At 43.2% G+C, this 120,314-nt stretch overlaps 3 protein-coding genes across 3 annotated transcripts; 2 read left to right on the plus strand and 1 right to left on the minus strand.

Annotated features, from left to right (window-relative positions):
- The first annotated feature begins 19,591 nt into the window (after positions 1-19,591).
- KLF3 (KLF transcription factor 3) lies at positions 19,592-57,965 on the plus strand. The gene is made up of 6 exons (XM_081959800.1): positions 19,592-20,134; positions 47,074-47,157; positions 48,017-48,497; positions 49,733-49,877; positions 51,702-51,862; positions 56,111-57,965. Exons 2-6 carry the CDS (start codon positions 47,101-47,103, stop codon positions 56,290-56,292), a joined length of 1,026 nt encoding a protein of 341 aa, XP_081815926.1. The 5' UTR covers positions 19,592-20,134; positions 47,074-47,100; the 3' UTR covers positions 56,293-57,965.
- Positions 57,966-77,393: 19,428 nt separating this feature from the next.
- Positions 77,394-82,336, minus strand: LOC309395706 (toll-like receptor 6). The gene is made up of 2 exons (XM_081960183.1): positions 82,116-82,336; positions 77,394-79,861 (listed from the first exon to the last, which is right to left on the minus strand). The coding sequence occupies exon 2, from the start codon at positions 79,802-79,804 to the stop codon at positions 77,465-77,467; it is 2,340 nt and encodes a 779-aa protein (XP_081816309.1). The 5' UTR covers positions 79,805-79,861; positions 82,116-82,336; the 3' UTR covers positions 77,394-77,464.
- A 5,240-nt stretch (positions 82,337-87,576) lies between these two features.
- On the plus strand, positions 87,577-113,686 carry FAM114A1 (family with sequence similarity 114 member A1). Its single transcript, XM_081959799.1, has 14 exons — positions 87,577-87,678; positions 89,069-89,390; positions 92,173-92,253; positions 96,141-96,252; positions 96,363-96,475; positions 97,526-97,660; positions 98,717-98,869; positions 100,559-100,682; positions 102,052-102,134; positions 103,400-103,585; positions 104,247-104,386; positions 106,557-106,629; positions 110,307-110,360; positions 113,415-113,686. Exons 2-14 carry the CDS (start codon positions 89,079-89,081, stop codon positions 113,514-113,516), a joined length of 1,668 nt encoding a protein of 555 aa, XP_081815925.1. The 5' UTR covers positions 87,577-87,678; positions 89,069-89,078; the 3' UTR covers positions 113,517-113,686.
- Positions 113,687-120,314: the final 6,628 nt, after the last annotated feature.

Genomic DNA, 120,314 nt, shown 5'->3' on the forward strand with positions numbered 1-120,314 from the left:
TGGTCCTAAGGCAAGGACTACCTGTACAATGAAATGGACCTTTTTTTTAAGAGCAGGAGGTTCTTAAGGATTTTCAGGCGATTAGACTAAAGTAGGGGTCGGCAACCTTAAACACTCAAAGAGCGCAAAGGTCCTAACCGGAAGCCCCCTATTCAATTCTGGAGCCGACCAGAAGTCCGGTTCCCCCACCATAGAGTCTCCTCCTAGTGCAGCATTCTTTTTCCTCTACCTGTCCTAACCGAAGGCTCTGTCGATTGTGGAGCCGACCAGCAACAGGGAGCCGCAGCAGAGGGATAAAAGAGCCACATGCGGCTCCAGAGCCGCAGGTTGCCGACCCCTGGACTCAAGAAACATTCTCTAAATTATACAAGTGAGCAAGGAGTGGTTTCGAGCTGGACTTTCATATATTTTCGGTAAACAAACACCGCTTTTTCTCCGCTCCCTTCCGCTGGCCCCTGTCTGTTTCAAAAGTCACTGTGATTTCCCTGTTTGCTGAATCTGTAAATAAATAATTATTTAGTTTACTTATTAAGGGGATACCACACCCTGACCAAGACGGAAAAACCAGCCTTACAGGATCGTTCTTTCTCACATTTCAGATGCCTGAAGTGTGATTATTATACACTTTCACATATTCTAATGCAAAATGGAGAAGGTTTGCTCCGAGTTTGGAACAATTTGAAATGTTGGCCGTTGCAATCGAGCTGTGCAAACGGTACGAACAGCCCGAGTTCTTTCTGCTCCTCTCATTCGGCGCCAAATTACCCAGAATTCTTGCAATTGTGACTTTTTTATTTCTTCTGCCCAGCTCAGCCCATCCACACAAAAGACAAACAGAGGCCTAGTTTGCAAGGGCAGAGAAAGACTTTTAACCTCTTTCGTCTCTTTGGATAAAATAAAACTCTGTTTTTCCCTGCTTTGGGACTGGGGGTGTGGGAGCGGAGCTAGCCACATTTAAAGCTAAGAAAAGGATAGTTTTTAACCAAGGGAGGGGGGGAACACAATTATTAAGCCATTGTCTTGCATGGAAAGTTGAAAAGATAAATGTTTGGACCTTGGTTTGTATACATTTCATATCCAAATGGCTAAAGACATTGTTTGTTTTTCTCTGTTGCTGACTTATTAAGCAAAGGGTCCTGCTTACCTTTTTTTTAAAAAAAAATAATCTTCTAACAGTTTTGCAAATATATAAGGCAAAGGCAAGCAAGAGTTTTGAAGTCAGGTGCAAAGTCTGTTTGAATGAAGATCACCTGGGCATCCGTTCCTGAGGATGCCCAGAGGAGAGAATTCGACAAACATTCTTCACCATTCACAGGTGACTCAGTAGCTAAGACACTGAGCTTGTCGATCAAAAAGGTTTTGAATCCCTAGTGCCGCTTAACCGAGTGAGCTCCCGTTACTTGTCCAAGCTCCTGCCAACCTAGCAGTTTGAAAGCACGTAAAAAAATGCAAGTAGAAAAATGGGGACCACTTTGGTGGGAAGGGAACAGTGCTCCATGCACCTTCGGCATTTAGTCATGCCGGCCACATGGCCACAGAGACGCCTTCGGACAGCGCTGGCTCTTCGGCTTTGAAACGGAGTTGAGCACAGCCTGCTAGAGTTGGGAACAGCTAGCACATATACGCAAGGGAAGCCTTTACCTTTACCTTACCTTCACCATTTCATAGAATAATAGGGTTGGCAGGGACTTTGGAGATCTTTTAGACCAACCCCTGCTCAAGCCATTTGAGCCAAATGGCTTTCGAGTCTCTTCTTGAAAGTTTCCAGTAATGGAGAACCCACAACTTCTGATAACAAGTTGTAGGTTGGTTCTCTCCTTGATGAATTTCCATCCGTTGCTTCTTGTCCTTCCTTCAGGTGCTTTGGAGAATAACTTGACCCCCTCTTCTTCTTTGGGGCAGCCTCTCAAGTACGGGGAGACTTCTATCATGTCAGCCCCTAGTCCTTCTCTTCTCCTTCTTCTTTTTTAAAATATTTTTGTATTGTGCATTTTCATTTATTCCATATCACATTTCCAGTTTTGCAACAACAGTGTACTGGCTGTATCAAATCCTTTTTAAATATACATAGTATTATACACCCTGATCATAACCATTATTCTAATCCTTCTCTTCTTTTCACCAGCACGGACCTATGTGGGAGAAAAGCTTTAACCTCTCCTATAGAGAAATCTCCTTAGGGTTAACACATCTGCTCACACCCCTAGGTTTACTACAGGTAGTCCTCGACCACAAATGAGCCCTACGTTTCTGTTGCTAAGGGAGACACTGGTTAGGTTTTGCCCCATTTGATGAACTTCCTGGCCCCAGGTGTGAAGTGGATCCCTGCAGTCATTAAGTGAGTAACACGCTTGTTAAACGAATGTAACTTGCCCATTGACTTGGCAGGTCAGAAGGTCGCAAAAAGAGGTATGAGTCAGTGGCCCAGCCGTGGGATTTTGATCACGTGACCTTAGGGCAGGGGACAGCAACCCATGGCTCTGGAGCCGCATGTGGCTCTTTCATCCCTCTGCTGCAGCTCCTTGTCGCCGGTCGGCTCCACAATTGATCGGGTTTTTGATTACGACAGGTACAGGATAAAGGATGCCGCACTAGGAGGAAACTCTATGGTGAGGAAACCGGACTTCCGGTCAGCTCCAGAATTGAATGGCGGGCTTCTGATTAGAACCTTTGTGGCTAAGGTTGCCGACCCCTGCCTTAGGGCAACGATTGTAAGTGTAAGAGAAACGGTCATGTCACTTTTTTCAATGCCACTGTAACTTAACGGTCACTCAAGGATAACCCTCACCCTCCCGTTAGATGCCGTTTCCTTGATGTTTTTAACAGCAAAGGAACAATAACCTTGATACAGAGACAGGGCCGGATTTAGATGAAAAGAGGCCCTAGGCTATTCCACTTATGGGGCCCTTTCACCTCCCATTTTTAAGTGTGTAAATTACATGAGAGATAATAAAATACATCATTACTGTGATATATATATATCAATATATTAAATGAAACATGTTGTAATTGGTACTAACCTTTATAAAAAATGTGGCACGGATAATAAATAAAAATAAAAGGCCCCTCTTGATCTTGAGGCCCTAGGCTGAAGCCTAGTTAGCCTATAGGAAAATCCACCCCTGTTGTGTGTCCCGGCCCCACTGAACCAGCCGCCTTAATTGGGTTCACTGGGGAAGGAGAGGCTAATCCTGGCCCACCCTCCCCTTGAATGAACCTTATTTAAATGTGCTTACAGAATGACCTCACCCTACACCTATTAGTGGACAGGTGTTGTGGGAATGTCTAGGGAGCTTCATGCATTTTTTTGTAAGTTGTGAGTTATCACAGCTTCACTATGATCCATGCAAAGGGAAGGCCTGGCCTAACAGTAAGGTAAAGGTAAAGGTTTCCCTTGCACATACGTGCTACTCGTTCCCGACTCTAGGGGGCGGTGCTCATCTCTGTTTCAAAGCCAAAGAGCCAGCGCTGTCCGAAGACATCTCCGTGGTCATGTGGCCAGCATGACTCATGGCCGAAGGCACACAAAACGCTGTTCCCTTCCCACCAAAGGTGGTTCCTATTTTTCTACTTGCATTTTTTTGAAATATATTTTTATTATTTGTACATTTAAAACAATGCAGTACCACAGAGTCAAAGTGACCATACATTCACATTATTCATTCACATTTTTTACATGCTTTCGAACTGCTAGGTTGACAGAAGCTGGGAAAAGTCACGGGAGCTTACTTTATTACGCGGCGCGAGGGATTCAAACCGCTGAACTGCCAACTTTTCTGATTGACAAGCTCGGCATCTTAGCGACTGAGCCACCACATCCCTCTCGGCCTAATAGTAGCTAAAAGTAAGTCCTTGCCGTACGACCATAATGGACATTGCTGGGCGAGAGATTTGTTAAGTGAGTTTTGCTCTGTTTTGTGACTTTTCTTGCCACATTTGTTAAGTGAATTGGTGCAGTTACCAAATTAGTAACATGGCTGTTCTCGGAATCTAGTTTCCCCATTGTTTGTGAGAAGGGCAAAAGAGGATCACATGACTCCAAGACGCCACAACCGTCATAAATGTGAGTCAGTTGCCAAGCGTCTGAATGTAAATCACATATCCATGGGGCTGCTGCAATGGTTGTGTGAAAAACGGTCATAATAAGTCACTTTGTAACTGTTGTAACTTCGTTGTAACTTCAAACGGTTACTAAATGAACTGTTGTAAATTGAGGACTACTTGTATTTAATATGTTTGGTAAGTTATAAGTTGTTCTGTTTCCAAATTCAGTTTCAAAAATGTTCCAAGTGTCTTTTTAATTGTTATCACCCACTGTTCACCATTTTACAGTCCTTGACTAGCAACAGTTCATTTAGTGACCGTTCCAACTTACAGCAGCCGTAAAAAAAGTGACTTATGACTCTTTTTCACACTTACAACCGTGGCAGCATCCCCACGATCACGTAATCAAAATTCAGATGCTTGGCACACTGGTTCCTATTTATGACGGTCACGTCATTCCCTTTTGTGACCTTCCAAATCTAACGGGGAAGCCAGATTCACTTAACTATCTTACTAACTTAATAACTGCAAGTGATTCACTTAACAACGGTGACAAGAAAAGCAGTAAAATGGAGCAAAACTTACTTAACAATTTTTTTTCACTTAGCAACAGAAATGTTGGACTCCGTTGTGGTCCAGAACTACCTGTATTTAGCCACTCATCTTAAAGAAAATGACAGGTGGCTCTCCACAGTGACATCCTTATACAATAAGTGATTGTGTTGTGAATGCCATTAACCAGTGATGGGATTCAAAAAAATTTTACTACTGGTTCTGTGGGCGTGGCATAGCTTGGTGGACGTGGCTTAGTGGGCATGGCAGGGGAAGGATACTGCAAAATCCCCATTCCCACCCCGCTCCAGGGAAAGGATATGGTAAAATCCCCATTCCCACCCCACCCCACTTACCTGCTTTCCAGCTCTGTTCTCCTGTGCAGGGCAACAAAAAGGGAGCCAGCTGATCAGCTGGGCCTCGGGAGGCAGTGAATAGATGAGGGCGGGGCCAGCCAGAGGTGGTATTTGCCACTTCTCCGAACTACTCAAAATTTCCGCTACCGGTTCTCCAGAACTTGTCAGAACTGGCTGAATACTACCTCTGCCATTATCCTCTGAGCATAAATTCTGCTAGGAGAAGATTCTCTTTAGGACTCTGCAGAGAGAATGGAAGGGCAGTGGATATTTTAGTGACTTCGTTACTAAACTATTATTAGCTTGATTATAGTTTCGCATACGCTAATTCCCTCTGTGAAGCAATCCCTTCTGTACCTGTTTTGCAAAAATTAGGGCAGCTTAATGAAGCCACACATTTTTTATATTAAAAAAGGCAAATATTTTTCCACATGCAGAACAAGAACATCTCGTCGTGAAGATGGTTAAGATAGGGATGAGCTTAGCCTCAGTTTGCATCCCTGTCTCTAATCCTGGAATTTGACCCCTGTAGCCATCACGCTCTTAACAGTTTTATTGCAATTAATTGCTACTAGACGTCGCCACCAAAACACAAACGTGTCATCCCCTTGGAACAAATCTACAACACAAAGCGATCAGATCGTAATCAGAGTGCATATTTTTAATTGCTCAGTCCCTGAAGTTGTTTCAACTTCGCCATAGCTCTCAAAATATTAGCGGAAGCATGCATGATCCTCCCCAAAATAGGTCAAAACCAAGTAAGCTGAATGAGAATCATGTCTTTCGCTTAAATAACCACTGAAAAGGCAGCAAACCGTTCACTTGAAAGAATCTTCTCAGGTTTTTGGGCTGACATCTGATAGAGGATGTAGATATGTACCTTCTGATACGGTCTGATTGCTGATTATCCACCTCCCCATGGATCATCATTTATGTGGGTTAAATTTGTATTTGAAACTGTGTTTCCTTAATTTGCCTAAATATTCACGCTAGAGAACAAACAAAAATTCTACTGGAAAGCAGCCTTAAAAATTGCCCAGTGCTGATTAGCCACGTACCTTTAGAACAAAGAACAGAGTCACAGGACTGGAAGGGACTTCAGAGGTCCTCTAGTCCAACCCCCTGCTCAAGGCAGGAAATCCTATACCATGTCAGATAAATGGTTGTCCAATCTCTTCTTAAAAACTTTCAGTGTTGGAGCACCCACAACTTCTGGAGGCAAGTCGTTCCACTGGTTAATTGTTCTCACTGTCAGGAAAGTTCTCCTTAGTTCTAGGTTGCTTCTCTCCTTGATGAGTTTCCATCCATTGCTTCTTATTCTACTCTCAGGTGCTTTGGACAATAGGTTGACCACACACACACACACACACACACACACACACACACACACACACTTCTTTGGGGCAGCCCCTCAAATATTGGAACCCTGCTATCATGTCGCTCCTAGCCCTTCTCTTCATTAGACTGGGTATATTCTAGGTTTGCAGTGGAGATCTCTCTGCGAGCACGCAAGTCGTCGTCCAGCTCAGCCCTATCACGCATGCGCATGCGCCTCCCGCTGGAAGGCCCAAAATGGAGCATGGGGGAGGGGTGTTGCGTGCACGTGCAGGGGGGGTGGGATGAGCGTGGGAGGATCATGTGTGCATGGGCAGGGGGGCAGGGGGGTGTCTCACACACACATTGCATTATGGGTGGTGGTATGCTTTCGGCACGCGAGGACAAAAAGGTTAGCCATTACTGGACTAGTACTTTGCTTGCCTTACCAAGCAAAGTCCTCAATTTACAACAGTTCACTCAATGACCATTCAAAGTCATAACGGCACTGGAAAAAAGCGAATGACAACCATTTTTCACTCGACCACTGCAACACCCCCATGGTCATGTGATCAGAATGTAGGTGCTTGGCAGCCGACTCGTATTTATGACGGTTGCTGTGCCCCAAGCACATGTGATCTCCCTTTTGCGACTTTCTGACAAAGTCAAATAGGGGAAGTCCAATTCACCGTCGCTAATTTAAGAACAGCAGTGATTCACTTAACAACTGTGGCAAGAAAGGTCATTTAAAAAGGGGGGCAAAAGTCACTTAACAAATGTCTCACTCAGCAATAGAAATTTGGGGGTCAATTGTGGTCGTAAGGTGAGGACTACCTAGATGTCCGTTTTTTTTTCCTTAGGTTATTATAGAAAAAAATATATGGAGAAGTTTATTTGGAATTCGCTTGGTGAAGGCTAGGAACCTGAAGGTCCAGGGGTGGGATTCAGTTGGTTTGGACCAGTTCGGGCGAACCGGATGCTAATTTTGCATCTGGGTCGCCAAATCAGTAGTTGGAAGGACTGGCTGGCCCCGCCCGCCCCACCCAGGAGTCTCCACGTGGCCCGTCCATCATGCCAGGTAAGTGCAGGGCCTGTGCGGAGGCTCTGGGAGGGTGAAAAACAATCTGGAAATAGGCCTGTTTCCGGCCTCCAGAGCCTGGGGAAGGCCGTTTTCTCCCACCCGGAGGCTTGAGGAAAACCTCCAGAGCTTGGTGTGGGTGAAAACACACACACACACACACACACACACACACACACAGGCCATGGTGCAGGAAGTCAAGTAGGCCACTCCCCCCAGGGCCACATTCCCCCAGCAACTGGGCAGAGAACCAATTGCTAAAAAATTTGAATCCCACCCCTGTGAAGGCCGTAAGTTCTGGTCCCACCATAGGCCAAAGCCAGCTGGCTGACCTTGGGCCAGTTATTTCGCTCGGCCCTAGAAAGGAAGCAATGCCAAACCATTTATCTGCAAAACCTTGCAAAGAACAACGGAGGAGCTTCTCCAGGTGGTCTCTGAGCATCAGTCATGATTGTGGAATGGGGAAATGGAGGAGGGGGGTGGAATTAAATGAAGCCAGGGAAACTTCTCTTTGCTAACGGAGGTGATCCAAGGAGCATTGCTGCCTGACCCCCACCCCACCCCAATGGCAGGAAACATTTTGTCCCTAATACTCCTAGCAGGTGGATTAGCAGGTAGCAGATGGAGTGCTTTTATTTTTTGGGTGATCTTTTGGCATGTAGATAAACTTGTTGTGCAAACAAAGTATGTGCTGGTTTTTATAGGAATTTTGCCCGTCTCAGGATTGCAAAACTGCTTTGGTAATATGGTAAGAGAGAGAAGGAATTAATTCTCTGGGAACATGAAAATAAAATAATTCTGTTCATAATATATTCAAATGCAACACGAGTACAGGTAAATCCTCGACTTAACAACAGTTCGTTTAGTGACCCTCCAAAGTCCAACGCCACTGAAAAAAATGCTTTTCACAGTTACGACCTTTGCAGCATCCCCATGGTGTACGTGATCAAAATTCGGACGCTTGGCAACCGACTCATATTTATGACGGTTTCAGTGTCCCAGGGTCACGTGATCCCTTTGGCAACCTTCTGACCAGCAAAATCAACGGGGAAGCTAGATTCAATTAACAACCATGTGACTCACTTTAACAACTGCCTTGATTCAATGCACAACTGTGGCAAGAGAGGTCATAAAAATGGGGGGAACTCACCTAAAGGTGGTCTCGCTTAGCAACAGAAATGTTGGGCTCAATTTTGGTCATAAATGAGGACTCCCTGTATAGATACAACCTGCCAATCTACCTTTTAAAAAAAGTCTGCATACATACAAAGTGCCAAACTACCTTTAAAAAAATGTCCATAAACTCTGGCAGGACAGGATCTAAGCAGCATCATTGTCTATTTCACCTTCCTTTTCATCTTTCCCAGGAATATCACGGCTTCTATTTGGGAAGCTTTTAAAAATGTGGGTATTTCGAAGAGGACGTGAGCAAGGCCTGAATCGATAGAGGATGTTTATTGTATTATATATTGTTTATTCTAATTATTAGATCGGATATTTCTTTTTTCAAAAGGGAAATTGAATTTCTGTAGACTTTCACGGTATTTTCCCATTCAGTTTGCGGCTCAGTGTGGCTGTGATTGAAATGACTGTTCTGATCTAGGCTTCCTCAAAAAGCTTGAGACAGATTCCTAGTCCTGAGAAAACCCCTTTTATTAAATGAATGTGCATTCCTCTCATTCAAATCAAGCAAGGCCTGGCAAACTGTCTTTTAAAGGAATATTTAAGACTACAGACCTTATCTACCTTGGAAAGCTGCCGTGTAATTATTTACATGGCAGCTTTCCAAGGGAGATAAGGTCTGTAGTCTTAAATATTCCTTTAAAAGAGGTGCTGGGCACAGAGTCTCCGAGATCCATGGACAGATCTTCACACTCTGCCATCCCTTCAATGTTTCCAGGGCGGCCCCATGGGCCAGATCTAAGCACCCTACTGGCCGGATCCGGGCCCAGGGCCTTGAGTTTGACACCCCTGCAATGCGACGTTGCAGAAAGAAAAGTGGCAATACATAAACTAGCTGAGTAACTTTGCAACTAAATATTTGAAATAGCTTTCAAATGTTATTTTGCATCTGACTCAGGTGATGATAGTTAATCTCTGCTACTAAACCACCATACAATCAGGTCACATTAGAATCTGCTGGAACCAAGAAAAAAACATCAAGTAGGAAATACATATTCAGGGTTTTACTGTTTTTGCCTAGAATAATTTTTAAGTTTGACATAAGTTCCAAGCAATTGAAGTATCTGACGCTTTTAGATGAAGTTGAAGGTTGCTTTATTAAACGGTTGGTAAAAGAATGATGTACTGTCTGTGGATATTGCCAAGGAAAACTGTCAATCATCAGACCAGGTTGCAGGTGTGTGGCATTGCATTCAGTGGAGAAGGCGTTGGCATTAATGAAAATTGCAAAATCCCACACTTAAACAAGGCGATGTTATCAAAACGCCCTATAACAGAGGTAGTCCTCGATTTACGACCACAATCAAGCTCAACATTTCCATTGCTAAGTGAGGCACATGGTAAGTGAGCTGTGCCGCATTTCACAAACCTTTTGCCGCAGTTGCTAAGTGAGCCACTGCACTGGTTGAGTGACTTGTGCGGTGGTTAAACGAATCTGGCTTCTACTACTACTACTTTTTCTTCTCCTGCTTCTTCTGCTTCTCTTTCTTCTCCTTCTCTTCCTCCTCCCTCTTCCTTTTCTTCTTCTCCTCCCTCCTCCTCCACTTTTTCTTCTCCTGCTCCTCCTCCTCCGCCGCCTTCTTCCTCCTCCTCTTCTTCCTCTCCTTCTCCTCCTCCTCCACTTCCACCTCCTCTTTTTCTTCTTCTTCTCTTCTTCTTCTTCTTCTTCTTCTTCTTCTTCTTCTTCTTCTTCTTCTTCTCATCCTCATCCTCTTCCTTCTTCTCCTCCCCTTCAACTTCCTCTCCTAGTCTCTGGTTCTCTCCCTTCTTTCTCTCCCTTTCTTTCCCTCCCCCCTCCCTCCTCTCCTCCTCTTCCATCCCTCTGCAAACCCCCATTCCCTTCTAGCACTGATGATGTTACCTAGTTTGGTCATGAAATGTCAGCAAGAAAACCATCCAGCTCAGAGAGCACCAAGGACCCCACAATCCTCATCCTCCTCATTTCTGACACACCAGGTATGTTATATGCGAAATCAAAATCAGCCCTTAAATACAGAAACTGTTATTACCTTCCAGAGGAAAATGGGACATGTATTTTGGTCGGTTCGCCTGACTTGATGATCCTGTCCTCAGTTTCAATGGTTTAACTATCAGTGCCAACCATTGGGAGTTACCAGCAGAAGGGAAGGAGAATCAGAGTTATAATTACTGGCGTTACATTTATGGCACCTTATTTCTCAGCGTATATATATGTATGTGTAGCAACAGCAAAGAACTGCCAATCCAACACACCAATTGTGAGCTTTCTATAGGCAGTGAAGGGTGTGTGTGCACATATGCATACACACGCAGACACACCGAGAAAGACCACATTTACCGTATTTATTCGAGTATAATGCGCAAAATTTTCTACCAAAAAAAGAAATCAAAGTTTGGGTGCGCGTTATAAACGAGGGCTGGGGTGGGGTGTCAGTGGCGGCCGGTCCATTGAGGGCGCAGGCGAATTGTAAATTCGCACTGCGCCTTTTCCGGGCTGCAGCCGCTCACTGTACGCGAGGGCGAAGAAAAAAAAAGTCCCCTCGTCGCGTACAGTGGGCGGCCCGAACTGGGGGTGAGAATTCTTATTATCCGCTGTATGGTCACCGCTTCATTTCTTCGCCTCGCTCACACATTACGGCAGTGCTTCTCAATTATTTTCTGTCATGCCCCCCCTAGGAAGAAGAAAACATTTCGCGCGCCCCGCGCGACTGTAAATAGTATCATTTGTCTATAAAATTGTTATAAGTACACCTCTGCATAACACTGTATCCTTATTAACGTATAAGAGAATAAAAAAAGAAAGAAATGTGGATCAATTTACAACAAAGAATAGCTTTATTAACTGTAGCAGAAAAGATTTAAAGGAGCACAGGATTTAAAGGAACACAATATTAAAAAAAACTTTAACCTGCAAAACAAAAATATATAAAATAATTTGAGCTGAGCCCCCCCTTTACGGAGCCTCGCGCCCCCCCTGGGGGGCCCGCCCCACTATTTGAGAAGCACCGCGTTACGGTAAGCATTGCTTTTGTACAATTCAGTGTTTTGCGTACCGTAATTCAGTGTTCTTCATATTTTAATTGATATACTGGTACCCGTTAGATGGCAACTCAGGGTATCAAGAGAAAACGTTCTGCATATGACGCTTCATTCAAGCTCAAGGTTGTTGATCATGATGAAATTCGCGGAAATTGAGCAGCTAGCCGAGAATTCACTGTACCAGAGACGAATGTTAGAGAATGGAGAAAACAGAAAGTCGTCCTGAAACGTTTTTTTGTCAATTACAATGCTTGGTGTGAAACAAAATTTTATACCGATTTTTAATCGAAAATTAGGGGTGTGCGTTATACACGTGTGCGCGTTATACTCGAATAAATACGGGTAAGTAAATTTATAGTCTTCAAAAATACAATCATGCTGTTTCAAAAAATGATACGATAATCTTTCCATTAAATTACTTAGTCCGGTGCTCTTTAATTTGCTTAGTAGGACATTCTGTATTGTAACTGTTTTGTGCAACTACCCTGTTTCCCCCAAAATAAGACCACCCCGGATAATAAGCCCAATCGGGCTTTTGAGCACATGCGCTAAAACAAGCCCTCCCTGAAAATATTGCAACACAGAAGCAGCCACGAAGTGACCATGCTTGCCACCTCCTGCATCTCAAGCATAATAAGACCTCCCTGAAAACAAGGCCAAGCGCTTATTGCGGGGGTGAGGGGGGGTCAAAAGAAAATAAGAGCCTGTCTTATTTTCGGGGAAACATGGTGATCTGCACAAGGAAGAAGCGAAGCCTGCGACAAAATGCAACCAAATCACCCTTCGCTTCTTTCTTTTTTGCCGTTTTCATCCTTTAACACAGGGGTGTCCAAACTTGGGAACTTTAAGACTTGTGGACTTCAACTCCCAGAATTCCCCAGCCAGCGATGCTGGCTGGGGAATTCTGAGAGTTGAAGTCCACAAGTCTTAAAGTTCCCAAGTTTGGACACCCCTGCTTTAACATGAAACTCTTCTCATTGGGAATAATCTTATCACAGAAGAGGATGGACCGAAGCCCTACGGAAGGGAGGAAGAGGGACTGGATGTGTGTTTGAATTAGTCTATCCTGGACAATCTTTTAATTCAAATTCGGCGCATCCAAGACAAATAGTTGTGCCAAAGTCCAGATTTTACAAAGTCAAATCAACCTCATTTGGCTCAGCAGAATGGCGTTGTTTCTCTAAAGATCTCTATTAAATGATGTGAAACTGATGAATACAATATTAGTAGTCCTTGACTTACAACCTGGAAATGACCCCCAAATTTCTGTTGCTAAATGTGACCATTGTTACATGAATTTGGTCCCGTTTTATGAACTTTCTTGCCACGGTTGTTAAGTGAACCACTGCGGTTGTTAAGTTAGGAACACATTCATTCTAGCTTCCCCACTGATTTAGCTTGTCAAAAGGTCACAAAAGGGGATCGCAGGGCACTGCAGCCGTCATAAGTATGGGTCGGTTTGATCGCATGACCCTGGGACGCTTGGCAACCATCATAAACAGGAACCAGTTGCCAAGCATCCGAATTTGGGTGACGGGACCATGGGAATGCTACAACGGTTGCAAGTGTGAAAAGCACTCATAGGTCAGTTTATTCAGAGCCGTGATTTGTGATTTGAACAATCACAAAATGAATGGTGGAAAGGCAAGGACTACCTTTATAAGCTTCCAATTGTTGTTGTCGTTCATTGTCAGGTCTGAATCTTTGAGATTCCATGGACCACCGCACACCAGCTGCTCCTGTCTTCCACCATCTGAGTTTGCCCAAATTCATGTTTGTTGCATCAACGACACTATCTGTCAATCAGTAAATCAGAATAGAGCTGGAAGGGACCTTCGAGGTAATCTAGTCCAATCCCCTGCTCAAGCAGGAGACCCTACAACCATAAGGGGGAACCTATAGCACGAATGCCAGAAGTGGCGCACAGACCCCTTTCCATGGGCATTTGCGCCATCGCCAGCTGCTCTTCTGGTTTCTGGCATGAGTGCCGGCCAGCTGATCTTCACAGGCACCGGAGCACCGGAAAACGGCCTGAAAAATGGCCAAAAATGACCAAAAAGCCAGGCTGTGATTTGGGTTATTTTCTTGGCCATTTGTGGGCAGTTTTCAGGCTTTTTCCAGGCTGGTTTTGGACCATTTTGGGGGGCATTTTCAGGCCATTTTGGGTCCCCAAAACAGCCTGAAAACAGCCTGAAAAACGGCCTGAAAACAGGCATGTGCGAACTGGCCAGCTGCTCTTCGAATTACCAGTACTCCAGCACGCATATGCGCACACATGCACATGTCTTCTGGTTTGGGCACTTGGTGCTGAAAAAATTCGCCATCAACGCCCTACACCATTTCAGTCAGGTGTGTATCCAGTCTCTTCTTGAAAGCTTCCAGGGATGAAGCTCCTACAATCTAATTTAATTAAATTTAAAGGACCAGGGGTGACGTGATAGCAGTGTTTTCGATATCGCAGAGGTTGCTCCAAAGAATAGGGGATCACCTTAGTCTCCAATGAGAGGGCATGTCCTGACAAGACAAGAAAGGATGGGTAGAAACTAATCAAGGAGAGATGCAACCTAGAAATGAGGAGAAATTTCCTGATAGTGAGAACAATTAACCGGTGGAATTGCTTGCCTCCAGAAGTTGTGGGTGCTCTGTCATTGGAGGTTTTTAAGAAGAGATTGGACAACATTTGCCTGAAGTAGTATACGTTTCCCATCTAAGCAAGGGGTTGGACTAGAAGACCTCCAACGCCCCTTCTAACTCTGTTATTCAATTCTAACCATCTCCTCCACTGCTGTCCCCTTCTCCTTTCGCCTTCTGTTTTCCCCAACCTCGGGGTCTTCTCCAAAGTGTACTCTCTTCTTGTTGTTCTTTTTGTTAGTTGTGAAGCCATGTCCAACCTATCAGGATCCCATGGACAACGTTCCTCCAGGCCTTCCTGTCCCCTATCATCATCTGGAGTCCATTGAAGCTCACGCCTGCTGCTTCGGTGACTCCATCCAGCCACCTCCTTCTCTGCCGTAACCTTCTTCTTTTGCCCTCCATCGTTCCCAGCATGAGGCTCTTCTCCATTGAGTCCTTCCTTCTCATTTGGTGGCCAAAGTCTTTTGAGTTTCCTCTTCAGGATCTGACCTTCTAAAGAGCAGTCAGGGTTGATCTCCTCTAGGACTGACCTGTTGGATCGCCTTGCAGTCCAAGGGACTCAATGCAGGAGTCTTCTCCAGCACCAGAGTTCAAAGGCCTCAATTCTTTGGCGTTCAGCCATTTCAGCATTCAGCCAATCTTCTCATTAGGTGGCCAAAATCTTCCTTATTTGTCTTTTCAAAAAACAACCAGGGTTGATTTCCTTTAGCAAAGCTCCAATTAGTTGCCAACAATACGTAACACATAGGGAAGAAAAAAACATGGAAAGAAACTTGAACTTAAACATCAGGGTTTATGGCTAAAGATTTCTTGTCCACGTAATTGCCACCTTTTCAGTGATTAGGAGTACGGAAATCTAATGGGGGGTAGAGATATAGGAATTAAGCAAAAGCAGTAGGTACAGCTGACATCTGTATGCATTGTGGCTCCTGAACAGGACTTGTCACCTGCTGAGAAATTGAAAAAACAGACTCCTTACCACACCTCTTACTTATGACATATAATAGCTGTATCAGTTGAACCAATTCATTAACGCTGGGCTGGCTGCAGCACCAAAATACACCACATCATTGAGCCACAGATCCCTTCCCGTGGTCATCCTCTTAGGTCCGCACGGGCAGTGTGATAATAAGACACTGAGCTTGTCGATCAGAAAGGTTGGCAATTCCACAGTTCGAATCCCTAGCGTTGCATAACAGAGTGCGCTCCTGATACTTGTCCCAGCTCCTGCCAACCTAGCAGTTCGAAACCACATAAAAATGCAAGTAGAAAAATAGGAACCACCTTTGGTGGGAAGGTAACAGCGTTCCAGCTGCCTTCGGCGTTGAGTCATGCCAGTCACATGACCACGGAGACGTCTTCGGACAGCGCTGGCTCTTCGGCTTTGAAATGGAGATGAGCACTGCCCCCTAGATTCGGGAACGACTAGCACATATGTGCGAGGGGAACCTTTATCTTTACCTTTAAGGTAAAATGCAAATTCCAAAAAAAGAGAAATTTGATAAAAACAAAACAAAGATAGACAAAACAATAAAAACAAAACAAAATGTGCATTAGATCTTTTGAAGCATTTTTTTCATCTGTTCCTAAATATTTTGAAATCACACTTGGGTGTAGTGCAAATGTTTTTATGTTCTTAGAAAAAAACCTTAGTGACTATAAAATAGTGCATGGGATGATTTCTTGATACAGGCATCTGCAGTGCAGGGACGCTTAGCCTAAATAGGACAGCCAAGACCATCATTTCCCATGTCAAGGGTATTCTTTTGCATGGTACTTTGCAAGTGGCTGAGATGTATCACACATGATGAACCAGGTGGAGAGATTCTCACCTGTTAAGAGGTACCTCCAAAAAAACCACTTGAGGTTGCCATTAAAAGTGAACTTCATTCATTCGTTCATTTGTTCATTCACTCATGTGAAGCTCCATTTGAAGCAAAGGAAGTGCATCTTCTTGCTTTAGATCCCCAAGTATATTGGATATTAGATTAATAGAGTTGGAAGAGACCCTGTAGGTCATCTAGTCCAACCCCTGCCCAAACAGGAGACCCTACCCCATTTCTGGCATTGAGCAGTCCAGTCTCTTCTCGAAAGCCTCTAGTGATGAAGCTCCCACAACTTCCGAAGGCAACTTCTGTTCCATGGGTGGATTGCTCTCACTGTTGGAAAATTTCTCCTTATTTCTAGGTTGAATCTCTCCTTGGTCGGGTTCCATCCATTGTTCCTTGTCTGGCCTTCAAGTGCTTTAAAGACCCCTCCTCTCTGTGGCAGCCCCTCAAATATTGGAAGACTGCTATCATGTCACCTCTAGTTCTTCCTTCCATTAAACTAGACATACCTAGTTCCTTCAGCCATTCATATTATGGTTTAACTTCTGACACCCTGATCATCTTTCAAACAACATAGAAATACAGAGGTGGAAGGGATTTTTGGAGGTCTTCTAGTCCAGCCCCCCGCCCAAGCAGGAGACCCTACACCATTTCTGACAGAGGGATGTCCAGTTTCTTCTTGAAAGCTTCCAGGGATGAAGCTCCCACAACTTCAGAAAGCAACTTCTGTTCCATGGGTGGATTGCTCTCAGTGTCAGAAAATTCCTCCTTATTTCCAGGTTGAATCTCTCCTTGGTCGGGTTCCATCCATTGTTCCTTGTCTGGCCTTCAAGTGACTTGGAAAATACATGGAAAATATCCATAACCCTAACCCATCTATCAACCAAGCCTTAGGGAGATGGCCTATAGTTGTAGAATTTTGAACCGTGGATGTACAGTAGGTCCTCAACATACGTTCACTGAGCCCAAAATTGACATTGCTAAATGAAAAATTTGGGAAGTGAGTTCTGCCCCATTTTGCGACTTTTCCTTGTTACTCTTGTTAAGTGAATCGCTGCCGTTGTTCAATTAGTAACACGGCCGTTAAGTGAATCTGGCTTCCCTCTTGATTTTATATCATCAGAAGGTGGTCACAACAGAGGATTGCGGGAATCCAAGGACATTGTAACCGTCATAAATGTGAATCATTGGTCAAGCATCCAAATGTAAATCACCGGCCCGTGGGGATGCTGGCAATGGTCATAAGTGGGGGGGGAGGGGGAAATGGTCCTCAGTTACTTTTTTCAGCGCAGTTGTAACTTCGGTCACTAAGCGAACTGTTGCAAGTCGAGGACTGCCTGTACACTTTCATGGGGGCAGTAAGGTGTGCGAGGAAGGAAGGAGTAACTATCTGTCAAAAGGTCACATGTCAAGATAAAGGGGACTCTTGATGACTTTATGGAGTTTGAGTTGGCAAAACAGGTCTCTTTGCTCGTAAGATATGCCCCCTCGCTGTATCTTTGAGACCCACTTCCTCTCCCAGACCACCTGAAAAGCTGCCTCCATCTCAACCTCAGAGGCACCAGAGGGGCAAACCTAGAGCAGGACCAGCTGCACCCCTGTGAAAAGGGCCCAATCCCAAGGAGCGTAGAAGATGGAGCCTGTACTATAGGTGTGGCGTAGCTACCCATTCCCACCACTCAACCAGGAGAGAGGAGGATGGGCTCCGATGGATCCAGTTTCTTACCTGAGGCTCTAGGATGCAGGCAACCTTTGGCCCTGACCCTGGGTGCAAAGGACCCTCAACCAGTGGTGAAATTCAAATGTTTTACTATCAGTTCTGTAGGCGTGGTTTGGTGGCAGTGGTGGGTTGCAGGCGGTACGCCCCGGTACGGGCATACCGGAGCCTACCCGGAGCACCGGATACCATTCCGGTATGGTGCTCCGGAGGGCCCACCTGCCCGCCCAAGCTCCTTACCGGTCTTTTAAGTCTTCGGTGCTTCTGCGCACACACTCGGCTCATACAGCGCCTGCGCGACATTCCGCAGAGCAGCTGGAGCATCGCGGAGGCTCGTGGAGGTGCTAAGATGCTGCCATGTGGATGCCACCGGGCCCATTCCAACCATACCGGTTGGAACGGGACCCGGAACCCACCACTACTTGGTGGGCATGGGATGGCTTGATGGGCGTGGCTAGGTGGGCATGGCAGGGGAAGAATACTGCACAATCCCCATTCCCTCCCAATCAGCTGGGACTCAGGAGGCAGAGAATAAATCAGGGGTGGGGCCAGCCAGAGGTGGCATTTGCCGGTTCTCTGAACTACTCCAAATTTCCACTACCGGTTCTCTAGAACCTGCTGGGTTTCACCCCTGCCCTCCACCCTCTTCCCTGCAGACTATGCTCATTGCCAAACCCCCCAAAAGACCCTTAGGCTTGGCCGTGGGTTCAAGGGCCCTTCTTCGCTGTGGAGTACACTCATTGCTGTACCCCGCAAAAGACCCTTGGCCTTGATCCTGTGTGCAGACAACCCTCAACCCTCTTCCCTATGGACTATTCTCATTGCCAACCCCCCCCTCCCAAAAAACCCCTTGGTCCTGGGTGCAAGCGGGGACTCTCTCCCCCATCTTCTCTCCGCATCCTATCCGATCAGCGACGTGGTTTGGGGTGCCTTCATGGCGAAGGCTTGGCAGCAGCAGGCGTTTCCTCCTATCAGGCCAACCCCTCCCTTCCTGCCCTCTGGGCTTTTTTTGGGGAGGGGAGGTGCGGTTGGTAGGGCGGCTGCTGTTGTTGTTTCGCACTGCTGCAGCATGCCTTACAGGGCGGGCGTATGCCTGCCTCTCCCTTCTCTCCCCTTTCCCCCCCCCCATGTGTGTGTGTTTGTGTAGGCCTGAGGAGAGGGGAGTGCAGCCAGTACATTGTTTGGGGTCCCATGAAGCTCAAAGGGGGCCCATGAAAGGGTTTCTTTTCTAAAAAATTACAAAACCCAATTTTTAAAAAGAAAAACCACCTTTGCATATATGCTTCATACTCTCTATACTTTGTGTGTAGAGCAAAAGCGCCTGGCGGCCTCCTTTGACCTGAAACTCTGTCAACCACGATTATGCCATTTATTGGATTTTGATTTCATTTCGTTAAGTTGGCAACTTTAGTTTTATTTCATTTATGAATATATTTTAGATTTCATTTCCATTTATGAATGGGGTGAAAGGTCATCTGGAAAATCTGGAGCTCAAAAAACACAAGGGGAAACAGAAAGGGGATGTGTCCAGGTAAGGGGCTCCATATTAGTTGTGTTCCAGCACTTAAGACTCCCCTCTCTCTCTCTCTCTTTGTGTGTGTGCTTGTGTGAGTGTCTCTCTCTCTCTCATTCCGAGGCGGGTGCCAGGTGCGGCCGCCTCCCAGGCTGACAAGCAGCGGGCGGGGGAGGCGGGCGGGCAGGCAGGCAGGCCGGGAGGGAAGGAGGGGAGGAGGGCGGGCAGCGGCAGCTGGAAGGGCGAGTTTGGCAGCGGGGCGGCTCCCCCTCTGCTGCTCGGCGGCGGCTGCAGGGGGGTAATTAAGCCGCCGGCTGGGGCAGAGGAGGAGGAGGAGGAGCGGCCGAGCCAGCAGCCGACCTCGCTCTGCCTCCCGGGGCCGAGCAGGGCAGAGCCGCTGCGTGCCCGACTTGTTTGTGTGCGAAGGAGGCGCCCAGCCCAGCAGGGACTCCAGCCGCGCCCCGGCCCCTGGCTGGGCTGGCGGTGCGCGGAAAGCCTCGCCCCAGCCAGCCGGGGAGACGCCCTGCCTGCTCAGCCGGCTGAGTGATCGGCGCGCCCCTCCCGGACCCTGCCCGCCTCTCCCCCTCTGCCCTCCCCGCCCTCTGAGTTACCCCGCCGGCCCAGGGAGCCTGGCACAGCCAGCCAGCCGCGCCGGCGATCATGTGACAGCGCTGCCTAGTGCCAGGAGCCCGAGTGGGGGAAAAGAAGGCAGCGCAGGAGGAGGCCAGCCAGAGGCGTCCGGCCCCACCGAGGTGGCCCGCCCGCTGGAGAAAGAGAGAGAGAGAGAGAGAGAGAGAGAAGAAAAAAAACCGAAGGGAAAAGGCTGACGGAGCTCCCCGCGCCCAAGCCAGCCCCAGCAGCGCCAACTTCGCAGGTTGGATGCTTTGACAAGTCAAAGTAAGTCCTGCCGAGGTGGGAGGAGGAGGAAGAAGAAGAAGGAGGGGAGTGGGTGCCAAGAAGGCTCAACGGGTCTGTTACCGGCAGCAAGGGGTCTTGGAGGCTCCGGAGGAGGAAGGGGGAAAAGGGGGGGTTTGCGAAGAAGACGCAACGCGTCTGTTAAAAGGGGTCTTGGAGCGCTAGGGGGGAGGAGGAGGAAGAGGAAGAAAGGGGGGTGAGAGGAAGGCTCAACGGGCCTGTTACTAAGAGAAAGGGGTCTTGGAGGGCTCGGGAGGAGGAAGAGGAAGAAGAGGGGGGTTGCGAATAAGGCTCAACGCGTCTGTTAAAAGGGGTCTTGAAGCGCTTGGGAGGAAGAGGAGGATGAAGAAGGGATTGCGAAGAAGGCTCTATTGCAAGGAGAAGGGGGTCTTGGAGGGCTCTGGAGGAAGAGGAAGATGGGGGATTGAGAGGAAGGCTCAACGTGCCTGTTAAAAGGAGAAAAGGCTTTTGGAGGGCTCGGGAGGGAGGAGGAAGAAGGAAGAAGAAGAAAGGGGGTTGAGAGAAAGACTCAAAAGTGTCTGTTAAAAAAAGAATAGGGGTCTTGAAGGGCTCGGCGGGAGGAGGAAGAAGGGGGTTGCGAGGAAGGCGCAACGTGTCTGTTATCAGGAGAAAGGGGACGTGGAGCGCTCGGGAGGAAGAAGAAGAAGAAATGGGGGAGGGGGTGCCTAGAAGGCGCAACGTGTCTGTTACCCGGAGAAAAGAGTCTTAGAGCGCTTGGGAGGAGGAGGAGGAGGGAGAAGGGGGGCTGCGAGGAAGGCGCAAGGCGTCTGTTGAAAGGAGTGAGGGGGGTCTTGGAGCGCTCGGGCGGCGCAGCGAAGCAAGCGGAGCAGTCCGAGAGGGTCCTCGCGATGGGAGAGAAGGCGAGCGCAGCTCTTTATCGACGTGGCGGGCCGGGACAAAAGTGCCACTTGGGTGAAAACCTTGGCAGCTGCAAGAGAGAGAGGGAGGGAGGGAGAGAGAGAGAGAGAGGCAGTGCAGGACATGGGGAGGGGGGTCTCATGATAGATAGATAGATAGATAGATAGATAGATAGATAGATAGATAGATAGATAGATAGATAGATAGATAGATAGATAGATAGATGATAGATAGATAGATAGATAGATGATAGATAGATAGATAGATAGATAGATAGATAGATAGATAGATAGATAGATAGATGATAGATAGATAATGATAGGTAGGTAGGTAGGTAGGTAGGTAGGTAGATAGATAGATGATAGATAGATAGATAGATAGATAGATAGATAGATAGATAGATAGATAGATAGATAGATGATAGATAGATAGATAGATAGATAGATGATAGATAGATGATAGATAGATAGATAGATAGATAATGATAGATAGATAATGATAGGTAGGTAGGTAGGTAGGTAGGTAGGTAGGTAGATACCCCCCACCCCCCAGAACTGGTGGAAACTCGAGGGGAAGGGGGCTTAGTAGGAGGGCTGGGGGACCCAGCAGCCTTGCCCCCTTCGGATCGCTGGCTGGAGGGGACACAACGGCTTGCCAATTCCCAGGGATCTCCTCATCTGCGATTGGCTGGGAGGAACTGGGGGTGGTGGGAGAGAGAAATATGTTTTTAGGGTTCGGGAAATCTCCTTTGTATTCGCTTGTTTCTCCCTTCCTCGTGGAGAGCGGAAGGACAAGGAAAGGAAAGGAAAGGCATTGGAACAAACCACAGAGCTTTTTGCAAAAAAAAGAGGGCAGCAATGCTGGATTAGACTGCTTGATCCCCCTCCCCATTCTTGGGATGGGGGAGGAGAGAGTCTTTGTGAGCTTCCCCCACCCCATGGGTGACCTGCTTTCTTGACATCCGATGACCCTTTCAATTCCGAGGCCAAAGCAACTGGAGAGAAATCCATTTAAATCCTGTGGAGTTCCTGCTTTTGTTCCTCTCTGTACACCCACTAAGATGAGGGTTGTGATTGTTTTGAATTTGCAGGGTCCTTCTTATACCGCTGAATAAGGAGGGCATCTGATAGGGAAGGTGTCTGATGTGAAACGTTTCTTCTTCTTCTTTAATTTACTTAGAAAATGTCTTTGCCACTCACTTGTTCAAAATGAACAACGCTCTTAAAGATTTCTGTAGAATATGTGTTTTCATAACAGTACCATTGGGCCTAGTTTTAGCTCCCTCACTTCAAAACTTATATGTCTTGACATGGAGATACTGTGTTGCAATTTTACTTCATCCCAGATTTTAAAGCACACACACACTCTGCGGGTACACATATACCTTTATTTATGGCACCTGTATTGATTTGTATTGAAATGGTGTTACTATTTACATAACACCCTTAGAAATGTCAGAACAATGTGCAAAGAGTACAACTTTTAAACCTAATTGGAAAAGACATCAATATTCGACTTCTTCTCTCTCTCTCTCTCTCTCTCTCTCTCTCTCTTTCTTTCTTTCTTTCTTTCTTTCTTTCTCCAAATATTGCTTTATGGCTGTTTTAAGAAAAATGTAATACTGCTTCTTTGGAAGGCTTGCGAGATGCAGACTTTATAGCTATCATTTGAACCTAACTTAGAATGCCACTTCTTGAATAAATTAAACACTTCCAGGTGACAAAACTTCAAATGTTCTCCCTTCTTGATACAGGCATTTGTGTCAATGGGGGGGGGGTGTTTAGAGAGAATTCACTCTCTTTTAAATTATTGTTATCATTTGGTCATTTGTTGTCATTTAAATTCTTTTTGCACAGCTGTAAATGTCATAGTTTACACAGGGCCCAGGTGCTTTTTTCCCCAGTTTCTGGGAAAATGGAAACTTGTATTGGAGTCATTAGCCCATTGAGTCACATTTTTTTAACTTGTAAACTTCTGCTGTCATCATAAAGATGAAGTTAAAGGTTTTTTTGCATCATACAGTAGTTTTCAAAACTTGTTAAAATGTTTGACCAATCCTTAACCACTTGATCAAAACTAGGTTCTATCAATCTAATGTTACTACTGTATTTAGGCTCAAGGCAATTATATATTTTGTGTGTTTTAGTGTGGCACTGATGCTTCACCTGACAGCATTAGTGCCCAACAAGCACACAATGCACAAAATATACAATCATCCAAGCGCTTGCCGAAGTGAACTGGCAAGTTCAGACTTCTGACTTTGGCTTTTCCTGAATGCTATAGTGATAAAGAAACTTGACATAAAAATAAACTCAGAGAGTAAGAGCGATTAATAAAGAAAGAAAGCTTATTTTTCAAATCTCACGCCTTTCTTTTTTTTACAAGTAGTCAGAACTTACACTGTGACCTGTTATGTGAAGAAAAGTCTATTTTCTTTTCCTGTCTAGATATTCTGCCCTGGATCCTCCCTCCCTTCTAAGTTATAATAACTAGGGCCACTGTTGCTCAGTTTAAGGGTAGTGAAATCTACAGGGCAATGGGTTAGGGCAGGGGTGTTCAAACTTGGGAACTTTAAGACTTGTGGACTTCAACTCCCAGAATTCCCCAGCCAGCATGGCTGGCTGGGGAATTCTGGGAGTTGAAGTCCACAAGTCTTAAAAGTTCCCAAGTTTGGACACCCCTGGGTTAGGGGAAAAACTGAAATATTTCGTTGGGGGAAAAAAGAGACAAATGCATTAATCAAAGGTTACAGTGCTGTGCATATATTTACTTTGGGGTAAGCTGCGTTTAGCCCGTTTTGTCTCTGTTCCAAATAAACACGTACTGTGTATTTGATTGCTTCGGGCCCAACATTTGTCCTTATTATTAATTTTAAGAGTTGGAGCCGCCTAATCTAAGTTGTTTTCCACTTCTAAGTAGCTGAGAAAGTGTGGACTCCATCCGTAGTCTATGGCACTGGAGGCTGGGGGATTGAAAACTTTGCTCCAGTCGTCGGGTGTCACGTTAAGCTAACGCAAAGCGAAGAAAAGTTGTGTGCAGTTCTGCTTAAGGGTGTGTGATGGTTAAACATCAGCCTTGTAGAAACAATGCAGAGTGGAGACACCACTTTTTTAAAAGGGCTCCGGTGTCCAACGTAGACATGGTGATCTATGGTTTATTGTGACAGAAGTGCATGGAACGTCAAGTGAATTTAGAAATGGTATTTGCTCCTAAACGGTGGTTAATCCCTTATTATGCTTTGTTTGAACAGAGCTGGATTCATAACTAGGATGTGTAGTCTTTGATTACAACCTTTTGTTTAGTGACCGTTCAAAGTTATGACGGCATTGGGGGGGGGAATAATTATTTATGACCGTTTTTCACACTTGGAACTTTTCCAGTGAATCAAAATTTAGACGCTTGGCAACTGGTTCATATTTACGACTGTGGTTGTAACTCCGGGGTCACATGATCCCCTTTGGCGACCTTCTGGCAATGGGGGAAGCCAGACTTCTCCACTGCAGTCATTTGCTTAACAACGGTGACGAGAAAGGCCGTAAAATGGAGCCAAATTCCCTTAGTGAATATTTCACTTAACAGTGAAAAGTTTGGCTTCAATTGTGAAGTCAGTGACTATCTGTATTTTGAGTCGTGGCTTGTTTCCAACAAACAAACTGGGAGGAAACGTTGTTTATTGCTCAGTCACAAACCTCAGTGAATTAAAATCCAACAAAGCTTATGAATTTCTCAAACCTGGGAGAGAAGATGGATGAATATATCATATCACTGTGTGTGTAGCTATCACTAAATCCTGTCGCTCATTTACATGATGAGCGAAAGCTTAGTTTAATGTTTCAAGATTTGTTTCTGGTGTTTCCCCACCCATCCAAGAATGTATCTTGGATATAGATATAAATGTAAATTTTCAGCACTTAGTTTCCTTTGGCTGATTTCCCCCACAAACATCATCATCGTATCCGGTTAATACACCATAAGATCCCAGATCTATAAACCAGATGAGAAGTCAGAAAATGTCCAGAAGTGAACAGTGCTAATCTGTGGTTATCTTGCAGCTAAGAAAATTACATTGGCATCTTTAGATCTGATGGTGGCATTGCCTATTGATTCCATAATACCATATACTTTGATTGTGGCATTATCCACAGTGAACAGCGACTCTTGAATTAAACAGATTTGCATATAGATGTAATAAAGATAGGCAGAGACAGGACAGCCATTTGTCTGAAACAATATAGGGTGTCCCGCTTGAGCCGGGGGTTGGACTAGAAGACCCCCAAGGTGCCTTCCAACTCTGTTAGCCCTAAAATAATGCTCTATTTATTTTATTTTATTTCATTTGTAAACATAACCAGAATCAAACTCTGCATTCCGATAGCATCATCAAGGCTTTGTTCATTATTTTAGATTTGCTTTTTTTTAAAAAATAATAATAATAGAGTCTCTTAAATATTTGAGCAGCTCGGTCCGGGAATGGAGAAGCCCATCCATTGGGGTGGCGTTGCCTCCTGTAGATAGTCCACCCGGTCCCCTCTGGATAGAGACTGTGGTTTGGATTCGGCTTCATTGACCCAACGGCCGTGTTTGTGGTGGGTTTGTTCATGGTGGAAGCCATCCGACCCCTTCTCCGTTGGACATGAGCGGGAGAGTCAGGAAAGGTCACCTAGATGTTTTTCTGGCCTTCCTTCCTTCCTTCCTTCCTTCCTTCCTTCCTTCCTTCCTTCCTTCCTTTCTTTCTTTCTTTCTTTCTTTCCAGCCAAGAGAGAGAAAGAGAGAGACAGAGAGAGAGAGGGAGAGCCACTAGCACTGTTTCCTGTTCTTTGTTTCAAGGCTGGGCTTTGCGTCACACATTCCAAGTAGCATATGTGTGTTCTTTCCTGCTTCAGGCTGTTTTCTGGTAGATCAGTAGCCCAGACCTGTCCTCTTGTCACTGCCCTAACAACAGTTCAGTCTCCACCCATCGAATTATCATGTCTCCGCACACTCCAGATTGCTTAAAAAAACGCCTGTGTTATGTCACCACCCAAGAGCCGGTCTTAACCTTTTCATTCGCGCGCAGGCTGCCACCTTGTTTATTTAGAGTAGAGATTATTTTCTGGGTTGGATTGCTTTTGTTTGAGAGGAGGGGGAGAAAAGGAGGAGATGTGGCGCATATATATATATATAAATAATGTGGAGAGGTGGTGATATATTTGGGGAAACCAAAGGAAAACCATTCCCTCGTTTACATGCCTGCGTAATTTCTACAGGAACATTCGCCATGAGTCAAAATTTTATTCGAATTTTCTTTTAAACGTGCCACCAGTTCCACAATAAAAGACAAACCTACTTCTCTAAAAGTTGGGCAAAGTTTTAGGGTAAGCTTTCTCCCACTAATAGCCTGCTAATGGCTTTTGTTCTTTAGGCAATGGTTTCGAGGCTGTTCTTTGTGTTATCGCTCGTGTTTTTATCGGTCAACGAGACCGACTAGACAGACGGAAGTTTATTCTGTTTGCCCGTCTGTCTGGCCTCAACTTTGCAAGTTTTCCAGGCGTTTCCAAGTGTCATCAATGTTGACGACAGAGAATTCAGAGGGATCGTGGCACCTCCTAACAGCCCCTGTATTCACGACACAAGAAAACTGGATTTTGGAATTCAGGATTTGGGGGGGGGGATCAAAGGTGTGTCGGAATTAGGAAGGGAATATTTCGATCAGTTCAGATTCTGCCCTGGGCCTTGTCTGTTCATCAGTCAATGAGATGGTTTAGGATTCTTCAGAAAAGCTCATTTTTCCTAATAACAGAATATTGTATTGGGCTTAGTAACACTCTCCTTGTTGAAACAGTGTGGCCTGTCAGATGAGAAACACCACACATTCATAACGAGAGCAAGCAGGCAGAATGTGCTGACGAGGAAGTTCCGAGTGAGAACTTGAAATATCTCCATTATTATTTTCAGTATTGCTAGTAAATGAGCTGAAGATGCATTTTGCAGGCACCACTTCTTCCTGGGACTCTATGACTATTTATAAACAAGCAACACCAAGGAAGACATTTTCTGGCTGAGGCAACGTCCCCAGTCAGCTGTAACCCCATGCTACTGAAATATTAATTTCCTCACCCAGCTTTGTACGAATTCCAAAAAAAAGTAAAACATGCGGAAATTGAACAGGCCCACGCTGCTGCGTTTGTGCACTGAAAGAAAGGTTGCAATTCTCTGGGATTTTTTTTTCCCCCACATCAAAAAATAACTTATTCAAAAGGAAATGACATTGTTCCATTATTGGACAAGTAACAGTCGAAAGCTTTTTGATAAATAAACGGCTTAAATTATTTTGACTTTTTTCTTTGATGTAATAATATTTCACTATTACATCGTCCTGGATTTAGGTTTAGTGACCATTCAATGTTACAATGACTCTGAAAAAAGTGATTTAGCAACATCCCCGTGGTCACGTGATCCAAATTTGGATGCTTGGCCACGGACTCATCTTTATGACGGCCACAATATCCTGAGGTCACATGATCCTGTTTTGCGACCTTCCAACAAGCCAAGTTACTGGGGAAACCAGTTTCATTTAACGACCATGTTACTAACTTAACAACTGCCAATTGTTAACAATGATGGACAGAAAGGTCGCAAAATGGAACAAAACTCACTTAACAAATGTCTCACTTAGTAACCGAAATTTTGGACTCAATGGCAGTGGTAAGTTCAGAACTACCTGTAATATCTTTTACATCGTGCTGTCCCGGTCCAGAGTAAGAGTTTTACGTGGAGTAGCAGGTGTCTAATATTTACAGGAATTTGAGCAGGTTGTAAGGTGTGTACGTGTGCAAGAGAAAAGTCCAGATGGCAGGTGTGGCCACCGGATTGCACTGCCCTGTTGTTTCTTTGACCCACAAAGAAGTAAAAAAATCTTCATGACATCCCTGGGGAATCATAGCTAAAGGATGTAATTGAAGGCAGATTAGATTATGGGTGTAGTCTAATAGAGGTTGATTCACACACGTGCCAAGGTCTCGTGCTTGCTGCATTCAGTCACATGAAGCTGTGATCAGAGCTGGATACAAAATTGACCTCAGATTTAACAGAGTTGTAACGGATCCTGGCTGGGGAATTCAGCATGGCTGGCTGGGGAATTCTGGGAGTTGAAGTCCACAAGTCTTAAAGTTCCAAAGTTTGGACACCCCTGCTGTAGGTCATCTAGTCCAACCCCCTGCCCAAGCAAGAGACCTACCCTGCACCATTTCTGACTGATGGCAGTCCAGGCTCTTCTTGAAAGCTTCCAGGGATGAAGCTCCCGCAACTTCTGATGTTTGTTAACCTAATTGATTTGAAGCTTGGGGATTGCCATATTTCCCCATTAAAACTTTGTGGTGCAGTTAGCTGGATTTTTTTTCTGGCCATTGATACGATACACTAAAAAAATGCCTGGGGAATTCCGTGAGTTGAAATCCATAGGTATTAAAAGTTGCCAAGGTTGGACACCCTTGTGCTAACCACAGTTTGGGCAGTTCACGTTACTTTAACAGCATTTTGAGTCCTACTGACTGGCAAAATGCAAGTAAATAAGCAATGTTTAGCCAAAGAGAACTTTGAGCCTAAGTTGGCTTGTTTAATCGAACCACAGTTAAACATAACGGTAGTCCAAAAACTGAATGACACAACATGGAAGTAACCCCCAAAAGAAGCAAAATATCCTTTTCTGAACTGTACAAGAGAGACTAGGTAGCATACGGGGGTTTGTTGCAGCTTGTTGCTATTTGTGTTTGTAAGCCAGGGTTTTGCAGAAAGGATAGGCAGTCAAGGTATCTATAGCTGATCTTGGGGAAAGGAGGGAGGGAGGGAGGGAAGGAAGGCAGGTAGGCAGGCATAATGGGGAAAAGAAGAAACAATGGTGAGAGGGAGGGAAGGAAGGAAGGAATAGGAAGGGAGAGACAAGAGGGTGGCAGGGAGGAAGGAAGAGGGAGGGAGGGTGGGATGGATGGATGGATGGAAGGAAGGGAGGCATAATGGGGAAAAGAAGAAACAATGGTGGGAGGGAAGGAAGGAAGGAATAAGAAGGGAGGGACGAAAGGGAGGGAGGGAGGAAGAGGAAGGGAGGGATGGAAGGAAGGAAGACATAATGGGGAAAAGAAGAAACAATGTGGGAGGGAGAGAAGGAAGGAAGAGGGAGGGAGGGAAGGAAGGAAGATGAAGGGAAGGATGGATGGAAGGAAGGTAGGAAGGAAGGCATAATGGGGAAAAGAAGAAACAATGGTGGGAGGGAGGGAAGGAAGGAATAATAGAAAGGGAGGAACGAGAGGGTTAGAGGGAGTGATGGGAGGGAGGAAGGGAGGGATGGAAGGAAGGAAGGCATAATGGGGAAAAGAAGGAAGAAGGAAGGGAAGAAAGGAAGAAGGAAGATTAAGGAGTGATTGGAAAAGGAGATTACATTGCCAACTTAGAAAGAAAGTTTTTTTAAAAACCCTGAAAATAATACCTACTTGATTTTTTTTAGTATAAGATGAGACAGACAGAAACATACCCTTGCTGTCAATATTGCGCTAATTTACATTTCAACAATAAACTAGCATTTCTGGAGTCCCTACAATGGCTCTTTCTCAACCTGGCCTACTTCGAAGGCTGGAGATGTCGTCTGAAAACAAGCAGATGACTTGACCAACATTGCATCTTCTTCTCCCAAACTTGGAATGCTTGCCAATTCCATCTCACCTGAAACACGAGTAGAAAACCATATTTGTTCGGTCTCTTTCGTGTGAGACCGAAGGTCTGGTTGACCAGCCTAGTTGGACTTTGCCTCTTACACAAACAGGATCTTGAAAATATTGGGGCAGCTGTTTTTGCCCAACTTCAGCAAGTTGCAAAAAGCCTTTTTCTCATAACATTTCACGACAGGTCGTCCTGGATTTTTATGTTTTTATGTTTACTGACCGATCAAGTTACAATGGCCACAAAAAAAGTGATTTACAAATGTTTTCCACACACTCACGATCGTTACGACATCCCCATGGTCACCTGATCCAAATTCAGATGCTTGGCCGACGACTTTGTATTTATGACGGTTGCGTCGGTATCCTGTCTTAATGGGATCCTCTTCTGCGACCTTCTGACAAGCCAAGTCATTGGAGAAGCTGGATCCACTTAATAACCATGTTATTATATGGTTATCTCAAGACCTAAAATGGACACCTAACATCAAAAACGTCATCATAGAAGCACAACAAAGAATGTTCTTTCTGTGCCAACTCAAAAGTGCCCAAGGAGCTGCTGATTCTGTTCTACAGAGGAACTATTGAGTCTGTCATCTCCACCTCCATAACTGTCTGGTTTGGCTCTGCAACCCAACAAGAGAGACACGGACTTCAGAGGAGAATCAGAAATGCAGAAAAAACAATGGCTACCAACCGGCCTTCCATTGTGGACCTATGCACTGTACAAGTCAAAAAGAGAGCTGTGAAAATATCTACAGACCCCTCGCATCCTGGACATAAATTGTTTCAACTTCTACCCTCAAAATGACACTATAGGGCACTGCACACCAAGATAATTAGACACAAGGACAGTTTTTCCCTCAAATACCATCACTCTGCTAAACAAATAATTCCCTCACCACGGTCAAATTATTCACTAAGGCTGCCCAGCCCTGTGGAATGACCTCCCTCCGGATATTAGGACCACCACTGACCTCCGCTCCTTCCGTGTAAAGCTCAAGACCCACCTATTCCAAATAGCTGGCCTGGCTCAACCATAACCTCATATCGCTCCTGACGGGTTTTTAATTTGGTAATTTTATTCAAAGGGATTTTAAATTGTGTTTTTTAATTGTTTTCACTCATCAGTCTACCTCCTCCATGCACATGTATATGTCTTTGTTCTTATGTATGTTTGTCTTTATCTGTATTTTATTTGTTTTGATTGTACGCCGCCCCGAGTCCTTCGGGAGAGGGTTGCGGCTAACAAATAAAATTATTATTATTATTATTATTATTATTATTATTATTATTATTATTATTATTATTACTATTATTACTATTACTATTAATCTTCTCATCGTTCTTATCACCCATCTCCTCCCATTTATGACTGTAGGACTGTAACTTTGTTGCTTGTATCCTTACGATTTGATTGTTTCATAGTATGATCTAATTGCTTATTTGTATCCTATGACTATCATTAAGTATTGTACCTTATGATTCTTGATGAATGTATCTTGTCTTTTTATGTACACTGAGAGCCTATGCACCAAAGACAACTTCCTTGTGCATCCAATCACACTTGGCCAATGAAGAATTCTATTCTATTCTATTCTATTCTTAACAACTTAACTTAACTGCAGTGAGTAACTTAACAAATGTGGCAAGAGAAATCATACAATGGGTCAAAGCTTATTTAACAAATGTCTCACTTAGCGACATACATTTTGGGGTCCATTATGGTCGTAAGATGAGGAGTACTTGTATCCATTATTAGCAAAGCTGTCGTAAACCATGGGACTCTGCAAATAGTTATAAGTGTGATCATATAAGCAACTGCCCGTCAGATTTCAGAATCAGGTGATAAATACCTTCGGGGACGTCTGTTGTAACTTTGGTCTCTAAGCGGCTGGTTATAAGTTGAGGACTTTCCGTATGCCAGTATAAAATGTATTTCTTTCATGACTCTGAAATTTGTCTTGCCACTTTTGCGTTTTTGCATTGACACTTCTCTTCGAGATAATGTTGATTCTGTCATTTAGGGGGACCCGAATATGAAGATTTCTTGTTTTTCATTAACTGTTGCTAATTTTAAAAAAAAGATTTATCATTTCTGTGATTCAAATTAATGCGTGTTGTGGAGAGATTGGCCCAAAAGATACTGAATGTATTCATCCCATTAATATTGATAATGATTATATTACGAATCCCATTCAAGCGTAAAGGACAAAATCCTATTTAGGTTTCACCCTCAAATAAAATTGTTTTGAAAAAAAAAATATCTGGCAAGTTTCATAAATACAGACAGTCCTCAGCTTATGACATTTCTGTTGCTGAGAGAGAGGTTTGTTAAGTGAGTTTTATCCCAGTTTACAACCCTTCTTGACACAGTTGTTAAGTGAATCACTGCAGTTGTTAAAAGTTAGCAACGCGGTTGTTAAGTGAATCTGGCATCCCCAAGGTCGCAAAAGGTGATCACATGCCCCAGGACCCTACAGCTGTCATCAATACAAATCAATTGCCAAGCATTTGAATTTTAATCATGTGACCTTGGGAATGCTGCCATGGCCATAAGGGTGAGGAAAGGTCATAAGTCACTTTTTCAGTCCCGTTGTTACTTCAAATGGTCACTAAGTGAACTGTCGTAAGTCGAGAGTCACCTGTATTGTATAAACTTGTGTCAAAGGGGTAAATTATGGATACTACATAAAGGTATGGAAAGCAGGCGAATTTTATGAAAGTGAAGTACATTTGAATTTAACAGAGATTTGGGTATCTCTGGAATACTCGTTTGCCTTCCAATTGTGGCCAGTTTTCCACTGCTATGTTCCGGTGAATATATAAATCATAAAAAGATGGTGTATTTCTGCTAACCATCTTAGTTGGATATAAGCTGTAAATCAGTGTTTTATTGTAACGTTAATGCTCTTAGTCAGAGGAAACACTTTATGAAGAGAGATTCTCTGCAACCAACACGGAAGTGTTTTCATTCCAAAGATGTAGTTGGTTCGAGTCCATAATTTGATATTTGGCAGGGACTCTCGGAGGAATCAATTTAAATCTTCTCTATACGAAGTTTTCATCCAGGGCCAGATTCTCCTTATATAGGGTTTATAATAGCCATTGTTTATAGGATCCAAGAAGAGCCAACATAACAGTGATAGGAACAAAACACACAGCTACTGCTGGGGATTTTAAATTCAAACATTAGTCATAAGTAAGGCTTGTAAAAAGGGATGTTCATTACAAGCAGCTTCATAGCTTAAGTATTCTAGTCTCTTTGGGGGGGGGATATACTGAGTTCACTGCATCATTTTTTTTAAAAAAATATCATCTTCTTTCTTGTCTCTTGTTTCTTCTTTGTTTTTGTTTTCCATTATCGGTACGTTGCCTCTTTTCGGATTTTCCCATCCTACTCATATCAAGAGCAGGAAATTTTTGTTTAGTTTCTGACTTTAGGAGACTCCGTCGGCGTGAATGAATGTGAAGCACCTGCTTGTTCTGACCTAGGCTTCCTGAGAAAGCATAAATCACAATCTTAGGTCCAAAAACCACTCTTTTATTTATACGGCTGTGAATGGTGGTCGTTCACAGCCCTCAAGGCTTCACAAATAGTCTGAGAAGATTCCGACAGATGTCTGCTGGAGTTGCCACAGTCTTTCAGGGGAATGTTGATAAAGACCAACCTTATCTCCCTGAGAATCCTGCCAGAGACCTAATTGCCAAATGCAGAGCAAGGCCAAACTTAGCACAAAGTCAAACAGAACTTGTCAAAGCTTGAACCGACCAGATGAACTAATTGCTTCCTGCAAAAGTTCACTTCCCATTTGCTCCTCTTTTATGTCTTATGGGAGGGGCCAATCATCTCCAAGCCTTACTCCCAAGTCACCCCTGTTTTCTTAGTTGTTCTTGCCTTCTGGCAGCTCTGCACATGCGCACACTGGGAACAGGCTCCCGTTGTTCTTCTGCCTCGCTGATGTCAGACTCCGAAGGCAGCACATAACTACCAGATGGCCTTGGCTCCCTCTCTGCCTCTGACGCAGAGCCCTCGTCCGAGCCTTCCCTAGACTCCAGGACTGGCCCATGTTCCTCCTCAACCTCCTCACTGTCCGAATCTGCGACCAGCTCCACAGGCTGCAGGCAGACCAGAACACTGCCACTCAAAACTTTTCTTCTGCCTAGTGGTTATATCGAGCTTTGCGATATCCACCGTTGACATTAATAGGGAATTCATGAAGTTGCTAGGTATGGAAGCTGTCTTTTCAGCCAGAGTTATCTGATGAACTTTGAATGTGTCTGGTTATAAAATGAAATTGTGATGGAAGGATGAAATTGGCTACAAGGAAGCTAGGAGGAGGGATCGGAGTCCTGTCCTTTGTAATTAAACCTTCTTTTGTAAGTGTGATGCATGCATACAACCCACGTAAAAGAAGGCCAGGCTTCGGTGGCACAGTTGCCGCTGTCATCTTGTGTCGTTGTTGTTGTTGTTTTGACCTCCCCCTCCCTTGGAGGCCTCTGCTTCAGCCATTTTCTACCGTGGTCTATTTGCATTAGCATGAAATGTGTATCTCTAAATTAAATGGATGGGTTAATATGAACGATTATTTTTCTAGGGTGGGACGCAGTGGTTCAGTGGCTAAGGTTCTGAGCTTGTCGATCAGAAAGGTCAGCAGTTCTGTGGTTCGCATCCCTAGTGCCACGTAACAGAGTGAGCTCCCGTGACTTGTCCCAGCTTCTGCCAACCTAGCAGTTCGAAAGCACGTAAAAATGCAAGTAGAAAAATAAGGACCACCTTTGGTGGGAAGGTAACAGCTTTCTGTGCGCCTTCGGCATTTAGTCATGCCAGCCACATGACCATGGAGACGTCTTCGGACAGCGCTGACTCTTCGGCTTCGAAACAGAGATGAGCACCGCCCCCTAGAGTCGGGAACGTATTTACGAGGGGAACTTTTACCTTTATCGTTCTAGGAAACACAAATCTGTAATTTCGTAATACTTATTGAATGAATGATGTCTAACGTTCAGTTCTGCTAAAGTTGTATTATCCTAAAATGTTAAAATAGATAGTCCTCAACTTACAAACCATTCATTGAGTGACTATTGAAAGTTACAACGGTACTGAAGAAATTGACATAGCTGTTTCTCACTTACGACTCTTGCAAAATCCCCACGATCACACAATCAAAATTCAGACGTGTGATTACCCTTTTGCGACCTTCTGAACAGCCAACTCAACGAGGAAATCCAGATTCACTTTACAACTGGATTACTAACTTAACAACTGCAGTGATTCACTTAACAACTGTGGCAAGAGAGGCTGTAAAATGGGGCAAAATTCATTTAAATGTCTCTCTTGGCAGCAGAACCTTTGGGCTCAATTGTGGTCATAAGTTGAGGACTACTTGCACATTGGATATTAACCTTTCTGGATCCTGTTCCAATATTGGAGAATTTTGTTAGGGGAACCTCAACTTGGCGTGTTGTAAAATCTGTCATGTGTCTTCCATGGATCTCCATACATGGAAGGTCATTAGAAGGCATGATGATGTCCTGTGTACCATGACATCATCACATAAATGATGCAAATTTTGTCATTTGCTTCGGTTGTATTGGGACAAATACGATGATAATAATGGACGTGATCCCACTTACCCCACTCACCTCACAGCAGATACAGTAGCTGGGTCTTCTAAGATCCCTACATTTGAGGAGTTACTATTTAATTAGCCAAGACTTGGGTCATTATTTCCTCTGAATGCTAGAACAGAACAGAATAACAGAGTTGGGAAGGGACCTTAGAGGTCTTCTAGTCCAACCACTGCTCAGGCATAGGAAACCCTATACTGTACCATTTCAGACAAATGGCTATCCAACATCTTCTTAAAGACTTCCAGTGTTGGAGCATTCACAACTTTTGGAGGCAAGTTGTTCCACTGATTAATTGTTCTGTCAGGAAGTTTCTCCTCAGTTCTAAGTTGCTTCTCTCCTTGATTAGTTTCCACCCATTGCTTCTTGTTCTACCCTCAGGTGCCTTGGAGAATAGTTTGACTCCCTCTTCTTTGTGGCAGCCCCTGAGATATTGGAAGACTGCTATCATGTCTCCCCTAGTCCTTCTTTTCATTCAACTAGACATACTCAGTTCCTGCAACCGTTCCTCATATGTTTTAGTCTCCAGCCCCCTAATCATCTTTGTCGCTCTTCTCTGCCCTCTTTCCAGAGTCTCCACATCTTTTTTTACACTGTGGCGACCAAAACTGGATGCCGTCTTCCAAGTGTGGCCTTACCAAGGCATTATATCATACTTATCAAAACCAATAATTGATTGTGATGTTGAAAGACAGCCATTTTACTCTTTATTTTGCATTGCTGCAGGAAAAATGAAATTTGGAAGCTCACTTCCATGGATCTTAATCTGACCTGATTTAGGGACTGAGAGGAGAGAAATTATGTTTGGGTGAAAATATCTCCAATCAGTATATTCAGCCCAGGTGGAAAGATAAATGTGTTGTAGTAGGAAGAAAAAAGAGGCTCAGTGGCTAAGACGCTGAGCTTGTTGATGAGAAAGGTTGGCAGTTCGTGGTTCGAATCCCTAGTGCCACATAATGGAGTGAGCTCCTGTGACTTGTCCCAGCTTCTGCCAACCTAGCAGTTCGAAAGCACGTAAAAAATGCAAGTAGAAAAATAGGGAAGGTACCTTTGGTGGGAAGATAACAGCATTCTGTGCACCTTCGGTGTTGAGTCATGCCGGTCACATGACCACGGAGACGTCTTCGAACAGCACTGTCTCTTCGACTTTGAAACGGAGATGAGCAGCGCCCCCTAGAGTGAAGAACGACTAGCATGTATAGGGAACCTTTACCTTTGCCTTAGGAAGATAAGAGCTGTAAGACTTTGAACAAGAAAATCACTAATGTGGAAAGGTTGAGGTACTCTGGTTAAATACTCAAAACTATTGATTCTTTAGAGGAAAAGACACAAAGTAAAATAAAATATAGAAAAACCTGAGGAATTTCAGATTTTATTGGGTCCAGTGCCAGATTTAAGAGGATCTTTTAATGGGGAATTGTGTTGATCTCTTTTCAAAAATAAAATCTATTAGAAGAATACAGGTAGCCCTCCACTTAACAACAGTTAATTTAGTGATTGTTCCAAGTTAGCACGGCACCGAAAAAAGTGACTTACGATGGCTTTTCACATTTCATGGCAGCAACTCCATGGTCAAATGATCAAAATTGGGATACTTGGCAACTGGGTTCCTATTTATGATGGTTGCAGCATCCCGAGGTCATGTGGTCCCTATTGCGACCTTCTGACAAGCAAAGTCGATGGGGGGGGAGCAAGATTCTCTTAACGACCAGGTTACTAACTGAGGAAGTGCAAAAGATTTAGCAACTGTGGCTAAGGGAGGCCGTAAAATGGGGCAAAACTCAACAAACGTCTCACTTTACAACATAAATTTTGGGCTCGTTGCGGTCGTAAGTCGAGGACTGTCTGTATATCCCAATGCAAAGGGTTTAAGAGACTTGTATGCCATGTAGGGCATGGATACTCGTTCGTTTAATGGGGACAGCTTTTTCAGTTCAAGAGCCACCTTGCATAAAACATTGATTTTCACAGCTAAAAATTGCTTTAACAACAGGAAAGAGACTTATCTGTGTGGTGGGGAGAGGGAGGTGTAAGCCAGTTTTTGCTTTTAAATTTTTTTACAGTGTAGTCCAATATATTCCATCTGCTTGATTTCATTCCCAAAGGACAAGGCAGAAGAGAATTAGTACCTGCTGGGAACATTTTTCTTTCTTTCTCTAAAGTGTTTATTTTTACCTTAAATATATACAGAGGTATTTCTCTTCCATTTTTCCTTTTAACAAAAGTATTGGCTGCCATGTCTGTCTTCAGCCTTCCAGCTGTTTCATATGAATTCCAGAGACAAAATGTTGTTTTGGTTGCCGACCCATCGCGACCCCATAGACAATGTTTCTCCAGGCCTTCCTGTCATCTACCATCCTCTGGAGTCCATTTAAGCTCTCACCGACTGCTTCAGTGACTCCATCCAGCCACCTCATTCTCTGTCATCCCCTTCTTCTTTTGCCCTTCAATCTTTCCCAGCATGAGGCTCTTCTCCAGGGAGTCCTTCCTTCTCATGAGGTGGCCAAAGTATTTGAGTTTCCTTTTCAGGATCTAGCCTTCTAAAGAGCAGTCAGGGTTGATCTCCTCTAGGACTGACCAGTTGGATGGCCTTGCAGTCCAAGGGACTCGCAGGAGTCTTCTCCAGCACCAGAGTTCAACGGCCTCCATTCTTTGGCGCTCAGACTTTCTTATGGTCCAACATTCACAGCCATCCATTGCAACTGGGAAAACCATAGCCTTGACTCTACGCACTTTTGTTGGCAGCGTGATGTTTCTGCTTTTTAGGATGCTGTCTAGATTTGCCATCGCTTTCCTCCCCAGAGACAAACTATCTCATCTCAAACATAATGCTAAATGTTAGCAATATCTCCAGGATTTCTGTATTCCTAAAACACCAGTAGCCCCTCTTGAAATTGGAATGAATTTTACTGTTTACAAATACATGATATGTGAGATTTCCTACTTTCCTTATGGATGAAAGCAAAGGAAAGGCTTCTGGCATGCACGCACCAGCCAGCTGGTCTTTGGGTTTTTGGTGCTTCGGCCACAGGCGCATGCACGCATGTTCCGCTTTGGGCACTCGGTGATGAAAAAGTTCACCATTACTGATCTGGACTGTCATATTCCCATGAAAATTTCTCCATATGTTCCAGCAATGAAACCTCTTCATGCACCTTGGCTATAAATCCCGACTAGTGATACAAGTCACCTGTATTTGTTTGAATATCTGTTTTGAATCAAAACCTTTTAATAAATTGATTAAAGCAGTTCGTTCTTCTCTGCGTTGAAGGAGAAGAGGGGGGGGGAACCCCTATACCAGGGGTGTCCAAACTTGGCAACTTTAAGACTTGTGGACTTCAACTCCCAGAATTCCCCAGCCAGCTCGGCTGGCTGGGGAATTCTGGGAGTTGAAGTCCACAAGTCTTAAAGTTCCCAAGTTTGGACACCCCTGCCCTATACTATTCCATAAACAGGTAGTCCTCAACTTACAACCACAATTGAGCCCAAAGTTTCGGTGGTTCAGTGAGACATTTAAGTGAATTTTGACCCATTTTATGACCTTTCTTGCCACAGTTGTTAAGTGAACCACTGAAGTTAGTAACACAATCGTTAAGTGACTCTGGCTTCCCCATTGGTTTTGCTTGTCAAAAGGTGGCAAAAGGGGATCACATGACCTTGGGACACAGCAACGGTCATAAGTAAGAACCTGTTGCCATGCATCTAAATGTTGATCACACAACTACGCGGCTGCTGCAAAGGCTGTAAGTGTGAAAAATGGTCATAAGTCACTTTTTTTTAGTGCCATCGTAACTCTGAACTAGGTCACTAAAGGAACGGTTGAAAGTTGAGAACTATCTGTACTTCATTTGCTTTTAAATGTCTGCTTTTTAAATCTTGTTCTCTTTCCTGGCTGTTTTTCTCTCTGAAAGCTGAAGCTTAAGACAGGAAGCCAGATAACTTTCTGCTCTGATAAGGAATTCTTTGTCTCTCAGAACTGGCCGGACGCTCTTAGTGATTTTAACTTGGAAGATTTTTGTTTGCTTACTTACTAACTTGATTTATAAACTGTTCTAGGCTAAAATGACTCCGAGAGACTTATTTCCCCATCTTTCAGTAGGAAAGTTAAAAAAGAAAAAGGGGGAACAATATTAACCACTTAATCATTAAGAGTCACTGTTGGAATTTCATGGATTTTATACAATTAGTGATATTCAGTAGAGAGAGATATTCTTCAACCAGTAGATGGCGGTGTTTATAAATTTGTAGTTGCATCTATGGTATAAGCTAGTGTTCCCTCTGAATAAGATTTCCTGCTTCCTTCTGGCAGTTAAGTAGAAAACCACATGTGGACTGTGCACTGTCTGTTCTGTTGGGCTATATACAGAATTTCTAACAGTTGTAACTAAAATTCTTCTGCAATTGCAGATCCATCACCTTTTCAACAACTTTCCCTTAAAAAGGGGAGATTGCAGACAGGAAAATATTTACCTACTGTTGTTGAGCTGAGCAATGGCTTCTTGAGAAGAAACCATCCCAGCTTTGTCTTCAAAACGGACAAGGCCACCTCCTCTCTCACATATGTGTTCAGCTCCTGAACCAGTTTCCTTTACCTCCCTCAAGATATTCACCTGTCAGGAAAGAGAGAGGTCTAAATCACAGGTGGCAGAACTAACCCCAAAGAGAGCCTTGTTCAAAATCTGGCACCAAAGATCAGGTCCAGATGTGAAGGTCCAATTAAACTGATTTATTACTAAACATTGCTATGCCCAGGAATCTTCTCAACTAATGGCCATCATCTGATTAGAATTAGATAAGGGTCAGTAGAGTTTGAGAGCGGTTGGATTTTCTCAGCTTGTGGCTACGTAAGAATTATGGGCTGATCCCCCTTTTAACTCTGCCTCCCAGGATCTGCAATTAACAAATCGTTGTTAATTCCTCATGTCCATTAAATCAGAAATTATATGATTTGTAACAGTGTAGGAAGTTAGCACCCACCCCTCTCCTAGAAAAATGAAACATTTTAGGAAATATTAAAAGGGCAGAATATTTCCCCTAAAAGGGAGGCAGAAACTCACACACACTCCACCTTTGTCAATGAGCCATTAAGGCCTGAGCCAGTTATGTAGTATGGTAGATCTACATAACAAAGATCTACCTCCTTCGGGCAGAGCCATAATAGGAATCCCAAAACCCTTTCATTACATTATCACCCAGCAAGAGTCAACCAAGCTTGAGACTCAGGACAGTCCACAGAGTTGCCCCTGCACGGCCCCATGGGAGTCTGACAACCAATCAGAATACAAACTCAAATTCAAAGCCCAACAGAGGGTATAAATCTCTTTCTCTCTCACACCCATGTGTCTCAAACCATGTGATCCTGTCCACCATTAAGCCATCTTTCCAAGCGGCCTCCATGTTTTCCAGTGTCTTTCTTCCCACTTGGAACTGAACCCAGGTGGACATTTCTCCCAACAACAGTTTGCGTCAGAATGAGGCAAGGGAGATTGACATACGAATGGCAACTGCATTATGTTATTCATCAATTTCTTGCGCTAATGCAGACTTCCCCAATGTTTTCGGCTTTGCGGACCGGCGGAGGGGTGGGAAAGGGGAGGGTTCCAACGCGAGGTCATGGCCCAGACGTAGGCTGCAGCCCCGGGAGAGGTTGGGGACCTCTGTGATAACAGATCTTTTCTTCTCAAAAAACTAGTACTGCAAATGGGAAGGATCTAATTAGATCACAAAGACACAATGGAAGCACAGCATGCACAAACAAGTGCATCCTTTGTTTCATCTGTTCGGCTGCGTTCAAGATCTGTTGAGGAATTTTGACTCAAATCCCAACTCTGTAATTTCTCAGGTTAACGAATGTTTTCGTTCTTTCAAAATAAAACGTGAATAGAGTAGAAAGCTTAGTGTTTGGACTAATTTTTTTTAAAGTTAGCTTGTATTGTTTGCTCAGGGTGGTAATAGTTTAAAATAAGTCAATCTATGATTTTTAATACAGTTTGTTGCAGTAATTCCATTAGGTTTGACACAGAATCTCAAAAAGTTTGAATTTTTAGGCACTGTGTTTCAGAATTTTAAGCTGCAATTGCGTCCTAGAGAAAGGTTAAAGAGAAACCAGGATCTTGAACATCAGCAATGAATAAAAATGCATTTTTCAGCTTGTTCATTCTTTTTTCCATTAAAAACTTGGGGTTTCCCCCCCCTTTAAACAAAGCAAAAACAGAACAAATTGTGGGAAAATAAGTGTACCGCTGCAAGATAACAAGCTATATAAATACTGTAAAATGGTGTGATCAAAGCTTTATCTGGAGGTATATTCAGTTCATCCACTTAAATCATTATTGTATTTCTGTTGTATTTCTCTAGCAATTTTCTCTCTCTCCAGATAAATATGATTGGATTTTTAATGGGTGAACAATAGAATTATCTTAGACTTTTAGAAAAGGCTTAGTTTTGATATGTGCAGTTCACTTGTTGGCAAAAAGCACCTGATCTTGTTTTAATTTTAGTAGCATGTTTTGAAAACTATTTTCTTTTAAGTTGCACAAACCTGTGTCCTTCGCTTCTATTTTAGGCTCTATTTAAATATTTGTGCCAAAGCATTTAAAGAATACTTTGATAAACTGAGGAAACTTGGTTAAAAGATTTTTTGCTGGACTACTGAAGGAAATGTAAATTGCTTTCTTTTGATGGCAGCCTGTCTTCTAAACTTTAGGAAGTTTGAGAGCAATAAATAAGTGAATTTCACAACGCCTTTGGAATGAGTTCCTTCTTCCTTCCTTTCTCATAAGGAAGTGGGAATTAAGGAAAATGTATTTACAGAAACATATGGGAGCTGTAGAAGGAAGCAAGTAAGAGCGATCAAGATTTCAGTATGGATGGTAAACAACAGGCTTTGACTGAACCCTGGCAAGACTGATCACTGGTCCCTATCTAACAAAATGCAATTCAGTGGTGGGAAAAGTTAAGGTTCTACATTTAGGCAAGAAAAACCAAATGCACAGGGACGGTATAGGTCAGTAATGGCTAATCTTTTCCTGCAAAATTGTGTCTGTGCACACAATAGTGTGTGTGTGCCATGGGTGGGTTCCTGCCAGTTCTAACCTCTTCTATAGAAGAGGTTCCACAAATCTACACTGCCGTTTAGAACCGGTTCCAGCTCCCTCCCCCCACCCATCCGCCCATCATCAAGATGAAGAGCGAGAGGAGGAATTCTGGGAGTTGAAGTCCACAAGTCTTAAAGCTGTCAAGTTTGAACACCCTTGGGTTTTTTTCTAAAGGGCTAAGGGTGCAAGGGTCTTGTAACTTGACAGCTTTAAGACTTGCACACTTAAATGCCAGAGTTCCTGAGCCAACATGACTGGAGGAGGAATTCTGGGAGTTGAAGTCCACAAGTCTTAAAGCTGTCAGGTTTGAAGACCTCTGGGGATTTTTTTCCTAAAGGGTTGGGGTGCAATGGTCCTGTAACTTGACAGCTTTAAGACTTGCGTGCTTCAAATGCCAGAATTTCTGAGCCAACTTTCTGGTTGCTAAGGAAGAGCGTTGTTAATTGAGTTTCACCACATTTTACAAGTTGACCACGCCCACTCAGTCACATGACTGCCAAGCCACTCCCAATCAGTCACATGGCTGGCAAGCCACTCCCACAAAACAGGCCACACTTACAGAAGAGGTTCTAAAAAAATTTGAAACCCACCACTGGTGCATGCATGCCCACACCTACAATACAATGCGCGCACACACACCATGCATGCGCCTGTGACACCCCCCCCCCACGCGGCCTACTCAACCTCCTACATCACAGCAGAAGGGGAGAGGTCAGAAACAGGCTTGTTTACGGATTTCCGGAACTTCCGGGTGGCTTGTTTGCCCTCCCCAGGCTCCAGAGTCTTTTTTTCGAGCCTCCGGCAGGGCAAAAATTGCCTCCCCTGGGCTCCAGAGGCCCTTCCTGAAGCCTCCTGGCACCAAAAATGGAGCAAAGGGGGAGCGCCGCACCCCCTGTACTCCCCCCACCCCCTGCGCATGTGCGCCCAGCCCCCACACATGCACAAACGTCTCCCGCATGAATGGCAGAGACCCAGAAATCAGATGGCCGTTGGGAGGTGCACGCACATACACGGTGCAGCTGATCTGGGCGATGGCTTGTGTGCCTGCAGAGGGGGCCTCCGCGTGCCATAGGTTTGCCATCACGGGTATGGGGTCTTCTTGTTGAACAGGGGCTTGACTGGAAGACCTCCAAGGTCACTTACAGCTCTCTTCCGATTGAAAGTGACTTATTTATCAAGTTTATTAGCTCCCAAACTCACCAAAAGTGACTGGACATGTATCCAGTCCTCCCTCTCATGACCACTGCAGCATCCCCACTGTGAAGTAACCAGAATTCAGGCATTTTACTGTGTAAAAGATGGTAAAAACAGGGCGTGCAACTCACTTAACAATTGTCTTGTGGTCGTAAATTGAGGGCTCCTATAAATACGATACAGGCACAAATAAATAAAATAAAATCTCTTTTCTCGTCTTGCTTTCCCCGGATCTGGTGATCCTCCCTCTTTCAGCAGGAGAAAGTGTAGAACAGAAAAAAGAGGATTTCATTTTTGCCATCCCTGACTTGCTCTCTCCTGGTTATCAGACCCGTGCCTTAGATTGTGTTTGTTTCTTGCCTTTTTACCTGGCCTTATTTGCATACAGGTACCTCATTTCTTCGCTTAGCACAGGGTGTGAGCGAAATCTTATCACAACCGGTGTTCTGTTTGGACAAGTTGCTTTGCCTTGGCCTCAATCCACAGGGTGGAGCAGCAGGGAAGGGACGGGAAAACGACACGGTGCAGTTTTCTTTTTTCTTTTTAACACAAGGCAAGGCAAGATTGTTTTCTTAAGGGAGCAGGGTTCGTTATCTGATTTCTTATTAATGCTATCTACAGTTCTACATGTCTAAAATGTTGGGCATGGTGGGGGGGAGGGGGGTTTCTCTTTGAATTTGGCCTACTGATTTGACTTGAAAGAACATTGCAGAGTCTCCGCACTGTCGCTCAGTTTGTTTTGGGGGGGGGGGGGTTGAAAAGACATAGCGCCTGATTGCAAAAAATAAAATAAAATATAAACAAAAATGTAATTATAGCAATTTAAAAAAAAAACACCGTTGAGCGAAAGAGCGAAATCTAGGAGGGGTAAAGCTTCAGTCTTTTGCCTTTTAAAAAAAAAAAAAATTCTGATTCTCAAAAGACTTTCTGGATTGACTCAGAAAGTTTTTTCCAGAAGAGGTTTCCCATCGCCTCCTTCAAAAGGTGTTGAGAGAAATGTGATTGTGTTTCGTGCCCGAAGCAGGACTAGAACCCACAACCTCCCAGTTTCTAGCCTGATGTTGTTCCACCCTAAGGGGGGCATAAAATTGGCTCTTCTTTTGCCTTAAAATTTTGGCAAAAATTTGTACCGGCGACTGGCTATTAAATCAGCAAATATGAATTTTAAAGAATTTTACTATGACTAGGTTTTTCTAATCAGGAAAAATTTTTTTAGTTTGGAGCTTGAATTATTCTTGCCTGGTTTTTCGCAACAACAGTTCATTTAGTGACCGTTCCACTGTTCTTCACAGTTGCGACCATTGCAGCATCCCTACGATCACGTGTTCAAAATTTGGATGCTTGGAAAAGGGAGCATACTTATGAACCTGAGGGTCAAACGATTCCCTCTTTGCGACTTTCTGACAAGCAAAGAGAATTGGGAGGCCAGATTCACTTAACAACCGGGTGACTAACTTATCCACCGCAGTGATTCACTTAACAACTGAGACAAGAAAGGTCGTCAAACCGGGCAACACTCCCTTAACAAATGCCTCACTTAACAACCTAAACTTTTTTTTTTAGGTAGGTGTCATGATTAGATGTCAGATAGGAAAGAAAGAAAAAGTTGTTTAATAAAAGGTGACATGATTAAAAGCTAGAATAAGTGATAGAAATAAGAGAAGGAGGAATATTAGTGTATATATTTTTATATAACAAAATGAAAGTAATAACAAAAGAAAATGTGGAATGATTGAACAATAAAAGACTGCAACTTAATATAAATGTGTATTATTATGATTATGATTATTATTGTTAGAAATACGTAGGTTGATTGAATGTAATAATTATGATTAACTTTATTAGTGTTCTTTGTATTAGAATGCATGACACCCAGGTGCCACACTGTTTACGCATTGATTTGAAATATTTATTAAAAACTAAATAACAATAAACTAGAAGAAAAAAACAACATAGGTTTTGGGCTAAGTTGTGGTCATACGGGGCACACTACCCCGTGCAACGTAATGGACAACAGTTGTATAATTTGAAGTTCTGCAAAAATTAAGGGTGCTGGAGAGGCGTTGGATAATGTGTGCTACACTCATTTTGGAAGAGCTCATTGTGACGTTTTTGCAAATAAAATCACAAACCCCTTTGGTTTCACCTTTCATAATTCAGGAAGTCGGTTTCAAAATGACGGGACTGAGGTTATTTCCATTTGTTTAAAACTCTAACCCTCTTCAATTTGGGGGTTAGGCCTCCACCAGGAAAAAAACGGGCCAAACTTTGCTTTCAAGTTAGCATTGTAGCAGGTCACAAAAGAGGTCATGATAGTGTATGGGTGTGTGTGAGAGAGAGAGACAAAGAGAGAGAGACAGACAGAGAGAGTGACAGAGACAGAGAGAGAGAGAAAGACGCAGAGAGAGACAGAGAGAGAGAGAGAGACAAAGAGAGTGAGAGAGACAGAGAGACAGAGAGAGACAGAGAGAGAGAGAAAGACACACACAGAGAGAGAGATGGAGACAGACAGAGAGAGAGAGAGAGAGAGAGAAAGAGAGTGAGAGAGACAGAGAGACAAAGAGAGAGAGACAGAGAGAGAGACAGAGAGAGAGAGAAAGACACACACAGAGAGAGAGATGGAGACAGAGAGAGAGAGAGAGAGAGAAAGAGAGTGAGAGAGACAGAGAGACAAAGAGAGAGAGACAGAGAGAGAGACAGAGAGAGAGAGAAAGACACACACAGAGAGAGAGATGGAGACAGAGAGAGAGGCAGAGAGAGACAAAGAGAATGAGAGAGACAGAGAGAGAGACAGAGACAGAGAGAGAGAAAGAGAGAGAGAGCTCAGTTGTATGGGTGTGGCCTAGTCAGCTTCCTGCACCATGGCGGGGGTGGTGTCTTTGCCCTCCCCAGGCTCTGGAGGCTTTCCTCAGGCCTCCAGGAGGGTGAAAACCACTTCCCCAGGCTCCAGAGGCCAGAAACAGGTCCGTTTTCAGACTTCCGGTAGGCCCATTTTCCGCCCTCCCGGAGCCCCCGCGCAGGCCCTGCACTTAACTGGCATCCAAAATGGCCTGGGTGGAGACTCCTGGGAGGGGAGGGGTGGGAGGGGAGGGGTCAGCCAGTCCTTCCAACTACTGGTTCAGCGAACCTGATTAAAATTAACATGGGGTTCGCCCGAACTGGTCCAAACTGGCTGAATCCCACCCCTGGTTGTAATCCTGCTTTTTAAAGGATCTTGGGTTTAGAATGTTAACATCTTAGCATCGTAAACACAGAAACCCCGAAGAAAACCTTTTTTTCAGTGTTTGAAAATGTCTTTAAAGTCTGATTTTTAGTGGTTTGATGATTGCTGTAATCCACAATTGAAATACCCTTTGTTAATGCCATATTGAAATAATGTAAAATAAAAATTACAACTGTTGTACTTCCCCCCCCCCTTTCTTTTTTTTAGAATCCAAGGTATTTATCTCAAAAGAAAATGTTAATGTTTGACCCCGTCCCTATCAAACAAGAAGCCATGGAGCCAATTCCAGTGGTCAGTATTTTAAAAAGAGTATAAGTATTAATATTTATTCTCATTACATTTTAATAAGGCTGTGTGCAATGCTATCCATGTTTTTTTCCAGTTCTGAAAGATTAAAAATAGGGCAGAGGTGACCAAAATATACATTCTGAGCATTTATAATAAATAAATTGCATTTACATCAAAACTTCCTGCAGGTATCAAAAAGTGTTCCCTGTTTTCAGACACATTTGCTTCTGCAGGGATGTAGATTTGAAATATAATATTTGGATTAAGGGACATCCAGAAAAGGAAAACATTTATGGGTCCTGCTTTAGGAATGAAAGCCAACTAGGTAATCTTGGGACCAAGCATCAGGAGAGTGTGAGTTCGAGTCCTCCCTTAGGCATGAAAGCTGGCTAGTTGACTTTGGGCCAATCACCAGGAAACTGGGAGTTCTAGTCTTGGCTTAGGCATGAAAGCCAGCTGGGTGATTTTTCAGCTAATCACTGCCTCTCAGCCCAACTCACTTCACAAGGTTGTTGTTGAGGGGGAAAATAGGAGGAGGAAGGAGTATTAGGTATGTCCGTTGCCTTGAGTTACTAATAAAATAAGAAATTCAGGATAAAAATCTAATAAATAAGCAAATCGTTTACTAGAGTGGAAATAAGTGTTGTGTCTGTGCAGTATTGTCATTTGTCATCTGGTTTTCAAAAAATGTTTCTGTCTATTCAGTGGATTTCCTTTAATTTTAAGTCCAATGGAACTCAAGTTAGAGCATGACAGAAACAAGTGGCAAGGAGTTCCTCTTCTCCAATGCATTTTTTTTTTTGCTTCCTCTTTTCCGCCACTGGTTTCTATTCATTCCTTTCCTCCTCCTTCTCTTCCGTAGTCCTTCAACTCCACGTACATGGACCACATGAAGCCCAACAAGTACGGCGTCATCTATTCCACCCCAGACATGGTGCCCAATAAGTTCTACCAGATTCCAGAGGGACTGTGCAGTGGGGTTCAGGCGGAGCCTGTGGACCTGACCATGAATAAACGGAGTTCGCCACCTTCAGCTGGACATTCTCCTTCCTCTTTCAAATTCCAGACTCTGCCCCAGAGAGCCTCCCCTGGGTTATTAAACCTCCCACCATCCAGCTCTCCCGTGAAGAAACTGGGCCTGCCAGGAATGCAGCCTTTCACGGTGCCCTTGACGATTCCTCCAGTCATGGCAGCGCTTTCCCGTCACGGATTAAGGAGCCCTGGAATACTTCCAGCCCTTGTCGTTCAACCCGTCCCTTTCATGTACGCCTCTCACCTTCAGCATCCTATCATGGTGTCCCCCGTTCTTTCCGAAGAGTTGGAAAACCCAAGCAGCGTCCCAGGTAAACATCTGTCCTCGGGTTTGTTTTGGTCTTTTGTGGACTGTCTTCCCTTAATTTTATTTTGGGAAGGCAACCTAAAGGAATCGGTTCATCTTCTACTTTAAATTTTGGCAATACCACTAGGGCTTAGACTTATATACCGCTTCACCGTGTTTTACAGATCTCTCTAAGAGTCAGCCTATCACCCCCAACAACCTGGCTCCTCAATTTACTCACCTTTGAAGGGTGAAAGGCTGAATTTACCTTGAACCAATGAGAATCAAACAGCTGACTGTCAGCAGAATTAGCCTGCAATGCTGCATCCTAACCACTGCACACCATGGAGGGAAGGAAGGGGGAGGGAAGGGAGAGCTAGAGCACTTAGATTTATATACCACTTCACTGTGCTTTAAAGCCCTCTCTAAGTATTTTAAAGAGGAGTCAGCCTCTTTCCCCCAACAATCTGGCTCCTCATTTTACCATCTTCGGAAGGATGGAAGGCTGAATTCACCTTGATGAGAATTGAACTGCTGACAGCAGAATTAGCCTGCAAAGCTGCATTCTAACCACTGCACACCGTGGATGGATGGGTGGGTGGGTGGGTGGATGGGTGGGTGGGTGGATGGGTGGGTGGAAGGAAGGAAGGAAGGAAGGGCTATAGCACTAGAAATAGCACAGATTTATATACCGCGTCACAGTGCCTTAAAGCCCGCTAAGCAGTTTACAGAGTCAGCCTGTTGCCCCCAATTTTACCAACTTCAGAAGGCTGAATCCATCTTGAACTGATCGAGAATCGAGCTGCTGACAGTCAGCAGAATTAGCCTGCAATGCTGCATTGTAACCACTGTGCCACCATCACGCAGGATGGTTAGCTATGTAGATTAATTCAATTATTCTTAACAGAATAATTGATATTTTTCTATTAAGCAGTTGGTGTTCCTATACAAAGCAAAGCAATAGAATGGATGTAGAATAATTGATATTTTTCTATTAAGCACTATAGGTTTCCTTTCGAAAATAAAGCAATAGAATGGAAGCCACTATAGATTTCTCTATAGTAACCAGAACGAAGGGCTGGGTTATAAGGTGTGTTATAGAATGCCATTGTCATTCAGTTATGTAGATTAATTCAAATGTTTGTATTTGCAGTTTAAATTTATAAGAGCAAGATTGCAGTGACAGAACACCCCCCCCCCCAAATGCAAGCTTTTTTTCCTCTTCATTTACCATTCGCTGACTCTTCTCCCCCCGTACAGTATCCGTCATCGAATCTTACGAAAAGCCAGCACTAACAAAATCTATCAAGGTAGAACCAGGCTTGGAATCACCAAGAAATGACTACTACCCGGAGCAAATGTCTCCTCCTGTGATGACCTCATTGTCCCCTCCCATGCTACAAGAGTAAGTAGTTTAGAAGTTTTTGAATCTCTCCAATGGAAGAGTAAATTGTGGTTGAAAGCTAGATGAAAGCCTTTGAGGCTCAGTGGCTAAGACGCAGTTCAGCCGTTCGAATCCCTAGCACCGCATAACAGAGTGAGCTCCCGTTACTTGTCCCAGCTTCTGCCAACCTAGCAGTTCAAAAGCATGTAAAAATGCAAGTAGAAAAATAGGAACCACCTTTGGTGGGAAGGGAACAGCGTTCCGTGCGCCTTCGGCATTTAGTCATGCCGGCCACATGATCGTGGAGACGTCTTCGGACAGCGTTGGCTCTTCGCCTTCGAAATGGAGATGAGCACTGCCCCCTAGAGTCGGGAACGACTAGCATATATGTGCAAGGGGAACCCTTACCTTTACAGCAACTTTGGACTCCCTGCACACTTAACCTAATTCACAAATTTCGTTTGCATAGGTATGAGGCCATTCAAATAATGAGCAAACAGCAATAAAGATGATTAGGGGACTGGAGGCTAAAACATACGAAGAACAGTTGCAGGAATTGGGTATGTCTAGTATAATAAAGAGAGGTGACATGATAGCAGTGTTCTGATATCTCAGGGGTTGCCACAATGAAGAGGGAGTCAAACTATTCTCCAAAGCACCTGAAGTCAGGACAAGAAACAACGAATGGAAACTAATCAAAAAGAGAAGCAACCTGGAACTAAAAAGAAATTTCCCGACAGAACAATTAATCAGTGGAACGACTTGCCTTCTGAAGTTATAGATGCTTCATCACTGGAGGTTTTTAAGAAGAGATTGGACACCATGTGTCTGAAATGGTATAGAGTTTCCTGCTTGTGCAGTGGGTTGGACTAGAAGACCTCTAAGGTCCCTTCCAACTGTTAGAACTCAGGGGGAATGTCATTTGATTTGTTCAACTGAGATTCTTCTTTTACCATTGGCCAGAATAAAATATAATCTCTTCTATGTGTTAATTTTAGTAGTGCGATCAGGTTTTCATCCATTTGCCGTTGTCTTATCTTTCCTAGCAGGGTCCAATTTCATACGTATATATCTAGAACTGTGGTCTGTGTGAACTTCAAATATATTACACTGTGCATCTCACCTGAATTGTAGTATTCAGAAGAAATGTTACAAAAGTCATTTCTGGGGCACTGTTTTAGAAATACAAAGAGTGCATTTCTGTGTAAACATAAATCTTAGTTCTACTTTTAGGAAAGTCCTTTGCATCTTTGTGGTTGCACCAAACCATAAATTCTTATTTGGGCTCTAAAAGAAATAGATAAAGAATAAAACCTGTTGAGTTTATGTCGGTAGAGCAAAGGAAGTTGATAGCATTCATAGCATCGGAGAGGGGGGGGAGAATCCGTATCAATTTTTTAAAAAATATATCTTTGCTAAGATATTTAGAAAAATGGGTCAACCAATAGAAGCACCGAGATTTCTGAATTCTGCTTTCCTGGGAAACAAGATTGCAGCTTAAAATATTTCGGTCAAAATCCTACTGTTTTAAAGAAAATAGATAAATAAATAAATGAGGGAGGGGGGAGAGAAGTAGGGGAAGGGGCAGGTGTCTTGTTCATTCCAGAGAATAAATGAAACCAAATCTTTATTAGGAAAGTCGGCCAAAATTATTACCGCAGAAGTCCATGACATTTAGTAAGCTTGGCTTCAATTTTTTCCACATGGATGTAATGTTATTGACGCCGGCAGAAGACAAAATGGGGATTGAAGAAGCGAACTCTGGGGTGGGCCACTTAAAAGAAGAAGAAGAAGATTTTAGTTGAAAAAGGTTGTAGTTTTAACATATGATTCAACTTAACGCAGGAATCATCCTTCAGTTATAGTCCAGCCTGGGAAAAGGCCTCTACCTGTGGAATCGCCAGACACGCAAAGGAAGAGACGGATACACAGGTGTGATTACGAAGGCTGCAACAAGGTGTACACTAAAAGCTCTCATTTAAAAGCCCATAGAAGAACACACACAGGTAGGAAGCAAGTGTTGTTTTCTTTTGGCGGGGTGGGGTGGAAAGTTTAATGAAGGTTAAAAAAAAACCAGCTCCTACTACTGGTAGTCCTCGACTTACAACAGCTTGCTTTGCGACTGTTTGAAGTTAGAACGGCACTGACAAAAAGCGGCTTAGGACCGTTTTTTCACACTTAACGACCGTTGCAGTATCTCCACAGTCAGATAATCAAAATTCAGACGCTCGGCAACTGACTCGCCTTTATGACGGTTGCCGTGTCCCCGGGATCTGGATTCACTTAGCGAATGTGTTACTAACTTAACAAAATGCAATGATTCACTTAGCAACTGCCTCACTTAGCAACAGAAATGTTGGGCTGTCGTTGCGGTTGTAACTTGAAGTCGTAAGTCGAGGACTTCTTGTATATCCTATGCAAGCTTGTTTGGAAACAGGTTTTACTGTGTTTACCCTGTTTCCCTAAAAATAAAACCTCCCTGGATAATAAGCCCTTCCCGAAAATATTGCAACACAGCAGCAGTCGTGAGGTGACCACGCCGACCGCCTCCTGCACCTCAAAAATAATAAGACTTCCCCGAAAATAAGGCCAGGCGCCTTATTTTCTGGGAAGACCCTATCTGATTTTTGGGAAAACGCAGGTAGGGATTTATTCCCTCACAAGTAGATTCAAGAGGCTGATATTTATTTTCTTCTTTCTACATTATGATTCTCTGTCTGACGGCTAAGCTTATTTTTTTGGCCTTCTAACTGTGACTCATTGAAATATTCACCAACACGCCCTACTATATTGGCACTAAACTCCTTCCCCAAAGCACTGAATTGCATTTAAAAGTTTACGATGTGCTTTTTAAAGCAAATAAAAGATTCTTGGAGAGAGAATTATGGATATTTTTCTTCTCCTTTCCATCTTTCCAGTTTTTTCCATTTAATGGTAGCATTGAAAGCCACTTGAAATGTCGCTGTGACATTTCTCAAATTTAGAAAGTTTGGATATTGGGATTTGGGCCCAAACTTCGGCTATAATCATTGGCCCAAGTACTCATCACCACTGGTAATACTGATAGTTCTTGACCTATGACCACAATAGAGCCCAAAAAATTATGTTGCTAAGTGAGACATTTGTTAAGTGAGTTTTTTCCCCATTTTACCACCTTTCTTACCACAATTGTTAAGTGAAACATTGCAGTTGGTACATTAGTAACCTGGTTGTTAAGTAAATCTGGCTTCCCCGTTGACACAAAACGGGATGACATGACCCCGGGAACAATGCAATGGTCATAAATATGAACGTCCGAATTTTGATCATGTGGTCACGGGACTGCTGCAATGGTGGTAAGTGTGAAAAACGGTCATAAGTCATTTTTTTCAGTGCTGTTGTATCTTTGAACGGTCACTAAATGAACTGTTGTAAGTTGAGGACTTCCTGTACTTTTTAAAAATTGAGTAAGGAGACGAAACCTTTAGTCACATTGCAAAGGTAATAATATATAAATTTATCAAATCAATAAGTAATAAACATGACTTATTGCAAAAGATTTGAGGTCCTACATAAAAAATAGACAATGCTATAATTGATTTGTGTATAAAAGTCACCCAAAATCCTATCAGAGATATATTTTCAGTTAAATAAATACACATCATACAGTAGCAAGTTCATATCTGAACTCTGATAGATTATCAATTAGTAATGAGCAACCGTCTCCTAGAAATTTCATATTTCAAGAAATTATTTGGATTCAGACGATCAATATATATATAAATGTGGGTGGGTGGGGATGTGTATGTGTGTTTTCCAGCATAACTCTAGAACGCCTTGAGCAATTTCAACCAAACTTGGTACACAGATGACTTACCCTCTGGGAAAAAAATACTGTGGGGGTAAGACACCCCTAACACCCCTCAGGGGTGTGTGTGTGTGTTCTGTTAAGATGCAGCCTGTTGTGCCTTAAAATGGCTTCTACTGTACTGCCATAAAATGGCTTCTACTGTATAGTGCAGTGGAGTTGCCATGGTAGCAGCTTCACAGTACTCCACAAGGGGGCTCTCTCTAGTAAGGGGGGAAATCCAACATTAGAAATTATGTTTGGTCTAAACATTTTCCCCCCTATAAATAAATACCCAGGCAACGCCCAGGGTTATCAGCTACTGTAGTTCATTCATAAAATTAAGAATTGAAAAGATGTCAGTGGGTATTAATTGAGCGAGCACTGAAGTTAAGAATTGATTAGAGTTATGCCATTTCTTCCCACATTGAAAAAATTAATACCTCCTGTATCAAAATGGCATTTAAAATGTATAGAGTCAGTTTGGCTTGGGACAAATTATAAATATTATACCTGAAAGTTTGAATTAAGTGAAGTCAGTCTTTGGCTCCTAATCTTTGTCCCTGGCCTTCTCCTATTCTAAAAAACAGAAGGTTACATTTCTTCAGGGAGAGGGAGAGGGAAAGAGAGATCGTCACAAAACTAAAAATTGGTTAGTGAAAGAAACCAGATTAGTATGCAACAGAATATATCAATCAACAAGATTGCTCAGAAATTCCAACTTGGTTTCAAATTTGTCCATTTAATCATTTCTTTGTAAATACAGGTAGTCCTCGACTTATTTAGTTCATTTAGTGACTGTTCGAAGTTGCAGTGGCATTGAATAAAGGGACCTAGGGACATTTTTCACACTTACAACCATTGCAACATCTCCACGGTCATGTGATCAAAATTAAGACATTTGGGAACTGATTCATACTTATGACAGCTGCAGTGTCCCGGGGTCATATGACCATTTTTGGTGACCTTAGGATAACCAAACCAACGGGAAAGCCAGATTCACATAAAAACCATGTTATTAATTTAACCACTGCAGTGATTCACTTAATCTGTGACAAGAAAGGTCGCAAAATGAGGCAAAAATTCACTTGACAAATGTCTTACTTAGCAACAAAAATTTGGGGCTCAATTGTGGTCATAACTCAAGGACTACCTGTATGGTAAAACGTCCACAGAATTATATGTATATTATTCCTCATAAGATTCCCAAATCAAATTAAACTCTTCATTAGAATTAAAACTCTTGTACTAAGCATCATTAATGCTCTCAAAACCTGTTGGAACCAATCCAGGAGTTGGATTTGAGAAATCGCATTGAAATTCTTTGCAGTACAGAGGTGTTTTTTGTTTCTTTTTAATCTGTTACAGCAAGTTCATCCGGAATTGGCTGTGGAAAATGCCCATAGCTGGGAAGAGAGCAAAAATGTACACTTTTTGTGGCACATTTTGAATGGAAAAGGACCTATTTTACTAATGTTTCCACCCAGAATCAAAACATCTGTTGGAAAAATAAGATGTAGGGCAGGGGTGAAATCCTCCCAGTTCGGCCTAGTTTAGCCGAAGCGGTAAGGACGATGGTCGGTGGTTCTGCGAAACGGTAGTAAAAAAAAAAAAAGCTTTTGAGTATCTCACGGCTCAGCTGTGAGCTGCACAATTGTCGGAAGCTTTTTTTCTGCTTTTTGAAGCATTTTTTTCCTGCCTATTTGATTGAACTGGCAGGAAAAAAAATGCTTTAAAAAGTGAAAAAAAAGCTTCTGACAATTGCGCTGATCAGCTGTGAGCCATGCAATCATCAAAAGCTTTCCCCCCCCTCCCCCCACTTTTTAAAGCATTTTTTCCTGCCTATTCGTCTGAACTGGCAGGAAAAAAATGTTTTAAAAAGTGGGGGGGGGAAAGGTTTTCCATGATGGCGCGGCTCAGCTGGACCTTTTTTCCCCAGTTCTTAAAGCATTTTTTACTACCGGTTTGGGCGAATAGGTAGTTAAAAAATGCTTTAAAAATTAACAAAAGTTTTGGCCACACGCACCCAGTCACATCACCACCACCACCACCAAGCCACACCCAGAGAACTGGTGGCAAAAACGTTTACATTTCACCACTGATGTAGGGGAAGAAGTGGCAGAAGTTGAGGGCGGAGTTAAAAGAGGTATCAGCCTAGAATCCCAAAGTAGTCACAAGCGAGCTAAATCAACCTTCCTTGAATTCCACCGTCCCTTAGCTTATTCTTAGCAGCTGCTAAGCTGGTTGAGAAGATTCTTGTGCATAGGTGTGTGGATGCAGCTTCTGACCATAGGAGGGGACGTTCAGTGAAATTACTGGCGCTGAAAAAAATATTGCTTTCTTTATGTATCGTTAAAATAATCTCGCTTGTGTTTCTTAAAAAAGCATTTTCCTTTTTGTTTTTTTAACACAAAAAAAAATTCCATAGGAGAAAAGCCTTACAAATGCACTTGGGAAGGTTGCACATGGAAATTTGCTCGATCGGACGAACTAACGCGGCACTTCCGGAAACATACCGGAGTCAAACCGTTCCAGTGTCCGGACTGTGATCGCAGTTTCTCTCGTTCTGACCATCTTGCCCTCCACCGGAAACGCCACATGCTCGTCTGAACATCTCACTTCTCTGCCCTTTTCCGGTTCTTTCTCCGCCTCCCCCCTTTTTTTTTTTTGACCTCAGCGTTTTAATTCCGATTCAGCTGGACTGGATCTTTGGATTTTTATCTCCTTGCAATCTCCTTTTCTTGATGGTCAGTAAAAAGAAAAGTTTGCTTGGCCCTTCTCGATTCTTGCCGTCGGAGAGACCGAAAGAATGTGAACGTTTTTTGTTTTGTTTGTTTCCTGGGGATGCTAAGCGCCTCCTCATTTGCCAGCGGATAGATTATATTTCCGTCAGACTTAAGACATCTTATAATCAAGCTGATTACTTTTGCCATTTAATCAGCCAGTATATATTGATGATACAGTTGCTGGTTCCCCACCCCCCACCCCAATCCAGTTTGCTAATCCTTGCCAGAGACTTTGTGCGCCTGTCGTAAAAGGAGGCACGTCTCCTTTTTATGCCCAGCAATGCAATGAATGGATCTTTTTTTTTTTTGAATATGGTTGGTTAGAGAAGCATGTTCCAGAAGACACACACACACACACACACACACACACACACACACACACATATATATATATATATATATATTTGGGATGCAGAAAATGAAATCCTCAACCCTGGGAATGAATGAAAAATAAATAAATAAATCTCCAGGGATCAGCAGAAAACAGGCGTCCACGAAGATGTCGTACACCCTGGTTGAATTTGCCTTTTTTTGTGTATGGGGGTTGTGTAAGTTGTCCTTTTGTTTTGCTTGGGATCAAGTGTCTTGGTAGATTCACTGGGCAAACCCTTTTGGTGGGGCGCAGTGATCTGTTCTTGTCATGCAACTGTGTGAATGGGACACATGTGGTACTTCTCCTTGTGGTGTGACCCTCATTGATAAAATTGATTAAAAATCTACCTCGCTGGGGAAGTGTGGCAGGCATGGAAATATTCTCCACTCCTCGGCATTTCCTGCCCCCGTGCAAACACCTCGACTTGCCTTAGCTGACAAAAGCCACCGTTCCAGCAACATCAATTTCAGCTCTTCCTTTGTTAGAAATGAATTTCCTTCCGAGACCTTTCCAGATTCCTAAGATCCCGGAGAAAAAGATTTGCGTCATTAAAGCACTTCTGGAGAGCATAGATTCAGCTCGCAATGATCATAAAACGAAAAACTTGGAACTCCGTCCAACCGTTTTTTACCAGCTCGTACGAAAACTTCAGCAGACAAGCCCTCGCCAAGTATTTTTGTAATACCTTCGCAGTATCGATAATTTTCTACCCCCAAAAAAATATATTGAAAGATGAGATAGTTTTATCCTATACATCTTTCGTATTTTCAGAAATGTGATTTCTATATTTATATTAAGGAAAATCGCCGTCATCCACCAGCATTTTGCAGCCAATGGTTAAATTCGTGGGAACTATGACTCTCGTAGCTGGGGGGGGGGGGGGGGGGGAGAAAAAGGAAAGATGAAAAAGAAAAAAAGGAAGACGACAACAATAGCCAGAGGAACGAGCAGGAGAGGAAGGGATTGCAGAATATGAACTAAACACTTTATAAACTAAAATCACATACATTTCGAGTACATAATTGCTCAGGGGCAACTTGGCTTACTCAAAATTGCTTGTTGTATTTGTTCCATAAATTGTATTTAGCTTCAGTTGTTCTGGTATAAACTTTTTCTAGCACTTTTCATCCTCCTCCTGTTCCCTCTCTTACTTTTTGAAAGTTGTATTACCGAACTCTCATTAAACCGGTGTGTAATATGGAACACTTTGACTGGACCACGTCCATTGTTTCTGGTACAGAGCTTCTCTCACGCTTTAGTTAAGTCTCCTTCAGTTCCTCAAAAACCAAAAACAAAACTATTTAAATTCCAAATTAGCCGGCCTAACCTCCTCTTCCCCATCCCTATATTTCTGATATTTCTGAAATAAGATGCTCTCAAAAATAGATTATAGGTCAGTGATGGCTAACCTTTTGGGTACCAAGTGTGCGCATGAAACCCGCAAATGCAACCCGCAGGGGCCCCACCCCTGTGCCCATTTTTGGCTTCCAGGTTGGTTCAGGAGGCCTATTAGACCCAAAACAGGGCACGGGGGTGGGGGGGAATGCTCATGTACATGAACCCCCAAAATGCAGTGTGAGCATCCCTGGCACATGCCCCCCGCCCCTCCACGCAAGCATGGCACAGACCCAAAGACCAGCGGGAGGCATATATGTGCATGTGCGGTAGGGCTGGACTGGGACGACAGCTGTCCATGATCCCAAAGAGGGCCCGGCATGCCATAGGTTTGCGATCCCGGTTATAGGTAGTCCTGGACCACAACTATAAGCCGTAGGCCGTTCTTAAGGAAGCTGCGTCCGATTTGTCAGTTTTGGGGGGCTGCAGTTGTTAAACGGATCATTGCATTTGTTAAGTGAATCACGGGTTCATTAAATGAATCCAAATCTCCCCCCCCCCTGTGAACTTTGCTTATCGCAGGGGTGTCCAAACTTGGGAACTTTAAGACTTGTGGACTTCAACTCCCAGAATTCCCCAGCCAACAAGTCTTAAAGTTCCCAAGTTTGGACACCCTTGGCTTATCGAAAGCCAACTGGGAAGGCCAGGTATGGTGTCCACATGACCTTTAGCTTCTTTTGGCAATGCCAAGCAACCAAATGTTGACCTTCCATTGAGCAGAGTTGCGTCTCCTTGAGATGCAACCGCAAATGGGCAGCTGAGACCCTGACGGAAAATTCAATTTATTTCATACTTCAAAACACGGGCGAGCAAAGACTTCTTCCTGGCAATTGAATGTATGCAATTAGTTCTTGCAACGTGTTTTGTTATTGTGCCAAGAATTTTTAAATTGTGGAAGGCGTCCAGAGGTAATCTTCGACTTATGACCAACAGCTGAGACCCCCTTTCTGTTGCTAAGCGAGACAATTGTTAAGTGAGTTTTTGCGACCTTCCTTGCCACCGTTGTTAAGTGAATCACTGAGGTTATTACATTAGTGGTTGAGTGAATCTGGATTCCCCCCATTAAGTTTGCTTGTCAAAAGGGGACCATGTGACCTCGGGACGCTGCAACTGTCGTAAGTATGAATCCGTTGCCAAGCGTCCGAATTTTGACCACGTAGAGGCTGCAACAGTTGGAAGTGTGAAAAATGATCATAAGTCACTTCAGTGCCGCTGTAACTTTGAGCAGTCACTAAATGAATTGTTGTAAGTTGAGGATTACTTGTATGTGCTTCTAATTGTCCTCGCCCTAAGACAAAGAAAGCATTGTGCATTTAAGTGAAAGAGGCAAAAAAGTCACTTTTGGAGCTGAATGGCATGATTAGCCAGTACTAGTAGTCCTCAACTTACAACAGCTCACTTAGTGACCATTCGAAGCTACCATGGCCCTGACTTAGGACCATTTTCCACACTTAATGACCGTTGCAGTATTCCCCAGGGTCATGTGATTTGCATTCATATGCATGGCAACTGACTCACACTTACGATGGTTGCAGCATCTCGGGGTCACGTGATCCCCTTCTGCGACCTTCTGACAAGCAAAGTCAATGAGGAAGCCAGATTCACTTAACAACCGTGTCACTAATTTAAGAACTGCAGTCATTCACTTAACAAATGTGGTGAGAAAAGTTGTAAAACGGGGCAAAATTCACTTAACAACCGCCATTTTGGGGTGAAAAATGGTCAGAAGACGCTTTTTCTCCCAGTGCCATCGTAACTCCCAACGGTCACAAAATGAACTGTTGCAAGACAAGGACTGCTTGTAGCCTGTTTCCAATTCGGTATCAAACTTTAAGGTAACCGTGCTCTACGGGTACATGAGGACTAGTCTCTTTGAGGTTCATTGAATAAGGCACATTCATGCCGCTTTTCTAATATCAGTTTCTATGAGGGGGAAGTGTACGTTTATTGGAATATAAAATAAGAATTACCATATCTGCACAGCATAAATCCAGATGATCGTTCATCGATAACAAATACTGGAGATTTATTAATTCGGCCCTCTGGTTTAGTGGCTATCCAGACATCATCATCATTTAATAATCACCCCCCTTGTGGGGTGGAGTCTGGGCAACTGAATTGAGCTAGCAGAGTGTTTTAATGGCCAGATGCCCTTCCTATTGCCAATGCGGAGTTTTGTTCAGCAGATAAAATTCTCATTGTACCCAGAGAGAGAAATATCTGCCTTTACCTAGAAAACTCACAGCCTTCTGATTGTGAGGTGAGAGCGCCACCTCCAGGCCATCGCCACACTCTGTTTAACGGCTATCTAGAAACGGTTGTTCAAAATGGAGCAAAGGTCTCTTGTGTTTTTTCTGCTGTATTGTCAAACCAAATTGATCCTTTAGACCAGGGGTGTCCAAACTTGGCAACTTTAAGACTTGTGGACTTCAACTCCCAGAATTCCCCAGCCAGAATTCCCCAGGGAGTTGAAGTCCACAAGTCTTAAAGTTGCCAAGTTTGGACACCCCTGCTTTACACATTTATACCTTTGAGAAGAGAAAGGGGGAAGAAAAGCAGGAGAAAATTAATTTAGTTTTGCAGTGTCAGGAACTGGACCCTGGGACATCTGAGCGGAGAGAATCGGAACGATAAATGGATCCTTCGAACCCACCTAAAAATAATCAAGATTTTTTTAAAAAATTGAAAGCATACACCGAGAGCCGAAATGGATATAATTTACCAAGTTGTGCCTTTGCATAAAACAGATGCTCACCGGTATCTTTTTTAAAAAAAACAAAAAGCAAGTTTTTTGTAAACTTATTTACCTACAGAGCATTTTATTTTATTTTTCCTCCCCCAAACACCTGCCTGCAATGGATTGATGCTATCCCATATTTACCATACAATGGAAGAAGAAAAAATTTGCTTCTTCTACCTTTAATTCTAAATTCCTAATAAAGCTTCAAAATGTCTAATTTCCTATTTTAAATGTGTCGTGGTATTTTCCCCCTTTTTGGCTTAATTCTGAGCAAAAACAGAGGAGAAGGTACAGTTGCCGTGCAAACAAATGCTATGCTAATTTTAATCTGTATAACCAGCTAATTAATTTGAGTCTGATGCTATTGAAGATTCTTTGTATTGATGTGGCCAAATATGTGCCAGGATTAAAAAACAAAAACAAAACAGATTTACACCATTTGCAGTTTGGTTAAGACAGGGGTGTCCAAACTTGGGAACTTTAAGACTTGTGGACTTCAACTCCCAGAATTCCCCAGCCAGCTGGCTGGGGAATTCTGGGAGTTGAAGTCCACAAGTCTTAAAGTTCCCAAGTTTGGACACCCCTGGGTTAAGACGTTTGGCTGGACTGCAGGAAAATAAACTTAAGGATGCAAACTACTACAGGTAGTAATCAACCTACAACCACAATTGAGCCCAAAATTTGTATGGCTAAATGAGACAGTTGTTGAGTTTGGCCTCATTTTACAATTGTTCTTGCCACAGTTGTTAAGTGAATCACAGCAGTAACCCAGCTGTTAAGTGAATCTGGCTTCCTCCATTGACTTTGCCAGGCAGAGGGTGGTAAAAGGGGATCACATGACCCTGGGACAATGCAACCGTCATAAGTGTGAGTCGGTTGTCATGCATATGAATGCAAATCACATGACCAGTGGGGATGCTGCAAGGGTCGTAAGTGTGAAAAACAGTCATACGGTCATTAACCAAACTGTTGTAAATTGAAGACTTATGTTCAGGAGCCATTTTGCGACCTGACAAGCTAAGTCTAACGAGGAAGCCGGATTCACTTAACGATGGGGTTACTAATTTAACATCTGCCGCGATTCACTTCGCAAAATGTGGCGAGGAAAGTTGTAAAACGGGACAAAACTCACAACTAATTTTTCACTTGGCAATGTACGCTTTGGGCTCAGTTGTGGTTGTAAATTGAGGACTACCTGTAATTCCCAAGATTTTGACTGCTGATCTGATTTGAACCTAGAATAACCAAGTTGGAAGGGACCTTTGAGGGCTTCTAGTTCAGCGCCCCCTAATCTTTGTGGCTTGGCGGCCTGACGGGGTGGAGAGGGGGACGTATGCCCAATTCCGAATAGGCCACAGTAATGGGGATCCCTGTTCTGGTCCAACTTCCTGCTCAGGCAGGAAACCCTATACCAGTGGTGGGATTCAATTTTTTTTACTACTGGTTCTGTGGGCGTGGCTTGGTGGGCGTGGCATGACTTGGCTTGGCTTGGCTTGGTGGGTGTGGCAGGGGAAGGATACTGCAAAATCCCCATTTCCTCCAGATCAGCTGGGACTCGAGAGGCAGACAATAGATGGGGAGGGGCAGTCAGAGGTGTAGTTCTCCGAACTACTCAAAATTTCCGCTACCAGTTCTCTAAACTACTCAAAATTTCCGCTACCGGTTCTCTGAACTGTTCAAAATTTCCGCTACCGGTTCTCTGAACTGTTCAAAATTTCCGCTACCGGTTCTCTAAACTACTCAAAATTTCCACTACCGGTTCTCTAAACTACTCAAAATTTCCACTACCTGTTCTCTAAACTACTCAAAATTTCCGCTAGCGGTTCTCTGAACTGTTCAAAATTTCCGCTACCGGTTCTCTGAACTGTTCAAAATTTCCGCTACCGGTTCTCTAAACTACTCAAAATTTCCACTACCGGTTCTCTAAACTACTCAAAATTTCCGCTACCTGTTCTCTAAACTACTCAAAATTTCCGCTAGCGGTTCTCTGAACTGTTCAAAATTTCCGCTAGCGGTTCTCTGAACTGTTCAAAATTTCCGCTAGCGGTTCTCTGAACTGCTCAAAATTTCCACTACCGGTTCTCTAAACTACTCAAAATTTCCGCTACCTGTTCTCTAAACTACTCAAAATTTCCGCTAGCGGTTCTCTGAACTGTTCAAAATTTCCGCTAGCGGTTCTCTGAACTGTTCAAAATTTCCGCTAGCGGTTCTCTGAACTGTTCAAAATTTCCGCTAGCGGTTCTCTAAACTACTCAAAATTTCCGCTACCTGTTCTCTAAACTACTCAAAATTTCCGCTACTAGTTCTCTGAACTACTCAAAATTTCCGCTACCGGTTCTCTAAACTACTCAGAATTTCCACTACCAGTTCTCCAGAATTGGTCAGAACCTGCTGAATGCCACCTCTGCCTTATACCAATTTCAGACAGTGTCCAATCTCTTCTTTAAAACTTCCACAACTTCTGGAGGCAAGCTGTTCCACTGGTTAATTATTCTCACTGTCAGGAAATTTCTCCATAGTTCTAGGTTGCTTCTCTCCTTGATTAATTTCCACCCATTGCTTCTTGTTCCTGCCTTCGTGCTTTGGAGAATAGCTTGACCCTCTCTTCTTTGTGGCAACCTCTGAGATATCAGAAGACTGCTATCATGTCACCCCTAGTCCTTTAAATCTATCTACTATAAACTCTTAGATTAGAGCCAAAGACTAGAATGGACAATAGAAGAAACATTCTAGAAAAGCGCTTGCGCATTTATGTCATATTAGTTATGACAAAGGATCTCTAAGGAAGGTCTCATTTATCCAGGTCATAGTTATCCCAAGGGTGTCTTTATTTTAAAGGCAAGTGGACTTTCTGATTTTTCTTTTAAGATGTCTTGCTTCATATCCAAGAAGGTTTTTCAGTTCTAACTATCGTGGGACGTGGGACGGAAGTGAAGAAGATTCTTGGATGAGAAGCGAGACATTCTTTGGCTTTCAAATAATATGACAAAAAGGGTATATTGGAATTGGAACTGGAATATTCTTGATTGGCCAAGGAATTTGTCTCCGGTGCATAAGCTCTTAATGTACATACAACGTGCTCAATCATAGATTATGAATGATAAGATACAATACATTTTCCTAATTTCCTAAGATTGTTATTTTATGATTCATAAATTATACAATACTGATCCATGCTGGCATCATATGTCAGACTCCAGAATTTGACTAAGGCAAGAAGGCATAGTTATAACATGGAAAGTTTACAAGAAGAAAAAGAGGGATTGCTGACTGGGGGAAATTTGTTGCTAATCCAGAGACTACAGTACAAAAGAAATCTTAAAATGTCCGTTTCTCAGCCTCCTGGCCCACTAGTACAATTGCACTGTATAGGATGCCTTTTGTTGTCACTGCCTGCTTGTATTTCGACTTCCGTCTTAGTAAAGTATATATATTTCCCAACAGAACTGCAGGAAAAGTATTTTACACATGTTAAAGGGCTATACTAATTCCCATTATGTTTTACAAATATTAGCACTTTCTTAACTATTTATATATTTTAAAATGTTACACAGACAAAATAATCGTCCTGTTTTTAGCATCTTTTCAGATTTCGCCTGCAAATGTAGCAGGGATATTACATTTTTTCTACTTCCTGTATAAAACTATGCAGATCTTTAAAAAACAAAATATGAAATGTAATATATTTTATAAGCTAATAATAATTGGGTGAATAAAAGGGTTTTAGCATGTCTTCCTATCATTTGCGGATGCTGAAAATTTTGGTAATCTTTCGCACAAAAGATGTGAATGTTTTAATGTTCCTTTACGATTTCTTCTTTTTTGGTAATCTGATGGGGATTCAGTAATGACATTTTGTCATATCAAACTGTGAATATAAATTTGTACTGTACAGTCCTCATATGTTATACTAGTATACAAAAATGTATAAAATGTCTTAATTGAACAAGACGTATAGTAAATGTCAGATTGTAAATAACACTCCCTGCAAATTGGTTTTTTTAAAAAAGAAAAAAAATGAAAGTACCATATTTTTCAGAATATAAGACACTCTGAAGTATAAGACGCACCTAGCTTTTGGGGAGGAAAACAAGGTGGGGGGAATCTGTTTCTGCCTCCCAGCAATTTGCCTCCTTGCAACAAACAGCAAACACTACAGACAATATACACTGTTTGTGGTGTTACATTTCAGACTATACTTGTACATATTTAAATGAAGATACAATAGCACTGGGCCTCTTCAGAGTAAGCATTTATTTTAAAAAAGCTTCTTCATTTTGTTAAGGTGGCTAGAACAATAATAAAGCAGTCTTTAAAAAATAACTCTAATAATTTGAACGTTCTATAGGCATTCATAGTTATTGATCAGTGGTGGGTTGCAGGCGGTACGCCCCAGTACGGGCGGAGCCTGCCTGGAGCAACGGGTACCGTTCTGGTACGGTGCTCTGGAGGGACCACCCGCCCGAGCTCCTTACCTGTCCTTTAAAGCCTTCAGCGCTTCCGCGCATGCGCATGGTGCGTACAGTACCTGCGCAATGCTCCGCTGAGCAGCTGGAACATCGCGGAGGCTTGCGAAGGTGTCATGTGGAGGACGCTGGGCCCCATTGCAACAGGATCCGGAACCCACCACTATTATCGATTTACCTCCTTGCAGTAAACAGCCTCGTTACCCACGAGCATAATGGTTTGATTCAAATGCACCACTTGAAGCCAAAATTCATGCACATTACTTACTGGTTGCAAAAGTTACTGATCCCAAGAATCCCGTCTACACTTTCATCTTTACTCCCCCTGGCACAACCAATTACACACAAAGACTTACTTTCATATTGTAGGAAGTTAAAACCCACCCTCTCTCCTAAAAAAAATTGAAATATCCTGGGAAATATTGAAAAGGCAGAATATTATATTCCCCTGGATACAATAATGGAGAAAGATGTTTTTAGGCAGGAAACAGACTCACTCTTAATATCCCCCGCCTTTATCAATGGGCCATTTAAAGGCCTGAGTCAGTCTATTCTACATAACAAGGATATCCCCCTTCAGCTCCAGAGTGATGGGATCGAGGCATGATAGCAATGCTCAACCAAACGTGGACTCAAGACAGCCTAGACAGTTGCCCCTGCATGGCCCCATGGGAGTCTGACAACCAATGAGAATACAAGATCAAGATCAAAGGCCAGAGAGGGCATAAAGCCAGAGACTTCTAGCATCTTGTTCTCTTTTTTCTTCTTCACCCAACATCTTGAACTATGTGCTCACCTTTTCCCCCAGGACCTCAAACCATGTGGTCTTGTCCACCATTAAACCATCTTTCCAAGCAGCCTCCATGTCTCCAGTGTCTTTTTCCCCACTTGGGACTGAACCCAGAAGGACATTTCTTCCAGCAATATAAAGTTAAAGCGTGTCATGGTCTCATTCGCTGGTTTAATTATTTAAAATGGTTAAACATATCAGTATCGATTCCATCAGGTGCCGATAAAGGAGAATATTTGTAATTCAGCATTGACTGTGGGGTCCTTGGTGCTCTCTGAGCTTGGTAGGGTATTTTAGCAAACATTTCATGACCCAACTAAGTCATTCTTGCAGCCCTGGTGGATGATCCCTTGAATATGAGCCAGCTGTGTGCAGCAGCAGCCAAAAAAGCTAACACAATCCTGGGTTGTATAAACAGAGGCTTAGAATCAAGATCACGTGAAATATTAGTGCTGCTTTATAAAGCTTTAGTAAAGCTACACCTGGCATACTGCAATTTTGGTCACCAAAAGGATGCTGAAAGAACTAAGATGATCAAAGGCCTGGAGAATAAATCATATGAAGAACGGCTGCAGAATTTTGGTTTGTGAAGTCCAGTGTTTCTCAAACTTGGCGACTTTAAGTCCTGTGGACTTCAACTCCCAGAATCCCCCAGCCAGCTATGCTGGCTGGGGGATTCTGGGAGTTGAAGTCCACAGGACTTAAAGTCGCCAAGTTTGAGAAACACTGGTGTAGTCTAAAGAAAAGAAGAGTTATGGGTGACATGATAGCAGTCTTCCAGTATTTGAGGGGTTGCCCCAAAGAAGAAGGGGTCAAATTATTCTCCAAAGCACCAGAGGCAGGACAAGAAACAATGGTTGGAAAATTATCAAAGAGAGATGCAATCTGGAATTAAGGAGAAACTTCCTAACAGTGAGAACAATTAACCAGTGGAACAGCTTGCCACCAGAAATCGTGAAGAAGATAAATGGCAAGAGCTATGGGAAAGGAACAGGAAAATAACATTGTCAATACCATATAAGGAAAAGCTATATAAGATGATTTATGGGTGGCACCTTCCGCCCGCAAGAATCGCCAAAATGTTTAGAAATTCATCGCCAAATTGCTGGAAATGTGACCAAGAACCAGGCACGTACTACCATATGTGGTGGTCGTGCCAAAATGCCAAAATATATTGGCAGAATATCCAAAAGTGGTTGATGGAAATAACTGAAGAGGAAATAGAATTCACACTGGAACTATTTCTCTTGGGAATTATAAATAAGAAATACAATAAGGGGCTTATCTTTTTAACTATACATACTACCATGGCAGCAAGTCTTTGCCCAAAATTTGGGGGGGGGGAGAAACTCCACATGAAGAGGAATAATTAGGGAAATCTTAATCTTCACTGAAATGGATAAATTGACATGGGAATGGAAGAATAAAGATGAATCAGAATATTATAATATCTGGGATAAATTTTATCATGGTTGGAATATAAAAGGGAAAGCCCAAACTAGGCACGAGCCAAGATTCATAGAATGGAGACTAAAATTATGTATGAAATGATAAATGCGAGAACGGAGAAGATAAACACAAACCAACATGGCTGGAAATAGGTTACTTTTTTCTTTTTTTGTAAATCCGGTATGGATCAAATATTTTTTTTTAAAAAAATAAGGCGGCTAAAATGTATAACTGAATATCTTAGATGTATGGCATAGATCCTGCCAGGACGGTTTACACTCAGTCCAACGTCTTAATTTATGCTTAATTAAAAAAAAACTTTTTTTAAAAAATCGTGAAGAAGAGACTAAACCAGGGGTGTCAAACTGGATTCCTTCGAAGGCCAGATTAGCATTGTAGTTCTCAGTGGGCCGGCTGGGCAGGGGGCAAGGGATGGACGCTTCCTGCAGCACCCTGATGGCCAAAATGGGATGCAGGGGTGGGGGGCTTGCATGTGCCCCTGCAGCCTGTTTTCACCCTCCTGCACAGCTCTGCCAGCTGAAAGTGGGCCACGGGCCAGTCCTTTGATATTTCTAGATCTAAGCACCCTGTGAGCTGGATCTTGCCTGCGGGGTTTGAGTTTGACAACCCTGGACTAGACAGTCACTTATCTGAAATGGTACAATGGTACAGGTTCTCCTGCTTTAGCAGGGGGCTTCACTAGAAGACCTCCAAGGTCCCTTCCAGATTCTACTCTACTCTATTTATATTCAGTTCTAGAAGGGAGTGGAGTTTGCGGAGAGGAGGGGGAGGACTGTGGGACCCTTGGTTCTCTCTAAGTGTGGTAGTTTCCTTGCAAACTTTTGATTACCCAGCTGGCTAACAACATCAGTCCTAGAAGGGAGTATATAATATTAAAAAAGAGAGAACAAACCCCACTGCCTTCTAGCACTGATAATGTTACTTAGTTTGGTAATGAAATGTCTGCAAGGAAACCACTAAGCTCTGAGAGCACCAAGGACACCATATTCCATCAAGTCATTTTCCAAAATGTACACTAATTGGTCATCCCATTCTACAACAATTAAGCCAACACTAATGCAAAAGTCAGGTGCTACGACCGGTCGAAAAATAAGGAAGCTAGTAATTAGTTCCTAATTAGTAGAACAAGAGTTCCGTGACTGATTTAATGGGAGGGGAAACTGCCACTCCAGTTTCTATTCAAGCGCTAAGATGACTTCACGCTGCATTCTATGAAAACCAGTGGTGGGATTCAAAATTTTTTACTACCTGTTCTGTGGGCGTGGCTTAGTAGGCATGACTTGGTGGGCGTGGCTTGGTGGGCATGGCAGAGGAAGGATACTATAAAATCCCCATTCCCTCCCGATCGTCTGGGACTCGGGAGTCAGAGAATAGATGGGGCGGAGCAGCCAGAAATAGTATTAACTGGTTCTCTGAACTACTCAAAATTTCTGCTATCGGTTCTTCAGAGCCGGTCAGAACCAGCTGAATACCACCTTTGGCGAAAACCTATCCAAATCCTCATGCGAAGGTGCACATCCCTTTTGCCCACCTGGCGAAGAGTTTCTCAGAAGAGTTCTTGAAGTACAGAGAAGAGCAACAAAGAGGATTAGGGGACTGGAGGCTAAAACATATGAAGAACGGTTGCAGGAACTGGGCCTGGCTAGACTAGTGAAGAGAAGGACCAGGGGGGACAGGATAGCAATCTTCCAATATTTGAGGGGCTGCCACAGAGAGGAGGGGGTCAAGCTATTTTCCAAAGCACCTGAAGGGCAGACAAGGAATAATGGATGGAAACCGACCAAGGAGAGATTCAACCTAGAAATAAGGAGAAATTTTCCAACAATGAGAGCAATCAACCCATGGAACAAAAATTGCCTTCAGAAGATGGTGGGAGCTTCATCACTGGAGTCTTAAAAGAAGAGACTGGACTGCCCTCTGTCAGAAATGGTGTAAGGTCTCCTGCTTGGGCGAGGGGTTGGACTAGATGGCCTACAAGGTCCCTTCCAACTCTCTTAATCTGTTAAAACTAGACTTCCGAAATATCTGTGACCAGATTCTGCTCAGTTCACCAAATCATTCTTCTGCTGTACAAGACAGATTGGTAGAATAATTGTGTTGCTTCTTTCTTCCCATGGCCCAATTAATTGGGACAACTAATTGGCCAAATCAGGAAGTGTCAGAAGTGGCCATTATCCAGCAGAAGAATCTTGCAAGGCAGCGTGAAGAAGGTGTTGTATGATTTGGTAAATGCGGTTGTGACTTGAAGGCGCTAACTGTTGCCACAAAGCACACCTGTACCTGTTTGTTTTGATGTGTGGGAGACCGAAGACACTTCCGCCTTCACACACGACTGTTCCTTGTTCTTATAATTATTATCTGCTATTTAATTCAATCTACAATCCAGATGAATAGCAAGCAAATCCTCCCAAGAAATCAAACTACCAGCTGGTTCAGGGGTCCGTGATGTTTTCTGAGCTTGGTTGTTTTCTTGCTGATGTTTCGTTACCAAACTAGGTAACATCATCAATGCTGGGTGTCAAGGCTCTGACTGTTCTGACCTAGGCTTCCCCAAACCACAAGGCAAACTCCTTGTCCCGACAAAAAACCCTTTTTATTAATTGACTGCTCATTCCCATTCAGCAAAGTCTTTCAAAGGAGGATTTACAGTCACAGACCTTATCTGGCTTGGAGAGCTGCCAGGCCGATATCTGCAAAACTTGGCTAGGAGTCTCGGATTGTCACGAACCAATTAAGCGAACTAATTGTCTCCTGCAAACTCCACTCCCCTTTTGCTCTTTTATTTCCTCTGGGAGGGGACATTCATCATCCACCTGTGGCCTTACTCCCAAGTCGATCCTTGTTCTTTAGCTCTTCCCTTCGTCTGGCAACTCTGCGCATGCGCACACAGGGAACACGCTCCAGCTGTTTGTCTGTCTCACTGATGTCTGACTCCGAAGGCAACTGATAACTGTCACACGGCCCTGGCCCCCTCTCTGCCTCTGACACAGAGCCCTCATCAGAGCCTTCCCCAGCCACCGGGACTGGCCCATGTCCCTCCCCAACCTCCTCACTGTCCGAATCTGCTGCCAGCTCTGCTGGCCAATGGATGGCCACAACACCTATTAACCAACCCAAGCAAATCAGAACTAATTCAGAAGTTGACACTAGGAGGAAGTGAGGTTTGCAGAGTGGAGATGGAAAAGGAATGTGGGGGTCATTGATGTTCTTTGAGCTTGGCTGCTTTCTTGCAGATGTTTCATTACCAAGCTAGGTAACATTATCAGTGCTAGAAGGGAGTGGGGTTTTGTGGAGTGAAGAAGGAATACTGTGGCATCCTTAGTGCTCTTCGACTGTTTTCTTGTAAACATTTCATTAGCAAACAAGGTAATAAATTCAAGAAAACAAGCTCAGAGAGCACCAAGGACTCCTCAGATGCAAGCAGAGCTCGTGGTATTAAATGCATCATCAGCTTAGAGTCTTTGCGTTGTCATGAAATTTAAATCTAGCCACCTTGAATTCCCTGGAGTTTTACCTCATGCTAATTTACCATTAGTTGACTAGATTCTTGGCAGAGCTAAGAGAGGGCTGTCATACTCCCACCCTGTGGGCCAGATGTGTCACATGCTGTCCACGCCCACACCCCATTTAGTGAAGGGGGGAAAGTCCTGATACATCAGGTGACAACGCCATGACAACATGAGTTTGACAACTTTGGCCCTAGCCGGGATTCAGCCGGTTTGGACCGGTTCAGGCGAACCTTTAGCTCCGATGATCAGCTGGGAGCGAATCGGTTCGCTCCCAAAAATCAGTTTGGCCTGCCCACCCGCCCCTGCACTCTACTTACTTATATCCTCTCAGCTGATTCACGTGGCAGAGCAGAATGTTGCACCCCAGCTATGTTTACTCCCTAGATGTAACGTGGAAGGTAAGTTTTGTTAAAACTGTGCGCTCATGCGATCACCAAACCAGTTATTAAACTGGCAGGATCCCACCGCTGGCTAGGGCACTAAATCTTTCTGAATTAAGCTCAATCTGTGATCCTAATCCTTTGATAAGACTATTTTGTGGTCCTTTGTACTTTAGATACTTACCCAAGGAGTAGCTAGACTTATCTGATGGTTTCAGTAGAATAGACCCACTATTACTTATTTCTCCTGCAACCAGGACCATTTTGTAGTCACAGCTTTTTGTCATAAAAAATGCCCCTATGAGTAAATCCAGTGTGTTTCTTCTTATTCCTTCCACTAATAATAGTTTATTTTCCTAGTGACAACATAAACTTCTCATTTTCCAGGAATACCTAACACTACCACTAGATGTCACCAATGTTCCATGAAAATTTATTTAAACCGTGTGGCCAAAAAAAATATATGTATGGCTATATGCTCTATATGCCTCCCCACTGCAATTTATGGTTCCAGGAAAGTTCCAATAAAATGGAAATCAGTCACAATGGTAATCCAAATAATAATAACTACTGCAAGAAGATTGCACAGAATACAAGCAGCAGCATGACTAAGTAGCAACAACGGCACACTGGAAGATCTACAACAAATATCATTTGCCTGCAAGCAAGAACTGGTGGGTTATAAAATAGAGAAAGACGTAGAAAATAAAGAAGCTTTATTTCTTATATGTGATTTTAGCATTCAAACAAACCAGCACCTCCCACATAGCATAGCCAATTGTCAATAAGAAAAACCAAAAATAATCTCGGGGCAGTCCCTGGAGAAAGCAAAAAAGAAGAGATGGATCTGGAGAAGATCACTAAATACAAAGACCTGAAATAGAAACAGAACAACTGTGGCAAAAGCAAGCAAAGATAGCACCGATAGTAAGGTCTATGATAATTTGCCATGGCCAACTCACTGGAGAAGAGCCTAATGTTGGAAAAGATTGAGGGCAAAAGAAGAAGGGGACGACAGAGAAGAAGGTGGCTGGATGGAGTCACTGAGGCAAAAGAAGAAGGGGACGACAGAGAAGGAGGTGGCTGGATGGAGTCACTGAAGCAGTCGGTGTGAGCTTAAATGGACTCCAGTCAGAGGATGGTAGAGGATAGGAAGGCCTGGAGGAATGTTGTCCACGGGGTCGCGATGGGTCGGACATGACTTCGCAACTAACAACAACAGAATAGAATAGAATAGAATAGAATAGAATAGAATAGAATAGAATAGAATAGAATAGAATTCTTAATTGGCCAAGTGTGATTGGATACAGAAGGAATTTGTCTTTGGTGCAGATGCTCTCAGTGTACATAAAAAGAAAAGAACAAAAAAAAGATACATCCATCAAGAATCATAAGATATAATGGTGATAGTTATAGGATACTAATAAGCAATCAAATTATACTAGGAAACAAATAAAAATATAAATCGCAAAGATACAAGCGACATGGTTATAAGTGGGAAGCGATAAGTAATAGGAAAAATGAGGAGAATAATAGTAATACAGTCTTAGTAGATAATTTGACATTGGTGAGGGAATTAGTTGTTTAGCAGAGTGATGGCATGGTGGTGGTGGGGAGCTGTCTTGTGCCTAGTTGTTCGGGTGTGCAGTGCCCTATAGCGTCGTTTTGAGGGCGTGAGCTGAAACAATTTATGTCCAGGATGTGACGGGTCTGTAGATATTTTCACGACCCTCTTTTTGACTCTGTGCAGTATACAGGGCCTCAATGGAAGGCAGGTTGGTAGCCATTGTTTTTTCTGTAGACTGAAGGGACAGAATGAAATATGAGTGGCAAAAAGTAAAATATTTTTAAATTTATTTTAAATAATTAAATAGAATTGCTAAATGGCCCTGCAGCGAGTTGTCACACTGTAAATTGGCCATGGCAAGTTGGCTGTGGTGAATTGGCCACAGTGAGTTGGCTGCAGCAAATTGTCCCATTCCGCCAATAGTAATGGGCACCTTGAGTGCAATCCCAAAACATCTGGAGCGCCACATCATCAGTGTTAGGATTTGGGATTTAGTAGTTGGAACAGCGAAGTGTACAATAAGCCAGAACACACAGTTGTAGTTGATTAATTAGAATTTGCTGACTCATACATAAGCTATGCTCTGATTGGTCGCTGTAAGTGTAAAGGGGGAGTTTCCCTTTTTTGTCTGTGTGTGCTGCACGCTGTTTAATTTACCTCAGGATGTTCCTGTGTTCCTGGCTGCCTCATGTTCTTCCTTTTCTGGATACTGTAGATTTAAACGGTGTGTGTGTGTGTGTTTGTGTTTGTGTGTGTGTGTGTACAGGTTTGTCTCCGACAGGTGCTGCGCAACTCCATGACAATCGGCATTGACAAAGTCACCCTCAGTCAGTTGAAAAAGGCAATTGGAACAGCTTACATCCTCCAACAGTACTTTTAACGCCGTCAGTCAACATCTGTCTGTCCCAAAACCTTGAGAAAGACTCGATCGGTGGCTAAAAATGCCAAATCCAGTCAAAACATCTGGCATTGAGACAACCCATAAATCTTATTGCACCGGTTAGAATTAGCCTCCGCAAATCCTAATTCTGTTGGCCTTGTAAGGTGCACTAAAGAGATGATACAACTCGATTTTTGTTCCTCCATCCTTTTTCTTTTTGGGAGAAGATTTTTTTTTTTGTCCAGAGGATAGCTATGAAATGGGATTGTACATGAATCACATCCAGATCTGTTTAGACCAGCAGGGGCCTAAAAGTCAGTTCCCACACACTACAATCAACCACCTGCTCCGTTTTACAATCCAAGCAACAAAGATTGTTTCAGAAACGATCACTTTGCCATGGGGGCCAGAGGACAATTGCGCGAAAACGTCTTTTGACTACAACCGGATTGTCATTTTTCTTGGCATAAATCCCACGAAATTAACCTGGATTTACTTTGGAGAAGATGTTTATAGGTTGCAAACAAGATCGATATAATTCACTTGATGTCTACAGAGAAAGAGTAACTGAAGATATTTTTGCCACAATTTTTTTTTAAACTGTTGTAAGTCGAGGTCCACTTCTACACTCCAAAAGCACGATTAAGTGAATCACTGCAGTTGTTAAGTTAATAATAAGGGTGTTAAGTGAAACTGGCCTTCCCCCTTGATTTTGCTTGTCAGAAGGACGCAAAAGGGATCACGTGATTCCCCGGGACACTGCAACCGTCATAAATATGAGTCAGTTGCCACGGGGACGCTGCAGCAATCGTAAGTATGAAAATTGGTCGTAAGTCACTATTTTCAGTGCTTTTGCAACATTGAATGGTCACTAAACAAATGGTTGTAAGTCGAGGTTCACTTGTACACTCCAAAAGCATGACTGAAAAGTGAATATAAGGGATTAAGAATGTGAAAACTATTTTAAATTGATGAAATTAATTACGTTACAAAATGTTATAAGAGTCTAGCGAGGCAATGAGGCTATACATGATATAAAAAGCAAATAGGCTAAGCATAATAAAATGTATAAGGGACATGGTGGCTCAGTGGATAAGACACTGAGCTTGTCGATCAGAAAGGTCAGCAGTTCAGCAGTTCGAATCCCTAGCACCGCGTAACGGAGTGAGCTCCCGTGACTTGTCCCAGCTTCTGCCAACCTAGCAGTTCAAAAAAACATTAAAAAGTAGAAAAAATAGGAACCCCCTTTGGCGGGAAGGTAACAGCGTTCTGTGCGCCTTCAGTGTTTAGTCATGCCGGCCACATGACCATGGAGACGTCTTCGGACAGCGCTGGCTCCTCGGCTTTGAAACAGAGATCAGCACCGCCCCCTGGAGTCGGGAACAAGTAGCACACATATGCGAGGGGAACCTTTACCTTAATAAAATTTATGAAAATGTATCCAAATGAAAATGCCGGGGACAAGACAACAGGTTACTCCGTAGAAACTGGACATGTTTTAAAAACATGGATCTATACAGGACTGAATATATGAGGGCTGCTTTTGTGTTTGACAATTGGATCCAGGCTGTTATTGTCCTTTGTATAAAGAGAAAAGCAACAACAATGAATGCAAAATCGATAGCGCAACGAATCAATGAAGATTCTCAGTCCTCCGAGAAGAATCGAGTCATGGCAACTGGACTTACTTATACAAGTTAAATTTTAACTTATTTAGGTAAGTCCAGTTGCTGTGACAAAACTTAAATGGCAATCAGTTTTTTGAGGGCGCGTGGAAAGACTCTTGACCGAATTTAGAGTTGGGGGACAAGAAGCAAAATTCAGAAAGCAGAAGGTGGCATGATGCCATGTCTTAGGTGTGCAAAACAGGCGAGTTGGCTCTACAGAGCAGAAGCATTTTTTTTAGTACTGCGCATGTGCTCATCTCTGAGCGAATCGACCGTAGCAGCGGCTGCAACCCACCCCTGCTGAAAATAGGTAGAGAAATTTTAAGGCATGCAAATGCTGTAATATATTGTAATATTAGTTGCCTGGTTTATATCTGCATGTTTATCTTCACACACAAAAGGACTACCGATGGAAGAGAATATTTGTAGCTGAGGGTTGAACTGTTCAATCTTGGTGCAAACTGACCTTGGTGATTTTACTGTAGACGTTTCATGACCCAACTAGGTAACATCATCAGGGCTACAAGAGAGTTAAAAGGCCCACTCCCTTCTAGCACTGATGATGTTATCTAGTTGGGTCATGAAATATCTGCAAGAAAGGCACCAAGCTCAGAGAACATCAATGACCCCAGAGTTTTCCTCCTCCTGCTGCTGCCCCTCCTCCTCCTCCAACTCCAACTCCTTCTAGCACTGATGATGTTACCTAGTTGGGTCATGAAACATCCGTAAGAAAACCACCAAGCCCAGAGAGTGTCAAGGACCCCTCATGCAAAAATGATTTCTGGGGTCTTCAAATGTATACGTCAGGATTCAGGCAACATTTGTCTCCTTTATACCGTGGGGCTTAGATATTTTCATAACTCATATGGATCTTGTGTCATCTCATATCAGAAATGCAACTAGAAAGGGGGAAAATATTAATGTATTATTTTAAACATATAAAACTAGTATGGATAAAGTTGAGTTAGACATCCTTCCTCTCTTTAGGACGCGGTGGATGAGTGGCTAAGACGCTGAGCTTGTCGATGTCAGCAGTTCAGTGATTAGAATCCCCAGCGCCGCATAACGGAGTGAGCTTCATTACTTGTCCCACCTTCTGCCAATCGAGCAGTTCGAAAGCACATAAAAAATGCAAGTAGAAAAATAGGAACCACCTTTGGTGGGAAGGGAACAGCGTTCCGTGCGCCTTCAGCATTGAGTCATGCCAGCCACATGACCACGGAGACGTCTTCGGACAGCACTGGCTCTTCGGCTTTGAAGCAGAGATAAGCACCGCCCCCTAGAGTCGGGAATGACTAGCACAGATGTGCAAGGGGAACCTTTACCTTTCCTTACCTTAAGTTCTTAAGTCACAGCCCAAAAGAGAACTTGGTTTTTGTAACTACACCAGTGGTGGGTTGCAGACAGTACGCCCCGGTACGGGCATACCGGAGCTGGCCCAGAGCACCGGATACTGTTCCGGTATGGTGCTTCAAAAGGCCCACCTGCTGCCTGCGCTCCTTACTTGTCTTTAAACCCTTCTGTGCTTCCGCGCATGTGTATGGCGCATACAGTGCCTGCACGATGCTCCGCCGAACAGCTGGAGCGTCGCAGAGGCTTGGAGGCATTGCTGGATGGTAAGATGCATGTGCGCGCATGTGGAGGACAACCGTACTGGTTGCAACAGGATCCGGAACCGACTGCTGAACTACACTATTTAAAATTATTTTTCCTATAATTAAAAAGCGATGAACAGCAATGTGTTCGACCGTTGACATTCTTATCTATTCATTTCTTCAGGGTTGATCAACTTAATCTGAAGAGCTGCTCTAAGATTAGTCCAGAAAAATGCATGCTTCCTTTTGTCTTCTGGCCATTCCAAGTAGGTCCTCTTGGCCATGAGAGCTTTGAGTTTGTAGTACCTGGCGGGAATGATGTAGGCCGGGATGGGCTCCAACAAAATCAGAATTAAACCATCGGCGTTTTCGCTGAATAACTTGTGGTGAGCGAAATACAGCTCGTAGTGGCACCATTCGCTCTGCACGAAATTGGGAGATAGCACGAAGATGGACTTGTAACTTTTCTCGATGCAGTCAATGATGTTCTCCACGATGCTTTTCCCTGGAATGAAATTCCTCTCATGTTGGCAGATCCTTAAGGACCCTTCTTCCTTCTCCAGATTGGGGATCAGCTCTGTTTTGACCCAGTTAGCGTCATGCTCGCTGTAGGAGACAAATGCGTGGTATTGGATGCTCTCGGGGATCTCTTCCGATTTATTCTTCCAGATCCGGTGTTTCACCCGGCTCCAACGACACATCATCTTGAAATACCAGGGAACGTCGAAGCGGATGCAGAGGAAGGCAACGACAGCTATTACGAACAGAGCGACCGCTAAAACGACGGTAATCAAGAGAGCCACGTTGCACTCAAGTTCAGAAATGCGGAAATCTTTTAAGAGAGTCCCCCTTAAGTCACTGGGATATTCACACCGATAAGCATCAGGCCAGCCAACTAATGCCACCGATTCTTGTTTTTGAAGATTGATGAGCTGCCTTAATTCACAGTGGCACCCGAAGGGATTCCGTCCCCCTTTTAATCTTTGAATATTCTGACAGGTCTGGAAGAATTCAGAAAACTGGTCAAGGACAAAATTATTTTCAACGTTAAGCACCTGAAGGTTTCCAAAATGGCCGCATCCGGGAAAAGCACTGAGTCTGTTCGAAGCCAAATTTAACTCCTTTAAAGCCGTCAGGTCCACGATCTCTTTCGGCACGGCTGAAATCTGATTACTGTGTAAATCCAACATTTGGATATTGTTCGGTAAACACCTAAAGACAGCGTCCGTTAACTTGTTGGATGACAGATTCAGTTTAGTTATAAATTCCCCCCAGTTGCATTTGCTTTCACCGTCTTTGTAGTACAGGTGATTCTGACTTACATCCATATAAGTCAGAGATCTCATGCTCGTTGTCATGAAGCTCACTTTGGTAAGATCCTCGAGCCTATTTTTTTGCAAAATGAGCGTTTGCAGCAGAGCTAAGTTTTTGCAACCTTTTAACATTGTGTCAGTCAACGTGTTGTTTTTAAAACTTAAGTACTTAAAGCTACTGGGTGTTTCAGGACAAAATACATATAATATGCCAGAATCAGAAATAGTAAGGCTGTCAATGTTCAAGTTTGCAAAAGTTGAGTACGCAATGCTTTGGTCAAATGTTGCTGTGTCAAGAAGTACATATTGGATGGTTAAACTTTTAAATGAGGGAGCCACATTTTTAAAAGGCCCCGCATCGAATGTAGTAATGGTTGGGTACAAGATGGTTAAATGATTAATGCTGGATTTCCCCACTTCTTTAAAGACGTCAGTGAGGCCTCTCCAACTGAATTTCGTATCGACGATGGTTAGATTTAGCAATGCGCTTTTTTCATCCAGCCTCGTCAGAAATGTTCTTAAGTCTTCCGCTTGCGCCAAGGGGATCTTAGAAAGTTGTAAACTTTCTGTACCGTTGAACCGCAGATCCGGGAGGACGCGAAGCTTTGCGTTCTGAGGGAGCACAATCAGAACGGTCTTTGCGTTGAACACTAGAAAACTTCCTGGCCTGTATTCATCAAGATTTTCTAAGTCCAGAAACAGCGTGTCCAATTGTAAATGCACAAGAGCACTGACGTTTGAAAGTTTTCTCACACTAATTCCAAAGTAGTTCAGCTTTGTCGTTTTGGTGAAGAGTGGGATGGCGGCAAAGTCACTGTAAGCGAGATCTAGATGCTTGAGACTTTTAATAGGAAAACCGGAAACATCCCTTAGTGCGTTGTGAGATACGTCAAGGTGCTCTAAGACATTGTTGTGCTGAAAAACCCCAAAATCCAATTCTCTGATAAAATTGTGAGACAGAATTAGCACTCGCAAGCTGGGGAGGGAACGAAAATTAGAGATTTCCAATTTATATATACTGTTATCGGACAGATCCAGAACTGTGGTTTGCGTTGATAAATCATTGGGAACAGCAAACAGGGAATTCTTTGAGTAGTTTGCTATAAGTCCATTTTCTGTGGCTGAGCGGGTGAAATTCCATAAGGTTATCGCAAATATACCAAGAGAGAGAAAATTATTCATAGCTGACATTTTCCTCCCAGCCACAGGACAGTCAGATATAGGCCTTCTTGTCAACTGGACATCGTTCTGTTAAAATAAAATAAAAAATTCAAGGTACAATATTATGTCAGCCTTGAATATTTCATTGTTCAATATTAGTTATAATAAACTAGTCGATTGCCCGAGTATTTATTTATAGGGGGGAAACGTAATTTCTAATGTTGGATTTTCTCCCCTTACCAGAGGGAGCCCCCTCATGGAGTACTGTGAAGCCATTACCATGGCAGCTCCACTGCGCTGTACAGTAGAAGCCATTTTACAGCAGTACAGTAGAAGCCATTTAAAGGCACAACAGGCTGCATCTTAACAGAATACATACCCCGAGGGATGTTAGGGGTGTCTTATTCCCACAGTATTTGTTTCCAGAGAGCAAGTCATCTGTGTACCAAGTGTGGTTGAAATTGCTCAAGGCGTTCCAGAGTTATGCTGGAACACACACACACACACACACAGAAATTTTTATATATACAGAAGAACCCTTAACAGAATAACAGGAATGTCTGTTAATAATGTATGATCACAAAAGTTAACATTGATTAACTTGGCCCCCCATGATACTAGAAACGTGATTTGTTGCAAACTTCTCTAAAGTAATGCGATAGTTCTCTGTGATTCTACAAGACAATTTCATTCGGGTAATTTGGGGAAGGAATTAAGCAGCACAGAATATTTCCTTTGTGTTTTGAGCTTTTATAAGATCATTTGCATGTTCACCCTCCTAGTTTCTTTCTTACTCGGAGGCCGTACAAGATGTTGTAATAGCAGCTACTTCCTCCACATTGTGGCTCATGTATAGTCTTACATCTCAGGGACTAAATCTGTTTCCCACAGCACATATGCCTAGATCTTTAGACATATATTTACGACATATGTCTAGATCTTCTTGTCACATTTAAAGAACATAATGCCGTAGAAATATTTGATTTCTATTTAAAGTTTTGCTACATATTCAAATTCTGTTAAAACAGGGGTCACCAACCTCTTGGATCTCCGGGACCACTAAATTCATAATTTTAAATTCCGCGGACCACTAATATGATTTTTTAAAAAAAGATAAATAGTATTTAGTGCAATATAAAAAAAATGCAAATAATTTTTCTGCGGACCATCAAAATATTCTCATGGACCCCCAGTGGCCCATGGACCACGGTTTGGTGACCACTGCATTAAAGGCCACTTATTGGCTTTTCATTCCCCAAACTCTGCCAAGGAATTTGATTGATTCCTGGCCCTTTTTTTTCCTTTGGTTATTTTTTTCAGTTGAGGCGGAGAGAATCTAATTCTCTTTGGTCCTTAAAGAAGCTCTCACAACTGATCACAACTGAGCCCAAATTTTCCATTGCTAAGCGAGGCAGTGTTTAAGTGAGTTTTGTCTGATTTCTTCCTCCCTCCCTCTCTGTTTTTCTCTCTCTCTGTTTCTCTCTCTCTCTCTCTCTCTGTCTCTCTCTTTCTCTCTGTCTCTCTCTTTGTTTCTCTCTCTCTCTGTTTCTCTCTCTCTCTCTCTTCCCCCCTCTCTCTGTCTTTCTCTGTCTCTCTTTCTCTCTGTGTCTTTCTCTTTCTCTGTTTCTCTCTGTGTCTTTCTCTTTCTCTGTTTCTCTCTCTCTCTCTCTCTCTGTCTCTTTCTCTGTCTCTGTCTCTCTGTCTCTCTCTCTCTCTGTTTCTCTCTCTGTGTGTGTGTCTGTCTGTCTGTCTTTGTCTCTCCCTCTCTCTCTCTTTCTCTGTCTCTCTTTCTCTCTCTCTCTCTGTCTCTGTGTGTGTCTCTCTGTGTGTGTCTCTCTGTTTCTCTCTCTTTCTCTTTCTCTCTCTCTCTTTCTGTCTCTCTTTCTCTCTCTGTCTCTCTGTGTGTGTCTGTCTCTGTGTGTGTGTGTGTGTGTGCGTGTCTGTCTCTCTGTCTCTCTGTCTCTCTCTCTGACTCTCCGTGTGTCTCTCTGTGTCTCTCTGTGTCTCTCTGTCTCTCTCTCTCTCTCTAAGACTCATCTGCTTCAAAAGAGGAAGTCAGCTTGAAATAACTCAGGCAGGGATTAGAAATGCTCTGAAAGTCAGCAAAAGCAAAGGGAATGTTTTGAGGGCCAAACCTCTGATTATTCATATTCCGATTCTTTCTTTTGAAGCGCTTCGCAGCGCAGGAGATGCGCTCCCGGTGGCTCTGCGCTGCTTGAGAAGCGCGCAGCTCCGGGACAGGTTCGCCCTCCGCGGATTCAACCGCCGAAACAACGGCGGGACCTCCTCTTCCTCCTCGCGCCCTTGCTCTCCCCGGCCGCTTCACACGTTCATCGCCTACCTTGGAAGGTTAGAGACGGACCTGCCCGGATCTTTGGATACACGCCTGAAGACGCGCGGACACGCGTGTCGCTCGGCTTGACAACTTCCCTGCTGTCTGAAACAGAAAGAAGGTTTGCCCGTTTCTCCTTCCACTTTCCGCGAAGACCCCTCCCCACCCAGCCAGGGCGAGAGATTCGGGGAAACTCCGAAGGGCCAAAAGTGAAAGTGGAGACGGGAAATTTTCACTCTCACTCTAGCGAGCGCAAGGCGCCGGCCAGGGAAGGTGGAGCAGAAAAGGGGGCCCCACCCCCTGCCCTCCCCCCAAAAACTTAATTCTTTTGATTCTGGTTGAACAAGTCCCTCCCTCCCCCCACCCACCCCAGCTGGCCTGAGATAACTTGAGAGAAGAGCCAAAGATGAGAGTCCGATAGATAAATGAGAGCGATGGAGCAAGAGATAGAAATGAAAGGGACGAAAGAGTCAAAAGTTGGAATTTAGATGCCCAGGAGAAATATCAACCACCTTCAGATATGCGGATGACGCCACTCGAAATGGCAGAAGGTGAAGAGGAGACAGTGGTAGCATGGGCGATAAACTTTGGCTACAATATACACCTGGGAAAATGGCAAGAAACTATGAGAAAGGAATAGAAAAATAACATTGTGCCAAAAAACAAAAGAATCAAGATCACGTGAAGTGTTGATACCACTTTATCAGGGCCTTGGTAAGGCCACACTTGGAATATTTGCATTCAGTTCTGGTCGCCACGATGTAAAAAAGTTGTGGAGACTCTAGAAAGAGTGCAGAGAAGAGCAACAAAGAGGATTAGGGGACTGGAGGCTGAAACATATGAAGAACAGTTGCAGGAACTGGGTATGTTTAGCTTAAGAGAAAGAAGGACTAGGGGAGACATGATAGCATCTTCCAATATCTCAGGGGTTGCCACAAAGAAGAGGGAGTCAAACTATTCTCCAAGGCACCTGAGGGTAGAACAAGAAGCAACGGGTGGAAACTAATCAAGGAGAGAAGTAACTTAGAACTGAGGAGAAATTTCCTGACAGGGAGAACAATGAATCAGTGGAACAGCTTGCCTCCAGAAGTTGTGAATGCCCCAACACTGGAAGTCTTTAAGAAGATGTTGGATAGCTATTTGTCTGAAACAGTATAGGGTTTCCTGCCTAGGCAGCAGGTTGGACTAGAAGACCTCCAAGGTCCCTTCCAACTCTACTATTGTATTGTATTGTATTGTATTGGCAGAAAATTCAAAGGTGGCTGATAGAGACAACCGAAGAGGAAATAGAATTCAAACCAGAACTATTTCTTTTGAGAATTATAAATGATAAACATAACAAGGGAGTAATCTACTTAATAATACATACTATTATGGCAGCAAGAACGGTCTTTGCCCAAATCTGGAAAAATAGGGAAATTCCACATGAAGAGGACATTATTAGGAAAATTCTGATTGGTGTTGGAATGGATAAATTGACATGGGAATTGAAAAACAAAGATGAATATCTGGGATAAATGTTATCGGTAGGAGCAAAAACGGAAAGATCCAAAATAAGCAATGACTAAGGTTTACAGAATAGAGATTAGAATTATGTATGAAATCATAACAGTGAAAATGTATAAGACCTGTTCCAATTAGCTGGCCTAGCCCATTTATAGACCCATTCTTAACCTCCTGGCAAACATTTTATTCTGGGGTAGTTTTTTAGGGGTAGTTTTTAATGTATCTCTAATTTTAATTTTAATTATTATTGTACAGTTTATATGTTACCTCCTCCATCTATATTTATCCATATTTATCTATATCTGTATGTATTTATATTGTGTTTTAATATGACTGTACACCGCCCCGAGTCCCTTCTGGGAGAGGGCGTGGTTTATAAATTAAATAAAAGTAAAGTAAAGTAAATAAGACAAGAACAAAGCAACATGGATTGAAATACGATATTCTTATATTTGTAAATATTGAATAGACGAATTGTAAATAAGCAGGGTGGTTATAATATTTAACTTTATATTCTAGTATGTATGGCAAAGACATTGCCAGGAGAGTTACACTGTGTCCAATGTTTTAATGTGTGTTTAACAAAAGACTTTTTAAAAAAAGATTGCCCGGAGAAATATCAATAACCTCAGATATGCAGATGATGTCACTCTAATGGCAGAAAGTGAAGAGGAACTAAAGAGCCTCCTGATGAGGGTGAAGAAGAGAGTGAAAAAGTTGACTTGAAACTCAACATTAAGAAAACTAAGATCATGGCATCCGGCCCTCCCAATTCCTGACAAATATATGGGGAGGAAATGGAGGTAGTGACAGATTTTATTTTCCTGGACTCCAAGATCACCACAGATGGGGACTGCAACCAAGAAATTAAAAGAGGCTTGCTCCTGGGGAGGAAAGCTACGGCAAATCTAGACAGCATACTAAAAAGCAGAGACATCACCCTGCCAACAAAAGTGTGTCTAGTCAAGGCTGTGGTTTTCCCAGTTGCCATGGATGGCTGTGAAAGTGGGACCATACAGGGGCCAAGGAGCTATTTCTAGAAAAGATGGAAGCCATGGTGAATTCAGAACTGGCCAGGTCAGCAAAGGGATAGGGGCCAATGTACACTGACACCCGAAGCTGGATGGAGAAACAACACCCCCCTTCCTTTGTTTTTAAAAGAATAACATGGATCACTTTCAATATTTGCTTTCGAAATTCCTTGGCACAGACGGAGCATCAGTCAGCATCAGCATGAACTCTGGTGCTGGAGAAGACTTCTGCATTGAGTCCCTTGGACTGCAAGGCAATCCAACCGGTCTGTCCTAGAGGAGATCAACCCTGGCTGCTCTTTAGAAGGCCAGATCCTGAAGATGAAACTCAAATACTTTGGCCACCTAATGAGAAGGAAGAAGGACTCCCTGGAGAAGAGCCTCATGCTGGGAAAGATGGAGGGCAAAAGAAGAAGAAGGGGACGGCAGAGAAGGAGGTGGCTGGATGGAGTCACTGAAGCAGTCAGCGTGAGCTTAAATGGACTCTGGGGGATGGTAGAGGACAGGAAGGCCTGGAGGAACGTTGTCAATGGAGTCGCAATGGGTTGGGCATGACTTCGCAACCAACAACAACAGCTGGTCTTTGACTTGCAACCATTTGTTTAGTGACAGTTCCAAGTTACAAACTTGGCTCTAAAAAAGAGAGACTTAGAACCGTTTTTTCATGCTTTAGGACCATTGCTGCGTCCTCACCACGGTCTCATGATCCAAATTCAGATGCTTGGCAACTGACTCATGTTTATGACGGTTGCAGTGTCCCGTTGTCACATGATCTGCTTTTGCGACCTTCTGGCAAGCAAAGTCCACGAGGAAGACAGATTGACTTTAACAAAGGTATGACTGACTTAACAATTGCAGTGATTTGCTTAACAACTGTGGCAGGCAAGGTCACAGAATGGGGCGAAACTCACTCATCAACGGCGGTAGCACTTAGACTTATATATCACTTTACAGTGCTTTACACTGCCCTCCCTAAGCAGTGTAGAGAGTCAGCCTCTTGCCCCCAACAATCTGGGTCCTCATTTTACCCACCTCAGAAGGACGGAAGGACGAGTCGACCTTGAGCCTGGTGAGATTCGATCTGCCAAATTGCAGGCTCGGTTGTGGTCATAAGTCAAGGATTATCTGTAATGGAAGAGCATGGACAATGATGTAGTTGATGGAGGGAGGGAGGGAGGGAAAGAGGAGGTGATGCGGAAAAGAATCAATTTGACTTCAGTAAGGCATTTGATAAGGTAGACCATAACTTACTACTAGATAAAGTAGAAGAACGTGGGTTAGACAGCATCACCACCAGATGGATTCGTAACTGGCTGACCAACTGCACTCAACGTGTAGTCCTCAATGGAACTGCATCTTCATGGAGGGAGGTATGCAGTGGAGTACCCCAAGGCTCTGTTTTGGGCCCAGTACTCTTCAACATCTTCATCAATGATAATAAATGGGGAACTCATCAAATTTGCAGATGACACCAAGCTGGCAGGAATAGCCAAGTGAATAGCCACTCCAGAAGACAGGCTTAAGATACAGAAGGATCTTGACAAACTTGAACATTGGGCACTATCTAATAAAATGAAATTCAGTGGTGAAAAGAGTAAGGTTCTACATTTAGGCAAAAAAACCGGAATGCACAGGTACAGGATAGATGATACCTTGCTCAGTAGTAGTAACTGTGAAAGGGATCTTGGAGTCCTAGTGGACAACCATTTAAATAGGAGCCAGCCGTGTGCAGCAGCTGCCAAAAAAGCCAACGCAGTTCTAGGCTGCATCAACAGAGGGACAGAATCAAGATCATGTGAAGTGTTCATACCACTTTATAATGCCTTGGTAAGGCCACACTTGGAATACTGCATTCAGTTTTGGTGTCCACGATGTAAAAAAGATGTGGAGACTCTAGAAAGAGTGCAGAGAAGAGCAACAAAGAGGATTAGGGGACTGGAGGCTAAAACATATGAAGAACGGTTGCAGGAACTGGGTATGTTTAGCTTAAGAGAAAGAAGGACTAGGGGAGACATGATAGCATCTTCCAATATCTCAGGGGTTGCCACAAAGAAGAGGGAGTCAAACTATTCTCCAAGGCACCTGAGGATAGAACAAGAAGCAATGGGTGGAAACTAATCAAGGAGAGAAGCAACTTAGAACTGAGGAGAAATTTCCTGACAGTGAGAACAATTTATCAATGGAACAGCTTGCCTCCAGAAGGTGTGAATGCCCCAACACTGGAAGTCTTTAAGAAGATGTTGGATAACCATTTGTCTGAAGTGGTGTTTGGTTTCCTGCCTAGGCAGGGGGTTGGACTAGAAGACCTCCAAGGTCCCTTCCAATTCTGCTATCGCATTGCATTGTATTGATTGAGCAACTGGCTGGGTGACAGAATGACCATCAAACAGTCACCAACTGGTGGTCCGTGAGAAAATTTTGGTGGTCCGCAGAAAAATTATTTGGATTTTTTTTTATATTGCACTAAATCCGGGGTCCTCAAACGACGACGCCTGGGACGGATTCAGCCAGCATTTGGTGGCTGGGGAATTCTGGGAGTTGAAGTCCAGGCATCTTCAAGCTGCCAGGATTGGGAAACACGGATCAAAGGGGGCTACCTTGGCAGCCCCACCACGGAGCTGCTTTCTTCTTCCAGAGTTGGTCTTCCTTCTTCTAGCCGACGCTCTCTGCCTTTTGCTGCTGGGCCCCCATCCAGTTACCAGCCGAGCCCAGCCCTGCTTAGCTTCCCCCCCTCCCCCCCCCATTGGAAAAGTTGCTGCGGGATTCTTCCTTTTCTTCTTCTTCTTCCTATTCTTGGTTTTTCCCTCCTTCCCCGGGATCCCAATCATCTCTCGCCCTCCGGACTGCGATCCTCTTCTGCTCTGCCTCTCCCTCCGGGCGCTCGCCGAGAAGGCAGCCCGCCCGCCCCCGCGCAGCCCAAGCTCGGCCCTTCGCTCGGCCCGCCCCGAGCCCCGCTCGCTCCCTTCTGCCGACGTGGCCGGGAGGGGAGTCCAGGACGCAGGCAGGGCGCGCCGGCAGGCAGCAGCTCGGCGGTGGTAAGAGGACAAAATGACTACCGGCAGCTTCCCCCGGCTTTTCTTTTCCTTTCCTTTCCCCTTTTCTTCCTTCCCTTCCTTTCCTCTCCTCTTTTCTTCCTTTCCCTTCCTCTTTCCTTTACTTTCCTCTTTTCTTCCTTTCCTTCCTCTTCCCTTCCTTCCTCTTCCTCTTTCCTTTCCTTTCCTTTCCCTTCCATTAATCTGTACCTTCTCACTCTGGAAGAGTTTTTCCTCAAAGTTGAGATGGCTCCTTCTTTACATATCAACATTTAATTATATATTACATTAAGACGATTTCTTCCTTGTAGAAAATATACTAGGTAGCTGAGGTTTCTTGTCTCTTGTTAGCAGTGTATGTAGTTTGAATAATTAAAAAGTTAGAATTATTTTAAGGATAATCTTGCCCTAAAGTATCTTTATGTCCGTTAGCATCAGGCAATTTAGCAAGTATTTTCTCCAAGAAGACATTTGGCCAACCTCACTTACAGATTCAGATGAACAGAGTTGAAAACTTGGAAGGGACCATGTAGATCATCTAGTCCAACCCCCCACCCCACCCCCAAGCAGGAGACCCTATACCATTTCTGACAGATGGTGATTCAGTCTCTTCTTGAAAGCTTTCAGGGATGAAACTCCCACAACTTTCGAAGGCAACTTCTGTTCCATGGGTTGATTGTTCTCACTGTCAGAAAGTTCCTCCTTATTTCTAGGTTGCATCTCTCCTTGATCAGTTTCCATCCATTATTCCTTCTCTGGCCATTTGGTGCTTTGGGAAATAGCTTGACCCCCTCCTCTCTGTGGCAGCCCCTCAAATATTGGAAGACTGCTATCATGTCCCCCCTGGTCCTTCACTTCACTAGACTAGCCAGGCCCAGTTCCTGCAACCGTTCTTTATATGTTTTATCTTCCAGTCCCCTCATCATCCTGGTTGCTCTTCTCTGCACTCTTTCTAGAGTCTCAACATTTTTTTGATAGTGTGGTGACCAAAACTGGATGCAGTATTGTAGGTGTGGGCTTACTAGGGCTTTATAAAGTGGTATTAGTACCTCCCTTGATCTTGATTATATCCCTCTGTCAATTTAGGTTTGCATTGGCTTTTTTGGCTGCCGCTGCATACGGTCAACTCATATTTAGCTGGTTGTCCAGTCAGACTCCAAGATCCCTCTCACACTTATTGCTATTAAACCTGGGGAGAAGACGAAGTGTTACCAGTTGGGGTGCTACCACTGAGAAGGCCCTGCTCTGAAACCTGTGCCGTGAGCCAAAATTACTGCTCTCTCTCTCTCTCTTTAGGATTTTACAGAGAAGTGTAGAAATCTTCTAGTTTCCTTTGCTTTGAAATCCTACTCCAACCGATTTGAAACTTATCTCTACTGTTCTCCTCTCGTAGGACCCAAAAAATGTCAGAGAGCAGAGGTGAGACGTTAACCCAAGAGGAAAATGAATGGGCGCTGCCATCTGAGCAAAATACATCCAATGCAGTAGTGCGTGATGAAAAGACAGTCCAGATATCACCGCAAGTTGATAAAAAAGAAGCTTCGGAAAGCGCCAACAAGGACTTAGAAGAGCAACAGGGGTTCAATTTGGAAAGTCCTTCAAATGAACAAGAGTCCAGTGGAGAAACAGTGAAGGACGATGTGGCTGAGTGCAGTGACTCTATAAGCCTCGAACCGGAAGTTGGACCTGAACGACTGAATGAAGAAAATGCTCTGGTAAGAAATAATCTGGCCATAATTCTTTATGCGTTTCCCCCCCCCCCCCCCAAGTTTTTATTTTATTTTATATGTATGTATCAATGCGTGAAAGAGGGATGTGGTGGCTCAGTGGCTAAGACCCTGAGTTTATCAATCAGAAAGGTCGGAAGTTTGGTGGTTCGAATCCCTAGCGCCGCGTAACAGAGTGAGCTCCCGTTACTTGTCCCAGCTTCTGTCAACCTAGCAGTTGGAAAGCACCCAAAAATGCAAGTAGAAAATAGGAACCACCTTTAGTGGGAAGGGAACAACGTTCCATGCGCCTTCGGTGTTTAGTGTCTGAGCTTGTTGATCAGAAAAGTCAGCAGTTCGGTGGTTAAAATCCCTTGTGCCGCGTAACGGAGTGAGCTCCCATTACTTGTCCCACCTTCTGCCAACCTAGCAGTTCGAAAGCACATAAAAATGCAAGTAGAAAATAGGAACCACCTTTAGTGGGAAGGGAACAACGTTCCATGCGCCTTCGGTGTTGAGTCATGCCAATCACATGACCATGGAGATATCTTTGGACAGTGCTAGCTCTGGCTTTGAAATGGAGATGAGCACCGCCCCCTAGAGTCAGGAATGACTAGCACATATGAGGGGGACCTTTACCTTTACCTATCATTGTGTGAACAGTGTGGCACCTGGGTGTCATACATTCTAATACAAATAGAACTAGTAGAATTCATCATAGTTATTATATGCAACCAACTTATACACTTCCAATAGTAATACACATTTATATTAAATTATTGTCTATCGTTATTTAATTACTCCATGTTTTCTCTTGCTGTTGCTTTCATTTTATTATGTAAAAGTGTATACGCTAATATTCCCCCTTTCTCTTATTTCTATCTCTTACTCTGACTTTTAATCATGTCACCCTTTTATTAAAATGTGTTTTCTTTCTATCTTATCAAACTTTTGATCGTGTCACCTGCCTAAAAAAGAAAGGAAGGAGAGGGAAAATCCAAACAACAAGAGGAAAGAAAAATTATCTATCCATTGTCTCTTGCCTACTTTAATTGCTATGCTTTTTTTGGCCTGTCCCATATTCCTTTCTTAATCTTTACCTTTGTCTGCATCTACTTCTTGGCTATTCAATCTAGGTATTTCTCCCATTTCTCCCCTCTTCCACTGCCTATTTTCCAAAATTTCTATCCACACCTCTATCTCCCTTTCAAAAATATCCTGTAGAATTCTTTGGTCCGTTGATAGATAAGATTTGTTTACTCATTTACTGGATCTTTATACTCCTTTTTCTTTAAAAGTCACTAAATATAACATCCCTCCTCCATTTTTCTCCACAGCACCAGTTCAACCCTTTATAATGGTAGAGAGGGGAAAAGACTTCACCTAAAGTTGCCAATTTTAGTTTCAGGATTTGCTTAGCTTGGTCAACTCCCCACCCCAAATCTCCCTGAAGGAAATCACAAAAAATGCAGCTTTTCTCATCAAAACCTCTTTCACCTAGCACTGAAGTCATCTATTCATGTTAGACCAGTCAATACTGGGAGTAAGGATATTGACTAACTAGTAAACAAACAAAGACACACAAAACAAGAGTGAAGTCTTAAGGTTTTAATCATTCTGGATCCTCAACAAATGACAACGTTGGAAATATTGTGTGGGATGGATGAGTGGGTGGGTGGGTGGGTGAATGGATGGATGGATTCATGAATGGATAGTTGGGTGGATAAATAGATGGGTGGGTGGTGGGTGAATGGAAGGATGGAAGGATGGTGGGTGGGTGAATGAATGGACAGGAAGGTGGATGAATTGAATGGATGGGTGGGTGGATGAATGGGTGGGTGAGTGGATGAATGGATGGAGGGTGGGTGGGTGGGTGAGTGAATGGATGGGTGGGTGGTGGGTGGGTGGGTTAATGGATGAATGGTTGGGTGGGTGGGTGGATGGATGGATGGATAGGTAGGTGGATGGATGAATTGATGAATGGATAGAGGGTGGGTGGGTGGAAGAATGGGTGGGTGGGTGAGTGGATGGATGGAGGGTGGGTGAGTGGGTGGATGAATGGATGGGTGGGTGGATGAACGGATGAATGGTTGGTGGGTGGGTGAATGGATGGATGGACAGGTAGGTGGATGGATGAATTGATGAATGGATGGATGGGTGGGTGAATGGGTGGGTGAGTGGATGGATGGATGGAGGGTGGGTAGGTGGGTGAATGGATGGACAGGTAGGTGGATGGGTGGATGGATGGATGGATTGATGAATGGATGAATGGTTGGTGGGTGGGTGAATGGATTGACAGGTAGTTGGATGGATGGATGGATGGATGGATGGACAGACGGACGGACAGTTGGATGGATGGGTGGATCAATGGATGAATAGATGGGTGTGTGAGTGATTAGTTGGAGGGATGGAGGGATTGTGATTCCTAATGTCCACATAGATAGCTGTTCTCCATGATGATCTATTCCTAACGTGACTTTCTTGACTTTTAGGTCTTCTAAAAGTCTCATCTGTTGCCATTATAATTGAGCACTCTGTGGGATTTGAAAGATGGTTTGCTTAAAATGTGAACTGCGTGCTTCTAATTTAAAATGGTTATTACTATTTGAGTAGCATATATGTACTCAAGGCTGAACTGTGGTGTCCTTGGTGCACTCTGAGAGTTTGGCCAAAGAACTCCACAATTTTATCTTATAGGATCCCTCATGCCTCATGCCGCGTGTACTTTAATTATTTGTTCTTTCCATTGCACGTAGCAATATTTAACAAATGTAAAAAAAAACTCTCCTAGGATTCGGTATCCAAAGGAAAAGGATGGACCACTTGGGGATCCTGGAGCAAGTCCCTTCTTTCAACAGCTTCTGCTACAGTTGTTAAGTATCCAAACCCATATTAAGTTACGGTTTATGTAAACATTGTCTAAACATAGTTAAGCACCAAAATATTACTTCCTCTATGATTAAGATCAGTCCTTGGCTTAGACCACTGGTGGTCTAAGCCAAGGACTGGTGGCCCAACTGCTGGTCTGTGGACCACTGGTGGCCCGCAAGAAAATGTTGGTGGTCAGCAGAAAAATAATTTGCATTTTTTATATTGCACTAAATCCGGGGTCCTCAAACTACGCCCCCTGGGAGGGATACGTGCAATGAACGCTTGTGTTGCTGCAGAGAGTCTCCCCCTTTGGGGTCATTTTGTGCTGGTCGGAGGGGAGGCAGAAATTCCAACTTGTGGTCTGCTTTGGCCTCCTGTTGGGGGGCTTTGGGCGAAGGCTGGAGGGAAGAGCCGCTGGTAGTGAAGAGCCGGAGGGCCTCGTTCCAGTGGGACTGCATCATAGCCTGGAACTGGCTGACCATCTCAGCCTGCTGAGCCTCCAGGGCCGGTTCCTGGCCTTGCACTCCCATAGGTCTTCCCTCTGCTTGGAAAGCCTATGCTCCTAGTCCTCAGTGAGGCGCTTCAGCTGAGCCTCCTTCTCGGTCAGATCCAATTTGAACTGAGCTGTTTTGCCAACTCTTTCTCCTGGTGGCTGCTTAGCTCCAGCAACTGCTTCCTGTTGGGGCCCTAAGGAGCCTAAGTGGGCAGGCGAGGAGTGGCTGGGAGGGGAGAGGTCAGTAGAGGCTGGCGAGGTGCCCCTTGACATGAGTGACATTGAGTTGGCCAAACCCACCCAGTCACATGACCATCCAGCCACGCCCACCCAGCCAGTCATTAGATAGATCATATTTGTGGTCCGTGGGATTTAAAATTATGAATTTAGTGGTCCCTGAAGTCCAAAACGTTGGGGACCCCTGGCTTAGAATACATCGACACTAGGAGATATTGTGAAAGGCTTCTGCCATTAGTTCAGGCCCCAATTAAAGTTGTAACGGGGCTGCCGCTGCTTAATTCTTTTTGGACTTATGGATTTCTCTCTGAACAATCCCACTGCTCAGCCATTTCTCCTTCTCCGAGAGTCTACCTCTGCAAAATAAACAGAGTCGAAACATCTGCACAATAGATGCCAGACAGCCAAATACAGGTAGTTCTCGACTTACAACCACAACCGAGCCCAAAATTTATGTTGCTGAACAGGACAGTTGTTAAGTCAAGAAGCAACGGATGGAAACTATAATCAAGGACAGAAGCACCCTAGAACTAAGGAGAAATTTTCTGAGAGTTAGAAGAACAATTAATCAGTGGAACAGCTTGCCTCCAGAAGTTGTGAATGCCCCAACACTGGAAGTTTTTAAGGGGATGTTGGATAACCATTTGTCTGAAGGGGTGTAGGGTTTCCTGCCTAAGCAGGGGGTTGGACTAGAAGACCTCTGAGGTCCCTTCCAACTCTGTTATTCTGTTCAGTTCTGTAAGTGAGTTGTGCCCCATTTTATGACCTTTCTTTGAAGCTTCTTGGATGAGAAGCGAAGGGTCTTCAAAGAAAAACCAGAAAGTCCAGTTACCTCTTGAAAAAAAGGCACCCCTGGGACAACCATGTCCTGGATGACGGAGAATCTCCATAGGCATTTAGCTCTACCAGGGGTTGGCAACCTTAAATACTCAGAGAGCCATTTGGACCCATTTTCCACAGAAAAGAAAACATCAGGCGCCACAAAACTCTTCCCGTGCCTGACTATTTCCTAAGCGGCCACAAAACTATCATATGTAATTGAATTAAACATTCTGTTTTCTTCTGAATTTTTTCTTTTCTTGGATTTATCCATGGTTGGCCTACCAGGGGTCATAAAGCTTAGTAAATTGCGCATCGGTGGGTGTCGCACATTGGCAGTTGTGATGCATATTTTGAGCGAGCCGCAGCAAGAGGGATGAAAGAGCCACATGCGCTACGGAGCTGAAGAAGCTTCTTGGATGAGAAGCAAAAGGTCTTCAAAGAAAAAAGAGAAAGTCTTGAAAAAAGGACCTTTGCGACCAGGATGACTGAGACTCACCAAAGAAAACATGGATCCTTTGAAAAACAAATGACAAAAACTGTTCGTTTTTCTTTCCAAAGTGCCGTAAAATGTGAAAAATCCATCAGGAATCTAACATTCTCATTTGGCCGTTTGTTCTGACTTAACAAAGTCCAAAAAGCAGATCGGTGCAATTAATAGAACATGATGGATAGCTGTCATCGATCTGGAGGAAATAAAATCTCCGGTGACGTGGCGCTATTTCTAGATTGTACAAAGTCAGCTCAAGAGGATGAAAATTAGGTTTTCTTAATAGTAGGAGCGACAATGCAAAGTGGTAGAGAAGAGTTAGTTCCAAATTAAATTAAGCACAAATGAGCTGAGAGCGGAAAAATAGGCTGTAATACGATTGAAATCCATTTGAGGGGAACTTAATATGATTTAATGTTTCATCAGCTGATGGGAGAGCTGAAGGGCAAGGTTTAAATCAAATCGCTCAGTAAAGGTTGCATATTGGAATACTCCAAATGCATTAACTATTAGAATGCTCAAAATGTTTTGCCAGGGTGTAATTCCGCAAAATCCTGTAAATCTAAGCCAATGGCAGATGGGCTGGAGGTGGCAGAGGCCAAAAACCCTCCCAAAATTGGTCTCAGCAGCTTTCATTAATAACACTGGCCCTGTAGTGGCTCTCTTACTGATTGAATTTTTTTGTAGAGATTCAAGATCAAGTAAACATAGAATGGTCGCATATTGTTGTGGCACATCAGCGGCCAATGGAGCTGACAGAAGATTCGGACAGTGAGGAGGTTGGGGGGGAACCTGGGCCTGTCCTGGAGTCTGGGGAAGGCTCTGAGGAGGGCTCTGTGTCGGAGGCAGAGAAGGGGCCAGAGCCGTATGCCAGTTATCAGCTGCCTTCAGTGAGGCAGAAGAACAGCTGGAGCCTGTTCCCAGTGTGCACATGTGCAGAGTTGCCAGATGAAGGGAACACCTAAAGAACAGGGGTCGACTTGGGAGTAAGGCCACAGGTGGACGATGAATGGCCCCTCCCAGAAGAGATAAAAGAGGAGCGAAAGGGGAGTGGAGTTTGCAGGAGGCAATTAGTTCATTCCTGCATTCTTGCCAAGTATTGTGGCGTCTCTCCAAGCCTGATAAAGGTCAGTAATTGTGACCTATCTTGAAGACTGTGGGAGAGGAAAGACTTTGCTGGAGAGGAACTCATTGTCAATTAAATAAAAGGGGTTTATCAGGATGAGGACTCAGCTTCGTGGTGCTGAGGAAGCCTAGGTCAGAACCAGTGGTGGGTTGCTCCTGGTTCAGCCAAACCGTTAGTAGTGGCAGCGGGAGGCCCCGCCCACCTGCCCGGACACTTTTGCACATGCTCAGAAGCGTTGCGCGCATGCCCGAACCGGTAGTAAAAATATTTGCAACCGACCACTGGTCAGAAGACATATCAACTATACAGTTAGTCCTTGACTTACGACTTCAGGGGAGTCCAAAATTCTCATGGTTAAGTGCGACATTTGTTCAGTGAGTTTTGCCCCTGTTTTACAACCTTTCTTGCCACCGCGTTAAGTGAATCGCTGCCATCATTAAGTTAGTAACACGGAGGTTCAGGGAAGTCTAATTTCCCCCATTGACTTTGCTTCTCAGAAAGTCCCCCAAAGGGGATTACTTGATCCGTGGACACTACAACGGTCATAAATGTGAATCAGTTGCCAAGCATCTGAATTTTGAGCCTATGATCACGGGGCTGGCCCAAAGGTCATAAGTGTGAAAAACGGTCATATGTCACTTTTTTTCGGTGCCATTGTAACGTCGGATGCTCACTAAATGAACGGTTGTAAGTCAAGGACTACCTTATATGTGTCCCACTTCAGGTCAAGGATTAACAGCAGTGAAAGAAAAAGCCAGCATTCTCCGAACTCGTGCCCCTTCCTCGGCATCTTCAGATGGCGGACCTCCAGAGACAACAGAAAACATCGTCACAGGTTCCATATTTCTCACGCGACCTGTCCGAAAACTCTTTGCTTTCCTCGTGAAATTGGTGAGCGTGTTCTTACTGGATTTTTTTTCCCCCCAACGGGTTTCTCCCTTTAAGATGTGGAAGACGATCGACAGCAGAGTTTTGAAGAGAACTTGGCCTTATCCTCGTCTCCTCCTTCCGGATCGCGGGGAGTGCTGTCAACCATCACTAGCGCCGTGCAGAATACCGTAAGGATTTCTTTTCTTTTTAAAAAAATCAAGTTTGTATTTTATTTTTTGTTATGCATACATATTTGTGAACAAAGTTTTGTCCGGTGTTTTTCCTTTTGACCTCTTCCCTTGTACATAATCCATTTTACAGCATAATTCTGTTCCAATTTCAGCTCCTTTGTTCTCTTTCCATATTTTCCACTTTACCCTTATTTCCTTTTTAATACACCTACAGTGTCATTATTGCCCCGTCAAAGTTAATCCAAGTTATCATTCCCTGTTTCATCTATCAGTGTATTTTACTCCAATGAAAACCTCGGTATTCTTCAATTAAACCTTCTTCTGTTCCATTCCATTCCATTTTCTATTATTTTCTAATGTCTATTTTCTATTATTTTCTATTTTCTATTATTTTCTATTTTCTATTATTTTCTATTATTTTCTATTATTTTCTATTATTTTCTATTATTTTCTATTATTTTCTATTATTTTCTATTTTCTACTATTTTCTATTTTAGATTTTCTACTATTTTCAATTATTTTCAATTTTCAATTATTTTTGATTTTCTATTATTTTTGATTTTCTATTTTTGATTTTCTATTATTTTCGATTTTCTATTATTTTCAATTTTCTATTATTTTCTATTATTTTCTATTTTTGATTTTCTACTGTTTTGATTTTCAATTTTCTATTATTTTCAATTTTCTATTATTTTCAATTTTCAATTATTTTTGATTTTTTATTATTTTTGATTTTCTATTATTTTTGATTTTCTATTATTTTCTATTTTAGATTTTCTACTATTTTAGATTTTCAATTTCCTATTATTTTCAATTTTCTATTATTTTTGATTTTCTAATGTTTTTTATTTTCTATTATTTTTGATTTTCTAATGTTTTTGATTTTCTATTATTTTCTATTTTCTGTCTTCCCTTCCTTTCCCTTCCTTTCCCTCCCCTCCCCTCTCCTCCCATCCTATCCCATTCAAATTAACGGGCTTTCCATATTCACAAGTAAATATATCAAAGTTGCTGATGAACATAAACGTTCTGCTCTATTTTACACAGGGTAAAAGTGTCTTAACTGGCGGACTTGACGCTTTGGAATTTATCGGCAAGAAAACCATGAATGTTCTAGCAGAAAGTGATCCTGGATTCAAGAAAACCAAAATTCTGATGGAACGGACCGCTTCTTTATCTCAGGTGAAACGGGCGCATAGCGATTAACCTCAGAAACAGGGATTTAGCTAGATTTTTCTAAATTGGTGACACTTCAACCTGATTTGGCAGGATGATATTCTAGTCATTGTAGGTTCAACATAAAACATCAGTAATTACAGATGATTTTTCAGGGTTTTTGGAAAGTCTTTTGAGCAGAAGCCTTGTAATCATTGAATGAGTAACAATATACGTACACTAGTTATGATGTGAGTTATGTAAATTGGGTAAAGCGTGTGTTAAAATTCATTTTCTTATTTTATCTTTCTTATTTTTCCTATTGGTCTCTATTTATTTATTTGTTTGTTTGTTTGTAAACCATTTACAAGATAAAAAGTATAGGTAAGAACATAAACATGAACAAAGGAAGTAAATACAGGTAAATGGGGACAGTAGGAGAGGGACGGTAGGCACGCTGGTGCGCTTATGCACGCCCCATTTACGGACCTCTTAGGAATGGGGTGAGGTCCACGGTAGACAGTTTGAGGTTGAAGCTGAGGGGGGGGTTGAGGTTGTAACAACGGAGTCAGGTAGAGCATTCCAGGCGTTGACCACTCTGTTGCTGAAGTCGTATTTTCTGCAATCGCGTCTAGAGCGGTTTACCTTGAGTTTGTATCGATTGTTTGCCTGTGAATTATTGCGGTTGAAGCTAAAGTAGTTGCTGACAGGTAGGACATTGTAGCAGACAATTTTGTGTACTATGCTTAGGTCAGACTGCAAGGGGTGCAGCCCAAAATTTCAAGCCTGGTGGCATAGGGGATTCTGTTGTGAGCAGAGGAGTGGAGGACTTTTCTCGTGAAATACCTCTGGACTCGCTCAATTGTATTAATGTCCGATATACAGTGGGGATTCCAGGCAGACGAGCTGTATTGGAGAATTGGTCTGGCAAAGGTTTTGTATGCCCAAGTTAGCAATACAATGTTGCCGGAGAAGAAGCTTCGCAAAATTAGGAATAATTGGCCCTGGGTCTAGAGGTGAGGACATCTGTCAAATCTGTTTTGCAGCCCATAAATCAGGATCTTTCCTTCTGTTTTTTCGTAGATGCTGCGGGAAGCCAAAGAGAAAGAAAAGCAAAGACTCGCCCAACAAACCACGATGGAGCCGACAGCGCATTATGGGGTGCTCTTTGATGAATTTCAGGGTTTATCACATCTAGAAGCTTTGGAAATTCTGTCCAATGAAAGTGAAGCCAAGGTAGGGTCAACGGGGTGCATAAATCAAGAGAACAAGGAGCTGTTTTTTTTTAAAAAAATGGTTTCCAGCAGGATAGCAATAGCCCTTAGACTTATATACTGCTTCACAGTGCTCTACAGACCTCTCTAAGCGTTTTACAGAGTCAGGATTGAACTTCTGACAGTGGGCAGTTAGCCTGCAATATTGCATTTTAACTACTGTATTTTTCGGCGTATAAGACACTCTGAAGTATATAAGATGCACCTAGCTTTTTGGGAGGAAAACAAGGGGGAAAAATCTGCTTCTGCCTCCCAGCAATTTGCCTCCTTGCAGCAAACAGCAAGCAGTACAGACAATATACACTGTTTGTGGTATTACATTTCAGGCTATACTTGTACAGATGCTGTTAAAATTGATGAGCTTTCTGGAAGTATAGTTATTCCCTGTTATTTAAAAGAAGATACACTAGTACTGGGCCTCTTCTGATCAAGAATTTATTTTAAAAAGCTTCTTCATTTTGTTAAGCTGTCTAGAACAATAATAAAGCAGGCTTTAAAAAATAAGTCTAATAATTTGAACATTCTATAGGCATTTATAGTTATTGACTTACCTCCTTGCAGGAAACAGCCTGATTAGCACAAGGAAAAAAAATCTGCTTCTGCCTCCCAGCAATTTGCCTGGCAAGTTTCACTTTCATTTTCAGTGTGGGTTTCACCCTCCCCAGGCTCCAGAGGCTTTATAGGATCCTGGGGAGGGCAAAAACAGCCCCCCCCCCCGAGGCCCTCCAGAGGCTTCAGGAGTTTCCCTGAAGCCTCCGGAGTATGAAAAACCGGCCCTACGGGCAAACCGGAAGTCAGGGAACTGACTTCTGGTTTGCTTATAGGGCTGGTTTTAGCCCTCCGGAGCCTTCAGGGGCCTTCAGCAGGCTTCCCTGAAGGCTCCGGAGGGCAAAAAATGACCGTATGGACAAACTGGAAGCCTCCTGGTGGCTCCGGAGCGCTAAAACCGGCCCTATGAGTTAACCGGAAGTCCATTCCTGAACATCCGGTTTGCCCGTAGGGCTCGTTTTTCGTGCTCCAGAGGCTTCCTGAAGCCTCCGGAGGGCGAAAAATGGCCTCAAAATAAGGCCGAATTCAGCTGGCCAGTGCACACATGTGCGCTGGCCACCTAACAGGGCAACGCCTTACATACCCTGACAAATGGCTCCGTGCGCCACCTGTGGCACGTGTGCCACAGGTTCGCCATCACGGCTATAGCCTATTGCAGCCTCCGCAAGCCCCATTTTCCCCGTTTGCTGCAAGGAGGTAAATTGCTGGGAGGCAGAGGCCAAAGGGTGGGGGCCAGTGGGTGGGTGGGGCTACATTCAGTGTATAAGACACACCCAAATTTTCACCCTCTTTTAGGGGGGGGAAAGGTGCGTCTTATACTCTGAAAAATATGATACTGTGCCACCATGGGAAGAAAGGAGGGAGGGAGGGAAGGAAGGAAGGACAGACTAGCAATGAGGGGTCTTTTGGTGCTCTGTGAGCTCGATTATTTTCTTGCAAATGTTTCTCCACCAAACTCCGTAATATCACCAGCGTTTATTATAAATAATGCACACAGGCCTCCTCTGTTTTTCTCAAACATGCTATACCACAGCTGTGATGAAACAATCTGCCCAAAATATACATATCTGGTATTGCGATGTTTATTCCCCCCCCCCCCCAGGTACAATCGTATTTGGCATCTCTTGAAGGAGAGGAGCTAGAAGCCGCAAAAAAGGTGTTGATTGCTATTAAGGCAGTCTTCCTTTCGCAAGGCTCGGAAAACCAAGACAAAGAAATAACAACAGGTAGTTGCTGAATGACAATTATTAAAGCGAGAGTGGGGAACTATGGCCCTTTTGTGACTGGTGGACTTCAACTCCCAGAATTCCTGAGCCAGAGTGGGGACATGGCCCTTTAATGACTTGTGGACTTCAACTCCCAGAATTCCTGACATAGCATACCATAGCTGGCTCAGGGATTCTGGGAGTTGAAGTCCACAAGTCCTAAAGGGAGCATAGTTCCCCACCTCTTTATCAAAGAATCTAGTTACTGATTCAAAATTATGGCGCATATGTTTTGAAAGATGTGGATCCCGAAACAGGTTTCACTTTTTCACTTTCTATTGAAAATACGATTTTCTTAAATTTAATAGGGCTTTTACAGTCCTTTCTGTGCTTTGCCTTCTCAATATGGTGAAATTCATGGATGCTTTTTATTTGTTAAGTTTTCTTCTCATTGGGAAATGAAACATCCACATAGCAGCCTTATCTTACTTGCTGAGTAAGATGTATTTTAATTCCTCCCCCCCCCCACACCCCCAATGCAACAGAATCCGATACCACTTCCTAGGTGGAAAGTAAACGGAAATTAGAAGTAACAGTAACAGAGTTGCAAGGGGCCTTGGAGGTCATCTAGCCCAACCCCCTGCTCACGCAGGAGACCTATATTAGGGATTTGAACCACCGAACCGCCGACCTTTCTGATTGACAAGCTCAGTGTCTTAGCCACTAGACATAGAGGAGAACAATGCTTAGTAAATTAGCTAGAATTCAGAATAATAGACTTGGAAGGGACTTTGGAGGTCTTCTAGCCCAACCCCCTGCTCAAGCAGGAGACCTACACCATTTCAGGTCAATGGCTGTCCAGTCTCTTCTTAAAAGCCTCCAGTGATGGATAACATCTGGTGGCAAGCCATTCCATTGGTTTATTGTTTTTAGTTTTCTTGGTGGAAAGGAGTAAAATTGCTTCTAAGTTGAAAGTAAAGATATAAAAAAATAGATACAGGCAGGGGTGAAATTCAGCAGGTTCTGACAGTTTGTGGAGAACCGGTAGTGGAAATTTTGAGTAGTTCGGAGAACCGGCAAATACCTCTCTGGCTGGCCCCAGAGTAGAGTGGGAATGGGGATTTTGCAGTATCCTTCCCCTGGAGTGGGGGGAGGATGGAGATTTTGCATATCTTTCCCCTGCCATGCCCACCAAGCCATACCCATAGAACTGGTAGTAAAAAAACCTGAATTTCACCACTGGATACAGGGGAGAAATGCTATTTGTTTCCTAAAACATGACCAAGGAAGAAGGAGAAAAAAACATATACTTAATTAGAATCCTTTTGTTTAGAAGCAGAAAAAATGTTTTTCTCTTAATTTAACTCTTTTTCCTTAATAATCGCCGCAGATGCAAGAGATGAGTTTATTACAACACTGACGGAATTGCTATTTGAACTACACGTTGCTGCTACACCAGATAAACTTAACAAGGTGGGGAATGTTGTTTATTGGAATCTTTGAAGATATTGCTTATTTGATAGCTCAGGGCAATGATCCTTGATAGCGTATTTATTTTTTTAAAAAAAACAACAAGAAATGAGGCAAGAGCAGGCAGCATTCATATCATTACTATGTTGGTAACTCTGAACACATCGAAGGAGACAGAGAAGGAGGGAAATTGGTGAATGTGTTTGTAAATAGCTCAGAGTCAGGAAGTCTCATTTGGCAGAATAAGACATGGACTTATTCACAGAGCACTTCTTCACTATGTTGTCAGATGCCAGTTCTGATGCACCCAAAAGTCCATGAAATAATTTGGTCTATAATCGGCAATATAAAATCTGGAATGTTATGTTCCAAATTATGCAGAGCCAAAGGAGTGATGAAAACTGGCAAAATTAGGAATGGAAATACATGAGGAAGAAGTTCATTAGAAATTCTGTAAATGCAGTGGTATAATGGCTTGGAAACACAGTGACTTGATTGATTATTGATTGACTGGTTGGGTTGTTGGTTGGGTGTTTGGATTGTTGTTTGGATGTTTGGGTTGTTGGTTTGAGTGGTTGTGTGTTTGGATTGTTGGTTAGGTTGTAGTGTGGTTGGGTGGTTGGGTGTGTGTTTGGTTGGGTAGTTGGGTTGGTGGTTCAGTGGTTGGATTGTTGGTTGTGTGTTGTGTGTTTGGGTTGTTGGTTTGGGTGGTTGTGTGTTTGGATTGTTGGTTAGGTTGTAGTGTGGTTGGGTGGTTGGGTTGTTGGATGTGTGTTTGGTTGGGTAGTTGGGTTGGTGGTTCGGTGGTTGGATTGTTGGTTGTGTGTTGTGTGTTTGGGTTGTTGGTTTGGGTGGTTGTGTGTTTGGATTGTTGGTTAGGTTGTAGTGTGGTTGGGTGGTTGGGTTGTTGGGTGTGTGTTTGGTTGGGTAGTTGGGTTGGTGGTTCGGTGGTTGGATTGTTGGTTGTGTGTTGTGTGTTTGGGTTGTTGGTTTGGGTGTTTTGGTTATTGTTTGGGTCATTGGGTGGTTGGATTGTTGGTTGGCTGTTTGGTGATGGGGTGGTTGGGTAGTTGAGAGGTTAGCTGGGTGATTGGATGGTTGAACCAATGAATCAATTAATGTAGCTACCCATCTCACATGTGACGCTGAAGTATTTTCTGCCAGGAAACTAAACATTTATGTTGGAATCCAGATGTGCCATTCTGAAGCAGTGCCTTTCCCACTACAATAATAACTCTCTGCCACTTTTGATGGTGGTTATGTTGCAGGCCAGAAAGAAGGCTTATATTGCCTTAGAAGCGGCAAGTCTCTCCACATCTGGAGACCTGGAAGGGAACCCACCAGGCCAAACTAAAGAAGCGGATGATGAAGTTGTAGAAATGCAAGTAACTGAAGAAAAATCCCAGGTGGGAGAACCTGAAAAGACAGAAACAAAAAGAACCCAAACTGTAGAGGTAAGTGATGACCAGGTCTTTCTTTGATGACTGTCAATCAAGGATGGTGTAAGGATTCCTGCAGTGTGCAGGCTGTTAAGTAATCAAACTCCCCTTTAGAAGAGCGAGTATGCAGAGAAGCATAATGAGAGTGATATGGAATAACACGCACAAACCAGCATACAGAGACACTGAATAGTATAAAAATATAGTAGTTTACTATGTAGAAATATAGAGGTATTCAGAGTCCGGTTAACAGTCCAAGTCATACACGGTTCAGTAATTCAGTTATCAACATTCTCAGTTTAACACACAAAGTAACTAACAGTAGCAAGACTCAGTAACTCACGAGCAGTATCAAACAGTATCCACGATCAGCATCTAACAAAACACAGAGAGAGCTAACAGCCATTCTGGCTCCCTCTTATAGCTGCTTGAGGTAACAAGCCAACTGCATCTCTGAATCATTTAAAATAACAGTAAAGTAATCATAGCTTATATACATTGCCAAGCCAAGCCTAGGGTTACATTCCTAACACAGGCCATTGAGTCCAAGGACCTTTTAGGTCATTTCCAACTCTCCGATTCTGTGATTTTGTCTTTGCCATCTAATAAGAGGCAGGGATAGAAACGGTTAGCCATCACTGATCTATGCTAATCAGTAAATTTTCCTTCTTTCAAGGAACTTTACATGTTGTCCATTGAAAGCCTGGCCGAAGTAACAGCTCGTTGCATTGAACAACTGCATAAACTAGCAGAATTAATTCTCCATGGACAAGAAGTTGAAAAGCCAGCCCTGGACCAAGCTCGAGGTCTAACAAAGTGAATATATTTTCATTTGCTGTTCTTTCTGTTCATGACTTCCTGCTCATTCATTCATTCGTTTGTCATAATATTTTCATTCTGGGGTGGGGGGTTTGCATTTTCACATGGTCACACAGGTTTTGCTGGGTGGTGAGGCTTTACCACATTGTGTTGCAGCAAGGAAACCTCTACAGGTGTCGCGGCATCTGTGACGTTACAGGTAATTCTGGTTTAGCAGCTGCCTTGCTCAGTGACCATTGGCAGTCACAACTGTGATGTAAGGCAATTTTTCAGCCAATTCTCATACCTACAACCTTTGCAGGTCTGTTAAAGCAGGGACATCAAACTCAAGGCCCAGGGGCTGGATGCGGCCCGCGGAGTGTTTAGGTCTGGCCCGCGGAGCCTACCCCGGAAACAGAGAAGGACCAGCCCGTGTTGCCTCTGCCAGTGAAACGGGAGCTCGGGAGGGCTGTGTGAGCTCCATTTTTGCTGGCAGAGGGTTGCAGGAGGTCATCGCAGCCGAAAACGGAGCTCAGGAGCCATTTTTGCTGGAAGAGTGCTCGGGCTACCAGAGGTGCCCCGACACGAGTGATGTCAAGCGAGCCACGCCCACCTAGGCCCACGTCCACCCCAGCCCCCCAAAGTCAAACACAACCCTGAGGTGGCCCTCAATGAAATCGAGTCTGACACCCCTGTGTTAAAGAAAGCTTAAAGTAAGATCATAAGCGCAGTCACCGTTTCATTTAGTGACCGCTTTACTGAATGACCTAAGTTGCTGGTCTCAACTGCAGTTGCTAAATGAGGACTAGTAGATGGAGTTTACTGACTTTCCATTTAAAAACAAAAATCCTAATTTTAAGAATGGCTAAAATTGTGTAAAGTAAGTCTTTCAAGATTTGTGTTCACCCATTACCTCTTCAAATGATGTTTTAACTTCATGTTTTGCAATGTTTCAAAATTATTCTCTTTATTTAGATTATTCTGGGGGCAATAGCAATGAATCAAAAGGCAAAGTTGTGTTCCATTGGGGGGGGCGGGATGCGGTTGTGTGATAAGTGTCCTATGCTGACCCATAAAAGTGGAATATTTAGGTAAATTTATGTAAATATGCTATTTTCATGAGCAAATATAACAGTACAGCATCACAGGGGCAATCCAATTTTTGCACCAGACTGCAAAAAAACACACCAAGCGAATGGATGATGATACCGAACTCATTGGTAGCCTCACACAGCAATGAATAAGGACATACATTCAATTTTGCAGCTACTAAGATTGTTGGATGAGCAGGCACAAAAACAGCCAGGGAAACAATTGAAGCCTGGGAAATGGGCCCTTTCGTCAGTCAAGACGAGTGCTGATTTATCACTAGCTTATCAAATACCTAGGAAGTGAGGGCTTGGCAGCAGAAGGAAACAACAGCTGACAACTTAACAGACAGCCATCAACACACTCCCAATCAATAAAAGTCACACACAACAGGCATCATATGAATGCCACACACGGAACAACGCATATATTGCTAGAGAGAAATTCCCTGAGGATTCTTTTCCGGCATGAGTCTGAAAACTCAGAAGACTAAACCTCTGGTCCCAGTGACTGACCCAGTTTGGATACTCATATCCTTTGTCTAAATTACTAATAATGAATGGGTAATCATCTAGATCCATGATGGCGAATCTATGGCACGCATGCCACTCTCTGCGGGCATGCGAGCTGTTGCCCCAGCTCAGCTCCACTGCGCTTCCCGCCAGCCAGCTGATTTTTGGCTCTTTGTCATGCATGCGCGGGGGCATGCAAGAGACTGTGTGCATGCATGGGGGGGTCTCGTACATGCGTGTGAACAGGTGCAGCAACCCCACCCCCGTGGCACATTTTTGCTCCCAGGAGGCTGCAGAGATGCCTACTAGGCCCAAAATGGGGCATGGCGGGGGTCACACACCCATGCATGGGGAGGAAGGGGAGGGTGGGTGGTTGTTTGTGCAAGCTCAGGGGGGCAGGACATGCAGGGGTGTGTGTGTCACACATGCATTGCATTATGGGTGCGGGCGCGCATATGCTTTCAGCACGCAACGACAAAAAAATTAGCCATCACTGATCTAGATTGTAGTAAAGTTTGGCCTGAACTATTCAAGACTATGCTGATTAGGATGGACAAATACTCATATTCCCATTATGTTTTCAACAGTTTAACAAATACGATGTGTAATGAAGTGTCATCCCTCTCAAAACAATTCTCCGATGTTTTGACTTCGGTTGGGGTAAGTTATTACACAATTTCATTTATTGATTTATTACTTCATGTGTTATTGTTTAACTAAGTGAGAGACTGAGTGAGCAAGTGGTATTAAATGATATCTCCAATCCGCATCCAATGTACATAATTTATTTCTCACAGGACCACAAGCAAAAAAAGGATCATATATTCTTAATCTCTATATATAAAAATGGTTGTGTGTGTGTGTGTGTATGTTCCAGCATAACTCTGGAACGCCTCGAGCAATTTCAACCAAACTTGGTACACAGATTACTTACTCTATGGAAACAAATATTGTGGGGGCAAGACACCCCTAAAGCCCCTTGGGGTATGTATTCTGTTAAGCCTGTTGTGCCTTAAATGGTTTTTACCTTACTGCTGTAAAATGGCTTCTACTGTACAGCGCGGTGGAGCTGCCATGTTAATGGCTTCACAGTACTCCACAAGGGGGCACCCTCTGGTAAGGGGAGAAAATCCAACATTAGAAATTGCATTTGGTCTGGACATTTTCCCCCTATAAATAAATACCCGGGCAATGCCGGGTTATCAGCTAGTCCAGGGGTGTCCAAACTTGGGAACTTTAAGACTTGTGGACTTCAACTCCCAGAATTCCCCAGCCAGCACTGGCTGGGGAATTCTGGGAGTTGAAGTCCACAAGTCTTAAAGTTCCCAAGTTTGGACACCCCTGAGCTAGTCATATATAGTGTAGCTTTTAAGTGATACGTTTTTCTCCAATCTGTTCATCAAAGGTGCCAATAATTGCCAAGTTTTATAGCCAACAGTTTTATTTCACACTCACATTCCATCATAATAGTCGCTGGAGGACTCAGAAAAATAGATTCTTACTGTTATAATTAAACTCTTCATGTTGCAGGAAAATCCGTGACAGTAGAATGAAGGAGATTTAAGAGAATATAGCAATAGCACAAGATTTATATACCGCTTCAGAGTGCTTTACAGACCTCTCTAAGCGGTTTACAGAATCAGCCTCTTGCCCCCAACAATCTGGGTCTTCAGATTTTGGAATAAAAGCAATTAAAATGGATCACAGTTCAATTCAAATAAAGCATTGCCATGCAGGTAGTCTTTGACGTACGACCACAACTGAGTTTATGTTGCTAAGCGAGACATTTTTAAAAAGTGAGTTTTGCCCCATTTTACGACTTTTCTCGCCATAGTTGTTAAGTGAATCACTGCAACAACCCAGTTGTTAAGTGAATCTGGATTCCCCCTGGGCCTTGCTGGTCAGAAGGTCGCAAAAGCAGATCACGTGACTCCAGGAGACTGCAACGGTCATAAACATGAGTCAGCTGTCAAGCATTTGAACGTAAATAGTCATGAGTGTGAAAAATGGTAATAAGTCCCTTTTTTCAGTCGGCTGTAACTTTGAACGGTCACTAAACGAACTGTTGCAAGTCGAGGACTACCTGTATAGTTTATTCATGCTTGATAACTGAATTTTAAGGTGGCCTCTTGGGTGAATTTTGCCCATCCCACATCCATCCATGAAGGTTTAGCAACAGTTCTATAATGCAATAATACTGCTTTCACTTTAAATAATTTACTTGGGCCAGAATTTGAGGGAATGTGTCTCCGTCTGCACTTTTGCATTTTTTTCCTCATCAATCATTGAGGCAACCTAAATACAGGTGAAACTCGAAAAATTAGAATATTGTGCAAAAGTTAATTTATTTCAGTAATGCCATGGTCATTGAACCAGGTTTTGGTGCTTTTGGCAGTGTGGGCAGCTGGAAAATGAAGTCAGCATCCCCATAAAGCTCGTCTGCGGAAGAAAGCATGAAGTGCTCCAAAATCTCCTGGTAGATGGTTGCGTTGACCTGGTCTTGATGAAGCACAGTGGTCCAAAGTCCTGTTGTTCAGTGGTCCAAAGTTCTCTTTTCTGATGAGAGCAACTTTTGCCAAGAGCACCAAAAACTGGTTCAATGACCGTGGGGTTACTATGCTTGATTGGCCAGCAAACTCGTCTGACCTGAACCCCATAGAGAATCTATGGAGCATTGCCAAGAGAAAGATGAGAGACATGAGACCGAACAATGTAGAAGAGCTGAAGGCCGCTATTGAAGCATCCTGGTCTTCCATAACACCTCAGCAGTGCCACAGGTTGATAGCTTCCATGCCACGCCGCATTGAGGCAGTAATTGCTACAAAAGGGGCCCAAACCAAGTACTGAGTACATATGCATGCTTATACTTTTCAGAGGTCCGATATTGTTCTATGTACAATCCTTGTTTTATTGATTGCATGTAATCTCCTTGATTAGTTTCCACCCATTGCTTCTTGTTCTACCCTCAGGTGCCTTGGAGAATAGCTTGACTTCCTCTTCTTTTGTGGCAACTCTTGAGATAGCGGAAGACTGCTATCATGTCTCCCCTAGTCCTTCTTTTCATTCAACTAGACATACCCAGTTCTTGCAACCAGGATGTATTTATCTGGCTTCAATCTAGTCCTTGTTCATAGCCTTTCATTTTGTTTTGTCACCTTGACATTTTAGCAGGTGGCTTGAAATAGCTCTTCCGAAGGAGATCAGCTGTGACTTGCTATTTGTCCATATCATTTAAGAAGCCCAGAGGAGGCATTCCAGGGGAAATTCAATTCAATCCAAAACTTTATTGCCAATCCACAACATGTGTACAATAAAATTGAAGGAGCCTCCCTGGGTGCAGCCGCCCCCCGCCCCCCTGAAAACACAGAATTCATCTCAATAACCCAATAAATAAAAGGGGGGAAAAAGAAATCCCTAAACCCAAATATGGAATAACAAGCACACATTCCCACATACATACCCTGTTTCCCTGAAAATAAGACCTCCCTGGATAATAAGCCCAATCGGGCTTTTGAGTGCATGCGCTAAAATAAGCCCTCCCCTGAAAATAAGCCCTCCCCGAAAATATTGCAACACAGCAGCAGCCATGAGGTGACCATACTTGCTGCCACCTGCACCTCAAAAATAATAAAATAACGGTGACTATTTCATGCTGTAAATTGTGTGTGTGTGCTTGTGTGTGTTTTAAATTCCCATATGCAATTAAACCACTCACTCTAAACTCAGATTCTTTGGGAAATTTCTAACACATTTTGGTTTTAAAATCCGTCCTTTAGCTCAAATTCTGTCAGATTGCCAGTGTTGAGGAAAATTACATTGTTTAGCTGGTGAATGAACGCAAAGCATGTGTCAGAATATTCATGAACTGGCAGAGACATGGTAACAAAGTCAGCCAATGAATAGGCATGCCAACTGGGTCAGCCAATGAGGGCTGTTTGGAAACAGAAGCTTAAGCCGGGGAGTGGTTTAGGCTTAGTTTAGGCTTAGGCTTAGCTTAACTGCCCTGTATAGAGGTTCTCTTTGTCTGTATTAAGCTCTGAACTCTGAACTGAAATCAATCTCTCCTCTCTACCACGTTGGAAGAATCTGTTGTTGGTATTGTACATTTATTCGTGTGTTATTATGTATATAAAGAAGTTAACAAATCCTGCTGAATCAGTTATCTGTGGGTGCTTTCTGGATCTGATTTTTCTCAACTCTGACATCATGTTTCCAATAAAGGGAAAACATTGATTTACCTGTAAATCAATATTTTCCCTTTATCGGAATTTCATTTGGTGACGTTTTCTCGGTCCTGCAAGAGTATTCTAACTTTCTCCCTGTTTTCCTTTAAACAGAGTGACAAAAAAGCTGAAATTCTCAATCCAATGGTCAATAGTGTGCTATCAGAGGTAAGTAAGGCCCGTATCTACTTTACATAAGAAGCCAATTGGCTGTCATTTTCTCATCGGCATTGATACCCTATGAAAAAAACCAAAAAAAATATAGTACAACCAGAAGGCAGGGCAAGAAACAATCGATGGAGACTAATGAAGGACAGAAGCAACCTGGAATTAAGGAGAAACTTCCTAACAGGGAGGACAATTAACCAGTGGAACAAATTGCTTTTGGAAGTTATGGGTGCTTCATCACTGAAAGCTTTTAAGAAGAGACTGGGGAGCCGTTTATCAGAAATAGTACCGTGTTTTCCCGAAACTAAGACAGGGTCTTATTTTCTTTTTACCCCCAAAATAAGCGCTTGGCCTTATTTTTGAGGAGGTCTTATTGTTTTTGAGGTGCCCTCGGCCTGCAGCACGCAGATCAGCTGATCCAGAGAGGGCCGGAAGGTCTTTTTGCAGCTGCCACTAAGAGAAGGGGCGTAGTAGCTAGGGTTTGCAGAAGCGGCATCAGCTAGGCCGTTCCGCGTGAATGGCAGGTGGATGTGGGGCGCGTGGGGCATGTTTCCCCCTTATCCCCCCATGAAACGGCGGGGACTGGCTGCACATGTGGTTTTTTTTTTTTTTTTTAATATAAATGTTTATTTATTTTTCTTTAAAAAGACAAGACAACACATAAAGTACAAGAGCAGGGAAGTAAAAAAAAAAACACATTTTCATCAAGCATGTCGTTTGGTTACAAGTTTTTGTGCGATGGTTTTTACAATTAAGGATGCGGTCACTAATTATCCATTAAATATAGTTAAATATTTCATTGAGCATTGCATGTTCAAGTTACCATAGTATTCTTTCTTTTATGACAACCCTTATTTCTTTATCTCTATAATTATGTACTAGGTAGCAATAGGTCTTTATAAAATTGTATCACCGTTCTCTCAAAAATAAAGGTGGAGATTAAGTCAAAGAAAAAAAGAAACTCATTACTTCATATAAGACATTTCTATTTTCCATTAATCTTAAATTTTCCAATCATCCTCAACTCCAAATTTAATTTCCCGTTATTATTTGTCAATCCATGTCGTCATTAAATATTTTAATCTATATTCACATCCATTGTTCATTACATCATCATTATTCCATTTTATATTATAAAATAGTCACCAGCCACAATCATACCTAACAATTTAAATCATCTCACTCTTATGCATTGAATACATTATTATTCTTATCTCGTATAAGTAAATGGTCTATTTCATAATAAAGGCTTAATATGTATAGAAAGAGAAAAAAAGAGAAAGAAGAAAGAGAGAGATTTTTTCAAAACATTAAGTATAACTTTTAAGAAGAGACTGGGGAGCCGTTTATCAGAAATAGTACCGTGTTTTCCCGAAACTAAGACAGGGTCTTATTTTCTTTTTACCCCCAAAATAAGCGCTTGGCCTTATTTTTGAGGAGGTCTTATTGTTTTTGAGGTGCCCTCGGCCTGCAGCACGCAGATCAGCTGATCCAGAGAGGGCCGGAAGGTCTTTTTGCAGCTGCCACTAAGAGAAGGGGCGTAGTAGCTAGGGTTTGCAGAAGCGGCATCAGCTAGGCCGTTCCGCGTGAATGGCAGGTGGATGTGGGGCGCGTGGGGCATGTTTCCCCCTTATCCCCCCATGAAACGGCGGGGACTGGCTGCACATGTGGTTAAATGTTTTAGGGGAGGGCTTATTTCAGGGGAGGGCTTATTTTAGCGCATGTGCTCAAAAGCCCAATTGGGAGATCTTATTTTTGGGGAAACAGGGTATAAGTCTCCTGCGAGAGCAGGATGTTAGACTAGAAGACCTCCTGGGTCCCTTTCAGCTCTGTTGTTGTTATTGTTGTTATTATTATTATTATTATGACAACTTGATTTCATTTAATTGTAGAGAGCAGAACATAGAGTAGTGAAGTTAGAAGGGACTTTGAAGGTGTTTTAGCCAATCCAAGCAGGAGACTCTATGCCATTTCCAATAAATGGCTGTCCAATATCTTTTTGAAAGCCTTCAGTGATGGAGACCCAAAACGTCTAAAGGCAATCTTGACTTTACTTGTCAGAAGGCCGCAAAAACTGATCATGTGACTCCAGGACACTGCAGCTGTCATAAATACATGCCGGTGGCCAAATATCCCAATTTCAATCATGGTTGTAGGGGTGGAAAACGGTGAAAACTAAACTTACTGCACCAAGTATTATTGTGGCGAGTCTTCCGCCACAAGATTCTGTGGCAAGTCTTGTGGTTTTCATTCATCTACCCTGTTTCCCAGAAAATAAGACCTCCCCGGATAATAAGCCCAATCGGGCTTTTGAGCGCATGCGCTAAAATAAGCCCTCCCCTGAAAATAAGCCCTCCCCTAAAACATTTAATTGCATGCGCAGCCTGTCTGGGAGTCTGCTCAGTTCAGTGAATCCCAAATGCCATCCCTGGCTGGCCATGCCCACCTCATCCCTCCCGCCCTTCCCTTCCCCGGAGTCTCCATGTAGCCCATTCATCAGGCCTGGTAAGTGCAGGGTCCACACGGAGGCTCGAGGAGGGGGGGAAATGGGCCTATTGGAGGTTCCGGAAGCCTGAAAATGGGCCTGTTTCCAGCCTCTAGGACAGGGGTGTCCAAACTTGGGAACTTTAAAACTTGTGGACTTCAACTCCCAGAATTCCCCAGCCAGCTGGCTGGGGAATTCTGGGAGTTGAAGTCCACAAGTCTTAAAGTTCCCAAGTCTGGACACCCCTGCTCTAGGGCCTGGGGGAAGCAGTCTTCGCCCTCCTGGAGAGTCGAGAAAAGCCTCCGGAGCATGGGAAGGGCAAAAAACGGCCCCTCCCGCCATAGTGCAGGAGACTGGCTAGGCCATGGCCACGCCCACCCAGCAATGGGGCACAGAACCCCTTGCTAAAACTTTTGAAGTCCACCCCTGACTTTCTGGTTTTTCTTTGAAGACGTTTTGCTTCTCATACAAGAAGCTTTTTCAGCTCTTATATTTTCTAATAATATTTTATTACTATTACTACTACTACTACTAATAATAATAATAATAATATTTTCTTTTCTCATTAGGGCTGTAATAGCACTGCATATATTCAAGACGCCTTCCAGTTGCTGCTTCCAGTCCTTCAGATCTCACATATCCAAATCCATGGTTTAAAAACACAAGACTGACTTCCTCTAAACTAACCATCAATTTAATTTCTGTTGGGTCACACTTAATGAGTATCCAAAGGCCTTTTAAGCCATTCCAGAGTCTTTAGAAGGACGCTAAATGCAGGATTGGCACGGAAAGTTATCAAACAAACATTTTCGATCTGAATGAACTGTTTCAAATCAGCAAAGGGGAAAGCAGCTTCATGTTTCTTGTAGTAATTTAAGGTTTTATTCTGATTTTATTGGTGCAAATTCACCTTGGATATATTACTAAATATTTTAGATTGTGTTTCAGGAAAAAAAGTTGTCTTTTCCCCTCTGCCCCACCTTTTGCTTAAATATTTTATCGAGTAAATTGAGACAGACAGAAAGAAAGACTTATGGATTTTGCTGTGATCCTAATATTAAATGGAAACATTCAGGACAGAGAATCAAAGATATAATAGAAGAATAGACCTTATTTCTAATGCTGCTTCTAATATTAGACCTTACTTTTGACACTAAGTCCATTTTCCATTTGTGGGCCTTCACTACTCCCAGTAGCAGAAATGTTTACTTGACTTAGCAATATTATTAATTAATAGCCGATAACCGGGCGTTGCCCTGGGTATTTATTTATAGGGGGAAAATGTCCAGACCAAATGTAATTTCTAATGTTGGATTTTCCCCCTTACCAGAGGGAGCCCCCATGTGGAGTACTGTGAAGTCATTACCATGGCAACTCCACTGCGTTACACAGTAGAAGCCATTTTACGGCAGTACAGTAAAAGCCATTTTAAGGCACAATAGGATGTATCTTAACAGAACACCCCCCCGGGGGGGGTTTAGGGATGTCTTACCCCCCACAGTATTTGTTTCCAGAGAGTAAGTAATCTGTGTACCAAGTTTGGTTGAAATTGCTTGAGGCGCTCCAGAGTTATGCTGGAACATACACACATGCGCAGTTTTTGTAGGCTTACATCATAAAGTCTTATGCAGAAAAAGCAGTAAATTATTTCAACAAATGATTACTTCTTTGCTCCTTCCCAATCAATTAGATCGTCTGTTTTTGCTCCTGCTGGTACTTTACACTGAAGAGGATCCATATTTGGGTTCAAGAGGGATTCCTTGGTGCTCCCTGAGCTGAGTGTTGTTGTTTTTTTTGCAGATGTTTCATTATCTAAACTAGGCAATATCATCAGTGCTAAAAACCTCACTCCCTTCTAACACTGATGATGTTTCCTAGTTGGGTCATGAAAGGTCTGCAAGAAAATCACCAAGCTTGGAGAGCAACAAGGACCCCCAGTTCTCCTTCTCCTCCTCCTCCCCCCTCCCCCTCTTCCTCCTCCTCCTCACTCCTTTCTAACACTGATGTTGTTATCTAGTTGGATAATGAAACATCTGCAAAAAAACCCCCACCAAGCTCATTTCAACTTTGAGCTACAAATATTCTCCTTTATCGGTGTAATTGAGTTTGCATTTCTCAGTCCATTCCATATGCCACAGCTGTTGCTTTGTAAGGGAATTTCTGTGTTTTCATAAGTTATCTTCATGCAAATCTCACAAATCGAGAATAGTTGTCTGGAACATCTGATCCAGGACACCACAACCTGCTCCCAGTTCAATGAATTGACTTCTAGGAGGCAATGCTGAACTACATCTCAGAACATGGCAGTCGTGGAAGAGAATGTTCTAGAATTTTCCAGCACGTTCCATTTCCAAGTTTTGCACATCTCTTGTCTCTTTTAAGCCTACTTGTAGGGATTCTGTAGCAAGTACTGCGATTTTCATTAATTTAAGTACTGCGATTTTCATTAATTTAACACAGGGGTGTCCAAACTTGGCAACTTTAAGCCCTCTGGGCTTCAACTCCCAGAATTCCCCAGCCAGTGTGTTGAAGTCTTAAAGTTGGCGAAGTTGGACACTCCTGATATAACAGAACATTGAGTTCCTGTTTCTTAAAATACATTGCATCAAAGCATTGCCAGTGAGCCATTGGTCACAATAAGTGTGTGCCTTTTTTGGTTTTCTTAAGATTTTACACTGCAGAATATAATAGCTGGTCCTGCAGAGAGGAATCGTGAAAATAGGTAACGGTAAAGGTTCCCCTCGCACACATGTGCTAGTTGTTACCAACTCTAGGGGGCGGTGCTCCTCTCCATTTCAAAGCCGAAGAGCCAGCGCTGTCCGAAGACGTCTCCATGGTCATGTGGCCGGCATGACTAAACTCCAAAGGTGCACGGAACAATGTTACCTTCCCAGCAAAGCTGGCTCCTGTTTTTCTACTTGTATATTTTACATGATTTTGAACTGCTAGGTTGGCAGAAGCTGGGACAAGTAGCGAGAGCTCACTTCGTTACGTGGCGCTGGGGATTCGAACTGCCAACCTTTTTGATCGACAAGCTCAGCATCTTAGCCACTGAGCCACCGCATCCCTTTCACTGCGTCCTTTTCACCGTGTCGTGAAAATAGATTGTCTTAATTCAGGTGATCGTTGAACTAAACGTTGCCTAGGAATATGTGTGTCTAAAGATAAATTTTTGAAAAGCATTTAAAACAGGAGATGGCTTAAATTTGAAGCATCCTTTCTGCAGGCTTTGCTGGAAAGCGTTCAGTGCACAGAGCAGGCTTTGTCACGAAGGGAAAAATAATTAAGGAAGAAGCTACTAAATGAGACAAGGAGCAGACTATCCCATGGGAGGTTTTTCCTTTAAGGTCAATACACTTGGCAGTTTAAGAATTAAAACCAACCGGCTCATTTAAAGAAACCAGATCAGCTAGGGGTTGTGGGGAAAAAAACCAACATCTCTAATAAAACAGATTGCAAAGTTAAATAATCAACACTGCCCTGCTATAGCCGGTTCAAACTTATTTAGTTTCATATATATATATGACCAGCTCGTCAGCATTCACAACTTCTGGAGGCAAGTTGTTCCACTGATTAATTGTTCTAACTGTCAGGAAATTTCTCCTTAGTTCTAAGTTGCTTCTCTCCTTGATTAGTTTCCACCCATTGCTTCTTGTCCTGCCTTTGGGTGCTTTGGAGAATAGTTTGACTCCCTCTTCTTTCTGGCAGCCCCTGAGATATCGGAAGACTGCTATCCTGCCACACCTGGTCCTTCTTTTCATCAAACTAGCCATGCCCAGTTCCTGCAACCGTTCTTCATATGCTTAAGCTTCCAGTTCCTTCCAGGCATGCTGTAGAAGAGTGAGCCCAGTGACGCTGTTGACCCCAATTTTTTTCAAATAGGAATTGCAAAATACTGAATGGAAGCTAAGAGACTTGGAGCAGTGTTTGCCATGGGGGTGGCAGTTTCTCATCAAATGCAACCTGAAAGATAGAACCAACCTGAAATGATAGCTAGATAGCTAGATCAATAGATGGATGGATGGATGGACGGACGAATGGATAGATAGATAAATAGATAGCTGATAGATGGGGTAATTAGGTAGGTAGGGGGGTGGGTAGGTAGGTAGGTAGGTAGGTAGATGATAGATAGATAGATAGATAGATAGATAGATAGATAGATAGATAGATAATCAGTAGATAGGTAATTGGTAGATACTGTAGATCAGGGGTGTCCAAACTTGGAAACTTTAAGACTTGTGGACTTCAACTCCCAGAATTCCCCAGCCAGCATGGCTGGGGAATTCTGGGAGTTGAAGTCCACAAGTCTTAAAGTTCCCAAGTTTGGACACCCCTGAGCTAGTCATATATAGTGTAGCTTTTAAGTGATACGTTTTTCTCCATTCTATTCACCAAAGGTGCCAATAATTTGCCAACAGTTTTATTTCACACTCACATTCCATCATAATGGTCGCTGGAGGACTCTAGATAGATAGATAGATAGATAGATAGATAGATAGATAGATAGATAGATAGATAGATAGATAGATAGATAGATAGATGATAGATAGATAGATAGATAGATAGATAGATAGATAGATAGATAATCAGTAGATAGGTAATTGGTAGATACTGTAGATCAGGGGTGTCCAAACTTGGAAACTTTAAGACTTGTGGACTTCAACTCCCAGAATTCCCCAGCCAGCATGGCTGGCTGGGGAATTCTGGGAGTTGAAGTCCTCAAGTCTTAAAGTTCCCAAGTTTGGACACCCCTGCTGTAGATAGATAATTATAAATAACATTGAGAGATGAGATAGAAAATTATGACAGATAGATAATAGATGATTAGATGACTAAATGATAGCTAGATAGAACAAACATTCATGGATAGTATGGTGTCCCAATGTTTATTTTCATTTAAAAGGACGTATCATTGGTGTTTTGTTAAATTGTGTTTATTTGCAATACACAGACTAAGCATAGATGACTCATCTTACAGCAAAGGCTGCCCTACTCCATTAAGGATAAATGTAATTAAAGTTTTAAGACTCTGGATGAGGAATTAAGAGCATCAGGAAGAGACAGCAGCCCAAGAGGCAGATTATTCTTCATCGGGATGACGCCTGTGTCTTCACAGACTCCAACCCGTCTTCTTGGCACTTTCTAATGAAAAATCAATTTTCTCCCCTGACTGCTTTTATGACGTTCCTTTTGAGCCATTGCAGTTTCCAGGGGCCACAGAGGACAACTTATTTCAAACTGTGTGTGGAATGCTTTTCCGGATGAGAGGCTGGCTTCCTATATAGGAGCAGGATAATTCACCTCAGTGATTTTCTATAGGCAAGGGACTCGAAGATCAGATTTATGTCTCCCAAAAATGTTTGAAATCGAGTAGAAAGCAGATGTTCTGACCTAGGCTTCCCCAAAAAGCATGAAGCAGATTCCTCGTTCTGACAAAACCCCTTTTATTAAACGAATGTGAATTCCTCTCATTCACATTTTAAAAAAAAACCAATCACCCTTACCAGAGTGAGCCCCCTTGTGGAGCATTGTGAAGCCATTACCATGGCAACCCCACTGTTCTGTACAGTAGATGCCATTTTAAGACCCAACAGGCTGTATCTTAACATAACTTGAATCCAAAATGCACACTAACACTGTCAAAAGTACAGTGATTTGACACTATAGATATAATTCATTCCTTTTCATTTCAGCGGCCCAGGCGTTCCAGAGTTATGCTGGAACACACACACACACACACACACACAAACAGACACAGCCATTTTCATATATATAGAAGATTCCAGAGTTGCCTTGTGCTCATGGGATAAATACAGATTTTTGCAGTGTCCTGTGGGATGCGAGCAGCAATTGCATTTAAAAAAACAATCCTTACTATCTTGTCCATATTCTCCACAGCAGAAACAACACTTTGTAAACATTATTTACATAACGTAAAATTTATTGTGGCTACCATTTTTCAAAGTATAGAACATTACGTTGTACAGGCTAAGGCTCAGGAGAAAAGTTGCAAAATTCTGGAAAATATTTAATCAGATACTAGGGAAAGAGAGAATCAATAAAGTAATTCTTTCTCCTTGCATAAATTAACCTATCACTCTCAACTCTTTATCCTCCCTCCCTAACTAGAGGCAAGGGAGCTTTGAGAATAGAAAACACAGAAATTACTGCAGAAAGCTGTGATTCTACTTTTAAAGAGGCAACAAGAATAGGTATTATTGTTTTGAAACGAAAACTTGAAGGAGTTCGAACGGTAGTAAGCAAAATTTTAAAAAATAAAATAAAGTCAGCCAACAAAACGATGCAAGTGCAGCATTCTCAACTATATCACAGGCAGACTTCTTAAAGAAGAAACTCTCCTGGAAGGAATAGAATAGAATAGAATAACAAATGGAATGGAATGGAATAGAATAGAATATTTTACTGGCCAAGTGTGATTGGACACACAAGGAATTTATCTTTGGTGCAGATGCTCTCAGTGTACATAAAAAGACAAGATCGATTCCTCAATAATCATAAGGTACAACTCTTAATGATAGTCATACAGTACAAATAAGCAAAGGAAACAATCAATATCAATAGTAAGGATATAAGCAACAAAGTTACAGTCCTGCAGTTATAAGTGGGAGGAGATGGGTGATAGGAATGATGAGAAGACTAATAGTAATGCAGCCTTAGTGAATGGTTTGACAGTGGTGAGGGAATTATTTGTTTAGCAGAGTGATGGCATTTGGGGAAAAAACTGTCCTTCTGCCTAGTTGTGGTGTGCAGTGCCCTATAGTGTCATTTTGAGGGTAGAAGTTGAAACAATTGATGTCCAGGATGTGAGGGGTCTGTAGATATTTTCACAGCTCTCTTTTTGACTTGTACAGTGCATAGGTCCACAATGGAAGGCCGGTTGGTAGCCATTGTTTTTCCTGCAGTTCTGATTATCCTCTGAAGTCCGTGTCTGTCTTGTTGGGTTGCAGAGCCAAACCAGACAGTTATGGAGGTGCAGAGGACAGACTCAATCGTTCCTCTGTAGAACAGAATCAGCAGCTCCTTGGGCAGTCTGAGCTTCCTGAGTTGGCGAAGGGATGCAAAATAATAAGAAAATAGAACAGAAAATAGAAAAAGCTCACATTGTTCTTGATGCATCACCTATGCCAGGGGTGTCCAAACTTGGGAACTTTAAGACTTGTGGACTTCAACTCCCAGAATTCCCCAGCCAGGACACCCCTGACTTATGCGAATCAATATTTTACTAGGAAGCAAGAGCGCCGAACTTCAGGCAGGTTGAAGACTTTTGAACCTCAACTCCCAGAATTCCTCCGCCAGGATGGCTGGCGCCGGAATTCTGGGAGTTGAAGTCCAAAGGTCTTCCCCGCGGCCAAGTTCGGACACGCTGGCTTTAAAACGCCCATGCGCAAAAGCAGCCGGCTTTTTCGAACAGCCTAAACCCCGCCTCCCTCGCCAACCGCGAACCGAGA

This window comes from Natrix helvetica, assembly GCF_964273705.1.
Source record: "Natrix helvetica genome assembly, chromosome: 7".
NCBI classification, from domain to species: Eukaryota; Metazoa; Chordata; class Lepidosauria; order Squamata; family Natricidae; genus Natrix; species Natrix helvetica.

Excerpts from the sequence above, each read along its gene's own strand:
- KLF3 (XM_081959800.1), top strand. The coding sequence starts at position 47,101 with ATGTTAATGTTTGACCCCGTCCCTATCAAACAAGAAGCCATGGAGCCA. Across the intron at positions 47,158-48,016 it reads CCATGGAGCCAATTCCAGTG|TCCTTCAACTCCACGTACAT; the intron begins GTCAGTATTTTA and ends TCTCTTCCGTAG. Across the intron at positions 51,863-56,110 it reads CCATAGAAGAACACACACAG|GAGAAAAGCCTTACAAATGC; the intron begins GTAGGAAGCAAG and ends AAAATTCCATAG.
- LOC309395706 (XM_081960183.1), bottom strand. The coding sequence starts at position 79,804 with ATGTCAGCTATGAATAATTTTCTCTCTCTTGGTATATTTGCGATAACC.
- FAM114A1 (XM_081959799.1), top strand. The coding sequence starts at position 89,079 with ATGTCAGAGAGCAGAGGTGAGACGTTAACCCAAGAGGAAAATGAATGG. Across the intron at positions 100,683-102,051 it reads AGACAAAGAAATAACAACAG|ATGCAAGAGATGAGTTTATT; the intron begins GTAGTTGCTGAA and ends TAATCGCCGCAG. Across the intron at positions 102,135-103,399 it reads CACCAGATAAACTTAACAAG|GCCAGAAAGAAGGCTTATAT; the intron begins GTGGGGAATGTT and ends GTTATGTTGCAG.